Below are 144,179 nucleotides of genomic sequence, written 5' to 3'. Positions count from 1 at the left end.
CTAACTCATCCATTGTCTCACATCCGTCAACACATAACCAGAATCTCAGAACTTCATCTATCTCAGATCCTCGTAATCACAACGATACTAGGTGTGGCGATACATCCGGATCTATCTGCACCAGTACTCGGGAAGTCGGACTCCTCTCTCCACAACTAGTATTGAAGCAATTTCGAACACCCTTCGTTCTGAGATACTAAGAAATCTGAATGATAGCGATGTGCTCGAGAATCCACTGGAGCTCAACTCCCGAGAAGAAATCAAGTCAGACAGGAGGCACCAAGACACAACTCCATCACATCGACATCATATACATTCCAAAAATATCAGCGTGATCCTAAATTTTTTTTTGAGTGAGAAGAGGAGTAGAATTAAAATTATTACATCAAGATTCCTCACGAGAGCATAGAAGAGGAGAAAAAAGAATCCTACTCTCTGAATATAACTAAGATTCAAAATAGTTTTTCACTAGACTCGACTCGGCCAAGTTCGATCAATCAAGGGGGCTCCCAGGTCCGTACTGCTCCGATACTAACTTCTAACGCCCAAGATGCGACCCTATCCTTATTTTGGCACGAGGGCCTCGACAGGGATAGAAGAACATCTCGTTGTTTCACAAGAATGGATATCGTTACAAGTACATGTACTGAAGAGAAGAGTATATGGAATTGTCTTACACTCGCCACAAGCTACATCAGAGTCACATGAGTACAATACATAAATATCACCAAGAAGAGCGGGGTCTAACTACAAACAAAAACAAACTAGAAAAGAACGACGTCCATCCTTGTTATCCCAGGTTGCCGGCCTGGAACCCATCCTAGAACGACGAAGAGGAAGAAGAAGAAACTCCAAATGAACAATCATCGCGCTCACGTCTTAATATCCTTTACCTGCACCTGCAACTGGTGTTGTAGTAATCTATGAGCCACAGGGACTCAACAATCTCATTTCCAAAGGTATCAATACTAGCAAAGCTTAATGGGTGAGGTATGGTTAAGTGGTGAGGGTGCAACAAGCGACTAAGCAATATATGAGGTGGCTAACTTACGAGTACAAGAACAAGAGGGGGAGATGATCTACGCATAGCGGACGTGAACTATTGATGATCAAATGAATGATCCCGAACACCTACTTACGTCAAACATAAACCCGCCTTGTCCTCGATCGAAGAAGGAGCTCATGAAAGAGACAGTCATGGTTACGCACTCAGTTGACGAGTTTTATTTAAGTTTACTTTAAGTTGTATAGAACCAGTGTTAAACAAAGTTTCCACGTTGCCACATAACAACGGGCACGGCTTTCCGAAAGATTTAACCCTACATGGGCTCTCCAACTAGTCCATCACGAACTACCACACGCTGCGACGGAATGACCTCGATCAGGGAACCCCGTGATCTCCTCGGATTCCTATTAGAAAACCTCAACTTCGAGTTAGCTCAAAGCATCCTCGAAATCCCTCGCACGAGACGCTCAATAAAGGTAAAACAAGTCCAGCAAGGCCGCCCGGCGTCTTGACAATACCGATAGGAGCCGCGTATCTCGTTCTCAGGACACGACGGATGAGCAATACGTATGATGGCCGGATAGAAATCCCCGGAGTTGCCCCGGGTGGCCCCGCGAGTGGCTCGGTTTTGGACCAGCACCATCAGCACTGGCCCTCCCTGTATTATGTTGAATTACTCCTCGGGTAGCGCTAACTCCATATGTTTTTTAGTATTAACAAAGTTATTATGTTGGGCAAACATAGTACCAATGTTGGGCCTTGCGAGACGAGCTTTATCCCAAAATGAGAATCCAGGGGGTCCCCATAACAACCCCAAGCATGTTAGGAGCGCTCATTTATGGAACATAACATCGGTAGTCAAAACCAAGGGGGCGAAGGTGGAACAAAACACCAGGCTAGAAAGGCCGAGCCTTCCACCTTTTACCAAGTATATAGGTGCATTAAATTAAATAGCAATTAATAGGGTGGTATAACAAGTAACCCATGTTTTCACATGGAAGCAACTTCACCTGCAACTAGCAACGCTAACACATGGTTAAGCAAGCAGTAACATAGCCAATTAGTGGTTTGCTAGGTTGTGAACATGTTGAAGGTATTTCATGGCATTGTTGGGAGGCTGATATTTAACAGGTGGTTGGCAACAAGACACAGCGATAGAAACGAAGCAACTAGCATGGCAATGATAGTAATGATATCTGGGGAAATGGTCATCTTTCCTGAGATCCCTCTTGGAAGAAGAATGACTCCGTGAAGCAGACGAACTGACGTAGTCGAACGGATCCTCACTTTCCGACATGTTTGCAGAATTCTATTGAGACGAAGGAAACCGGAAACAAGAATCAACACACGATACTCACCATGGCACATGCACGACATAATGCACAACACACATGTTGCACGAACGGTCTAATGCAAGGCATGACATGGCAATTCACTCGAATCAAACACTACACATTAAGTGAAGCTCAATATGCAACGAGTTGCAGATTGATGAAACTCAACATATAATTATTAATTCACTCTTGTTTAGGTACACGGAAATATTAAATGTTGTTACACATGGCAAGAGGCGAAGCATAATTAAACTACCTATCTAGGCATTTTAAATGAGGTCGGAAACGACTTATAACATCTTCGAGCTGACCTCATACGTTAATTTATAATTATGTACAGATCCGAACTAACACGTTTTAATATTTTTTAAACAACAAATAAATAGGTTCACGTGATTCTACGTGTTGTTCCAATCAATTTACACATATAGATCATCTCCAACGGAGCTACGTTTCAAAAGATACGAACACCGCAAGGTATGATGGCATGAGTGCAATATGTATGCAATGACAGTCACAAGCATCCCAAAACATACAAACAGCAAGATAATATGAACCTACACGAGATTCTAAACAAGTTTCATATAGGACACGATCAAAACGGAGCAACGGTTCAACAAATACAAGCTACACAAGAAATAGTAATAATCTGCCAGAAACAGCAACTTGGCATTTCCTACACCCTAAAAAACAAGCTACATAATCCTAAAATGCTCAACCAAGACATGAGGCAGTAGTGCTCAAGATGCACAACAACACCCTACTAAATACAACTAGGATGGAAGCATGGGTCACTAGGAAAAGAACTCACAAAATGACATCTCACACACAGTTTCAGACTTAGTGAAAATAACAGTGTTGACAATGCAGTTTTCGATCTGAAGGCATATTGACAGCAGCAGAACTTTATGCTACCGCGCACCTAACGGCATGAAAATCTATAGCATGCTAGAGAATCTTAAGTACTACAAATAACTCCATTGGACCAACCTCAAAGGAGCTATAGATCACTAGAAAAAGTCATGGCAAGACAGCAACAAAATATTAGAGATTTCACACTTAGAAATATTTCAGCATCTCCAAATCAGCACTATTTTCTAGCATGTTGACAACAAGCAAACACCACCTAAACATGGATTTCTATTGCAATCAAAAATACAAAGGGCTAGGATGGATATCCAAGGGCATATATCTAGTTCACAACTCATGCATATCACGCACTAAATAAATCCCACGAGATAAACAAAAGGGCAACATGGCAAAATATCCTGCACGCAAACTTACCCGGAAGGCAAAACTAAATGCATAGTTAAATTCTATGGATTTTTCTACCCCGAAAACATATATAATATGTGGGGTTCAAAAATAAAACTAATGCCACACATATATGCGAGAATATGTCCTAAACACGACATAGTAAACTATTGACAGCTCCTACATGCAAAAAAATGCAACAACTACTCTAAAATACATGGCAAAGGGTCCCGAACAACTTGAACATTTTATCTATGGGATTTGAATAATCCAGACGCGCACAAAAATAGCTATGATATAATTAACCTATTGGGACAGCACGCAATTCTAGACAAATGGCGGGTCAAACCACTTCAAACATGCATGCAAGTTGCAAAATATGAATCTATGCGAAAAACTACACAAGTTACATAGATAATTCATCACGATCCGATACACGGTTAATTATCTACGAGCGTTTAAATATCTAAATTTTCCTGAAATAACTAAATTCGCGAAATCTAAAAAAAACTAAACGAGCCAAAAGTGGTGGGCGCAACTTAGCTATCCCGCGCCACGGGCAAGGAATAGAGGGGTAGGGGAGGTTGCTCACCATGGGCCATCGGGCCGACGGTGGAGAGGCATGTCGCTTGGGGCTGACTGGGCCGGGGATCCAGGGCTTGGCAGGCCGCGGCCCACGGGAGGAGGCTGGCTGCGCGCTGTAGATGGGCCAGCCTCGCTGCTGGTCAACGGGCTCTAGGTTGCATCCTCCTCCTCTCGCTCGCTACAGAGGTGGAGGCAGGGGCCATCGGCGGTGGCGCTCACCATGGCCGACGACGAGGCACGAGGGGCGATGGCATGGCGGATCTGGCGCACGACCTCCCGGATCTGTCCGTTCCCGAGGTGGAGATGGGCCTCGGTGGCGGGGTTGAGGAAGAGGCAGCGGTTGGTGATGGCGGCGGGAGCTGGGGAGCTGCAGCGGCGACCGGTGGAGCTGATGGGGGCGGGGGCTCCGGCGGCCAGCGGGGACTGCTGGGCGGGGTTACGCGCGGAGGAGCACAATAGGCGAGGCGGCACGCCATGGGAGCTCGGGCGGCGACTGACCCAGGTCCAGATGGGCTCGGGCGGATCTCTCTCAGGCTCGGGCGGGCCTGGCTCGAGGTGGGAGGAGGCTGTGAGCTGAGGTTAGTGGCTCTTAGGGTTTGGGCACGGGAAAAGAGGAGAGGTTAGGGTTAGCTGCCTATTTATAGACAGAGGGGCTAGGGTTTGCAGTTTTTTTCCCCGGTTTCAGCCACGCAATCTAAATCGGACGGTCTCGAATGCGGGGACGGGCTAAGTGGCCGTGTAGATTGGCTAGCCGGAGACGAGAGGGAAAACGGACACCCGGCAACGTATTTCTAAACACCGAAAAACGTCCGACGATAACAGAAGACGATGTCGCTACGGTCGACCGTTCGGGTACCACACGGACTCTGATTCCGATGAAAATTAGCACACGGCCTACCTACAACTAAATAAGACAGCACACGAAGTTTCATCCCAAACCAATAAAGTTTTATACACACTTTTCAAAACAAGATTTTGACGATGCCGCTGGCGCGTGCGAGTGTGGTCGGGCTCAAAACGGGCAACGACGAGACCGGAGAGAACCCGCAACTAATAACGGATGCGAGTTTTGAAAACTGGCAGCAACGGATTGCTGATGCAATGCAGATGATGCGCATGATGCGTTGATGATGCGACAAATAAAATAATCACACACCAGCAACAGAATAAAAGGGGAATCTTCTGGAGCATCGGTCTCGGGCTGTCACACTCCAGCATCATCACCGCCACGCCGTCGTGCTAGCGAAGAATTCAGCTACCTCTTCGTCTCTCTTGCTGGATCAAGAAGGCGGAGATCGTCATCGAGGTGTACGTGTGCTGAACGCGAAGGTGCCGTCCGTTTGGTGCTAGATTGGGACGGATCGTGGGACGGCGGCGATTTGGATCGCGAAGACGTTCCACCACATCAACTGTGTTTCTTAACGCTTCCCACTTAGCGATCTACAAGGGCATGTGGATCTGATCTCCCTCTCATAGATGATCATTACCATGATAGGTCTTCGTGTGTGTAGTAAATATTTTGTTTCCCATGCAACGTTCCCCAACACTCCCCACCTGTGGCCCATGCGGCTGTTTGGTGGGAGGCCAACCCTAAAGGGGGCGCCTCCATAAGTTGGGGGCCAAGCCACCCCTAGGGCAGCCACCCCACCTCTCTTGGCCGCCGCCCCCTAGGGTGGAAACCCTAGGTCGCAACCCCTCTCCCCTTTCCCCTATATATAGATGGGGAGAGAGGGATGCGAACACCCAATGTCCTGTCTCTCACATAGATGAGTTTTCTATGCTAAGATCTGTTTCGGTGTTGCTTGGCGAAGCCGTGCGGGAACAGCTCCACCAACATCGCCATCGTGCCATCATGCTGACGGAGAATTCATCTATTTCTCCACCCTCTCTCTTGCTGGATCAAGGAGGTGGAGATCGTCATCAAGCTGTACATGTGCTGAACGCGGAGGTGCCGTCTGTTCGGCACTAGATTGGGACGGATTGTGATGGGATCGCGGGACGGATCATGATGGGATCGCGGGACGGGTCATGATTGGATTGCGAAGACGTTCAACTACATCAACCATGTTATACACGCTTCCGCTTAGCGATCTACAAAGGGTATGTAGATGCACTCCCATGCGATGTTCCCCAACACTATGGGCCCCACAAGCCATCACGGCACAGCCTGGGGGCGCCTTGTTTGCTTGTAGCCCACAAGTGCGTCTATGTGCTGTTATTTTTACGCCACATTCTAGAAAAAAACATGTTAAAGTTTTGTGGCATGCTAAGACTTTTTATTTTGAGGTCATTTTCCTATGGTACGGAAAAATCAAAAAATACGGTACTCATGACATTTTATTTATCTTTAGCTAAGAGAACATGGAATAAATTTGGGATACACAGAGTTGTGTATAGTCAATTCATCAATCACATGTCTTTCAAAAAGGATCCATTAATAAGGTTGGTCAAGTCTTATTAATAGCCATTTTCGATTAACACGAAATCGAAGAATTTTTGTATATAACTAAGTTACCTCAATGGGGGTTTGCATCTCCTCAACAAAAGGATTATAGTAATTGTTTTTGGCAGTAGGTAGAGGGGTTGTAAAATCTCCAATGATGACCGAGGGAATAGGCTCAATGACATTACTATTGTTAACCAAAGTTTGCTTCTTTGGAAATTGCGCAATATGTTGCTTGCCATTAACATGAAAAGTGACCTTCCTTTTGTGGCAATCAATAACAACCCCTCCGATGTTTAGAAAGGGTCCACCAAGGAAGATCGACATATTGTCGTCCTTGGGCATATCAAGAATAACAAAGTGTGTTAAGATAGTAACATTTGCAGCCACAAGGGGAACGTCCTCACAAATTCCAATCGATAAAGCAGTGGATTTGTCAGCCATTTGAAAAGGTATCTTAGTGGGTGTAAGCTAGCTTATCCAATTCAAGTCTTTTATAAAAGGGAGAAAGGCATAACACTAACACTGGCTCCTAAATCACATAAAGTAGTTTGAACCTAATTTCTTTTAATAGAGCAAGGTATTGTGGGTATACCCTTATCTCCTAACTTCTCAGGTATTCCACCATCAAAATAGTAATTAGCAAGCATGGTACCAATTTTAGTTTCAGGTATATTTATTCTATTGGTAATAATATGCTTCACGTACTTAGCATATAGAGACATTTTCAATATATCAGTCAAGCGAGTGCGCAAAAAAGACATGTCTAATCATTTGAGAAAAATGTTCAAAATATTCATCATCCCTACTTTTGGACGACTTTTGTGGGAATGTCATGTGTTTTTGTACCCATGGTTCTCTTTCCCTTCCATGTTTACCACTACTACGTGTGTCGGGGTATCAAGTCCATGTATTTATTCAATCGTTGGTAGTTTCTTGACATCCTCAAATTCAATACCTTTCTCTCTCATAGATCTTTTTTTTGCTTCTTGCATATATTCACGGCCGAGGAATAGAATAGCTCTCTTATTTTGAATAGGTTTCGGTGGTGCTTCAGGGAGTGTCCAATCATCGGCATTTTGCAATATATTGTTTAGTAACTCTTTTTCTTGTCTGACGGTTCTTTCCTTGAAAACACAACCAGCACAATTATCTAGGAAATCCCTAGAAGCATCGTTTAGTCCATTATAAAAGATATCAAGAATTTCATTCTTCTCAAGAGGACAATCAGGCAAAGCTCTAAGTAGTTGGAGAAGCCTCCCCAAGCTTGAGGGAGATTCTCTTCTTTAATTTACACCAAGTTAAATATTTCTTGTAAATCGACTTGTTTCTTATGAGCACGCAAATATTTTTTGGAGAAATAATAAAGCATATCCCGGAGACTACGCATACAACCAGGAACAAGAGAAAGGAACCAATCCTTAGCCCCGCCTTTCAACGAGAAAGGAAAAAAGCTTAAGGATATAATAGTAGCGTATCTTTTCATCGTTGGTGAACAAGGCAACAGTATCATTCAATTTCATAAGGTGTTCAACCATAGTTTCATTTTTGTAGCCATGGGAAGGATCGGACTCTACTATAGGCATTAGTTCAGGGTCTATAGCAAATTCATAGTCCTTGTTAGTGACAAATATAGGAGAAGTAGCAAATTTAGGATCATGTTTCATTTTTTGCATGATAGATTTTTCTTTTAGTTTGCATAGTAATTTCTTCACATCATCTCTATTTTCACAAGAAATAAAATCCCTAGATACCTCACCATCCATAACATAACCTTTAGGTACATAAGACAATTCATACTTGTTCGGAGGACGAGGTTTAACAATTGATTTAAAGTTTTCATCGGTTTCAACATTTTCAAGTTTGTTAGCTCTAGCAATATGAGCATCAAGTAATTCACTCAGTTGCACGATTTCAGTTTGAACATGTGTATAAATAGTTGAAAGTGCGTTATATCGACTAGAGGGGGTGAATAGGAGATTTTTAGAATTTCATCACTGAGGAAATTCCTCACTAATGACTAACTTATAGCGGAAACAGTAAAGGATCAGAAGTGCAAAGTTTCACAACAGCAGTTTTTCAGAGTGAGGAATGTGAAAACAGATTGCATAGTGAGCAGGCACGCAGAAAACAGATGAGGATTAACTAGCGTGAAGAATTTGGGGTTGAGGAATTTCAGAGAAAGTTTTCAACAAATTCTTCAAACAGTAGAAGTAAAAGTCATCAACACATAATCCAAGGAAAGCAAGTAGTTGAGGAATTAGAACCCGTTTCACAGCGAAGACAGTAGTTGATGACCCAGTTCCAACTGCTGTGACAGTCGTACATCTGGTTTGGAGCGGCTTGGTATTGAAACCAAAGGACACACAGTCCCGGGACTGACAGTCCCTACCGTGTTCTCCTCGGGCTAAGAACACACAGTCCTCGCCCAACGCTCGTGGTAAGTCTTCAGGGGAGACTTCGAAACCCCCACAAACTTGGTCACCCGGCGTTCCACAATTGACTGCTGGATTGCTCTAGACCATGACGCCTAACCGTCTGGAGGATGCACAGTCCTCAAAGGTAAAAGGCTTCAGTCCAACACATGAACAACTTCTTAAGTGATGCTCAATCACTTGGTTCTAGGTTTATGGTTTCGGTGTATGGGGTATTTCCTCACTGATGAATTACTCTCAAAGACTCTAAGGAATTGGGTTGCTCTTATGACAAGTGTCAGTTCCTAACGGAGTAGCCAACCAGCTAATGGTTGTGGGGGCAGCTATTTATAGCCTGGGAGCATCCCGACATGACTTGACACTAATGCCCTTAAATAATATGACCGTTGGTGTGGATAAGACCAATGACTTTGCGTGGCTATCGAAACGGTCGGAACCCTCAACTGTGAGAGTCCTCATGTCACTCGTATTCCCCACTTGAGGCTTTTGGTAGGATTAGGCTTGGGTTGAGCATCATGAGGAAATTCATTCCAAAGTGTAACTTTGACCCCCTTTAACAGTACGGTGTTCCTATTACTCAAGTGTGAAGAAAATAAAACAGAAAGAGTAAATCTTCATGCTTCAAAGTCTTCATAATGATTTTCTTTAGGACACACCGAATTCCTCAATTTCAATATCTTCATGAGGAATATCGATTTCATCGCACATTCTTCGCGATTCAATTCTTCAGCTTCAGACCAATTTCTTCAACCGAAGATATATATTTTTAGGGGTCGATATTCATCAAATATCTCAAACTCCTTAGTGACTTATAGATCCTGTGTACACTCATAAACACATTAGATACTTAACCTATAAGTCTTCAAACCACCAAAATCACTAAGGGGCACTAGATGCACTTACAATCTCCCCCTTTTTGGTGGTTGATGACAATTATGTTAAGTCTTCAACAGGGATAAAAATATGAAGTGTAAATACTTATTTGAGGAATTTGAAATAAAGATTCAGAGAGACTCCCCCTGAAGATGTGCATATCTTGAGGATTTTGCTTTTCACAGCAAATGCACATTGATGATTTATATCATGGAGATCTCGCCCTGAGTCTTGTAAATCACGCATACATGTAACATATAATATGAAGAAAATGAAGATGCATGATGACAAATGGTATCTGACGAATTCCGGCATGCATGCATTAAAACTTGAGGAATAAGCATGCGAAGAAAAATGTTCAAAAGTGTCAGAGTACCATCGGGCTTAAGTTACAACTCATTACATAAAAACTTTAGAAGAGCCAAGAGTTTGTAACTTATATATAGTTCATAAGCCCCAAAACATCCCGCTTGAAGACTAACTCTCAAGTTTCTCCCCCTTTGTCATCAAGTGACAAAAAGGGAAAAACTGAGGACTAACGCCCGTGAAGACTTCACTTCTTGGCGGTTGATGAAGAGGTGTGATGCTTCTTGGCAGTAGTCTTCTTCCTTGGACCGGTAGCAGTGTCGAGTTGTTCTTCATCAGTTTCAGTAGTGTGGAATGAAGAAAAGGAACTGTCTTCAAGGTCTGGAACCGGAATGGGCCTGAACTTCTTCTTGGGAGGCCACGACCAGTGAAAGTCTCGCTCAAAGTCCATTTCTTCAAGCTTTGTCTGAGTCTTCAGATGAGCAAGTGTAGCCCAAGTGCGATCAAAAACCTCATGCAGATAGTGATGGTTAATCTTCACAGAGTTCTGTGTTTCAGTGAGGGTTTTCACAATGGCGCCAAACTGCCGTTTGACCCACTTGTGATTGCGATCCACCTTCTGATGAAGACTAAGGAGGAGCTCTCATGTATTCATCACGCGAGTAGGAACAGGGCTTGCCGGGTGAGTCTCAGTATCATCCCATGAAGAATAAGCTTCCGGCTCTGTGAACTGGCCATCAAGGGGCATGCGGCCTTCATCAATCACTGACTTGCCTTTTCCTTGAGCTGGCTCGAAAGTCTTCTTGTTGACCCTAATAGGAGGCATATAACCAACATGGTTGTTGAAATTAGTGTGGAAGTTGATGCTTGTCCTTGTCCTGATGAATCTCATGATCCATGGGGCATATATCTTGTGATCAAATGGACACATAGCATTGTCGGCCAAAGTCCTCAAGAATAAATCATGTATGTTGATAGGAATACCATGGATGATGTTGAAGAGGATATTATTCATGATGCCTACGACATCTTCTTCATCATCATGGCCTTTGATCGGCGCGAGCACACTGCAGAGGATTCTGTAAACAGACCTTGGTGTATATTTGAGCTCGTGGACGAGGAAGGTTTTTCTCGGTGATTGCCCTTCAGCCAAAGGCTTCTTGAGGACTTCCATCATCCCGTTGGGCAGCTCATGCTCACCGTGAAGCTTCACAGCCTCCTCTGAGGGAATTGATACGGGCAGTTCACGGAGGAGCTCAGTAGCAGGAGCCTTGTAGTGAGTGTTTTGTGTCATCGAGTCAAACACCTAGGTGTTAATGTCTTCAGGGTCGCCAGATATGTGAAGAGTGGCATAAAACTGAAGAATGAGCTCACTGTTCCAATCAGAGATGTCTGAGCACATTGGTAGTAGAGCAGCTTCATGGAGGACATTGAGGACTGGAGCTAGGCACGATATTGCTTCAAGTTCAACGTGAGGAATATGCCTGTGCTGGAATATCTTGTTTCTTCCACACAACACAGAGGCATAGTAATTCAGCCGTGTCCTCGTCCAAAACTTCAGATGTCTCATTTGAGGCTTATCATAGGGATTCTCTCCAATGAAGTACATGCGTTCTACAAGGAAGTTCTCCTTTGAAACTTTGGTCGCTTGGAAAATGGCTGACACTGCATTGGCTAAAGATTTAGCTGAGGAACAGGAGGGGAGACAACAATTGCAGTCTTGGGGTTGAGCACAACAAAGGCATTGTCTTGATCAGGTGCATTTCCTTCAGCATTGGCTTCGGGGTGAGGAATTTCATCAGCTGGGGCTTCAGGCTGAGGAGCTTGCTCATGTTGTGCATCATGTTGAAGAATGGGATCTGGCTGGGCATCAGGCTGAGAAATAGGTTCATCTTGCTCAGGTGGAGGAGTGGGGTCAGCCTGTTCCTCATCTTGAGGATTTTGCTCAGGACTTTGAATTTCATCAGCTTGAGGAATTTCACTTTGCTCTTCCTCAGCTGGCTTGGTGACAGAGGCAGTTTCATCAGCTGGTGCAGCTGATCCTTGTGCAGTGTCTTGCTGAGGAATGGAGTGCTGAGGACTGTCGTCAATACAAATTTCTTCGTCAGTTTGTTCTTCAGATGCGACATCCTTCATTTCCTCATATGTCCCTTTCTCTTGGTCTACAAGGATGACCATTTCATAGGACGGAGCGACGTTGAGGGGCACAAGGTCCAGTGGAGCATTATCTTCAAGCGCTTTGAGGCGCTTGGCCTCTGTTTCTTCTTCTGCTGAGGAGGCCTTTCTCTTTTGGGCTTCCTTCTCAGCAGCCCTGGTTTTCTTCACGTCTGATGCAGACGGAGTCATCTTCTTCACCTTTGAAGCTTTTGGTGAAGGGGTTCTCTCGACAGATCCATCAGCTGGCTTTGAGGAACCAGCTGGAGCAGAGTCATCAGCTTGCTTTGATGAAGCAGCTGGGTTAGGGGCAGTCTCACCAGCTGCAGCAGGTTCATCAGCTGGATTTTCCATGGTGATTTATTCAATAGCCGGTACATCCTCATGGCTTTCTTGGGGTATTTCCTCAGCTTGAGGAGTTTCCTCAGCTTGAGGAGATTCATCAGCTGGCTCTTCAATCAAGGGCTGAGGAGTTGGTGCTGGAGGGGCAGCCTTCTTGTTGTAGTCATCAACAGCTTTAGTGGAAAATTTGATGAAGCTGCTTTTGAGACTCTGATGATCAGATAGCTTGGAGTACTTATAAGTCAAAGTCTTCAACTCAGCCTGTGTTGACACCACTTCATCACGCGTCAAGTTGAGGAGATTCTGCTTGAGGAATTTCTCCTTTTTAAGCTTCGCAACCTTGGCTTGCTTGGCTTGCTGTTCTTTCCACTTGGCTTCATTGATGAATGTGGCCACCATGTGGTTGATGCCAGGGGGAAGTTTCAAATCATCAAGCGGAGTTTTTGGGTCCTCATACCAGATGTTTATGTAGTCTAGGAGGACCTTGGGGTCCATGGCCAGAGGAATGGCACTACCAGACGCTTGAGCTACCCTCTCCTGCTTGTTTCTGATTATTGCTTGCAGGGTTTGATCATCATATTCATCACTACCCTCTGATGCAGACGGGACTGTGATGATTTTGCTGGGGCTTGGCTGTGTAGCTCTTTCAGCAGACACCTGAGTCTTCACAGGAGGTGGTGCAGGCTTTGTCTCCGAGCTGGTTGCAGCCGGGAGTGAGGAGCTAGAGGTAGCGGTCAGTGGCTTCATGACCGGCTTCTGTACAAGTATCTCTTGAGGCTTTGGTGGTGGTGCTGAGGATTTTGGCGCTGAGGGTTTTGGCGCTGAGGGTTTTGTAACTGAGTAGTTTTCTCTTGAGGCTTTTGAAGCCCTTGGTTTTGATGGCACAAATTGTGGTTGAGGAATTGCTGAACCACAGGTCTCAGCAGGACAGGAAGTAGCCGCAGTTGAAGCAGCAGCTGAGGATTCATTGAATTTCCTCACCGCAGCATCTGCCTGCTTCTTAAGCTTAGCCAAATGCTTGTCCTTTTCATCAGGATAGTCATCAATGGTCTTGAGGCTTGAGGGGTGTGCTACTTGATGAGCCTCAAGTGGGGCCCGTTTGCTAGGAGGCTTCAGGGCGAATTTCTTCGCATACTTGGCAGTTACAAATCTGTATTCCTTCGAATCCTTAGCCCATCGGCGTTCTATCCTCTGAAGCCTAATCTTTCTCTTGGCCATTGTTTCATTTTCATCAGGTGTGCAATAGTCCAAGTAAATATCCTCAGGGATATCCAACGCTGTGTTCTCCTCAAGTTTCTTCCCTTCCTTCTGCTTCCTGTCATCCTCCATTTTCTTCAGCTGAGGATTTTGCTGATGAGATTGAACTCTTGAGGATTCTGATGAGACTTGAAGATTTTCTTCAAGAAACGCTGCAAATGAGTTAATGTGATGAGAACCGAGAGATTCATCAGCTGACATGTGTGTACCTGTGAACAGAGTATAGTTGTGAGGAATTTGGAGAGGTCATATGCGTTCTCAGGTTTGAAGAAAATGAAAAAGTTTGACAGTTGAGGAATTTAACCAGTGGTTGAGGAATTTGCCTAAGCATACTGTTCTTGGGTTCCAGAGTTGTACAGATCCGAAAATTCGCACAATTGAGGAATCTCGTGAAAATCTTAGATGCTTAGTGAAGTTCATCAATGGTGTGGTGATAGGCAGTGTTTGAGGAATCAAGTGCATATCGATTGTAGAGGAAAAACAGATTTCACATCGGAGATGTAAAATAGTAGATCTATCTTGCTGTAAAAATGGGGTTTTTATTTGCCCTTGAAGGTGCGCACGAAGAACACATAAAATTTGTGGAGAGAAGCTCTTCGGTTGCGTGTCCAATGCGCCCTAACCCGGCGGCAGAGGACGTCTACGGCGGCGGAGGACGAAGATGCTCCGACTCCGGCGTGGTTCCGGCGACGGAGAAGTCGAGGCAGTGAAGCTCTTCTTCACCGGCAACGAGACTTCCAGCGGTGGCACTAGGGTTTGGTTCTTTTTGCTGTAGCAGGAGAGCGATGGGGCGAAGAAGTGTTTGCCGAGGGGGATAAGGACATATTTATAGCCAGACAGTTACTATTGGCGCGAAAAATTCAGACTAAACAGCCCCTGCCTCTACGTCTCTGCAGGACACGTGTAGCTCCCAAACAAGGCGGTGGAGATAGTGGAGATCGTGGTTATCCGAACGTGGGAAGTGGGGGTTCAGTTACTGTGCATTAAAGAAACATTTTTGAAGAGTTTAGGATTTTGTTACATAATCATCAGCTGACAAGGACGCAGTGAGGATTTTGAACAAAGTTTCAAGTAGAACGCATATGAAGAATCGAATAGACTGGATGAGAATAGCATAGAGGGAAAGTAGGGTCCGATCACATTCACTTAGATGAAATATCAACTTGAAGAAATAGCTATAAGTGAATGCTATTGAGGACTTGAAATCACAGTCTATCTAGTCAAACGAAAGTCATCGAGTGTTTTTGAAAATATGAGTAACTTGAGGATTTTATGATAAATCGTCATAATGAAGAACAACTGTTTTGAAGAAAAACACATTTTGAGGAAATGGAACATTGAAGAAAATCAACGTGAGGAATTTGCACGTTGGGCGGTGGCGTGACCCACCATATAAGAATGTTGATTACAGACGCCGCGTACAATTGTTGTAGGGCCCTGAGAATCAATTTCTTCGTTGATTTCTTCACATTCCGAGTTACATTCTTCATCAGTTGAAGAAAATCGATTCATCATGTGTTGCACATCTAAGTCATCAATTTTGCATAAGTGTTAGGATATGTGCATGTTTATACAAAACATTTGAAGATTCTAAGATATTTAGCTCACACCGTAACTTGCAAAACCTTTTCTCATCCAAGGCCTCAGTGAAGATATCTGCCAGTTGATCATTAGTCTTCACATGGTCTATGAGGATATTGCCCTTGAGGACATGGTCCCGAAGAAAATGATAATGAATTTGGATGTGCTTAGTCTTCGAGTGTTGTACTGGGTTGTATGAAATCTTGATTGCACTCTCATTGTCACAGTAGAGAGGCACATTCTTCATGTTGATGCCGTAGTCCTTGAGGGTTTTCTTCATCCATAGTAATTGAGCACAGCATGAACCAGCAGCAATGTACTCAGCTTCAGCAGTGGAGAGCGATACACAGTTCTGCTTCTTTGAGGACCAGCAAACTAGTGATCTTCCGAGGAAATGACATGTACGAGAAGTTGACTTGCGATCCACACGATCACCAGCATAGTCAGAATCAGAATATCCTACCAGATGAAGATTGGAGCCCTTGGTATAACATAATCCTAGTGTTGGTGTGTGAGCTAAGTATCGAAGAATATGCTTCACAGCCTTATGATGTGATTCCTTCGGTTTTGCTTGAAAACGTGCACACATGCAAACACTAAGCATTATATATGGCCTAGATGCACATAGATACAATGAAGAGCCAATCATAGAGCGATATACCTGCTGATCAAATTCTTTACTATTTTCATCAGTGCCGAGATGGCTGTTGGTAGGCATTGGAGTGTTGGCACCTTTGCATTCATGCATGTCGAATTTCCTCAGAACATCCTTGAGGTATTTCTCCTGTGATATGAAGATTCCATTGCGTTGTTGACGAATTTGAAGACCTAAGAAGAATTTCAGCTCCCCCATCATAGACATATGATATTCTTCACTCATCATGTAAGCAAATTCATCACTGTATCGTTTGTCAGTACAGCCAAATATGATATCATCGACATATATTTGGCACACAAATAGCTCATTATCATAGGATTTAGTGAAAAGAGTTGGATCAAGTGAACCAGGTTTGAAGCCTTTCTTCTTGAGGAATTCCTTCAATGTATCATACCATGCCCGAGGGGCTTGCTTGAGACATAGAGAGCCTTTTTGAGTCTGAAGAGTTTGTCTGGATTCTTTGGATCCTCAAAACATGGGGACTGAGCAACATATACTTCTTCCTCAAGCTTACCATTGAGGAATGCACTTTTCACATCCATTTGATATAAGATGATGTTATGATGATTAGCATAAGCAAGTAGTATTCGAATAGCTTCAAGTCTAGCAACAGGTGCAAAAGTTTCATCGAAATCTATTCCTTCAACCTGGGTGTAGCCTTGGGCTACAAGTCGTGCCTTGTTCCTGACCACTTGACCGTCCTCATCTTGCTTGTTTCGGAAAATCCACTTGGTACCAATGATGGTGTGCTTGCGAGGATCTGGTCGTTTGACGAGATCCCATACATCATTCAGCTTGAATTGAAGAAGTTCGTCTTGCATAGCTTGGATCCACTCCGGTTCCAGAAAAGCCTCAGCAATTTTTGAGGGTTCTATGATAGATACAAAGGAAAAATGCCCACAAAAGTTAACTAAGTGTAAAGCTTTTGAGCGAGTGAGAGGACCTAGTGCGTTGATGTCGTTGAGGATTTTGTCAAGTTCTACTTCATTTCCAATCCTCGGATGAGCTGGTTGAGGATTTCGTCTGGGCTGAAGAAGTGGTTGTGGTGCAATTTCCTCAGGAGCATCTTCTTGATTTTCATCAGTGACGGGGATCGTTTCTTCATCAACTTCCTCAGTGGGAACAATGTCTTCAGTAGTTTTGAGCTTTATTGCTTCCTCAGGAGACAACTTATCTGGATCAGAAGGCAATTGCTCTCTTTGCGAGCCATTAGTTTCATCAAACCGCACATCTACCGTCTCAACAACTTTGTTGTGATAGTTGTTGAAGACTCTGTAAGTGTGCGAGTCCTTTCCATAACCGAGCATAAAACCCTCATGTGCCTTAGGTGCAAATTTTGAGCTATGTTGAGGATCTCTAATCCAACATTTTGCACCGAAGACTTTGAAATAACTTACATTGGGTTTCTTATCAGTGAGGAGTTCATATGAGGTTTTCTTGAGGAATTTGTGAAGATATACCCTGTTGATGATATGGCATGCAGTGTTGATTGCTTCGCCAAAAGCAACGAGGAGTCTGATATTCTTCAAGCATAGTTCTTGCCATTTCAACCAGCGTCCTGTTCTTCCTTTCGACGACACCATTCTGCTAAGGAGTATAAGGAGCAGATAATTCGTGAGTAATACCAAATTCATCAAGATAATCATCAAGACCAGTGTTTTTGAACTCTATTCCATTATCACTCCTGATATGTTTGATCTTGATGCCAAAGTTCATCGAGGCCCTTGAATAAAATCGTTTGAAGATTTCCTGCACTTCAGTTTTATATACTATGATATGCACCCATGTATATCTGGAATAATCATCAACTATGACGAAGCCATATAAAGATGCTGCATTGGTTAGTGTGGCATAGTGAGTAGGTCCAAATAGATCCATATGAAGCAATTCGAATGGACGTGTAGTAGTCATGATAGTCTTTGAGGGATGCTTGGATCTGGTCATTTTCCCAGATTCACATGCATCGCAGAGATGATCCTTGAGGAATTTGACTGATTCGATGCCGATGACATGCTTCTTCTTCGCGAGCGTGTGCAAATTCCTGATGCCTGCATGATCTAGTCTTTGGTGCCACAGCCATCCTTCTGAGGTTTTTGCTAGCAAGCAAGTGGCTGGTTGAGGACCTGTAGAGAAATCAACAATGTACAAATCCCCTCTTCTTACACCTTCGAAGACTTTGGATCTGTCAGATTCCATGATGACTACACATCTATATCTACCAAAGATAACAATCATATCAAGATCACAAAGCATCGAGACTGACATGAGGTTAAAACCAAGGGATTCAACAAGCATCACTTTGTCCATATGCCTATCCTTGGAAATAGCCACTTTGCCAAGTCCCAATACCTTGCTTTTACCTTTGTCAGCATATGTGATTTGCTTCAGAGGTGATGGAGTTAGTGGCATATTCATAAGAAAGCTTTTATCACCAGTCATGTGATGTGTGCAACCACTATCAAGAACCGACTCAGTATTCTTGGGTTTATCATCCTGCAGATGAATTAGTACAACTTACCATCTCATATGCTTCAGATTTGAAGAATATGATATCAATTTCATCAGATAAGAATTTCATCACAACAGAATTATAAGGACGTGTGAAATATTTCTATTTCATCAATATTAGCTTGCGTCCTATCAAGCATTTCATCAGGTCTCCAGCAAATTCTTCAGATGACGATTTTCATCTTGAGACCTGACCTGCAGAAGTGATTAGTTCAATTTCTTCACCACCCACATCTGAAGGGGTGGTAAAGCATTCATCATCCTGCAAGCACCATATGAGAAAGGTGGCATTGAAGCTAATGCACTTCTCTTAACAATAGGGGGTTAAAGTACTCATATGAATATGCAGAGAACTGGTTTGAGGATTTATGAACATAATGATTTGAAGAGTAACGCTCATATTCATATTCCTTGTAGTTTCCCTGCATGTTAGACGCATTAGCATGGGTACGAGCATAATTTTGACCAGTTGAGGATTTTGATCCTCTTGAAGACTTTGGTCCTCCTGAGGAATTTGATCTGGGGTTTAGATTCTTCATCGGTGGTGTCATGAGGACATTCACCTGAAGATTTTCAAGACAGCTTTTGGGAACCCAGATTTTCCTCAAGGGAGGACCATTCCTGCAGTTAGTTCCAACATATCGAGCAAATACTTCACCAGACTGATTTTTGAACAGTTTATAGTTGGAGTCAAATGACTCATCTGAGGAATAGGATAATTCAAATGAAAAGCCAGTTAGATTGGATGGATCAAAAGGAGGCCCGGTAGCAGCAACCCATGAGGTTTTTGGATACTGCTCAGGTTTCCAATAAGATCCATCAGCATTTAATTTCCTCTCAAAGGCAATTCCTTCTTTCCTCGGGTTCCTGTTCAAGATCTGCTTTTTGAGCACATCATGAAGGGTTTGATGTCCTTTGAGACATTTGTATATGCCTGTCACATACAATTCCTTCAACCCTGCATTTTCATCAGTAACATTTGTGTTTTCCTCAAGTGAGGAAATAGACACTAAAGGTGCAGTTGAAGAATTTGTAGCAATAGAAGCATTTGATGATTCCGGTGAAGAATTAGCAGTTTCGCGTTCAATGCATTTAAGACATGGAGGAATGAATTCAGCTTGAGCAGCGCTGATCTGTTGAGCTAGTAATGAATCATTTTCCATACGAAGATCATCATGAGAAATCCTCAGCTTCTCTAGATCAAGCTTCCTTTGAAGAAATTCATAGGAAAGTTTCTCATGATCAGCGAGGAGTGTATCATGACGATCTTGAAGATTATCAAATCTAGACTGAAGACTTTTCACATCTTCAGTGAGGATTTGGGTAAGATTCATTTCATCATTCAACAGATCATCACTTCTATCTAGCAGTGTGTGAAGCTTTTCCAGGGCAGTTTGTTGTTTAGTGGCAATGATAGCAAGTTTACTGTAACTGGGTTTTTTATAATCATCAGGTTCACAGTCACTTGAATCAGAGGAGGAAGCATCATTCGGTACCTTTGAACCATTTGCCATGAAGCAATAGGTTGGAGTGAAGTCATCAGCATAGTCATCAGCGTGGATGGTGTTATCATCTTCTTCAAGGTTGAAGATTGACTTGCTGACGAAAGTGGTTGCCAGTGCATGTCTAGCCTGTCCGGATTCTGAGTCTTCATCAGAACCCTCTTCTTCATCACATTCCTCTGATTCTTCCTCGGAATCCATTTCCTTGCCAATAAGTGCCATAGCCTTTCTGAAACTAGTCTTCTTGTGCGATGAGGGCTTTGAAGATGAGGATTTTGAAGATTTCTTCTTCTTCTTCGAGTCATCAGAACTGTCATCCTTGTATTTCTTCTTCTTTGATTCCTTTCCCCAACGGGGACAGTCAGCAATGTAATGGCCTGATTTCTTGCATTTGTGGCAAGTTCTTTTCTTGTAGTCCTCAGATGAAGATTCTGATTTCCTCATGTCTCTTCTTGAAGATTTACCGTACTGGCCACGTCGTGTAAACCTCTGGAATTTCCTCACGAGCATTGCAAGCTCCTGTCCAAATTCTCCAGGGTCACCAATGCTATCATCCGAATTTTCTTCTTCAGATGAGGAAATTGCTCTAGCCTTCAGTGCACGTGGTCTGGAATAGCTTGGTCCATATAGATCTTTCTTTTCTTCTAGCTGGAATTCATGAGTATTGATTCTTTCGAGTATATCAGCTGGGTCAAGCATCTTTTAGTCTGGTCTTTCTTGAATCATCAAAACTGAAGTATCAAATGAAGAATCCAAAGATCTCAGCAGTTTTCTTCACAACTTTGTGATCAGTAATGTCTCGAGCTCCCAGTGCTAGCAGTTCATTTGATATGTCAATGAGGCGATCAAAGGTGTCTTGGCATCTTTCATTGTCATGCCTCTTGAAGCGATTGAAGAGATTGCGAAGAATATCAACACGAGAGTCACGCTGGGTTGATACTCCTTCATTTACTTTGCACAGTCTGTCCCAGATCAGTGTTGCAGAGCCCAAAGCACTCACTCTTCCAAACTGGCCTGGGCTCAGATGGCCACATATGATATTCTTCACCTGAGAATCGAGTTGCTTGAATTTCTTCACATCAGCAGTAGAGACACTAGCACAGATGATGGGGACGCCATGTTCCACAATATACCAGAGATCATTATCAATAGCTTGTAGATGCATTTGCATCTTGTTCTTCCATAAGGGAAAGTTCTTTCCTTCGAAGGTAGGACATGATGCAGTCACCTTAAACATGCCTGCAGTCGACATAACTAAACCTCTAGGTGGTTAAACCAAAATCACACAGAACAAGGGAGTACCTTGCTCTGATACCAATTGAAAATGCGTTATATCGACTAGAGGGGGGTGAATAGGAGATTTTTAGAATTTCATCACTGAGGAAATTCCTCACTGATAACTAACTTACAGCGGAAACAGTAAAGGATTAGAAGTGCAAAGTTTCACAACAGTAGTTTTTCAGAGTGAGGAATGTGAAAACAGATTGTCTAGTGAGCAGGCACGCAGAAAACAGATGAGGATTAACTAGCGTGAAGAATTTGGGGTTGAGGAATTTCAGAGAAAGTTTTCAGCAAATTCTTCAAACAGTAGCAGTGAAAGTCATCAACACATAATTCGAGGAAAGGAAGGAGTTGAGGAATTAGAACCCGTTTCACAGCGAAGACAGTAGTTGATGACCCAGTTCCAACTGCTGTGACAGTCATACATCTGGTTTGGAGCGGCTTGGTATTGAAACCAAAGGACACACAGTCCCGGGACACACAGTCCCTACCGTGTTCTCCTTGGGCTAAGAACACATAGTCCTCGCGCAACACTCATGGTAAGTCTTCAGGGGAGACTTCCAAACCCTCACAAACTTGGTCACCCGGCGATCCACAATTGACTGCTGGATTTCTCTAGACCATGACGCCTAACCGTCTGGAGGATGCACAGTCCTCAAAGGTAAAAGGCTTCAGTCCCACACAGGAACAACTTCTTCAGTGATGCTCAATCACTTGGTTCTATGTTTGTGGTTTCGGTGTATGGGGTATTTCCTCACTGATGAATTACTCTCAAAGACTCTGAGGAATTGGGTTGCTCTTATGACAAGTGTCAGTTCCTAACAGAGCAGCCAACCAACTAATGGTTGTGGGGGGCCGCTATTTATAGCCTCCGAGCATCCCGACATGATTTGACACTAATGCCCTTAAATAATATGACCGTTGGTGTGGATAAGACCAATGACTTGGCGTGGCTATCGAAACGGTCGGAACCATCAACTGTGAGAGTCCTCATGTCACTCGTATTCCTCACTTGAGCCTTTTGGCAGGATTAGGCTTGGGTTGAGCATCATGAGTAAATTCATTCCAAAGTTTAACTTTGACCCCCTTTAACAGTACGGTGTTCCTATTACTCAAATGTGAAGAAAATAAAACAGAAATAGTAAATCTTCATGCTTCAAAGTCTTCATAATGATTTTCTTCAGGACACACCGAATTCCTCAATTTCAATATCTTCATGAGGAATATCGATTTCATCGCAGATTCTTCGCGATTCAATTCTTCAGCTTCAGACCAATTTCTTCAACCGAAGATATATATTTTTAGGGGTCGATATTCATCAAATATCTCAAACACCTCAGTGACTTATAGATCCTGTGTACACTCATAAACACATTAGAGAATTAACCTATAAGTCTTCAAACCACCAAAATCACTAAGGGGCACTAGATGCACTTACAATAGTATCATGATTAATTTTAGAAGTAGCATCATCAAGTTCATGTGACATATCAGGACGATCAACAGGTGGTGGTGTAACAAGCTCATTCAAAACAGGGGAAGATCTTAGTTCAATTATCTTTCAGATTCTTCATAGTGGCAATTGGATATCGTCAAATCAACACAATAAATTAATGATTAAACAATCTTTGAGGATCGTGGATAGCATACTTTGAAAAATTAATGATTTGCTGCTTATACCTATATGTATGTCTATGTTAATATGTGTTAATTTATCATTTCTCAGGTAGCATACATACATAAGCTTACATCGTGGATAGCATGTCGCATAAAAAAATCTATTTTTATCATCTACCTACTTGAGGACGAGCAGGAATTAAGCTTGGCGACGCTTCATACATCTCCAACGTATCTATAATTTTTTATTGTTCCATGCTGATATATTATCATTATAGAATACTTTTGGGGGTATTTATATTACAAATTTATATTGTTTTTGAGCACTAACCTATTGACCCAGTGCCCAGTGCCACTTGTTGTTTTCTACGTGATTTTCACTTTTTAGGTTTTCCATACCAAACGAAGTACAATTGCCCTGATACTTTTTGGTATTTTTGTCTGGACCAAAAGAAGACCAACTAGCATCGGAAGAAGGTTGGAGGCCTCACAAGGGGCAGACAAGCCAACAGGGCGCGACCTAGGGGCGCCTTGATGGCTTGTGCCCCCCTTGTGGCCCTCTCAACTCTGTTCTTTGGCTTATAAATTCTCATCTACCCTAAAAACACCAGAAGGAGTCCCGAAACACTTTTTACACTGCTGCAAGTATCTATTCTGACGGGAGGCTGGTACGTCTCGAACATATCTATAATTTTTTATTGTTCCATGCTTTTATATTATCATTCTTGGATGTGTTATGATCATTTTATAGAAACTTTGTAACATTTTGGGACTGACCTATTAACATAGTGCCTAGTGCCACTTGTTTTTGTTGCTACTTTTTCCTTTGTAGAAAATCCATATCACATCAGGTCCAAATGCCACTAAACTTTACAGAGATTTTTTGGACCATAAGGAAACTTGGGAGCCAAGAATGAGTAGCAGACGAGGCCTAGGGGGGCCACTAGACATCATGGAACGCCAGAGGCCCCTGACGCGACATGGTGTCTAGTGGGGCCCTCGGGCGCTTCCTCCACCGCCTTTGAGCTCTATAAATACCCAATATTCAGAAAACCCTAGAGGAGTCGACGAAAAATTGTTTCAGCCGCCGCAGGTTGTAGAGCCACGAAATCCAATCTAGAGCCCGTTTCGAAGAGGAACACTATAACGGAGGGGTTCACCATCCTCCTTGGTGCTCTTCTGATGATGCATGAGTACTTTATATAAGACCTATACGGGTCTGTAGGTAGTAGCTTGATAGCTTTCTCTCTTGTTTTGTTTCTCACTACAATGGTATCTTGGAGATCCATATGATGTAACTCTTTCTTTTGCGGTGTGTTTGTTTGGATCCGATGAATTGTGAGTTTATGATCAGATCTTTGAAATCATATTCATGCTTGATTATTATAGCCTTGTATTTCTTGTCCGATATTTAGTTTTTGTGTGGCCAACTTGATCTTTTATCTTGCAATGGGAAGAGGTGCTTTGTGATGGGTTCGATCTTGCGGTGCTCAATCTCAGTGACAGAAAGAGACATGACACACATGTATAGTTGCAATCAAGGATAAAACGATGGGGTCAATTCCTACATTAATAGAGCTTGTCCACATCATGTCATCGTTCTTAAGGCATTACTCCATTTCTCCATGAACTCAATACACTAGATGCATACTGGATATTGGTTGCCGTATGGAGTAATAGAAGTAGATGCAGGCAGAAGTCGGCTTATGATTCCGTGACAGCAGACCTTCCCCTGCAACAGCACCAGAAGAATGCTGCTAGCACTCTCCGGCAATCAAAACTAGAATAATGTTGTTGATGGCCCACCAGCGCGTGGGATCGCAGCAGTTTTCGAGGGTAGAGTATTCGACCCAAATTTGTTGATCCGCACGACAGGAGGGGAGAGGATACTCTCGAGTATTAGCAGCTGAATTTATCAGATTCAACCACACCTGAAAGATTAGTATCTGCAAGCAAAGTGTCAGCATCAAAGTAGTATGATAGGAACGGTGTCAGAAACGATCTGTTGACGGCAGACTATTCCTAATTGTCGTATCAATGGCGCTAGAAGTTGCCCGTGGACGGAAAATATTCTTTCCCGTCGATGGAGCAAGAAAAAGTATTGTAGCAGGTAGCAGCAGTGTAATGAGTAATAGCAGTGGCAAGAAACAACAGTAGTGACAGCAGTAGCAAGTAGCAACAGTAGCAAGCGACAGTAGTAGCAACAGTAGCAGCAGAGCAAGACAAGTAATAGCAGCAGAGCAAGACAAGTAATAGCAGCAGTAGGACAAACTCGTAGGCAATGGGTCGGGGATTTGTTTGGATGATATTCATCATGCAACAGTTATAACACGGAGAGATATGTGGCTAGCTCCCGTTCGTCAATGTGATGTAGGCATGCATTCCGTGTGTCGTCATACGTGCTTAGGGAAAAGAACTTGCATGACATCTATTGTCCATCCCTCCCGTGGCAGCGGGGTCCAGAAGGAAACTACAGGATATTAAGGTTCTCCTTTTAATAAAGAACCGGACCAACGCATTAGCACTTGGTGAACACATGAAGTCCTCAAACTATGGTCATCACCGGGAGTGGTTCCGGTTATTGTCACTCCGGGGTTGCCGGATCATAACACATAGTAGGTAACTACAACTTGCAAGATCGGATCTAAAACACAAATATATTGGTGACAACATAATAATTTCAGATCTGAGATCATGGCACTCGGGCCCTAGTGACAAGCATTAAGCATGGCAAAGTAGTAGCAACATCAATCTCAGAACATAGTGGATTCTAGGGATCAATACCCATCAAAACTAACTCGGTTACATGATAGATCTCATCCTACTCATCACCGCCCAGCGAGCCTACGAATAGATTACTCACGAACGACGAAGAGCTTCATGGAATTGGAGAGGGAAGAAGGTTGATGATGACGATGGCGACGATTTCCCCTCTCCGGAGCCCAAAACGGACTCCAGATCTTCCCTCCAGATGAAGAACAGGATGTGGCGATGCCTCCGTATCGCAAACGCGACGAAATCTTCTGTATTTATTTTTTCAGGTACGAAAGTGAATTTATAGAGCTGATATTGGGGGCGGCAGAGCCACGTGGGCCCCACAAGCTTGCCATCCGCTACCAAGGGGTGGCGGCTACAAGGCTTGTGGCCCACTGGCCCACCCCCTCAGGTGGATCTTTGCGCAGGTATTTTTCATATTTTCCAAAAATATTCTTCGTAAATTTTCAGGACATCCTGAGAACTTTGATTTCTGCACAAAAACAACACCGAGGCAATTGTGCTGAAAACAACGTCAGTCCCGGTTAGTTCCATTCAAATCATGCAAATTAGAGTCCAAAACAAGGGCAAAAGAGTTTGGAAAAGTAGATACGATGGAGACGTATGAGTCTACTTGTCTTGGAAGTGATGCCTATATACGTGATCACTGTCTTGAATATCGTCATAATTATTTGCTTTTCTATAAATTTCCCAATAGTAAATTGTCTACCGAGTGTTTGTATTTCTCTAGAGAAGCCACTAGTGAAACCTACGCCCCCCGGGTCTACTTCACATCATCCATTTGCAATCTCTACTTTGCTATTTGCATTTCTGTTTTATTTGCTCTTTTATTTTCATATGCATATTATGAAAAAATCCAAAAATATCTTGATGCGGTCTATTTTATATCACTCCTATTTGCACCTATCAATCTATCCTTACTTTACCCACGAGGGATTGACAATCCCTCCACGCGTTGGGTTGCGAGGATTTGCTATTTGTGTGCATGTGCTTCTTACACAGTCTTCTGGATCTTCCTACTGGATTGATAACTTGGTTTCATAACTGAGAGAAATACTTCCCTTCACTGTGCTACATCACCCTTTAAGCTTGGATGGAAACCAATGCATCAGCGAGGAGTAGCAAGATTTCTAGCGCCGTCGCCGGGGAAGATCAAGTTAAGACCTATCAGGTTCCTACACACAAATCTCATTGCCTTGAAATTACATTATATGCCTTTTGCCTCTCATTTTCCGCTCCCCCACTTCACAATATTTGCCTTTTTATTTGCCTTCTTTCCATTTGCCTATTTCTTGCTTGCTTCTATTGCCTTCATGTCAACACTCGAAAAAGAACAGAAATATTAAAAAGATATGGATCCTCATCCACTTGAGCATCTTTTCAAAAGATCTAATTATCTTGAACCAATTGCTAGTGAGTTGAGTCCTCTTGATTATTTTTGTGAAGTGTTCCTTGAAGACCGTGAATCTGAATATTGTGATGAAGTTTTAAAAGAAGAAATTTATAATGTGATTCATGATATCTCCTTGAATGGAAAACATGATTGTGATGATGTTATTATAAATTATATTAATGTTAATTGTTCTAATAATATGCAAAACTATAAGCTTGGGGATGACAATTTTGTCATGTCCAATACTCATTGTAATGATCATGATTGGGGTGATGCTTCTTATGATCTTGAAGATTTATTCAATCATCATGATGAATATGATATTGATAATATGTTTGCAATAGTATTGAAAGTGGGATTGGAAGAGTTTTCAACTTTAGGTAATAATGATCCCACTATTTTGGAGAATTGTCTATTGATACGTCCATTTTGCATCATGCTTTCATGTTGATATTTATCGCTTTATGGGCTGTTATTACACTTCACGGTACAATACTTATGCCTTTTCTATCTTATTTTGCAAGGTTTACATGAAGAGGGAGAATGCCGGCAGCTGGAATTCTGGCCTGAAAAAGGAGCAAGTTTGAGATACCTATTCCGCGCAACTCCAAAAGCCGTGAAAATCAACGTGGATTTTTTTGGGATTTTTAAAAAATACTGGTCCGAAAAAGTACCAGAGGGGCGCTAACAGGAGGCCACAAGCCTGCTAGGCGTGACCTCCCCCTGGCCGAGCCTAGGGGGCTTGTGGGCTCCCACTTGGCCCTCTGGCTTCCCCCTTTTGCTACAAGAATGGTTTCATTCCAGAAAAAATCAGGATGAGGCTTTTCGGAGGATTCGCCACCGCCACGAGGCGGAACTTGAGCAGAATCAATCTAGAGCTCCGGCAGGACGATCCTGACGGGGAAACTTCCCTCCCGGAGGGGGAAATCATCGCCATCGTCATCACCAACACTCCTCTCATCGGAGGGGACTCATCACCATCAACATCTTGATCAGCACCATCTCATCTCCAAACCCTAGTTCATCTCTTGTAACCAATCTCCGTCTCGCGACTCCGTTTGGTACTTGTAAGGTTGCTAGTAGTGTTAATTACTCTTTGTAGTTGATGCTAGTTGGATTACTTGGTGGAAGATTATATGTTTAGATTTTTGATTCTACTCATTACCTCTCTGGTCATGAATATGATTATGGTTTGTGAGTAGTTACTTTTGTTCCTCAGGACATGGGATAAGTCATACTATAAGTAGTCATGTGAATTTGGTATTCGTTCAATATTTTGATGTGTTGTATGTTGTTTTTCCTCTAGTGGTGTTATGTGAACCTCGACTACATAACACTTCACCATTATTTGGTCCTAGAGGAAGGCATTGGGAAGTAGTAAGTAGATGATGGGTTCCTAGAGTGACAGAAGCTTAAACCCTAGTTTATGCGTTGCTTCGTAAGGGGCTGATTTGGATCCAATAGTTTAATGCTATGGTTAGACTTTGTCTTAATTCTTCTTACGTAGTTGTGGATGTTTGCAAGAGGGGTTAATCATAAGTGGGATGCTTGTCCAAGTAACGGCAGTACCCAAGCGTCGGTCCACCCACATATCAAACTATCAAAGTAGAGAACGCGAATCATATGAACATGATGAAAACTAGCTTGAGAGAAATTCCCATGTGTCCTGGGGAGTGCTTTACCTCCTATAAGACTTTGTCCAGGCTTGTCCGTTGCTACAAAAGGGATTGGGCCACTTTGCTGCACCATTGTTACTTTTGTTACTTGCTACTTGCTACGAATCATCTCACCACACAACTACTTGTTACCGATAATTTCAGTGCTTGTAGAGAATACCTTGCTGAAAACCACTTGTCAGATCCTTCTGCTCCTTGTTGGTTTCGACACTGTTACTTATCGAAACGACTACGATAGAACCACTATACTTGTGGGTCATCATCTATCTCATGATTTTTTCAACAAAAGTGGGTTTGGAGAGGTCATGACTTTGGTTAATGTTAATCCCACTACATTGGAAGATTATACGACTTTTATGCATGTGGGTCATGAAGATAATATTTTATGTGATAGCTATATTGTTGAATTTGAATATGATCTTACATGTAATTATTATGAGATAGATAAATATGGTTATAGAAATATTCATGTTACTAAATTATCTCTCTTCATGTTGAGATTGTTATTGTTTCTTTCTTCTTCCATGCATATGTTTGATATTTGTTGTCTTGATAATTTGTTTGCCTATGAGATGCATATGCATAGGAAGTATGTTAGACTTAAATGTGTTTGTATTATACTACATGATTCTCTCTTTGTGTTTCAACTACTATCTTTCATGTGAGCATCAATAAAATCTCATGCCTATCTTAATGGCTATAATGAAAGAGCTTGTTGGGAACCAACCCAATGAATAAAATTTATTTTCACTTTTGCTTTCTGTTCTTGAGTGTTTGCACAATTATTATACTATTATAATTTTTTATTTTGTCTTTTATTTAGTGTTTGTTCCAAGTAAAGCATTTGGGATAATGTGGAGTTAGTTGCTTTGATCCTGTTCAAAAACAAAAACTTTTGCGCCCAGTAGAAAAAATCCTAAAAATCACATAAATGTGAAAAGTCTGTGACTTTTTACACAAGGTTGATATACAATTTCCCTACGTTTTCCTAATTGTTCCAAATTTTGGAGTTATAGAAGTATGAGTAAAATTCGAATCTTTACACGTTGTTCTGTTTTGAACAGATTCTATTTTATTTGCGTTATGTGCTTGTTTTAATGATTCTACGGATTGTATCGAGGGGGGGGGGGTATAAGCCATGTTAAAGTTAGAATACAGTAGGTATAATGCAAATAAAAATTGGAATAGGTTTTCAACAATACTTCTAGTAAAGTTTGGTTTTCTTATACTAACGGATCTCACAAATGTTTTGTTGAGTTTTGTGTGATTGAAGTTTTCAAGTTTTGAGTGAGATCACGACGGACGAAGGAATAAGGAGTGATAAAATCCTAAGATTGGGGATTCCCCATGCCACTCCAAGTTCATATCTAAGGAATACCAAGCAAGTAAGCTTGGGTATGCCCCGGAAGGCATCCCCTCTTTTTTCTAAAACCCACCGGTAACCTTACTTGGAGCTATAGTTTTATTTGTCACATATCATGAGTTTTGCTTGGAGCATCTTGTATAATTTGTGTCTTTGCTTTCTTTGCTGTATAGTTTGTCATAATAAACTTTTCTGGACACACCCATTTGAGAGAGCTAAATTATGCTATTATTTGTTAGAATCACTCTTTATGCTTCACTTAATTTTTTTGAGCCATGGAATTGCTCAAGTACTTCACTTATATATCTTTTATCATGCTGGTGGTGTTATTTTGAATAAATTTGATCTTATGCTTCACTTATATTATTTTGAGAGTTGCTGAAATTTTGAAGAAATCCTCTCTTGCTTCACTTATATAATTGTGATAGTTGAAAATTTTAAAGAAACTTGCGCTCTCGTTCTTCACTTATATTTGTTTGAGAGCTTGTTATTTGCAATAGAAATTTGCTTTAAACGAAAATTAGTTCCAAAGTGATGAATCTCCAGGAAAGATATAATAAAACCTTTCATGAAGATCATTGGATATTAAGCTTGATTCTTTGCAATAGTTTTGAGATATGAAGATAGTAATATGTGAGTTATGTTGATATGTAATTATGCACTAGTAAGAATATTGGTGTTAAGCTTTGTGATTCCCTATGCATGCACATGAAGTCAATAATTATGCTATGATATTACATACTAGTTGTGTTGCATTACTCAGTGATAGTTTTGTTTAATGTTCACTTATGATGATTTTAGTTCCTTGGTTGGGCACTTATCAATCTATTGCTAGCCTCCACTTGTAGTAAGCGGGAATACTGCTTGTGCATCCAAATCCTAAGCCCAAAGTTGTGAAAAATGAGTTCACCATACCTACATATATGCGGTATTTCATCACCGTTCCAAGTAAATTTTCAAGTGCCAACTCTAATGGTCAAAATAAATTTCTGTTTTGTGTGCCCGTGCCGCTCATGAAGCGGCGAGGAGTGGTCGGTATCTTCCATGTTAAATAGGTTATTCTCAAGATGAGTGTTTATTAACTTGTCACTGCACAAGAGTATGGCGGTAATAGGGATGGTGGGTACCCAAAAGAAAAAATATATATTTTATGTTGTCAAATAATAAATTCCTTGGGAAGTGTTGGTATGGACGATACCCGTGGATACAGCTAGCCGTGGAATGTGAAAGAATGGCGGAAAAAGGAATTAACTTTATTTTCAGTTTGGGAACCGCCTATAATTTATTTATCATGGAGGATATTGGAAACTCTTAGTTGTTCTCGTTGACAAGAAAAACATGCCACCCTAAAAAAAATTATCTCTAAGTTTTTCACTTTGAGCTCTCGCACCTCTACAAATCCCTGCTTCCCTCTATGAAGGGTCTATCTATTTACTTTATGCAATTTTTATTTTGAATTTGAGTCTCCATCTTCTCTTATAAAGCACCAATTAAGGAACACCATTATCATACTTGAGCATTGGATGTAGTTAATATTTGAGTGTGTTGCATGAATGGAACAATGATAGAGCATGATGGGCTAGGGATAACGTTCTTTAGCACTGATATTTTGAAAGACTTGGTTGCTTGTTGATATGCTTGAGTATTGAAATTTTCATGTCAAACTATAGACTACTGCTTTGTATCATCTATAAGTCCATATGTCCATGCTAAAAATAAAAATAATATGATGAACATGTGAGGCAACATTCCACATCAAAAATTCTGTTTTTATCATTTACCTACTCGAGGATGAGCACAAATTAAGCTTGGGGATGCTGATACATCTCCAACGTATCTATAATTTTTTGATTGTTCGATGTTGTTATATTATCATTCTTGGTTGTTTGATGATCATTTTATAGCAACTTTTTATCATTTTTTGGGACTAGCCTATTGACATAGTGCCTAGTGCCAGTTGCTATTTTTTTGCTATTTTTTCCTTCATAGAAAATCCATATCACATCAGGTCCAAATACCATGAAACTTTACGGAGATTTTTTTGGACCAGAAGGAAATTTGGGAGCCAAGAATGAGCAGCAGACGAGGCCCAGGGGGCACTAGACATCTAGGCACGCCATAAGCCCCCGAGGCAGCCTGTTATCTAGTGGGGCCCTCGGGCGCCTCCTCTAGCGCCTCTGAGCTCTATAAATACCCCAATATTCAGAAAACCATAGAGGAGTTAACGAAAAATCGTTTCAACCACCGCAAGTTCTAGAGCCACGAAATCCAATCTAGAGCCCATTCCAGAGAGGAACACGATCACACAGGGGTTCACCATCCTCATTGGTGCTCGTCCGATGATGCGTGAGTAGTTCATATCAAACCTATGGGTTTGTAGGCAGTAGCTAGATGGCTTTCTCTCTCATTTTGTTTCTTAATATAATGGTCTCTTGGAGATCCATACGATGTAACTCTTTCTTTTGCGGCGTGTTTGTTGGGATCCGATGAATTGTGAGTTTACGATCAAATCTATGAAAACATATTCATTCTTGATTATTATAGCCACATATTTCTTCTCCGATATTTTGTTTTTATCTGGCCAACTTGATCTTTTGTCTTGCAATGGGAATAGGTGCTTTATGATGGGTTCGATCTTGCGGTGCTCAATCTCAGTGATAGAAAGAGACAAGACACGCATGTATAGTTGCTATCAAGGATAAAACTATGGGGTCTATTCCTACATTAATAGATCTTGGCTACATCATGTCATCGTTCTTAAGGCATTAGTCCTTTTCTCCATGAAATCAATACACTAGATGCATGCTGGATAGTGGTTGATGTGTGGAGTAATAGAAGTAGATGCAGGCAGAAGTCGGTCTACTTGTCTTGGACGTGATGCCTATATACACGATCATTGTCTTGAATATCGTCCTAATTATTTGCTATTCTATTAATTTCCCAACAGTAATTTGTCTACCCATCGTTTGCTATTTCTTGAGAGAAGCTATTAGTGAAACCTACGGCCCCTGGGTCTACTTCACATCATCTATTTGCAATCGCTACTTTCTATTTGCGTTTATATTTTATTTGCTATTTTACTTTCAGATATATATTATCAAAAAACCTAAAAATACCTTGATGTGTTCTATTTGCTATCACTCTTTTTTGCATATATTAATCTATCCTTAATTTACCCACGAGGAATTGACAACCCCTCCACGTGTTGGGTTGCAAGGATTTGCTATTTGTGTGAGGGTGCTGCTTACATAGTCTTGTGGATCTTCCTACTAGATTGATACTTTGCTTTCATAACTCTGGCAAAAACTTGTCGACGTTGTGCTACATCACCCTTTAAGCTTGGAGGGAAACAAACGCATTAGCGAGGAGTAGCAGAGGCCATCTAGAGCTCTGCTCTAGAGGGGGGATCAATCCTGGAGGGCCTCTACATCAACCTTGCTGCCCTCATGATGATGTGTGAGTAGTTCACCACGAACCAACGGCTCCATGGACAATACCTAGATGGATATTTGTCTCTCTTTGATCTTTAATACAATGCTCATCACATCTTCGATTTGATCCGCACGGTGTAATTCACTTTTGTGCGGTGCGTTTGTCGGGATGTGATGAATTATGGGTTTATGTTAATATTATTCATGATAAATATTTGATTCTTCTCTGAAATCTTATATGATTCTTATGTGCATGATTATCATAGCTTCGTAATTCTCTCTGATCTATTGAAATAGTTTGACCAACTAGATTGATATTTCTTCGGTGAGAGAGGTGCGTTGTGGTAGGTTCAACCTGGCGAATTTCTATATCCCAGTGATAGAAGGGGACAATATGCGTCTTTGTGTTCTTCTACTAAGGATAAAACAATGGGGTTTATTCGTATTGCTTGATTTTACTTTGTGTACATCATGTCTTTTTTCTCCAATCATTACCCTGTTTTAATTAATACTCTAGATGCATGCTAGATAGCGGTCGATGAGTGGACGTGATTCCTATATACACATGGGCATTGCCATGAATATCGCATAACTATCCGCTTTTGTGTCAATTGCCCAACAGTAATTTGTTTACCCACTATATGTTATTTTTCATGAGAGATGCCATTAGGGAAAGCTATGGCCCTGGGTTTATTCACAACTTATTAATAAAACCTTCAATACCTTGCTTTGATATATTTGTTTTATTTTTATTTTACAATTTACAATTATCTACAACTATCTACGCACCTGAATTGCTTGCAAATAACGAGACCAAGGGGATTACCAACCATCTTGCTTGCGTTGGGAGCAAGTTGTTTGTTCTTTTGTGTGCAGTCGCTGAAGATAGTTGTGGTTGATATTTCGATTGGTTCTATAAACCTTGGTTTCATAACAGAGGGAAATACTTACCCATATTGTGCTGCGATAACCCGCTCCTCTTCACAGAAAACCCAACGGCGATCACAAGTATCACATGGCGAGAGTCTTCACGGGTAGCATTTCACCTTAGTTTATTGATTCGACACAAGGGGAGCCAAAGAATATTTATTGTCCGTAACAGTTGGCTTTTCAATTGAACCGGACCTAGGATATATCTTTGCAGCAAGGAATTAGTAGCACAATAATAATAGTAGTAAAAGTAATAGTGATAGCATTAATTTGGCAACAATAGTAACACTAGCAATTGAGTAGTACGCATGACAACAACAACAACAGTAGTAACGTAGCAAGATTCAGTATATATAAAGCGCACGCATGTGGATCAGTGATGGGTAATGATTTAGATGACATTGATCATGTAACAGTTACACACTAGGGCGTCTGATACGTCTCCAACGTATCTATAATTTTTTATGGTTCCATGCTATTATCATGTCACCTTTGGATGTTTTATATGCATGAATATGATATTTTATATCTTTTTTGGGACTAACCTATGAACTCAGTGCCAAGTGCCAGTTTCTGTTTTTTCCGTGTTTTTGACCTTTTTCAGAGAAGAATATCAAACGGAGTCCAATCGGAATAAAACCTGCGGGATGAATTTTTCTATGACAAAAGATACGCAGGGGACTTGAGAACCAAGGAAGGAGACCTCGGGGGAGGTCACAAGCCCCCTAGCCGTGGCCTGGGGGGCGCCTACCAGGCTTGTGGGCCCCACCTGGCTCCTTTGACCTACCTCTTTCGCCTATAAATTCTCTAAAAATCCAAAACCACCAGACAGAGCCACGAAATTACTTTTCTGCCGCCGCAAGCTTCTGTCTCCGCAAGATCCCATTTGGGGACCGTTCTGGTGCCTTGTCAGGAGGGGGATTCGAACACGGAGGCCTTCTTCATCAACACCATTGCCTCTCCGATGATGCGTGAGTACTTCACCACAGACCTTTTGGTCCATAGCTAGTAGCTAGATGGCTTCTTCTCTCTCTTGGATCTTCAATACAAAGTTCGCCATAATCTTCATGGAGATCTATCCGATGTAACTTTCTTTTGCGGTGTGTTTGTCGAGATCCGATGAATTGTGGATTTAAGATCAGATTATATATGAATATTATTTGAGTCTCCTCTGATCTCTTATATGCATGATTTCATATCCTTGTAATTCTCTTCGAGTTGTGGGTGTCGTTTGGCCAACTTGATCTATAATTCTTGCAATGGGAGAAGTGCTTGGTTTTGGGTTCATACCGTGTGGTGTCCTCACCTAGTGACAGAAGGGGTAGCGAGGCACACATCGTGTTGTTGCCATCAAGGGTAAAAAGATGGGGTTTATATCATATTGCATGAATTTATCCCTCTACATCATGTCATCTTGCTTAAGGCATTACTCTGTTTGTTATGAACTCAATACACTAGATGCATGCTAGATAACGGTCGATGTGTGGAGTAATAGTAGTAGATGCAGAAAGTATCGGTCTACTTGTCTCGGACGTGATGCCTATATGTATGATCATTGCCTTAGATATCATCATGACTTTGCGCGATTCTATCAATTGCTCGACAGTAATTCTTTCACCCACCGTAATACTTGCTATCATGAGAGAAGCCTCTAGTGAACACTATGGACCCCGGGTCTACTTCACATCATATTTTCAGATCCACAAAATTACTTTGTTGCACTTTTCACCGTCAGTTCTCACCTTGCAAATAATCGTGAAGGGATTGGCAACCCCTTTATAGCATTGGGTGCAAGTTTGTTTGTTTTTGCGCAGGTACATTGGTGCCTCATCTTGATACTCCTACTTGATTGATACCTTGGTTCTCAAACTGAGGGAAATACTTATTGCTACTGTGCTGCATCACCCTTTCCTCTTCGAGGGAAAAAACAACGCAAGCTCAAGAGGTAGCAGCGTCACAGAACTAACTCCCATTTATTAATATAATGTAGATGTATTCCGTAAATAGTCATACGTGCTTGCGAGAAGAACTTGCATGGCTCTTTTGTTCTACCCTCCCGTGGCAGTGGGGTCCTATTGGAAACTAAGGGATATTAAGGCCTCCCTTCAATAGAGAACCGGAACAAAGCAATAACACATGGTGAATACATGAACTCCTCAAACTACGGCAATCACCGGACATAATCCCAATTATTGTCACCTTGGGGTATGCGGATTAAGACATGTAATAGGTAACTACAACTTGAAAGAAAGGATCCAAATCACTCTTATATTCATGAAAACATAGCAGGTTCAGATCAAAAATCATGGCTCTTCGGACCTAGTGACAAGCATTAAGCATCTAAAAGTCATAGTAACATCAATCTCAGAACATAGTGGATACTAGGGATCAAGCCCTATAAAACATAACTTGATTACATGATCTATCGCATCAAATCCTACCACCGTCCAACAATCCTACAAAGGAATTACTCACTCCTAGTGGTGAGCATCATGGTGGTGTTGATGGAGAAGGGATGACGATGACGACAACGAAGAATCCCCCTCTCCGGAGTCCCAAACGGACTCGAGATCAGCCCTCCGAAGGAAGAACAGGAGATGGTGGCGGCTCTGTTTCGTGTCACGCGATGAAAAATTCTCTCTGATTTTTTCTTCGAATATGTGATTTTATAGGACTGGGATTGGGGTTAGAGGAGCCATGTGGGCCCGACGAGCCATTAGGGAGCAGCCTGGGGGCGCCCTGTTAGCTTGTGGCCCCTGGCAGCATTTCTCCGATAGGTCTCTGCTCCATAATTCATTCTAAATCCTAGTAATAATTCAAAACAAGTTTCGTCCAATTCCGAGAACTTTTATTTCTTCACAAAAATAACACCAAGGTAGTTTTGCTGAAAACAGCGTCAGTCCGGGTTAGTTTCATTCAAATCATGCAAATTAGAGGTCAAAACGAGAGCAAAGGTGTTCAGAAAAGTGGATACGTTGGAGACGTATAAACTCCCCCAAGCTTAACTCATTGTTTGTCCTCAAGCAATTCAGTTGATAACCTGAAATTTATAAAGAAAGATTTACAAACTCTTTTGTTCTTTTCGTTATACATATGCTTATCTAGTGTCCAAGGTTTTGGCATAAATCATAAGTAACCACATCCATGATAACAATTAAGCATCATATTCAATCATGGCAATACATAACCAACTAGCAAGCAATAATAAGATAACTCACATGCCAATAATTTGTCAAAACAATCACGATATAATATGGTGACATGGTATCTCGCTAGCCCTTTATGAGACCGCAAAACATAAATGCATAGCACCTTTAAGATCCAAGTAGTGAATAAATATTATAATTCAAAATAGAAAAGATCCTAGTCATACTTGTATCCAACATTGACTAGACTCAATGCATAAAAAATGACAACAGTGCCCTCGAGTCTCGTGCTGTAGGTAAGAGGGTGATGACTCAACATAAAAGTAAATAGATAGGCCCTTCGCAAAGGGAATCATTGATTGCACACGTGCCAAAGCTCAAGTTTTAAAGTAGGGTTGGAAATTTAGTTTTTGAGTGGTGTTCTTTACTATTAATGTTACGACAAAGGTTTTCACTACCTTCCATGCTAAACTCATTATCGGTTGTTCCCAAACGGAATTGTAAAGTTTTACTCCTATCCACCATCCATACACAACCTGGCTAGCCAAATTCACGTGTGCCCTCCAACATATCAACTTTCCCAAGGAGTTTAGTTTCAATTTTATTTTAATTAAGAAGGACTAGGAACCCTTGTTACCAACCTCTCTCATGCAATGTCGGTGAATAAATGCCCATCCTAAGAGTAACTTACTTAGCATGGAAGATATTGTTTTCTCCGCCGCTCCATGAGCGGTACGAGTGCAAAAAACAAATGTTTGTTTGAATATTTAGAGGTGCCCCATGCAAATTTACTTGGAACGACAAGGTAATATCGCATATAGGTAGGTATGGTGGACTCATGTGGAATAACTTACTTTTAAGGATATTGGATGCACAACCAGCATTCCTACTTAGTATAGGTGGAGGCTAGCAAAATATTGGGAAGCGACCAGCTAGAGAGCAACAACGGTCATGATTATGCATTAAAATAACCAACTGGATAAAGCATGAGTAGGATAAAAACACCCCGAATTTAAATATTATGATGGCTGCATCGGTTTTGAATCTACTACATGATTGCACATGGGCCAAGTCAAACTACTCGAATTACTCAGAGGAAAATACCATACTACCATATCACATCATAACCATTTTAATGCATGTTGATACACAAGGTAAATCATTATCAGCTCCTAGCTATTTAAGCATGGCATGAAAGACAATGAACTCTAATTGTCATCATGAACATGTTCACTCATGATATACTTAATCAAGATTGAATGAGCAAACATATTTACAAAAATGAAAAATAAGAAGAGTTCATACCCGTTTCCTTTGCCACGGCGGTACAGGTGGAGGCTAGCAATTGTGTAGTAGGTGTGACATCAACAACAATAATAGTAACTTAGCAAGATTCAGTATATGTAAAGCGTAGGCACATGGATCGGTGATGGATAATGATATAGACAACATTGATCATGTAACAGTTACACACTAGGGCAACACAGAACTATCTCTAATTCATCAATATGATGTAGGCATGTATTCCGTAAATAGTCATACATGCTTGCGATAAGAACTTGCATGACATCTTTTGTCCTACCCTCCCGTGGGAGCAGGATCCTATTGGAAACTAAGGAATATTAAGGCTTCCTTTTAATAGAGAACCAGAACAAAGAATTAACACACGGTGAATACATGAACTCCTCAAACTATGGCAATCATCAGAAAGAATCCTAATTATTGTCACCTTGGGGTATGCGGATCAAGAGACGTAATAGGTAACTACAACTTGCAAGATAGGATCCAAATCACTCTTATATTCATGAAAACATAATAGGTTCAGATCTCAAATCATGGCACTCGGTCCCTGGTGACAAGCATTAAGCATAGCGAAGTTATAGCAACATCAATCTCAAAACATAGTGGATACTAGGGATCAAGCCCTATCAAACATAACTCGATTACAAGATCTCTCCCACCACCATCCATCAAGACTACAAATGAATTACTCACTCTTGATGGTGAGCATCATGGCGGTGTTGATGGAGAGGGGTTGGTGATGACGATGGTGACGACCCCCCCCCCCTCCGGAACCCCAAATGGACTACAAATCAGCCCTCTAGAGGAAGAACAAGAGGTGACGGCGGCTTCGTCTCATGAAATGCAAAGAAAATTTCTCTCTGATTTTTTCTGAAGATGTGATTTTATAGGAGTCGAATTAGGGTCAAAGGAGCCATGTGGGCCCCACAAGCCATCAGGGCGCGGCCTAGGGCAGCGTCGTGTTGGCTTGTGGCCCCCTCGCAGCATTTCTTCGGCAGGTCTTTGCTCCATAATTCATCCTAAAACTCAGAAATAATTCACAAAAAGTTTCGTCCAATTCTGAGAACTTTTAGTTCTGCACAAAAGTAACACCAAGGTAGTTCTACTGAAAACAGTGTTAGTCCGGGTTAGTTTCATTCAAATTGTGCAAATTAGAGGTCAAAACGAGAGCAAAAGTGTTTGGAAAAGTGGATACGTTGGAGACGTATCAATGAATTTTTCACCTTCCTTCGGGCAAATGCTCACATGTTCGCCTAGACAACATCAAACATGCCCGGTGTTTCGAGGGAGGTGATCGAGTACCGCCTAGCCGTGTGTCGTGACGCATGGTCCATGAAGCAAAAGGCACGGCGCCACGTGCCGGAGAAGGAGAATTTCGTCTTTCAAGAGACCAAAAACTCTAGGAGGCGGGTTTCATCCATGTGGTGATCTACCCCGAGTGGGTCGCCGACCCCATTGTGGTTTAGAAGATAGCACAGAAGGGTGAATGTGCATTGATTTCACTGGTCTCAACAAAGCCTGTCCCAAAGATCACTTCCCGCTACCCCGCATCGACTTAATCATGGGTTCCACCGCTATGCCTTCTCAGGCTACCACCAGATCAAGATGGTAAAACAAGATGGGGAGAAAACGACCTTCCTCACCCCTTGTCGAGTGTACTTCTATGTTTGCCTGCCGTTTGACCCAAAGAGTGGAGGAGCCACGTTCGAGAGGATGATGCATATTGGCCTAGTTAGATGGGCCGAAATGTCGAGGCCTATGTAGACGAATCGTCATCAAGACTCGCAAGGTGAACACCCTCATCAAAAACCTCGAAGATACCTTCAACAACCTATGTAGGATCATCCTCAAGCTCAACCCTGCCAAGTGTATCTTCAGAGTCCGTACATGCAAGATGCTTGGCTTCCTGGTCTCCCACCGTAGCATCGACTCAAACTCTAAGAAGATTCAAGCCTTTGAGAGGATGCGGCCTCCCCGCAACCTCAAGGAGATGCAGAAGATGACTAGATGCATAGACTTGCTCGGGCGCTTCATCTCCAAGTTCGGTGAAAGGGCCTTGCCTTTCTTCAAGATCTTGAATAGGACACCCCCTTCAAGTAGACTCCAGTAGCCAACGCAACCTTCGAGGACCTCAAGAAGTACTTGACGAGCCCTCCCGTCATGGTCACCCGACGCCTCATAAGCCTTTGCGCTTATACTTGGTGGCCACCCCTAGAAGGCCAGCGCAGCCCTGGTAGTTGAAAGAGAAAAGCAAGTCCCCGCCAAGTGGAAGCCTACAACGTTTGAGCCCCCTGAGATTGAGCCAGCGCCTCCCGAGGCCTCTCTTTCGGCACCTGCCAAGGGCCTCCAAGATGGGCCTCGCGAGGTCACAACGGAGCTTGCCGAGGTTCCTCCTCAAGAGGCCACATGATAGCCTCATGATGAGCCTCCTGAAGCCCGAGTTGGCGCTCTCAAAATGATGAGCCTAGTGCAACACCCTCTCTACTTCGTTAACATAATGCTAAGGAATGCGCCCAAACGATATCCTATGCAGCAAAAGCTACTCTACGTGCTTCTAATCGCTCCAAGGAAGCTGCGGCATTACTTCTTGGGCCGCCCGTCAAGGTAATCACATCTTATCCCCTGGAGTAAGTACTTCATAGCCCCAATGCCACATCCCGTGTGGCAGAGTGGAACATCGAGTTGCAGCCTTTCAAGTTAGAATTCCTCATGACTAGGACCATCAAGGGAGCGGCCTTGGCTGACTTCACGGTGTAACGGATGGATTCGCACCAAGATGAGCGTCGCGAGGTAGAGTCCCTCCTGCTCGCGAAGGATGCCTCTAGAAGTTGGACCATGCAATTCGATGGGGCCTTCTCCCGAATGGGTGCGGGGGCTGTCGTGGTACACACCTCGCCACCAAGAGACAAGCTGTACTACGCAATACAACTCTGCTTCAAGCATGACCACAAGGTCTCCAACAACATCCCTAAGTACGGGGGCCTCATTGCTGGGCTGAAGGTTGCCATAGCACTTGGTGTCAAGCGCATACTCATCAAGGGAAACTCACAACTCCTTGTCAACTTCTCCAACAAGAGTTATAAACCCAAGGATGGGCACATGGCGGCGTACATAGATAAGGTGCGCAAGATTGAAAAGTGCTTCCTAGGCTTGGAACTTCAACACATCCCTTGCAACAACAACCATGAAGCTGGTGACATCACCAAGAGAGTATCTCACCCTGAGCCACAAGGTCCCGGCATCTTCGAGGAGCAACTCCTGAAGCCATCTCCCATGCCACCACCTACCAGCGCCATAACACCTCAAGAGGAGCTACCTCTCATGCCTTCCATAGGTGCACCCAACTACATCCCATACTAAGGCGCTCGCCTGTTGTTGGCACTGGAGCTGCAGGCTGGCGATTGGTTCACGATGATCCAAACCTATCTAGAGAGCACTACACTTCCTGAATACGACGCCAAACCTAAGTGTGTGGCCTGCGAAGCCACTTCCTATTGCATGTTGGACGGTGAGCTCCACCACACGCGACCCAATGGAGTAGCGCTGAGCTTCATATGTGGAGATCAAGAACACCACCTGCTCGCTGACATACACGAAGGGGATTGTGACCATAACTCATCATCGCGCATGCTTGCTAGCAAGGCTTTCCACAGCGGTTTCTACTGGCCCACGGTGCCTCAAGACGCCACCAAGCTGGTCCAATCGTGTGAAGTCTGTCAATTCCATGTCAAGCAGATGCACTAGCCGGTGCAAGGGATCCATACCACCCCTCTCCCGTGGCCCTTCGTGGTCTAGGGGTTGGACATCGTGGGCTCCTTCCCTTCCACGGCTGGTGGCTACCACTTCCTCTATGTTGCCATCAGCAAGTTCACCAAGTGGGATGAAGTGGAGCTCTTTCGCACCATCCCAGCCGCCTCCACTGTCAAGTTCATCAAGGGCTTGGTGTGCCGCTTCCGCGTCCCCAACCGCATCATCATCGATAATGGCTTGCAATTCACTAGCGGCGTCTTCTATTTGTATTACACCAACATCGGCATGCAGATCTGCTATGCCTTTGTGGCGCACCCATGAAGCAACGGCCAAGCCAAGCGTGCCAATGTTGAGGGCCTCAAGGGCCTCAAGACAAGAATCTTCAACAAGAAGCTCATAGGATGCAGCAAAGGCTGGCTTGACGAACTCTAGTCCGTGCTATGGCTGATCCACACAATAGCGACCAAGCCTACTGGCGAAACACCTTTCTTCCTCGTCTAGGGGAGGAATCGATCCTCCTTACCAAGATCAAGCACCGGTCCACACGGCTCCTGGTCTTCAATGAAGAGCGCCAGGATGGCCCATCGGAAGGTGATATGCTCCTCCTCGATGAAGCATGCCGCCAGGCCGCCATCCGTGCGGCCTCGTATCAGCAGGCATTGTGTCTCTACCACAGCTGCAACATATGCCCCCGCACACTTGAGCTTGACAATCTTGTCCGACGAAGGATCCTCTCCAGATAAGGACTCCATAAGCACTCACCAATGTGGGAAGGCCTATTTATGCCCATCCATGTTTACTGGCCTGGCGCAACACGACAGGAGATGGAGGAGGGTGTTCTAGTACAAAACACATGGAACATCCAACATCTCCGCAAGTTCTATCCATGACCTCAAGGGTACGAATGCAAGGGGGTTGTACCTGCCCCGGAGCCTCTCTTTTTGCATCACCACAAGGTTGCGAGAGTACCCGCCCACGTCCTAGTGGGGCCCCCTTGCTCAGACATGGCAGAAATGGAACCCGAGGGTGGCGCCTGTCTGCATCATATCCTCAAGCTGTCTCGTGTCCGTCATGGCAACACTTCTGTCTAACCTTTAAGGGCACTGCGTGGTTGCATCACATCCTCAAGTTGTCCCATGTGCGCCATGATAGCAAAGTCTTTTTGGTTGTGTAATGTACTATTATGTGCAATAACAAATTTTATTTCGCAACATATTGTCTATTGGGTAAGTATGTAGTTTTGGTAAATAGTTCACGCTCCCGACCTCCCTCATACCTATCGTGCATGTGGGGATGGGCATGGTGCATGTGCTTGCAGTGCCGCAAAACCCACATGACTGAGATTTCACGCACGGGCCTGCTCCTGTGCGCCTCACCTTACCAAGGTCCTTGGTGCTCTATCTCCTCATGTGACACCCATAAGTGACCTTGCGGGCGCTTGTTGTTGCATCACCTACAAAGATGTGTTCGCACGCTATAACTGCAGGTACAAGGCAACGAAGGCTTCACGAGCCCGCCTCATGAGATGACCTGCGTTTCCGCCTCTCCCAAGCTTCGACAGGAGGCCCCATGAGTTGATGCCTCACGATGCTCTTCCCGCAAGCTTCAATGCCTCAAGGCCCGGGTCCCTTCAAAAGCTAAGTCTAAACACTTCGCAAATTTCTTGGTGCTTCTTGAGATTTTCTCCCCCGTGATATCGTCGAGTATTCCTATTTCATCCTTGGCATGAGCCGCTTGCACGTTAAACGGGGCATCCTGAGCATCACGCCTCAGTAGCCCTTACGACCCGCACAACCTTGCACCCTCTGGCCTTGTTAGACACACGTCTCAACATACCAGCTACGGTACTAGTACATTCGGGGGCTGGGTACAATCAATGCAGATCAAAAAGACAATGTTAAAAGGGAAACAAATCTCGCAAGAAAACATGAGAATGGCAGCAAAAGATTAAGAACTTAGTATGGTTACACAAATAAATTGTCTTCACGCCCCTGCGTGGACTCGCAAACTACAGTGCATCAGGGAATAAAGAGATAAAGCCTCAAGCACAAGAGCCGTCGTCTTCAGCATCAGGGTCGCCACCCTCCTTGCAGGAATCAAGAACCTGCGCGAACCGCTCGATCAACACAGTGACATTCCCGTGGACCTCTGTCCTGAGCTCGCCCCGAATCTCCTCAGGCATAGGATCCACCATGCGTGCGAGGTCGAACGCGGAATCGTAGTAGACAAGGTTGCCGAAGACACGTGTGCCCACTTGGTCCATGAGGTCGGGGGGCCTTCCTCGACAGCAACATCCTGCCTAGAGACTGAGAGATCTAGCATCTCCACCACTTTTGTGAAGAGGTCAAGGTAGCTGCCATCGTACTTCGCGATGGGCAGGTCAGGGACGTCCTCGACGAAGCTGCTGAGTGCCCCGCGGACGCATATCACAAGCCCCAGGAACTGCTTTGCATGTTGTGTCTGCATCATCCGTTGATAACCCACAAGTATAGGGGATCGTTTGTAGCCTTTTTTGATAAGTAAGAGTGTTGAACCAACGAGGAGCTAAAGGTAGAATAAATATTCCCTCAAATTCTATCGACCACCAATACAACTCTACGCACACTTAACATTTGCTTTACCTAAACCAATAATAAAACTGGAAGTACTTTGCAAGAAAATAATGAGGAAGTAAATAAAAGTTAGGGTTTGATTAGTAGAAAGCTTTTTGTGTAACGCATGAGAAAGATTTCCCATAGGCAATTGAATATAACATGATAGATGCTTATCATGTGCAATGAGGGAGATGCATATGCTAACACACTTTCCGTACTTGGAGCATATGCACTTATGATTGGACCTCTAGCAAGCATCCGCAACTACTAGAAATCATTAAGGTAAACCCAACCATGGCATTAAACATCAAGTCCTCTTTACTTCCATACGCGCACAACTCCCTTACTCGAGTGTAAGTTTATGTCACTCTCACCACCCACTATAAGTGAATCATGAACATATTGCAAACCCTCCAGCATATATCCTTCACGTGTGCGCATCATGGAAGGCACCTTAGGACAACACCATATCAACACACAACTCATGTCAATAACATCATATCACAATTAACTCATAGGACAAAAGAAATCTACTCAAACATCATAAGATAGCCACATATCATTGGGAAATAGTATGTTGTGTTGAGCACCATGTTTCAGTAGGGAGTTACAATGGGAGGGGGAGAGAGTTGGTGTTGATGGCGGCAAAATTGTTGATGTAGATCGCCGTCACGCTCCTTGCCCCATCGGCTCTCCGGCGCCACCGCAAGAGGGGGAGAGAGCCCCCTCCTTATTATTCTTCCTTGGCCTCCCCCTAGATGGGAGGAGAGTCCCCCCTCTGGTCCATGCCCTCCATGGCGGCGGAGGGGCACGAGCCCCTCCGAGATTGGATCTCCCTCTCTGTGCTTTTCTGTTTCGTGTTCTGTTTTTTGGCCCTTTGCCGTTTCTTAAATATCCGGATATCCGTAACTCCGACTGTGCTGAAATTTTGAGGGGATTTTTATCCATAATATAGCTTTCTTGCGGCCTAAGAAGAGCCCCAACCAACTTACGATGTGGCCACTAGGCACCACCCTGCGCTAGGGGGTATGGAGCACGCACTGGTACCTACTGGAGGTCGTGGGCCTCTATTTGCATTTATTCCACCTCCCAAAAATAACATATATTCCTAAATTATTCTCCATAATTTTTTATCACATTTGGACTTTGTTTGATTTGGATATTCTTTGAAATAAAAACACGCAACAAACAGGAACTGGCACTTGGCACTGGATCAATATGTTAGTCCAATAAATCATACAAAATGTTGCCAAAAATATGTGAAGGATGTATAATACTGGCATGGAACGATAAAAAACTATATTTACGATGGATACTTATGAGCATCACCAATCTTAATTCCTGCTCGTCCTCGAGCAGGTAAATGATAAAAAAGATAATTTTCGATGTGGAATGCTACCTAGCGTAATCTTGATCATATATCTAATCATGACAAGAACATTAAGATACAAGTGATTCAGTGCAATAGTCTATAATTTGACATAAAGACATTAATACTCAGGCATCCCAACAAACAATCGTGTCTTTCAAAATATCAATGCTAAAGAAAGCTATCCCTACAAAATCATATAGTTTGTCATGCTTGGTCTTCCAAGCATAAGGTATAAATCATGAGCACCCCGGTATCAAATCAAGCAATCGGATCATACTTTTTAACGCGCTTCAGCTTTTTATTACTCACTCAATACTTGAGCGTGAACCATGGATATAAAAATATGGGTGGAATGGAGTATGATGATAGGGGTAAATATTGAGAAGACAAAAATTATAAGAAAGTCTCACATCGACGTGGCTAATCAACGAGCTATAAGTGTATGAAAGCTTATAGGTAATGCGAGGAGTAGGGATTGCCATGCAACTGATGCACTAAGAGCTATAAGTGTATGAAAGCTCAATATGAAAACTAAGAGGGTGTGCATCAAACTCTATAATGAAAAATTTCCACTAGTATATGAAAGTGACAACATAGGAGACTCTCTATATGAAAAACATGGTGCTACTTTGAAGCATAAGTGTGTAATTAGCATGTCCCTTCTCTCTTTTCTCTCATTTTTCATTTTTTTCTTCTTTCTTTTTCTTCTTTCATTCTTATTTTCTTTCTTTTTTGTTTCTCTTATTTTCTATTTTCTTTCTCTCTTTTTCTGTCCGGAGTCTCATCCCGACTTGTGGGGGAACTATAGTCTCCATCATCCTTTCCTCACTAGGACAATGATCTAATAATGAATAATGATGATCAACACTTCTATTTACTTACAACTCAATATTACAACTCAATACCTAGAACAAAGTATGACTCTATATGAATGCCTCTAGCAGTGTACAAGGATGTGCAATGATCTAGCGTAGCACGTACATAAAAATTTACAAGCCATGGAAATATCATGCTAGCTATCTTACGATCATGCAAAGGAATATGACAATGAATGCTCAACTCATCAAAATGGAAGCGGTGGAAGTTGCATGGAAATATATCTCAGTATGGCTATGGAAATGCCATAATAGATAGGTATGGTGGCTGTTTTGAGGAAGATATAATAAGGCTTATGTGTGATAGGGCATATCATATCACGGGGTTTGGATGCACCTGGGAAGTTGTGCATCGACTCTTGAGGTGAGAATGGGAAATGCATGGTACCGAAGAGGCTAGCAAATACTTGGAGGTGAGAGTGCGTATATCCATGGATTCAAATTAGTCACAAGGAACTCACATACTTATTGTAAGATTTTATTAGCTCTCTCGAAGCAACACACTACTCGCATGCCCCGAGGGAGAAGGTTGGGAGGAGTTAACCATCGCACGACTCGGATTATAACAACACAAAGGATTTCAATCAAGGATATATTATGCTCCAACTTCATCGCATAACTAGAGACTATACGTGCATGCTTCGGGAATCACAAATCTTAACATTAATATTCATACTAATCCACAATCATCAACTAGTTCACCCACATATTACTATCTTAATGTTGCAAAACTATTGTACGGAATCAAACATATCATACTCACTGATCTACAACTTTTATGTAGGATATTATGACTAACCATGTAAATGACCAATTCCTTTTGACTCTCTAAATAGGTATAAGTGAAGAATGAGAGTTTAAATCTTTCTACAAAATACCATGCTCTAATAAATATAAGTGAAGAAAAAGTGCATTTTTCAAATAACGATTTTCTGTGTAAGGAGAAACAGGCAATCCAAACTTCAAATGATATAAGCACATGAAGCATTGTATAAAGCTATACTCAAAAGATATAAGTGAAGTCCAATGTGAATTATATAAATAAATCATGGACTATCTCATACCAGCATGGTTCTTAAAATAAAAGTGAAAACTAAACACAAAAGACGCTCCAAGATTTACGCATATCACGTGAACGAAACAAAGACGAGAACATACCGATACTTGTTGAAAAAGACGGGATGCCTTCCGGGGTACCCGCAAGCTTAGACGCTTGAGTCTTCTTGGATATTTACTTGGGTTGCCTTGGTAATTGCCAAGCTTTAACTCTTTCCTCTCCTCCTTCTCCTCATATCGAGACCTCCTCGAACTTCGAACATTTCATCCACACAAAACTTAACAAAAACTCGTGAGATCTGTTATGCAAATTACTACCTTAAGTACTGTTGCAAACCTATTAATATTTTGTTTTTGCATTATATCAACTATAATGTAACTTCTCCATGGCTTATACCACCAATAGAATCGATAGTTTCATCAAAACGAGCAAAACAATGCATCAAAAAAGAATTTGCCAAAAACACGATAATCTATAGTAATCTGAACATTGACCATACTTCTTTAACTTTAAAAATTCTGAAAAATTATGAATAAATAAATACTTTGCATATAATTCCTGTGTAAAACTTTTAGAAACTTTCGATGTCTGAGTAAAAAAATGTAAATTCACGCACTACAGCCAAAGTTTCTATTTTTGCACCGCACATACCAAAAAGCAATCTAATCATCCTAAAGGCAAATCTTGGAACATTATTTTTATAATACAATGTATTTGTACAAAGGGGATAATTATTATTTTATTTAACTAATGAAAAATTCTACATTGTTTTTGTACGCAAGCATAATTCATATTGGGATCTTGGCCAGAAAAAGCATAAATTTCATCACATAGGGATATTTCAAAAGAATCAGTGGGATCATAGCAGTTACCATAGCTTTCATCCTTCGGTAAGCATAATTCATATACGCGAGCATAATTCATATTGCAACATGCATATACACAAGCATAATTCATATACACAAGCATAATTCGTATTGCAACGTGCATATACACAACCTTATAGCAAGTTCATATACGCAAGCATAATTCATATTGGGATCTTGGCCACAAGCATAGAAAGCATAAATTTCATCACAAAGGGATATTTCAAAATAATCAGTGGGATCATAGCAGTTACCATAGCATTCATCCTTCGGTAAGAACGAAGGGAAATTAAACAATGTATGAGTTGAAGAGTTACTCTCATTAGAAGGTGGGCACGGGTAGCTAATACACTCCTCCTCCTTTTGTTCTTCACTCTCCTCATCATCTTTTTCATCTAATGAGCTCAAAGTTTCTGCAATTTGTTCTTCCATAGATTCATGCATAATATTCTTCTCTTCCAAGGCGACATACATTCTCTCAATAAATTTATTAATATCAGCATTGTATTCATACTTATCAAAGCAATATTTAAGTATGGTAAAAAAATTAGATTTTGAAGGAACATCATCATAAGTTTCAAGCAAATAAGCAATTTCGTAAGCACCTTTAGAAGCAACAAATTCTTCTATTCGTTCCACATCATAGTAATCATATATACCATTAGCATAAGAAGCCAAGATTTTATTATTATTAAATTCACATTTAAAGGGAAGGTGTAGACCCTAATCTTGGAGCAACGAGTATAATCAGATCTCAAACATGCATCGCAAGCAAACCAACACAACATTTTAATTTGATCCCATAAAAATTCCACTTTTCGAGTCAACCGGTAATCTCTAAAGTATTCACGTTGATCCAATGTTTCTCCCATTATAAAGTTGAATGGGGTTTTCTCAGGATTATCTAAGTAGCGTTTAATATTTTCCACATAATGAGCATCGAGGGTTTTGGGAGGTTGCCCATCTCCTTGAGTAGCAAGTACATCATTTTTTGGTATTTTACGTTCCATATCCATAACTAAAGATAGAGAACAACTTAGAACAGAAAATAAAAACTACTTAGTGATAAAGCAAACAAGTACACATGAGAATATTCACCCCATGTTATTTCTCCCCAGCAAAGGCGCAAGAAAAAGGTCTTGATAACCCACAAGTATAGGGGATCGTTTCTTGCCTTTTTCGATAAGTAATAGTCTCGAACCCAACGAAGATCTAAAGGTACAATAAATATTCCCTCAAGTTCTATCGACCACCAATACAACTATACACACACTTAACATTTGCTTTACCTAAAACAAGAATAAAATTAGAAGTACGTTGCAAGAAAATAAAGAGCAAGTAAATAAAAGTTAGAAGCTGTTTAGTAGAAAGCTTTTTGTGTAACGCAATAGAAAGATTGTCCATAGGCAATTGAATATAACAAGATAGATACTTATCAAGTGCAATGAGGGAGAGGCATACAATAACACACTTTCTATACTTGGATCATATGCACTTATGATTGGACCTTTAGCAAGCATCCGCAACTACTATAAATCATTAAGGTAAACCCAACCAAAGCATTAAACATCAAGTCCTCTTTACTACATACGCGCACAACTCCCTTACTCGGGTGTAAGTTTCTCTCACTCTTGCCACCCACTATGAGCTAATCATGAACATATTGCAAACCCTCCAACGTGTATCCTTCATGTGTGCGCCTCACAGAAGGAACCTTAGGACATCACCATATCAACACACAACTCATATCAATAACACCATATCACAATTAGACCCGTAGAATAAAAGAAATCTACTCAAACATCATAGGATAGCCACATATCGTTGGGAAATAGTATGTAGTGTTGACCAACATGTTTAAGTAGAGAGTTACAACAGGAAACGAGGTGTTACACTGGTGCATCGAGGGGGAGAGTTGGTGTAGATGGCGGCAAGATTGTTGATGTAGATCGCCCTCACACTAATGACGAGTTGATGGATATAATTCTCGCCCCTCGTTGGTTACCCCAAGTGGAAGGTGTAGATGTAGTCAACAACAGATTTCCCTTACACAGGGACTGTAAGGTTTATCGAACTAGGAGGACTCCAAGGATCAACAAGTAGGTGTTCGTAGCTCTGGCGCTAGCAGAAAATGTCGACCTGTACACATAACAAATAACTTTTCTCCCAACAAGTTCCGATAGGTTGCCAATCTCTCCGACCTTGTAGTTTCCAAAGGATCAAAACACAAGCAGGAATAGCGATAGTGATCGCAATGGAAAAGTAAATAAAAACAATAAATGGTGGAGGTGTAAACAATGGTGGTAATACGGGCCAGAGTCACATGATGTTCACTAGTGATGTCTCTCTCCCAAAAGACGATAAACAACTATGCTGGGTAAACAAATTATAGCTGGGCAATTGACAGAATTATAAATGCACCGCAATGCTAATCCTACTACTAGAAAGTTAGAGGCTCAAAAGTAATGGGCAGTACGCCAAGACAAGTAGACCGTTTATCCATCAGAATCTACTCTCTAATCATCCACCTTGAGATATCTATCCAGAACATCTCGCTGGTATTAAGTTGCGAGCCCCACCCAAAGTGTGAACTCAAAGCAACAGACAACTCCATTAACGAACTTTGCGTAAGGTAAACAATCCTTGCAACCGTGGTCACAAGCACCGTTGTTTTCTCCCTGGTGGCAACAACACATCACCTAGTCTCATGTTTCTGTCACTCAAGCTAGTCATCAGGGGGCATGAACCCACAATCATGCATAACGCTCCCTCTTGGAGTTACAATCTACTACTCTGCCAAAGCAATAAAAAGCAATGAATAACATGCATGATTTACTCAAGAACATAATATAAAAGGAGAACAAAATATATAACTCAGCATAGCAACATCAGGTAAATTACATAGATGCCTTGATCATGTAGGGCAGTTCACAAGGGCTAAGCATTGAAGAACAAGATTGGAGAGAAGACATCACATAACTACTGGTCATGGAGTTATGGTCCAAGCAGGACTACTCACGGAACGTCCGAGAAGCGTCCATGGTGGTGGAGAAGTTCCCGGAGGTCAATCCTCCCTCCAGCAGGGCACCGGGAAGAGGTCTTCTGGCGCTCCCGATCTCGGAAGTGCTACGGCGGCGGAACGGTGGAGAAATTCACGATTCTGGATCTCATGTTAGGGTTTTCTGTCGCAGAGGTAAATATAGGCCGAAGGAGGGCACCAGAGGGTGTGGGCCCCACCAAGGCGGCCTCGTGGCGCGGCTAGGAGGTGGCTCGCGTAGGTTGGCCGCCTGGGCGACCCATGGCTCCCCTCTAGCTTCCATCACGCTGTTTTTTTTATATATTTTTCTTAGAATTTTTGGGGCTCTGGAAATTGGGGTAAAAGTCCCTGCAAAAAAGACATCAACAGACAGAAACTGGCACTCGGTGCACTTAATTAGTAGGTTAGTCCAAATATGTGTAAAAAGGTACGAAAGTGTAGCAAAAATATAACAATGTCACCCAAAAGATCATGGAACAAACAGAAATTATAGATACGTTTGGGACGTATCAACATCCCCAAGCTTAATTCCTGCTCGTCCTCGAGTAGGTAAATGATAAAACAAATAATTTCTGTGGTGACATGCTAACACACATATAAGAACTTCAAAGTAAAGCAAGTAAGATATGCAATTCAAGTCAAGACAATAACAAGCAAGAGTCTATATTTAGTATTGAAATTAGCAAAGTAAGAAAATAAAGGTGCGAGAGCTCTCGCTGTCCGTGACTTGAATGTCTCCAAATGGTGTTTGCGTGCAAGAAGTGGGAGATGGGTTTAGAGCATAAAAAATATTATATAGTTTAATTGAGAACTCAATCTACTAAAACTTCACACTTTGTCTCCTTCGGAATCTTATTTTGACTCATCCCCAGACCACTAATCAGGCACAAGTCAAAATGATCCTCTCCCTGTCGACTTTGATCAATCATGCAATGGACGAGAGCAAGCAAGATATGTTGGCACTTAGGATGGCAAAGAGAATAATGATGGGGAAGGAAGGCAAAAAAGGTGTGAAAGGCTCACATCAATGAGGACAACCAGAGGCGAGAGAAAGCCAAATGATAGATATTATGTGAGGAGTAGTGATTGTCATGCAACAGATGCACGTACGAGCTAAGGTAAGATCTCCAATGTAAGTAGTGGGGGTGCATCCAACTTGCTTGCTCATGAAGACCTAGAGCTCATTTGAGGAGGCTCATCATTGGAATATACAAGCCAAGTTCAATAGTGTAAGGGTCCCCACATAGTTATGCATGAATGATAATTTCTATTTAGTACAAATATAACGATGGAGTACGAGTGTGGATCTTTCAAAAGGAATAGTAGTGTTGCCCCCTTCTCTCTTTTTTATTTTATTTTTTGTGGCCTCTTTGGCTCTTTCTATTTATCTCTCATTTGTCCTTTTCGGGATCTTTTCATGTGTACTCTTTTGGGATCTTTTAATTTGTCCTCTTTGGGATCTTTTCCTCACTTTAGGGCTCTATATTTTACAAGAATAAAAATAAGATCTTCACACTTTATAAGAAGTACTCAACATAAATACAAATGAAAATTATCATGATGTATGCAAATGTATGCATCTGCTAGTGCAGCAGGATATGCAATGAAACTAGCGCGTCATGTAGCAATAATAAGGGCAAAGCCTAACTAACATGCGGCTCCTCGATCAAGAAAAAGCATGTATGACATGAAGATCAAGTCATGAGATGGTGGATGTTGCATGGCAATGTATCTCGGAAAGGCTATGGAAATTCCTTAATAGGTAGGTATGGTGGCTGTTTTGAGGAAGGATATAATGAGGCTTATGATGACAGAGCGTATCATGCCAAGGGTTTGGATGCACCGGTGAGGTTTGCGCCAACTCTCAAGATGAGAAAGGGCAATGCACGGTACTGAAGAGGCTAGCAAAATATGGATGGTGGAACTGCCAACAATCAAATACTCGCATTAGTCCGAAGAACTCATACACTTATTATCGGTAACTCTCTATCTAGTCAGGAGATTCACAAAGAGACAAGTACCCCGAGGTTGAGTGTTTGGGGGTTTGGTTATCCTTGCACATCATCGACCCATGATAACGCGAGGGTACTCTATATATTCCAACCCCTCTAGAGGTTAGAGATCCATCTAGTAGCTAGAGTTCTCAACTATTTTATTTGAAAATACACACGGATTTCCCAAAATACGACACCTATCACTAATAGGCTCAAGCTCTTGACACCAAAATTTCCAAACATTACTCAAATTAATACCTCAAAACTATTGCAAGTTACTACTATACTTAAATAGAAACCTCAGTTACCTACTCATTCAAGACACACAACTCAATGCAACAAGCCAACTCTCCAAATAAGATAAGCATGATAACTCAAGAGAGTTCCAAAAGCAACCTAAATAAAAGCTTTTAAAAATATAAAGCATGAAAACTAAGAGCTAAGCAGGACAACAACTATGAAAAGATAAAGAACACACAAAAAAGATAAGCATGAAAACCTATGTTGTGTTCTATGGTGGAGTGGAGCGTGTTTCTCTCCCAAAAAAGAAGGCTAGGTTCCAATTTGTTATGAAGAGCAAGCAAAACTAAAAAAACTAAAAAGTAAAGAGTAGGATGCTCCAATCATAGCACATAACATATGAAGTGATAAAAATATAGCATGGAGAAGGACTAACTGATGATTGTTGATGGAGAACGGGATGCACAGGGGAATCCCCAAGATTAGACGCTTGAGTCTCCTTGAATATTTCTTGGGGGTGCATGGGGAATCCCCAAGTTTGAGCGCTTGACACTCCTGGATCTTCTTTCATCATCTTCCATCGCATACTTGAAAACTCCCTTCATACGAAACTCATCATAAGCTGATTAGAGTCGTTAGTGCCCATAATAAAATAATTTATTCCCTACTCGAAATAAAGATTTTCCTGAAGAGCTACAGTTTCTCAAGATTGCCAAAAGGTTTTTGCAAAGAAAAACAAGCTTAAGATTTGCAAAACAATGAAAATGCAAAGCAAGGAAAAATCTGGGAAAAATAGAATATCACGTAGTAAATAAATTTTCGGGGCACTTATGCAACTCAAATCAAAAAACTCAGAACAAACGCCACAAAGACAATTATATAGATAATAATGTGAGGAAAATTCATATCAAAAAGATGATCTAGTGATGTTTGGAGAACTTTTCCGTCAAGCAGACAAAATCTGTTTCTGTTCAGCATGTCACAACTTTTTAACTTTCTTGCAATCGGAGGCTAAAACTTGGCACAAAGCTTGAATATAAAGATACAATGATGTTGCTACAGTAGTAACAAGCATCAAGACCACTAAAACTGAAAGTAAAAAACAAATAGGGTTGCATCCCAACAAGCGCTTTCTTTTATGCCTTTGAGCTAGGCATGATGCAAAAAGATCAAGTATTATCAACTCCAAAAAAATAACTTGCCCGAATAACAAACTCATAAGGTAACTTAATTTTCTTTCGAGGGAAATGTTCCATTCCCTTTTTAAGGGGAAATTGGAATCTAATGGTCCCTTCTTTCATGTCAATGATAGCACCAACGATGCGGAGAAAAGGACATTCCAAAATAATTGGACATGAGGGATCACACTCAATGTCCAGAATAACAAAATCATCAGGAACATAATTATCATTGACAACAATAAGAACATCATCAATTCTCCCTAAAGGTTTCTTTATGGAAGAATCAACAATATGAACACCAAAATAACATTGATCAAAAGGTTTCAAATCAAGCACATCATACATTCTTTTGGGCATAACGAAGGCACCAGCTCCAACATCACATAAAGCAAAGCAAGGGAAATTATTCAATTTAATATTGACCATAGGATCCCAACGATCTTCTAGTTTTCTAGGAATAGAAGTATCTAGCTTGAGCTTCTCCTCCCTAGCTTTGATAAGAGCATTGGTAATATGCTCGGTGAAGGCAATATTGAGTGTACTAGTGTGGGGGTCTTTAGTCATTCTTTGCAAAAAAGTGATAACTTTAGAAAGACTACAATTATCAAAATTAATATCATCGCTATTAAGTAAAATTGTAGTGTCATCCTATATATTTGATTTGCTCTCTGTTATAAAAGTTTGGTTGTCTTCCCAAGTTTGGGGACGTTTAGGAGAAACTTCAAACCAAAGATCTGGTTGCTTCCCGGGGAGACCATGCCAAGGGCATAATTCTCTATAATAACTAACATAGTCACAAGGTCTATTACTTTTACAAATACCCATAGTGGGAATCGAGCAATAGAAGTGAAGGTAAAATCATTGTTGTTGTGACTAGTGAAGTCACACAACTTGGTGTTTGGAACCCAAAGCAGCAGCAACAAGCAAGAACAAAGAAACTAATTTTTTTTGTGGTTTTTGGTATAAGACTATAAAGAAAAAACTAGAAAGCAAAGGTAAGGATAGTGTGCAACTCCCCTATCTTGAACACTGGAGTCCCCGGCAACGACGCCAAAAATTTTCTTGATGACGAGTTGATGGATATACTTCTCGCCCCTTGTTGGTTACCCGAAGTGGAAGGTGGAGATGTAGTCAGTAGTAGGTTTCCCTTACACGGGGTGCAACACCCCGGACACACCCGCCGGCGATCGTTACTCCTGGCAGGATCTAGACTGGCCCCACAAATAAATACTAGTCTTTTGTGCGCACTTTGTCCTCACTCATGCGCACCCGGGGTCAACTTCCCGGTCGGTCACCCATCCTAGAACTACTCTAGGCTGAGCATGCTTAGCCTAGCAGTTCTGTTCAAATGGGATCCCGGAAAAGAAGGAATTCCTTATTGATATGAGTAGTCTATCATCCCTAATAATCTACGCTATCACACGGGTACTGTAAGGTTTATCGAACCAGGAGGACTCCGAGGATCAACAAGTAGGTGTTCGCTGCTCTGGCACTAGCAGAAGAAGTGGACGTGCACACACAACAAATAACTTTGCTCTCAACGAGTTCACAGAGGTTGTCAGTCTCTCCGGCCTTGTAGATTGCAAAGGATCAAAACACAAGTGGGAATAGTGATAGTGATTGCAACGGAAAACTAAATAAAAACAGTAAATGGTGGAGGTGTAAACAATGGTGGTAATATGGACCAGAGTCACATGATGTTCACTAGTGATGTCTCTCTCCCAAAAGACGATAAACAACTATGATGGGTAAACAAATTACAGCTCGGCAGTTGGCAGAATTATACACGCACCGCAATGCTAATCATGATACTAGAAAGTTAGACGCTCAAAAGTAATGGGCAGTACGCCAAGACAAGTAGACCGTTTATCCATCAACATCTACTCTCGAATCATCCACCTTGAGATATCTATACAGAACATCTCCCTGATATTAAGTTGTGAGCCCCACCCAAAGTGTAAACTCAAATCAATGGACAACTGCATTAACAAACTTTGTGTAAGGTAAACAATCCTTGCAGCCGTGGTCACAAGCACCATTGTTTTCTCCCTCGTGGCAACAAAACATACCCTAGTCTCATGTTTCTGTCACTCAAGCTAGACTTCAGGGGGAATGAACCCACAATCATGCATAACGCTCCCTCTTGGAGTTACAATCTACTACTTGGCCAAAGCAATAAAAAGCAACAGATAACATGCATGAATTACTCAAGAAAATAATATAAAAGGAGAACCAAATATATAACTCATCGAAATCTGACCATAATCTCATAATCCATCGGATCCCAGCAAACTCAACATAGCAACAACAGGTAAATTGCATAGATGCCTTGATCATCTAGGGCACCTCACAAGGGCTAAGCATTGAAGCACAAGATTGGAGAGAAGACATCACATAGCTACTGGTCATGGACTCATGGTACAAGGAGGACTACTCACGACACGTCCGTGAAGTGTCCATTGTGGTGGAGAAGCTCCCGGAGGTCAATCCTCCCTCCGACAGGGTGCCGGGAAGAGGTCTTCTCGCGCTCCCGATCTCAGAAGCGATGCGACGGTGGAATGGTGGAGAAATTCGCGATTCTCGATCTTATGTTAGGGTTTTATGTCGGAGAGGTAAATATAGGCCGAAGGAGGGCACCAGACGGGGTGGGCCCCACCCAAGCGCCCTGGTGGTGTGGCTAGGAGGTGGCCCCCGCAGGGTGGCCGCCTGGGCGAGCCGTGGCTCCCCTCTAGCCCCACTTGATTCTTCGTGAAGCTTCCTTCACGCTGATTTTTATATATTTTTCTCGAAATTTTTGGGGCTCTAGAAATTGGGCTAAAAGTTCGTGCAAAAAATACATCAGCAGACAGAAACTGGCACTAGGTGCACTGAGTTAGTAGGTTAGTCCAAATATGTGTAAAAATATATGAAAGTGTAGCAAAACATATAACAATGTCACCCAAAAGAGCATGGAACAAACATAAATTATAGATACGTTTGGGGTGTATCACACGCTCCTTGCCCCGGCGACACTCGGCGCTACCGGGAGAGAGGGGGAGAGACCCCCTCCTTCTTCTTCTTCCTTGCCCCCCTGCTAGATGGGAGGAGAGATCCCCCTCTGGTCCGGGGCCTCCATGGCGGCAGAGGGGCAGGAGCCCCTCCGAGATTGGATCTACCTCTCTCTTCTCTTCTGTTTTGTGTTCTTTTTTCTGGCCCTTCACCGTTTCTTTAATATTTGAAAATACGTAACTCCGATCGGGCTGAAATTTGAGGGGATTTTTATCCATAAATTAGCTTTCTTGCACCCGAAGAAGAGCCCCACCAACTTATGACTTGGACACTAGGCACCACCCCGCGCTAGGGGGTACGGGTCGTGCCCTGGTACCTAGTGGAGGTCTTCGGCCTCCATTAGCATTGATTCCACCTCCCAACAATCACATATATTCCAAAATAATTCCCTATGAATTTTTATTGCATTTGGACTTCGTTTGATATGGATATTATGCGAAACAAAAAACATGCAACAAACAAGAACTAGCACTTGGCACTGGATCAATATGTTAGTTCAATGGATCATATAAAATGTTGCCAAAAATATGTGAAAGTTATATAATATTGGCATGGACCCATAAAAAATTATAGATACGACGGAGACGTATCATCCGTGCTCACGCAGCCTCGTCATAGGCCTTCTTAACGACCTCGGAGACGTCGCCAACCTACGCCTAGAGTGGCCTCGGCTGTTCCTCGACATCCTCCTTGCCCTTGAGGGCAAGGTGGAGGTCCGCCTGAGTCTGCCGGAGCCGCTTCTTGAGCTCGTTGATCTCCTTCCAGATCTCGACACGCTGGGCCTTGAAGCGAGACTAATGCTTCCTCAACTTGTGTGGTTGTCCTTCAAAATCTCCCCGTGCTCCTTTTAAACCTTAGCATTGGCGTCGGTCTTGATCTTCTCCTACCTCACTGCCAGTTGTTGTTTGGCCTTGCCGCGCTCCTCCTCGAGGGAAGCATGGGTGACAAACATTTGATTCTCTAGTGTCGTCAACCACTCATGTGCAGCCTCCTTGTCGAAGGTGGTCCTAGCGAGCTCACGCTCCTAGATTGCTGGCCCCCCTCATGGCCGGCCAGGGCCTCCTCCTTCTTGGTCATCTCCTCCACACGGGCGGCATATTGTCGCTCGAGTGCCGCAACTGCGTCCTCGTGCGCGTGGAGCTCCTGCTCCCTGAGGGAGATCTGCTCCTTGACCTCCTTGGGGCGGGCCTTGATGACCCACAAGTATAGGGTATTAATCATAGTCCTTTCAATGAGTAAGAAGGTTGAACCCAATGAGGAGCAGAAGGAAATGATAAGTAGTTTCGAACAAGGTATTCTCTGCAAGTGTTGCGAGTAAGAGTGATAGATAGTTTTGTTGCAAGATAATTGGTAACAAGTAACAAGTGTGCGGCAAGGTGGCCTAATCCTTTTTTGTATCAAAGGACAATCATGAAACTTCTATTATATAAAGGAAAACGCTCTTGTGGACACATGGGAATTTACATCTAGTCATATTCATCATGTTGAGTTGATTCACATTCGTTACTTTGATAATTTGATATGTGGGTGGACCAATGCTTAGCTATTATTCTTAATCGAACTAGAAACCTACTTATGATTACCCCCTCTCGCAAGCATCCACTACAAAACAAGAATTAAGATAAATCTAACCATAGCATGAAACATGTGGATCCAAATCAACCCCTTATGAAATAACGCATAAACTAGGGTTTAAGCTTCTGTCATTCTAGCAACCCATCTTCTACTTATTACTCCACAATGCCTTCCCTTAGGCCCAAGTATGGTTAAGTGTCATGTAGTCAACATTCACATGACACCACCAAAGTAAGAGACATCATACATATCATCAAAATATCAAACAAATACCAACTTCACATGATAACTTATAACATGACTTCCCCCATGTTCTCAAGAACAGAAGAAACTACTCATAAATCAACGCCATGTTCAATATCATAGGTATAATAAATATGATAAAGGATCTAAACATATTATATTCCTCCAAGTAAACCAACTAGCATGAACTACAACATGTAATCAACAATACTAGTAACCCACATGTACATATCTGAGGTTTTGAGACAAAGATTGAATACAAGATATGAACTAGGGTTTGAGATGAGTTGGTTATGGTGAAGATGTTGATGAAGATTGATCCTCTCACGAAGGAGGAAGCATTGGTGATGATGATGACTTTGATTTCGCCCTCCCAAAGGAAAGTTTCCCGAGTAGAATCACTCCGTGAAGAGCAAAAGGGCATCTTCCCAGGTTTCCGCCTCGAGACGGCGACGCTTCATCCCGAAAGTATCTTCCTATTTTTTTCTATGTCAAAACCAATAACATCGGAGAAGAGGGGGTCAGAGGGCGTGGGAGGTGGGCCCAAGCCATTAGGACGCGCCCTGCTGGCTTGGCACCAACATGTGGCCCCTTCCGACACTTCTTTACTCCATAAATTCGGATATATTTCAGACAAAACCCTCGTGAAGTTTCAGGTCATTTGGAGTCTAGAGAATTTTTAGCCTTTTCTTAGTTTTTCACGTTGAGAATTCCAGTTTCCTACATTGTCCCTCTTTGTGATGTACCTAGTAAATTCAGAGAGAAAATGCATAAGAATTGTATCATAAAGTGGAGTAATGACCAAGAATAATATAATTGTCGATAAGAAATCATGATGCAAAATGGAAGTATCAACTCACCCAAACTTAAACCTCGCTTGTACTCAAGCGAAAGCCAAACTCGATTATAATGGCCACATATTTAGAGAGAGAGGTGTTGATAAAAACAAAATACGAACATGAAAACCTCATGAATAATAACATAGTAGCAATTTTTCAACACATAAATTTTCATAAAAAAGTAATAATCTATCCACAATTATTGGAGTATGAAGCATAAATTTTATTGACAATCAAAAAATTATGTTCTTAGTCATTTGGACAACTACAATAAATCATATTTCAGAGAAGAGTCCATGTAAGAGCTTTTATTTTAGCAAGTTCACATACTCAACCATCTTTTTGTCTTCTATGATTGCTGACATTCAGTGCATATTTTTGGAGCAAACGTTTCCATTGGACACATAGGAAGATAGGGGCTTAATTGTTTGTGCCTCCCAACTTATTTACCTCAAGGACAATGTCAACAATAATGACTCATTTCACTCAAAAAAAACAATAATGCCTCATGGTCACCTACATCCAACTGGATATGTATGTATATATATATATATATATATATATATATATATATATATATATATATGTATATATATATATATATATGGATCTTTCCCCAACACATGATGCTTGCCAACTAAAGAATTAATAGGTAGGAATAGAGGTAAATATTATTGACTCTTGCATAAAAGTAAGTACGTGAAAGTAAAAGATAGGCCCTTCACAAAGGGAAGCATAGGTTGTCATGCACTTTTTAGTTTAGGATGTGCAAGCTCTTAATGTAAAGGAATGTCACTTTATATTGGCCCTTATGATAACAACCTTTATTATGCAGTATGTCGCTTTTATTACTTTGCCATCATAAGATCGTACAAATCTTATTTTCCCTCATAATAAAAGATCATACATATTTAGGAGAAACTTTTATATCTTTGTGCACCGATGACAACTTTCTTAACGGATCTTATTCAATCCATAGGTAGATATGGTGGACTCTCATGGCAAGTGATACATCCCAAACGTATCTATAATTTATGCTTGTTACATGATCTTTTGGGTGACATTGTTATATGTTTTGCTACACTTTTATATCATTTTACAAACATTTGGACTAACCTACTAACTCAGTGCACCCAGTGCCAGTTCATGTCTGTTGATGTCGTTTTTGTAGGGGCTTCTACTCAAATTTTCGAAGCCTGAAAAATCTCGAGAAAAATATATAAAAGTCAGCGTACCGGAAGCTTCCAAATCACGAAGATGGGCCAGAGGGAGGTCAGGGGCCGCCCAGGCAACCTGAGGGCGCGGCCTACCCCCTGGCCGTACCAAGAGGCCACCTGGGTGGGTCCCACCTCCTACGGTGCCCTCCTTTGGCCTATATTTACTCCTCCACGAGAAAACCCTACCATCACATCCAGAATCGCAAATATCTTCATCGTTCCGTAGCCGCAGTGCTTCCGAGATCGGGAGCGTCAGGAGACCTCTTCCCGGCACCCCGCCGGAGGGAGGATTGACCTCCAGGAGCTTCTCCACCGCCATGGACGCTTCCCGAACCTGTTGTGAGTGGTCCTCCTTGGACCATGTGTCCATGACCAGTAGCTATGTGATGTCTTCACTCCAATCTTGTGCTTCAATGGCTAGTCCTTGTGAGCTGCCATACATGATCAAGGCATCTATGTAATTCTCTTGCTATTGCTATGCTCGGTCTGTTGGGATCCGATGGATTATGAAATTATGTTCATATTTTTATGATTTATATATTTGATTATCCTTCTATATTATGTTCCTTAGTGATTCATGCATGTTCTCCATTGCTATTTATTGTTTTGGCCGAGTAGTAGATTTCAACTCCAAGAGGGAGCGTTATGCATGATTGTGGGTTCATGCCCCTCGATGTCTAGCTTGAGTGACAGAAACATGAGACTAGGGGATGTGTTGTTGCCACCAGGGAGAAAACAACGGTGCTTGTGACCACAGTTGCAATGATTGTTTACCTTACACATAGTTCGTTAATGCAGTTGTCCGTTGCTTTGGGTTTACACTTTGGGTGGGGCTCGCAACTTAATACCGGCGAGATGTTCTGGATAGATATCTCAAGGTGGATGATTAGTAAGTAGATGTTGATGAATAAACGGTCTACTTGTCTTGGCGTACTGCCCATTACTATTGAACCTCTAACTAACAAGTAGCATAATTAGCATTGCGGTGCGTTCATAATTTTGTCAATTGCCTAGCTATAATTTGTTTACCCAAGCATAGTTGTTTATCGTCTTTTGGGAGAGAGACATCACTAGTGAACATCATGTGACTCCGGTCCATATCAGCATCATTGTTTACACCTGCATCATTTACCGTTTTCATTTACTTTTCTGTTGCAATCACTATTGCTTTTCCCGCTTGTGTTTTGATCCTTTGCAAACTACAAGGCTGGAGAGATTGACAACCTCTCTATACTCGTTGGGAGAAAAGTTATTTGTTGTGTGTGCAGGTCCACGTCTTCTGCTAGCGCCAGGGTGGAAGACACCTACTTGTTGGTCCTAGGAGTCCTCCTGGTTTGATAAACCTTACAGTCTCCGTGTGAGGGAAAACTTACTACTGACTACATCTCAACCTTCCACTTGGGGTAACCAACGAGGAGCGAGAATTATATACATCATTTCGTCATCAAGCAAACTTTTCTAGCGCCGTTGCCGGGGACTACAGTCTTCAAGATAGGGGAGTTGCACGCTATCCTTTACATTTGCCTTTTAGTCTTGTTAGTTTGCTATTTAGTTTTTCTGCTTTAGAGTGTTATACCAAAAACCACAAAAAAATAGTTTCTTTTTTCTTGCTTGTTGCTGCTGCCATGGGTTCCGCTGAAAACACCAAGTTGTGTGAATTCACTAGTCACAACAACAATGACTTTATGTGCACTCCTATTGGTGCTCCCGCCAGTGGGGCTACGCCCTATGAGTTTAAACCTACTTTACTGAACCTCGTTATGAAAGATCAATTTTCCGGTGCTGGAGATGATGCTGCTTTGCACTTGAACAATTTTGTTGATCTTTGTGATATTCAAAAATATAAAGAAGTAGATGGTGATATTGTTAAACTTAAGATTTTTTCCTTTCTCCTTGAGAGGAGGAGCTGAAGTGTGGCTTCAATCTTTGCCTAGGAATAGCATAGATTCTTGGGATAAGTGCAAAGATGATTTTATTGGGAAGTATTACCCGCCTGCTATGATTATCCAGTTAAGAAGTAACATTACGAATTTTAGGCAACTGGATAATGAACACGTTTCTCAAGCTTGGGAACGTATGAAATCTCTTGTTAAGAATTGCCCTACACATGGTTTGACTACTTGGATGGTTATCCAAACTTTCTATGCAGGATTGAACTTTACCTCGCGGAATCTGTTAGACTCGGCCCCGGGAGGAACCTTTATGTCAACTACACTTGGTGCTGCTACAAAGCTATTGGATGAGATGATGACAAATTATTCTCAATGGCACACCAAGACAGCACCAACAGGTAGGAGGGCAAGCTCTATTGAGGAGATCTCCTCCTTCAATGATAAGGTTGACTTGATCATGACTATACTCACTAAGCAAGCTCCTATTGATCCTCATGATGTTCCTTCAAATTCTTTGGTTGCTCTGGAAAGAGAGCAAGTTGGTGTTAATTTTATCTCTAGGAACAACTTCAATAATAATGACTATAGGAGTAATTTTTGTAGCAATCCTAGACCGTTTCCATCCAACAACTATGGGAACAACAACAATTATCCTAGCACCAAAAACTCCACTTCTGAATTAGAGAGCATGCTTAAAGATTTTATCACTTCTCAAAAAGCCTTCAACAAGAATGTAGAAGAGAAACTAGAAAAATTAGATAGTCTCTCTTTGAAGGTGGACAACATAGGTCATGTCGTAGAGATGCTTAAAATTAGAACTTCCCCACTTGAGGAAAGGAACACCACACCCATGAATGCTATCCAAGTCCAAATTAATGAGAACATAAGAATGCTTGCCAAACTTAAGGATAGATGGGATAGAGAAAAAGAAGAGGAAGAGAGAATTAAGAGCCTTCTGACACACACTACCATTGCTACTATACAAGTTGTTGAGGATCTCAAAACTTTTAGCACCCATCACACTCCTAGTCCCAATGGACCTATTAATAGTGATGCTAATACCACAACTATAGGACAAGAAGGTCCTTCGAATTTAGAGACTACTCAAAGAATGAGCTTAGATGACATTACTACCACTTTAATTAATGGTGGTAATCTTGATTTTGACAATTGTAGTCTTTCTGAAGTTATCACCTTTTTGCAAAGAATGGCTAAAGACCCCCACACTAGTACACTCAATATTGCCTTCACCGAGCATATTACCAATGCTCTTATGAAAGCTAGGGAGGAGAAGCTCAAGCTAGAGACTTCTATTCCTAGAAAACTAGAAGATAGCTGGGATCCTATGGTCAATATCAAATTGAATAATATCTCTTGCTTTGCATTGTGTGATGTTGGAGCTAGTGCCTCCGTTATGCCCAAAAGAATGTATGATATGCTTGATTGGAAACCTTATGATCCATGTTCTTTTGGTGTTCGTTTTGTTGATTATTCCATAAATAAACCTTTAGGGAGAATTGACGTTGTTCTTATTATTGTCAATGATAATTATGTGCCCGTTGATTCTCTTATTATGGACATTGAATGTGATCCTTCATGTCATATTATTTTGGGACGTCATTTTCTCCGCACCGTTGGTGCTATCATTGACATGAAAGAGGGAATCATTAAATTCCAATTCCCACTTAAAAAGGGAATGGAAAATTTCCCTACAAAGAATATTAAGTTACCTTATGAGTCCGTTACTTAGGCAAGTTATTCTTCTGGAGTTGATAACACTTGATCTTCTTGCATAATACCTAGCTCAAAGGCATAAAAGAAAGCGCTTGTTGGGAGGCAACCCAATTTGTTTTTTACTTTCAGTTTTAGTGGTCTTGATGCTTGTTACTACTGTAGAACCATCATTGTATCTTTATTTTTAAGCTTTGTGCCAAGCAACAGATTCTTCAATTGATGCTGCTGGTATGTCCTTCGGAATAGACTTCATCAAAATAGGACAACCATCATACCATGTATGAATTTCTTCACTTTTGACAACAACTGAGGAATTTTTTGTAGAGGGATGGCCAGTGGTGAATTTGGGTGTGTTGTTTCCCAATATTTATTATTTGTCACTGGGGTGGTGCAGCCCATGTCCGCCTCTTCTTCATTTTCTGCAACTCCAGCCTCTCCGGTAGTAAACTAAGTCTGGGGCGATGATACCTTAGAGGGTGAAGTGCTCACGTCCACTTCAATTTGTTCACCGATCGGCTTTTAGGAAGCAATCGATCGATTTTCTCCAGCCTCGGCATCTGGGATGACATAACCTTCACCAAATGGTACCATTTCATAAGAGGGTACACAAGTGATAGGCGTTGCATCAATCAGTTCAATTGAGGAACTTGGCAAAATCCTCAATCGCTTGGCTTTTGAGGATTCTGTGGTAGTTGATGCCTTTTGCTTTCGTGTGGCTTCCTTTTCCACAGCCTTGGTTTTCTTCGCTTCTAATGCAGAAGGAAGTATTGATAACCCACAAGTATAGGGGATCAATTATAGCCTTTCTCAATAAGTAAGGGTGTCGAACCCAATGAGGAGCTAAAGGTAGGACAAATATTACCTCAAGTTCTATCGACCACCGATACAACTCTACACAGACTTTATGTTCGCTTTACCTAGAACAAGTATGAAACTAGAAGTACTTTGTAGGTGAGATAGGATGGGTTTGCAAGGAAGTAAAGAACACGTAAATAAAAACTAGGGGTTAGTTAGATAAAGAAACAATTACGTTAGTTTAACGAGTGTGGAAAAGTGGTGGTAGGAGTTGCGGAATTGTCCCTAAGTAATTGACTATGTTACTAGACCGATAGCAAATTTTATGTGGGAGAGGCTGCTGCTAGCATGTCATCCCTTACTTGGAATTCAATGCACTTATGATTGGAACTATTAGCAAGCATCCGCAACTACTAACGTTCATTAAGATAAAACCCAACCATAGCAATCAGATATATTGGTCCCCCTTCAATCCCATATGCATCAATTTCTATGCTAGGCTTAAGCTTATGTCACCCTTTCCCTCCAATACATAGTCCTATCAACATACTACTAACCCTATGGTGTGATCCACGCGCGCGCTCATATGATGGGCACCAAAGGACAACAACATATCCACAAGCAAATTAAACCAATCATAGCAATTCATCAAATCACCGATAGGACAACGAAAATCTACTCAGACATAATAGGATGGCAACACATCATTGGACAATAATATGAAGCATAAAGCACCATGTTCAGGTAGAGGGTACATCGGGTTGCGGGAGAGTGGACTGCTGAATATAGATGGGGGAAGGTGATGGAGGTGTTGGTGAAGATGACGGAGGTGTTGGTGTAGATCGCCGTCACACGATGATGTCTCGGGCGGCGTTCCGGCGCTGCCGGGAGAGAGGGGAGAGATCCCCCCTTCTTCTTCTTCTTCCTTGACCTCCTCCATAGGTGGGAGAAGGGTTTCCCCTCTGGTCCATGGTCTCCATGGCGGTGGAGGGGCGATAGCCCCTCCGAGATTGGATCTCTCTCTCTCCGTGTGTCCTTCTGTTTCTGCGCTCCTAGATCCGTAACTCCGATTGGGCTGAAATTGTAACACGATTTTCTTTCGGATATTATCTTTCTTGCGGAGAAAGAAGGGACCCAATCGCCTTAGGGATTGGTCACAAGCCTGACAGGCGCGGGCCCACCCCCAGGCCGCGCCTAGGGGGCTTGTGACCTCCTCGGGCATCGTTTCATGTATATTCTTCTTCCCAAAAATCATAAATATTCCAAAAAAATCCCCGTAGGTTTTTTATTGCGTTTGGACTTCGTTTGGTATGGATAATCTGCGAAACAAAAAACATGCAACAAAGAGGAACTGGCACTCGGCACTAGATCAATATGTTAGTCCCAAAAATAGTATAAAAAGTTGCCAAAAGTATATGAAAGTTGTAGAATATTGGCATGACACAATCAAAAATTATAGATATGAAGGAGACGTATCAAGTATCACTCTCTCCACCTTTTAAGATTTTGATAGAGGAGCAGAGGGTGAAGTCGATGGATTTCTTCACGCGCAACGGTTTCTTCCGCTGGCCTAACAGTTTCCTCAAGAGCAACAATGGAGGTTGCCCTGGAAATTTCTTCAGGAGCTGCAGTTTCTTCAGCAGCCCTGGCCGTGTCTTCAGGAGTTGCACTTTCTTTAGCAGTCATGATAGTTTCTTCAGTCGCTGGAGTTTCTTCAGTAGGTTGACCAGTTTCGTCATCAGGCTAAGCAGAGGAGCCAACCAGAGCAGTTTGTGGTTGCTATGGTTCGCAAACCTTTGAGTTGTGGTCAGTGATGACTTTAGTAGCCACATTGACGAACCTGGCCTTGGCGCCTTGCCCACCAGCATGATATTTTTGTACTCTTCACTCAGGTTTTTAATCTCAGTCTTTGCAGAAATGAGTTGGTTAGGAGTGAGGGAGGGAACGTTGTTCTTCATGAATCGTTCCTTCTTGCTCTACTCCCTTATTGCCCTTTTGGCCTTTTCAAACTTCCGTTTTTCTTTGTTAATGAAAGCTATCAACACATGGCTTGGACCAGGTGCTAGTTTCAGACCGTCAATTGGGGTTTGAGGATCCTTGTACCAGACATCAACGAAACCCAAAACATCTCTTGGGTTAAACATAAGAGGAATGTTTGTGCCCTTGACCTGAGACACTCTTTGTTATTTCCTTCTGATGATTTCAATGAGTTCTTCATCATCAGCTTCATTATCTGTCCGTGCACTAAATACTGGGGTCTATAGTTCCCCGACATAGTGCGCGGACACCGGCAACCCCTCCATAGCGGTAAGGCGCGTCGCTGGAGGTTAGGGTAGAAGCAAGACTCCGAAGCCACCAAGTGAGGATTGCAAGCCCCGACAAGCACTCGCTTGCTGGGAAGGAAGAAGAGACCCCGACAGGAGCTCCCTGCCGGGGAGATAGACAATTCCACGGCGAGACCCTCCCGCCGAGGAAGAAGGACTAAGCCCCGACAAGCCATCCTTGCTGGGAAGATTGCAAGGCCTCGGCAGGCCATCGCCTTCCTGTCAAGAGGAAAAAGAAGAGCCCGGACAAGGTAACTCTGCCGGGAAGGAAGAGAATGCCCGAGGAGATGCACGGGCCCAGGGCGCCCTCACGACCTGCGAACGCCTCCACCGACGAGCACGCCACCACCGATGAATGAACCACGCGTCCGCCCGCACGCGAACGCAACATCCCGAAGTTGCCACGTGTGGGTACGTGTCCAACCCCCGTGACCAGGTGAGGGATGTCTGTCGAAGCATTTAATGCACCGCTTACAAGGCAGTAACATTGTATATGCCGGTCGGCGCTGTTTCTCTCGTGAACCTACCGTTCACCCACTGAGCCACTATGGTGACCCCTTCGCCTATAAAAGGAGGCCCGAGGCTCAGTAGTAAGGACTTTTGGCTTTTTGACCAATCAAAAGGCTGTAAAAAGGGACAGATCTACAGCAACCCAAAACGAGTAACTAAACGCATGCAAGAGTAGGTTTTTACGCCTCACGAGGCCACAACCTGGGTAAAAAGACCTTGTCGGGACCTAACTGTTGGTTTTGCTCTTGCCACGACCACTCTCCCCGCCAAACTAGCAAAAAGGGGACCGTGGAGGCCTCCATATGTGTCGAACCTTCACCGACATCTTTGGCGCACTAGGTAGGGGGATGGCTGGAAGTAGGCCGGCATTAGCGCCGCCCCGATCCGATGACCCACCCGTCGGCTCCACAGATCCCAGTCCGCCGCTTCGTCTTCCTTGAGTGGGAGGAGGCAGTGGCTCCTCCGCTCGCGCGAGAGCCCGTAGCGCCTTCATAGGTGCTATGCAAGCGCGGGTGGAAGGAGCGGAAGCCCTGAGCTCCACATCGCCCGGCCGACACACCTCCTTGGAATGCCGCATTGCTGTCAAGGGCGTGACAGGGGGCTTCGGCAAGGCCTCCGACGCTTACTTCAACCGACGCACATCTCTGGAGTGCTGCATGGTCGTTGAGGACGCGTCCGAGGACCCGACCGCCCCGTCATGCACCCTCCGGCTCGCATTTCTCCTTAGAGCGCGGTGACGCCCGAAAGATGCGCTCGGGGGCTCGGCCATCAAATCTCTTGCAAAAGAGATGAGAAAGTGATACGCCCCAGCATGCCTCTTTCTTTCAGAGTGGCCAAAGGCCACCGGTGAAAACCTCGTCGGCAAGAAGGCCGCTGGAGGCAACATCAGCTTGCCGGGGGTACGGATATTCCTCCCCGGTAGCACCTTCAGACGCTGCCGCTAGGAATGCCGCGACACGCGAGATAAGTACAGAGGCAAACTTCTTGCCAGACTCTTGGTAGATTAGTTGTATCCTTTGAAGCATCGAATTTTGTATGAGAATCCCGCGCGTAGATGGACCTTGCTAGGATGAGTGCACTCCGACTCCGTTTTGAGCCTGTTCAACGACTTGAGCGGGCACAGAGTACCCTTATCTCGTTTTGAACTCGCTCAATGTTTTGGACGGCTACGTAGCACCTTATTTCGCCTCGAGCCGCGCTTGACAATTTACATGGTTGCACTGAGTGCGGAAAGGAGTCTTGCCGGTGACGACCTCCTCTGCCGAGTTTTTTGAGGATCCGCTCCTCTAAGTACTCGCGGCAGGATAAGTCAAGCCGGCAAGCATCCGGAAAGTGCAAAGGAATAATCATACAAAAAGAGAGTCGAATAAAGGATGCATCTATTCATTCATTAGTCTGGATACATTTGATACCACTTACAAACCATTGTTGTCCTAACCTAAATACTCTGTCTTTTAAAAGAGGATCGACCTATGCGGAGGAATTGGAGTTTATGAAGACAAGACGTGGCAAGGCTCGCGGTACATCCATGCTAGCTCCTCCGGGACCAGCACTGTACCGACGAGAGCTGGTTCGTCCTCGTCAAGCCACAGGAAGGGGCGATGGATTCGGTTGAGATCCCCCTTCCAAGGAGGGGAGGGGTGTGACTAGGTTGCGCCAGTGCAGGAAGCACTAGGTCCGAGCCGGGGGAATCATCCTTCGATTTTATTCCCCGAGCTTGAGACTAGGCTCAGCGCCGTCACCACTGCCGCCCTCCCTGTCGCTGTCGCTCGAAGCGGAGCATTCAACGCCGCTCGAGCCTTCTTCACAGCAGCCGAGACGCACACCGGAGGGCCCGTACAACTTGACGATGAGCATACGAGCCTCCATCAGCTTGAAGCAAAGGATGTAGATGTCCTCGAGTCCATGAGCCCGGGCAAAGGCCTTCCAGCCGCGCCCAAGTAGCATGGAATGGGGCTTCGGATACTCTGCGTGCACCCGCACGACGCCATGGGAGCATCCGTGCACTCACACCCAGAAGACGGGAGGCTGGCGACCCCCATCACCATGGCAAAGCTGTGAGGGAGATGCAGGTGACCCCGAAGGGGGCCGCAAAGCTCTGGAATGAACTCGAATGGCGTCGCCTCCGAGTGGCCACCCAAAAAAGAAGGCACGAGGAGGGTGATTGAGGTGGCACTCCGCCTCCCTTGACCACGTTCCCGGCATCCTCGGCCCTTCGAGCCTCTCCCGCCACGGTCGATGGGGCTGCCGCTGGCTCCGGCTCCTGAAGCTGTGGCATGATCCGAGCGGGATCCCCTTACCGCCCTGGCGGCCGAAGGAGGCCGGCACCGTACCCTAACCATGGTTAGAGGTGGGTGCCATCGGCAAAGCTGAAAGCATCAAGAGAAGACAAGGCGATAGGCGCAGAAGGCTTCGAGAGTGAGATGGATGGGCAAAACTTCCGCGCAAACACCCTAATTTATAGGGAAAAGCTCAGAGGCCACCCTCCTCGCTCCAGAAGCCACCGCCCCTCTCGCCGAATCGCCCTCAAGTCATAGGCGGAACATGGAACCGCCCTGATGTGCCAATGCATGCAGGGGCGGGGCCATCCACCCACGCGGATTTTGAGGCCACGATCACCACTTGCCCGACCGCCGTTGCGCATGTCCTACACGTGGCAGAGGTGTTTTCAGGGAATAAAGAGGCCATCTGTGCACGCCACACACCCTTCCACTTCACGCATTCAATGCGCGACATGGGGAAAGAAAGCATGTAACGGCTCGATTCCGATAAGCCCGGGGCCCGCAAGTCCACGCACCGCTTTGGGCCTCGCCCAACAACGCCTCGCATGCATGTGTGGCCCAGGCCCAGGGGCTCCTGTCGATGCACTAAAGACTGGGGTCTCTAGTTCCCGGACTAGTTAGCGGACACTGGCAGCCCCTCCACAGCGGCAAGGCGTGTCGCTGCAGCTTAGGGCGGAAGCAAGACTCCGAAGCCACCAAGTGCGGATTGCAAGCCCCGGCAAGCACTCTCTTGCTGGGAAGGAAGAAGAGACCCCGGCAGGAGCTCCCTGCCGGGGAGATAGACAATGCCACGATGAGACCCTCCTGCCGAGGAATAAGGACTGAGCCCCAGCAAGCCACCCTTAACGGGAAGATTGACAAGGCCTCAGCAGACCATCGCCTTCCTGCCGAAAGGAACAAGAAGAGCCCCACCAAGGTAACCCTGTTGGGAAGGAAGAGAAGGCCCGAGGAGATGCGCGGGCCCAGGGCGCTCTCGCGACCTAATAACGCCTCCACCCACGAGCACGCCACCGCCGGTGCATTAACCACGCGTCCGCCCGCACACCAGCGCAACACCCCAAAGTTGCCACATGTGGGTATGTGTCCAACCCCACCTGACCAGGTCAGGGAAGTCTATCGAAGCATTTAATGCACCTTTGTCAAGGCAGTAACACTGTATCTGTCGGTCGGCGCTGTTTCACTCGTGAACCCACCGTTCACCCACTAACCCAATGTGGTGACCCCTTCGCCTATAAAAGGAGGCCTGAGGCTCACCAGTAAGGACTTTTGGCTTTTTGACCAATCAAAAGGCTGTAAAGAGGGACAGATCTACAGTAACCCAAAATGAATAACTGAACGCATGTAGGAGTAGGGTTTTACGCACCACGCGGCCCGAACCTGGGTAAAAAGACCTTGTCGGGCCTTGACTGTTCGTTATGCTCTTGCCGCGACACCTCTCCCTGCCAAACCAACAAAAAGGGGACCGTTGAGGGCCCCATAGGCGTCGAACCTTCACCGACATCATTCTCAGATGTCGAGGGAACATTGAATACCATCTTGTGAGGACTTGGTCTCTTGCCTCATCAAGCAGTCATCCTCTTCTTCATGGATGTGGTACTTGAAGAAGTGAGAGCGGAGCCAGTTGCAGATGTCCGTGAGGGAATTGTAAATCCAACGGTTCGCTCCCATGTTGCAAGGTGCACGGGAGTTGAGGACTTTGTGGGAGTAGCTAAGGAAGTGGTAGTCACAGAAGGAGCTGGATGAGGAATTTGCTATGAGGGATTTGAACTTGAGGATTTTGTCTTCACAATTGATTTCTTCACTAGAGAATGTTTTGGAGCTATTATACTGGCAGATGCTTCAACAACAGATGAGGTAGAGACACCTATTTCAAGGTTGAATTTCCTCACTGCCTCTGAAGAGATCTTTTGCAGCTTGGCTTGGCGCTTGGCCCACTCCTTGGGAAATTCTTCACCACTTACAATGCTGGTGGGATCGGCTACTTGGCCTTCAGTGAGAGGAGGTCTTGGGCATGGAGGATTTACTACGAGTTTCTTCATGTACTTTGGAGTAACATATGTGTACTCCCTCCATTCCTTTGCACATCTCTTTTCAATTTTCTCGATGCACAATTTGTGCTTCTCTTCGGTCTCCTTGCCATATATCTCCTCATCAAGAGTGCAGTATTCATTATATATATCTTCAGGGATTTTGAAAGTATTGTTGGTTTCTTCGTTCTTTTCTCCCTTGTGAGGTATTTTCCCTTCAGCCATTTTATTCACTTGAGGAATTTGAATTTTTGATGATTCTGAGAAAGTGTGCAAATTTTCTTCAAGGAATGCTACAAAGGAGTTAAGTTGATAAGAACCTAGAGATTCATCAGCACATATTTTGTACGTGTGAACTTGTACCTGTGAACACAGTATAGGTGTGAAGAATTTGAAGAGGTCATATGCATTATTATATTTTTTTCAAAACTATATCAAGTTGAAGAATTTGACCATAGGTGTCTTCAAGAATTTCGCTAAGTGTTCTTGTCTTAGGTTCGAGAGTTGTGCTGATTCGAAAATTTACACAATTGAGGAATATTTGAAGAAAATCATGACTTAAACAAATAGATATAGGGAAACGAAGTTGATTAAGGTGTTTACATGATTGATTGTTGACAAATAAACCCCTTTTGAGGAATTTGTGAAATTATAAAGATCAAATAGGGCAGTAAAATTAGATTTTATTTATCGTTATCGAAGAACATGACGAACGCGGAGTGAAATTGAAGGAGTTCGTTTGCTCAGATCTCCTACGCCCTAACTCGGCAGCAATGGAGAACTATGGCAGTGGCGAAGTGAAGATTTCCATGCCCGGTGCGAGTACACCGACAAGGAGGTTGAGGGAGCTAAGCTCTTCCTCTCCAGCAACGATGAAGAGCAGTGATGGCGCTGGGTCTGAGCTCGAGTAGGAGGAGAAGTGAGACCGAGTGGAGTAACTGAGACAGTGAAGGTGGTGAAGGGGCATTTATAGTGGAGGTAAAAACCATTCAACCCGAAGATCTTTTACCAGTTTACCGCTGACCATTCCTATCCATGCAAGATGTGTCACCCACGTACGAGAGGTGGCGACACTAGGAGATCATGGGTTATCCAGTCAAGGTAAGTGGGATCGGTTTGAGCAGCAACTGCCAAAAAATTGATAAGATAATTTTGAAGTTTTGTTCACAAATTTTTCATCCGAAAAGGACCGAGTGAAGACTTTGAACGTGTTTCAAGTAGAGCACATATGAAGAATTTGTGAATAGACTGGGTTGAGCTTAACATAGAGGGGGAACGGCCCGATCACATTCACTTAGAATAAAATCAATTTGAAGAATTAGCAATAAGTGAATGTTGTTGAGGACACTGATATAGGACGACCGTTTGGGGCACCTAGGTGCCCAGGCTCCTTGCTTCTCCATCGGTCGATTCCATTTAGACACGCACTGTCATAACGGGTATGTTTGTTAACAGATAATTTCATTAGAAACCGTTAATCAAATAATTATCACATAAACACTAATTGAATGTAATTATTATGGCTCCACACACCATGCATGGCAGGGTTCCATGATTGAGAGACATAATAGGAGAGCAAAAAATAATAATTAATGCGTTGTGATTAATTGTCTCTTAGTTCTTACCATGTTTGATATTTCACAGATGGAAGGTACATGATACTCATTACAAAGAGAGAAAAGACAGATTTAATTAGGAGGGTATGCATGTGTATTTTAACTGAATTACTAGCACGTACACATGGATATCTTGAGTATGTGTATATTTTTGTTAGGTACAATACACTGAGTATGTGTATATTTTGATAAGGTATAACACCAACACATAAAGAGTTTCATTAGGTATAATACCCAATGAAACTGCATACCCGAAATATTTATGGATATACAAAATGTAAAGTACTGAATATATCTCCGTGTATGTGCATACTCGTCATCTTTCTCCACAAACTACGTACACTAGTATGAAATGTATGCGTACATACCTAGAAAATATGTCAGTATGTGTTATTTATGGGTATGTACAAATAAATTTCACATCTAGATTTGTACGTACAAAAAAATATCTACCAAAAAATCCGATGGCCCAGGAATAAAAGGAGACGTATTAAATAAGAAAGTTTGAAATGATTGAAGCTATCCTATCTTGCATGCATGTAAATTAGGAAAGGAATCATTGACATGCACGTCATTTACAACTGGAAGCCTGAACGGGTTGGACCCAATCAAGGTGCCGAGGCACCTAGGTGCCCTAAAAAATTTACATATATATATATATGTATGTATGTATGTATATATATATATAGTCAATAAAGAACACATGTTAAAAAAATTGAAGAATTTGAACATTTTGAGGAATTTGAAAATTTGAAGAATTTGAAAAAATCTCAATTTCGAAGAATTTCAACTTTGATTGGTGGCGTGATCTACCGTATAATTGTCGTAGGATTGTGAGAATCAAATTCTTCAATACTTTCTTCACACTTAGAGGGTTTGTATTCATTGATTGAAGAAAAACATTACTTCGTGTGTTGCACATCTAAGTCATCAGTTTTACATAAGTGTTAGGATGTGTGTACTTTCACATAACTTTTGAAGATTCTAATATATTTAGCTCACACCACAACTTGCAAAATATCTTTTCATCCAAGGGCTTAGTGAAGATATCAGCCAGTTGTTCTTCAATCTTCACGTGGTCGATGAAGATGCCGCCCTTGAGTACATGATCACGAAGAAAATGATGACGAATCTGAATTCGCTTGGTCTTTGAGTGTTGAACTAGGTTGTGAGCAATCTTGATTGCACTATCATTGTCGCAGTAGATAGGCACATTCTTCACATTGATGTTGTAGTCCTTGAGGGTTTGCTTCATCTACAGTAATTGCGCGCAGCAAGAACCAACAACAATGTACTCAGCTTCAGCACTAGATAATGACACACAATTCTATTTCTTCGAGGACAAGCAAACTAAGGATCGTTTGAGGAAATGGCATGTGACTGATGTTTACTTGCGATCCACATGATCACCAGCATAGTGAGAGTCAGAATATCCAATAAGATCAAGATTTGAGCCCTTGGGGTACCATAATACAAGCGTTGGTGTGTGAGCTAGATGTCAAAGAATATGTCTCACAGCCTTATGGTGTGATTCCTTCAGTGTTGCTTGGAAATAGGCACACATGCAAACACTAAGCATAATATCTGGCCCAGATGCACATATGTACAATAAGGAGCCAATCATGGAGCGATTTACCTTCTGATCGAAATCTTTACCATTTTGGTTAGTGCAGAAGTGGCCATTTGTGGGCATAGGAGTCTTGGCTCCTTAGCAATCTTGCATGCCGAATTTCTTCAGGACATCCTTGAGGTATTTCTATTGAGAAATGAAGATGTCATTGCATTGTTGACGAATTTGAAGACCTAAGAAGAATTTCAACTCCTGCATCATGGACATTTGATATTCTTCACTCATCATGTAGCCAAATTGTCACTATAACTTTTGTGAGTACAACCAAATATAATATCATCTACATATATTTGACACATGAATAGTTCATTGTCATTGGATTTTGTGAGAAGAGTTGGGTCGAGGGAACAAGGTTTGAAGCCTTTCTTCATGAGGAATTCCTTCAGAATAACATAGCACGCCCGAGGGGCCTGCCTAGGACCATAGAGGGCCTTGTTTAGTCTGAAGACTTTGTCACGATGCTTTGGGTCTTCAAAACCTACGGGTTGAGCAACATATACTTCTTCATCAAGCTTACATAGAGGAATGCACTTTTCACATCCATTTCATATAAGGTAATATTGTGATGGTTAGTATAAGCAAGCAATATTCTAATAGCTTTGAGTCTAGAAAGAGGGGCAAAGGTTTCACTAAAGTCAATTCCCTCAACCTCTGTGTAGCCCTCTGCTACAAGACAAGCCTTATTCCTCACCACCTGACTATTTTCCTCTTGCTTGTTTCGAAAGATCCACTTGGTACCGATGATTTTGTGCTTGCAAGGATCATGCCGCTTGACAAGTTCCCACACGTTGTTGAGCTTGAATTGATGCAATTCCTCTTGCATTGCTTGAATCCACTGAAGTTCCATAAGTTCTTCATCAACCTTGGTGGGTTCTGTGATAGACACGAAAGCAAAGTGCCCACAAAAGTTAGACAAACGTGAAGCTTTATAGTGAGTGAGGGGACCTGGTGCATTGGCGTCGTTGTGGATTTTCTCAAGCTGCACTTGATTTGCCACTCTCGGATGAGCAGGTTGACGACTTTGTTGGGGTTGAGGAATTTCATCAGCACCATTTTCCTTAGGTGCACCAGCATGATTTTCTTCATTGCTTGGGATGACTTCATCAGTTGGTAGAGGCTCTTCACTGGGTATGAAATCTTTAGTGGCCTTGAACTTAATTGATTCCTCAGGAGGCATTTCATCTAGCATAGGAGGCAGGTACTCGCATTGCAACCCATTAGTTTCATCAAACCGTACATCTACAGTTTCAACAACTTTGTTGTGGTAGTTATTGAAGACTCTATAGATGTGCGAGTCATTTCCGTAACCGAGCATAAAACCCTCATGCACTTTCGGTGCAAATTTAGAGCTATGGTGAGGATTTCTAATCTAGCATTTTGCACCGAAGACATTAAGTAACTTACATCGGGTTTCTTGTCAGTGAGGAGTTCATATGAAGTCTTCTTGAAGAATTTGTGAAGATATACCACGTTGATAATGTGGCAGGCAATGTTGATTGCCTAAGGCTAAAAACGACAAGGTGTCTGGTATTATTCAAGCATAGTGCAAGCCATCTCAACAAGAGTCCTATTATCACTCCTGATTATAATCATCAAGACCAAAAATTTTGAAGTCGGTCCCATTATCACTCCTGATGTGCTTGCTATTGATACTGAAATTCGTCGATGCCATTGAGGAAAATCGTCTCAAGACTTCCAGCACTTCATTTTCCTAACAGACAAGGCCAGACCCAGAGTTACACAAAATCTGCAGCCTCCAGAGGGCTCATAATTTTTTGGGGCTCCAGAAAATTATGTGTGTTATATTACTATTTCTAAAAAATGTTACTAGGGGCTGCTGAACTGGGCCGTTGGGCGAGGCACTCTGTCCTCCTTGAGGGATCGAGCACTCAGCGCTCGGTCTCTCTCAATTGATCCTATCCGGAAATGGGACCTTATGTTCTCCCTTAAAAAGAAAAAGAAAAAAAAACGGGATCACAAAACGCAACTACAGTTGTGTTGGCGTCGCTACTCGCTAGGATCGTCTACTTCGCGATTTCGCCTGATCGGATCAATCGATAAGCAAGCCACTGCCGTTGTTGCCTTCTATTTTTTATATATCCAACTATTGTCTAAGATATTATATCATTTACATTATAATTGTTTTGTAGATCATTTTAGTAATATAAGGCCTCATTTTTTATTTTCGCATAGGGCCTTCAATTTTGTCGGCCCGACTCTGGCAACAAATAATATGCACCCAAGTGGAGCTGGAGTAATCATTAACCATGACAAAGCCATATAGTGATGTTGCATTGGTTAGTGTGTCATAATGAGTAGGGCTAAAGAGGTCCATGTGAAGTAATTCAAAGGGGCGAGTGGTAGTCAGGATAGTCTTCGAGGGATGCTATATCTGGTCATCTTTCCAGACTCACAAGCCCCACATATACGGCCCTTGAGGAATTTGACGCCATCGATGCCAAAGACATGCTTCTTCTCACGAGTGTGTGCAAGTTCTGCATGCCAACATGACCAAGTTTTTGATGCCATAACGAGCCCCCTAAAGCTTTTGCAAGTAGACACGTGGCCGACTGTGGACCTGTAGAGAAATCAACAATATATAGATATCCTCTCCTAAAGCCTTCGAAGACTCTGGATTTGTCACATTCCATGACGACTAGGCAACTATATTTTCCAAATATGACAATCATATCAAGATCACAAAGCATTGAGACTGACATGAGATTGAATCTGAGGGATTCGAGGAGCATGAATTTTTCCATGTGTCGGTTCAAGACTGCAACCTTACCTAGACCCAATACCTTTGTTTTTTTACTTTATCTGCATAGGTGATATTCTTGAGACGAGATAGAGTTAATGGATTTTCCATCAATAGATTCTTGTCAACGTTCATGTGATTAATACATCCACTGTCGTTTCACCCTGCAGATGAATTAGTACAACTTACCATCTCATATACTTCAGAGTGAAGAATATGATATCAAATTCATCAGACTTGAATTTCATCAAACAGTGTAGGGGTGAGATAATATGAGGACAGTTGAAATGAACAATTCATTTCATAATGATTAGCGTTAGCCCTTCCAAGCATTTCCTTAGGTCTCCAACAAATTCTTCAGTCGTTCAAGTTCGTCTAGAGACCTGACCTGCACAAGTGTTTAGTTCATCATCTTCACCACCCACATCTGGAGGGGTGGCAAAACGTTCATCATTCTACGAGCACCATATGAGCGTTTTGGTATTGAAGCTAATGCACTTCGTTTCACAGTAGGGGGGTTAGTGTAGTCAAATGCATAAGCAGAGATATTCTTTGAGGATTTACGAACATAGTGATTTCAAGAGTAATGCACATATTCATGACCCTTAGAGTTCCCCTCTATAACAGAAGCAGTAGCACGAGCATGGGCACAACTTTGACCACATGAGGAATTTGATCCATGTGAATACTTTGGTCCTTTTGAGAATTTTGATCTGGGGTTCCAGTTTTCAATAGGAGGTGTCATGAGGACATTCACCTGAATATTTTCCAAATAACTTTTGGGAACCCAAATTTTCCTCAAAGGTGGCCCGTTCTTGCAGTTAGTTCCAACATATCTAGCAAATACTTCGCCATTCTTATTTTTGAACAGTTTATAGTTGGAGTCAAGTGACTCATGAGAAGAATGTTGGAAATATGCCCTAGAGGCTATAATAAATTAGTTATTATTATATTTCTTTGTTCATGATAATCGTTTATTGTCCATGCTATAATTGTATTGATTGGAAACACAATACTTGTGTGGATACATAGACAAAACACTGTCCCTAGTAAGCCTCTAGTTGACTAGCTCGTTGATCAAAGATGGTCAAAGTTTCCTAACCATAGGCAAGTGTTGTCACTTGACAACGGGATCACATCATTAGGAGAATCATGTGATGGACTAGACCCAAACTAATGAACGTAGCATGTTGATCGTGTCATTTTGTTGCTACTGTTTTTCTGCATGTCAAGTATTTATTCCTATGACCATGAGATCATATAACTCACTAGCCCTGGAGGAATGCCTTGTGTGTATCAAACGTCACAACGTAACTGGGTGACTATAAAGATGCTCTACAGGTATCTCCGAAGGTGCCCGTTGAGTTAGTATGGATCAAGACTGGGATTTGTCACTCCGTGCGACGGAGAGGTATCTCGGGGCCCACTCGGTAATACAACATCACACACAAGCCTTGCAAGCAATGTGACTTAGTGTAAGTCACGGGAACTTGTATTATGGAACGAGTAAAGAGAATTGCCGGTAAACGAGATTGAAATAGGTATGCGGATACTGACGATCAAATCTCGGGCAAGTAACATACCGAAGGACAAAGGGAATGACATATGGGATTATATGAATCCTTGGCACTGAGGTTCGACCGATAAGATCTTCGGAGAATATGTAGGATCCCATATGGGCATCCAGGTCCCGCAATTGGATATTGACCGAGGAGTGTCTCGGGTTATGTCTACATAGTTCTCGAACCCGCAGGGTCTGCACACTTAAGGTTCGATGATGTTTTAGTATAGTTGAGTTATAGGTGTTTTTAACCGAAAGTTGTTTAGAGTCCCGGATGAGATCCAGGACGTCATGAGGAGCTCCGGAATGGTCCGGAGGTAAATATTGATATATAGGAAGTCCTGTTTTGGTCATCGGAAAAGTTTCGGGCTCGTCGGTAGTGTAGCGGGAGTGCCGGGAGGGGTGCCGGGGACCATCGGGAGGGGTGTCACGCCGCAAGGGGTCTCATGGTCTATGGGAAGAGATAAAACAGCCCCTAGTGGGCTGGAATAAGTTCCCACTAAGGCCCATAAGGTTTGAGAAGGAAAAAAACACAAGGTGGAAAGAGTTTCCAAGTGGGAAGGTGGAATCCTACTCAAAGTATGATTGGAGTAGGACTCCTCCACCTCCAATTTTGGCCAAACCTTGAGGGTTTGAGGCTGCCTCCTCCCCTCCCTCCCTCCTATATATACTAGATGTATTGAGGGTTTTTGAGACACAACTTTGCCACGGCAGCCCGACCACATACCTCCATGGTATTTCTGCGGAGCTAGGGCGGAGCCCTGCTGAGATAGATCATCACCAACCTCCGAAGCGCCGCCACGCTGCCGGAGAACTGATCTACCTCTCCGTCTCTCTTGCTGGATCAAGAAGGCCGAGATCATCGTCGAGCTGTACGTGTGCTGAACGCGGAGGTGCCGTCTGTTCGGCACTAGATCGGAACGGATCGTGAGATGGATCGCAAGATGGTTCGTGCAACGGATCGCGAGATGGTTCGTGGGACGGATCGCGGGACGTATCGTGGGACGGATTGCGGGACGGTTCGTGGGACGGTTCGCGGGGCGGATCGAGGGATGTGAGGACGTTCCACTACATCAACCGCGTTTCTTAACGCTTACCGTTGTGCGATCTACAAGGGTATGTAGATCTGAATCTCCACTCGTAGATGGACATCACCATGATAGGTCTTCATGCGCATAGGAATTTTTTTGTTTCCCATGCGACGTTCCCCAACAGTGGCATCATGAGCTAGGTTCATGCGTAGATGTTATCTCGAGAAGAACACAAAAGTTTTTGTGGGCGGTGATGTGCGATTTGCTGCCCTCCTTAGTCTTTTCTTGATTCCGCGGTATTGTTGGATCGAAGCGGCTCGGACCGACATTACTCGTACGCTTACGAGAGATTAGTTTCATTGCTATGAGCAACACCGTTGCTTAAAGATGACCGGCAAGTGTCGGTTTCTCCAACTTTAGTTGAATCGGATTTGACCGAGGAGGTCCTTGGAGAGAGGTAAATAGCAATTTTTACATCTCCATTGTGGTGTTTGCATAAGTAAGATGCGATCCTACTAGATACCTATGGCAACCACGTAAAACATGCAACAACAATTAGAGGACGTCTAACTTGTTTTTGCAGGGTATGCTTGTGATGTGATATGGCCAATGACGTGATGTGACATATTGGATGTATGAGATGATCATGTTGTAATAGTTAATATCGACTTGCACGTCGATGCTACGGCAACCGGCAGGAGCCATAGGGTTGTCTTTAAACTAACGTTTGTGTTTGCAGATGCGTTCACTATATTGCTAGGACGTAGCTTTAGTAGTAATAGCATAGCTTACACGACAACCTCGATGGCGGCACGATGATGGAGATCATGATGATGGGGATCATGGTGTGGCGCCGGTGACAAGAAGATCATGTCGGTGATTTGGTGATGGAGATCAAGGAGCACTTGATGATGGCCATATCATGTCACTTATGAATTGCATGTGATGTTAATCCTTTATGCACCTTATTATGCTTAGAACGATGGTAGCATTATGAGGTGATCTCTCACTAAAATTTCAAGCTCAAATTGTGTTCTCCCCGACTGTGCACCGTTGCGACAGTTTGTCGTTTCGAGACACCACGTGATGATCTGGTGTGATAGACTCAACGTTCACATACAATGGGTGCAAAATAGTTGCACACGCGGAACACTCGGGTTAAACTTGACGAGCCTAGCATGTGCACACATGGCCTCGGAACACATGAGACCGAAAGGTCGAGCATGAATCGTATAGTTGACATGATTAGCATAGAGATGCTTACCACTAAAACTACTCTCTAGTCACGTGATGATCGGACTTGAGATAGTGGATTTGGATCATGTACCACTCAAATGACTAGAGAGATGTACTTTTTGAGTGGGAGTTTAAAGTTAATTTGATTAGTTAAACTCTAATTATCATGAACATAGTCAAAAGGTCTTTACGAATTATGATGTGGCTTGTGCTATAGCTCTACAGTTTTTAGATGTTCCTAGAAAGAATTTAGTTGAAAGTTGATAGTATCAACCTTGCGGATTGAGTCCGTAAAACTGAGGATTGTCCTCATTGCTGTGCAGAAGGCTTATGCCCTTAATACACCACTCAGTGTGCTGCACCTCGAGCGTCGTCTGTGGATGTTGTGAACATTGGACATACACGTTTCTGATGACTACGTGATAGTTCAGTGCGTAATCCTTAATGACTTAGAAGCAAGTCACCAAAGACGTTTTGAAACGTCACGAAACATAAGAGTTGTTCTAAGAGATGAAATTGAGATTTCATGCTCGTGCCCTTCTTGAGAGGTATGAGACCTCCGACAAGATTCTTTGTCCACAAAGTAAAAGGAGAAAAGCTCAATCGTTGAGCATGTGCTTAGATTGTCTGAGTACAACAATCGCTTGAATCAAGTGGGAGTTGATCTTCCAGATAAGATAGTGATGGTTCTCCAAAGTCACTGCCACCAAGCTGCTAAGAGCTTCATGATGAACTATAACATATCAAGGATATATGATCCTTGAGTGATTCACAATGTTTGATACTGCGAGAGTAGAAATCAAGAAGGAGCATAAATTGTTGATGGTTAGTGAAACCACTAAGTTTCAAGAAAGGCAAGGGATATAAGGGATACTTCATGAAAGAGCAAACCAGTTGCTGCTCTAATGAAACCCAAGATTGAACCCAAACCTGAGACTAAGTGCTTTTGTTATGAGGGGAACGGTCACTAAGGCGGAGCTACCCTAGATGCTTGGTAGATAAGAAGTCTGGCAAAGTCGACAAAATTATATTTGATATACATGATATTGATGTGTACTTTACTAGTACTCCTAGTAGCACGAGGGTATTGGATACCCGTTCGGTTGCTAAGTGATTAGTAACTCGAAATGAAAGCTATGAAATAAACGAAGACTAACTAAAGGCGAGGTGACGATACGTGTTGGAAGTGTTTCCAAGGTTGATGTGATCAAACGTCACACGCTCCCTCTACCATCGGGATTGGTGTTAGACCTAAATAATTTTTATTTGGTGCTTGCGTTGAGCATGAACGTGATTGGATCGTGTTTATTGCAATACGATTATTCATTTAAAAGGAATAATGGTTATTCTATTTGCTTGAATAATCACCTTCAATGGTTTATTGAATCTCGATCGTAATGTTACACATGTTCTTGATATTGGTGCCAAAACATACAAAGTAATAACGATAGTTCCACTTACTTGTGGCACTGCCGCTTGAGTCATGTTGGTATAAAGTGCATGAAGAAGATCCATGCTGATGGATCTTTATACTCACTTGTTTTTGAATCACTTGATACATGCAAATCATACCACATGGGCAAAGCCTTGTTTTCATTGAGATAAAACAAGAAAGTAACTTGTTGGAAGTAATACATTTTTGATGTGTGTAGTCCAATAAGTGCTCAGGCACGGAGTGGATTTCGTTATGTTCTTACTTCAATGACGATTTGAGTAGATAGAAGAGTATTTACTTGATGAATCACAAGCCTGAAATATTGAAAAGTTCAATTATGTTTCAGAGTGAAGATCGTCGTAACAAGAGGATAAACTGTCTACGATATGATCATAGAGATGAATATCTGAGTTGCGAGTTTTGGTACACAGTTAAGAAAATGTGGAAGTTGTTTCGCAATTCATGCCACCGAGAACACTATAGTGTGATGGTGTGTCCGAACGTCATAGCCGCGACCTATTTTATCTGGTGTATGCTATGATGACTCTTATCGAATTAGCACAATCATTTATGGGTTATGCATTAGAGACAACCGCATTCACTTTAAATAGGGCACCACGTAATTCCATTGAGATGGCATATTATAGACTGAGGCTTAGAGAAACCTAAGCTGTCGTTTCTTGAAAGTTTGGGGCTGCGACTTGTGAAAAAGTTTTAGCCTGATAAGCTCTAACACAAAGCGGATAAATGCATCTTCATAGGATATCCAAAACAGTTGGGTACATCTCCTATCTCAGATCCGGAAGTAAAGTGTTTGTTTCTAGAAACGGGTCCTTTCTCGAGGAAAGGTTTCTCTCGAAAGAATTGAGTGGGAGGGTGGTAGAACTTGCTGAGGTTATTGAACCATCACTTCAACCAGTGTGTAGCAGGGCACAGTAAGTTGTTGCTGTGGCGCCTACACCAATTGAAGTGGAAGCTGATGATGGTGATCATTAAGCGACGGATCAAGTTACTACAAACCTCATAGGTTGACAAGGTCGCGTACTACTACAGAGTGGTACGTAACCCTGTCTTGGAGGTCATGTTGTTGAAACAACAATGAACCTACGAGTTATGGAGAAGCAATGGTGGGCCCGAACTATGACAAATGGCTGGAGGCCATGAAATCCGAGAGAGAATCCATGTATAAAACAAAGTGTAGACTTTGGAAGAACTGCTTGATGGTAGTAAGACTATTAAGTAAAGATGGATCTTTAAAGGGAAGGCAAATGATGATGGTGATAAGTCACTGTTAAGAATAGCTCGACTTGTCGCAAAGATGTTTTCGACAAGATCAAAGAGTTGACTATGATGTGACTTTCTCACTCGTAGCGATGCTAAAAGTCTGTTGGAATTATGTTAGTAGTTGCTGCATTATTTGTGAAATATTGCACATAGGAAGTCAAAACATTGATTCCTCGACGGTTTCCTTGGGGAAAGATTGTATGTGATACAATCAGAATGTTTTGTCGATCCTAAGGATACTAACAAGTAGGCAAGCTCTAGCGATCCTTCAATGGACTGGTGCAAGCATCTCAGAGTTGGAATATACACTTTGATGAGATGATCAAAGATTTTGGGTTTGTACAAGGTTCATGAGAAACTTGTATTTCCAAAGAAGTGAGTGGGAGCACTATAGAATTTCTGATAAGTATATGTGGTTGACATATTGTGGATCAGAAGTAATGTAGAATTTCTGTCAAGCATAAAAGGTTGTTTGAAAGGATTTTTTCAAAGGAATACCTGGATTGAGCTACTTGAACGTTGAGCATCAAGATATATGGAGATAGATCGAAACGCTTGATAGAAGTTTCAACAAGATGCATGCCTTGACAAGGTTTTGAAGGAGTTCAAAATAGATCAGCAAAGAAGAAGTTCTTGGTTATGTTGTAAGGTGTGAATTTGAGTAAGACTCAAAACCAGACCGCGGCAGAATAAAGAGAATAGATGAAGGTCGTCTTCTATGCCTTAGCCGTAGACTCTAAAGTATGCCATGCTGAGTACCACACCTGATGTGTGCCTTGCAGCAAGTGTGTTAAGAGGTACAGAGAGTGATCCAGGATTGAATCACCGATCAGCGGTCAAAGTTATCCTTAGTAACTAAATGGACAAAGGAATTTTTCTCAATTATGGAGGTGGTTAAAGAGTTCGTCGTAAATGGTAACGTCGATGCAAGCTTTGACACTAATCCGAATAACTATGAGTAGTGAAACGGATTCGTATAGTAGAGTAGATATTTGGAGTATTTCCGAATAGCACGTAGTAGCAGCATCTATAAGATGACATAAAGATTTGTAAAGAACACACGGATCTGAAAGTTTCAGAACCGTTGACTAAAACCTCTCTCACGAGCAAGACGTGATCAGACCCTAGAACTATATGGGTGTTGGATTCGTTGAAATCACATGGTGATGTGAACTAGATTATTGACTCTACTGCAAGTGGGAGACTGTTCTAAATATACCCTAGAGGCAATAATAAATTAGTTATTATTATATTTCTTTGTTCATGATAATCGTTTACTGTCCATGCTATAATTGTATTGATTGGAAACACAATACTTGTGTGGATACATAGATAAAACACTGTACCTAGTAAGTATCTAGTTGACTAGCTCGTTGATCAAAGATGGTCAAGGTTTCCTGACCATAGGCAAGTGTTGTCACTTGATAACGGGATCACATCATTAGGACAATCATGTGATGGACTAGACCCAAACTAATGAACGTAGCATGTTGATCGTGTCATTTTGTTGGTACTATTTTTCTGCGTGTCAAATATTTATTCCTATGACCATGAGATCATATAACTGACTAGCACCAGAGGAATGCCTTGTGTGTATCAAACGTCACAACGTAACTGGGTGACAATAAAGATGCTCTACAGGTATCTTCGAAGGTGCCCGTTGAGTTAGTATGGATCAAGACTGGGATTTGTCACTCCGTGTGACGGAGTGGTATCTCGGGGCCCACTCGGTAATACGACATCACACACAAGCCTTGCAAGCCATGTGACTTAGTGTAAGTCACGGGATCTTGTATTACGGAACGAATAAAGAGACTTTCCGGTAAACGATATTGAAATAGGTATGCGGATACTAATGATCGAATCTTGGGCAAGTAACATACCGAAGGACAAAGGGAATGACATACAAGATTATATGAATCCTTGGCACTGAGGTTCGACCGATAAGATCTTCGGAGAATATGTAGGATCCAATATGGGCATCCAGGTCCTGCTATTGGATATTGACCAAGGAGTGTCTCGGGTCATGTCTACATAGTTCTCGAACCCGCAGGGTCTGCACACTTAAGGTTCGATGATGCTTTAGTATAGTTGAGTTATAGGTGTTGGTAACCGAAAGTATTTCGGAGTCCCGGATGAGATCCAGGACGTCATGAGGAGCTCCGGAATGGTCCGGAGGTAAATATTGATATATAGGAAGTCCTGTTTTGGTCAACGGAAAAGTTTCAGGCTCATCGGTAGTGTACCGGGAGTGCCGGGAGGGGTGCCGGGGACCATCGGGAGGGATGTCACGCCCCAAGGGGTCTCATAGTCTATGTGAAGAGATAAAACAGCTCTAGTGGGCTGGAATAAGTTCCCACTAAGGCCCATAAGGTTTGAGAAGGACAAAACACAAGGTGGAAAGAGTTTCCAAGTGGGAAGGTGGAATCCTACTCCAAGTAGGATTGGAGTAGGACTCCTCCACCTCCAATTTCGGCCCATCCTTGAGGGTTTGAGGCTGCGTCCTCCCCTCCCTCCCTCCTATATATACTAGAGGTATTGAGGGTTTTTGAGAAACAACTTTTCCATGGCAGCACGACCACATACCTCCATGGTTTTTCCTCTGGATCGTATTTCTGCGGAGCTCGGGCGGAGCCCTGCTGAGATAGATCATCACCAACCTCCGGAGCGCCGCCACGCTGCCGGAGAACTCATCTACCTCTCCGTATCTCTTGCTGGATCAAGAAGGCCGAGATCATTGTCGAGTTGTACGTGTGCTGAATACGGAGGTGCCGTCTGTTCGGCAGTAGAACGGAACGGATCATGAGATGGATCGCAAGACGGTTCGTGCAACAGATCGCGAGATGGTTCATGGGACGGATCGCGGGACGGATCATGGGACGGATTGCGAGATGGTTCGTGGGACGGTTCGCGGGGCGGATCGAGGGACGTGAGGACTTTCCACTACATCAACCGTGTTTCTTAACGCTTACCGCTGTGCGATCTACAAGGGTATTTAGATCTGAATCTCCACTCGTAGATGGACATCACCATGATAGGTCTTCATGCGCGTAGGAAAATTTTTGTTTCCCATGCGACGTTCCCCAACAAAGAATTTGAAGATTCACATGTAAACCCAGATAATTTAGATGGATCTACAAAAGGTCCTTTTGCAGCAACCCATGAGGTTTTGGGATACTGCTCACGTTTCTAGTTTGATCCATCAGCATTCAATTTCCTCTCAAAGGCAATAGCCTCTTTCCTAGGGTTTATTTTCAGAATCTGCTTTTTGAGCACATCACAAAGAGTTTGATGCCCTTTGAGACTTTTGTATATGCCTGTCACACACAATTCCTTCAACCCTGCATTTTTGTGAGTGACATTTGTGGTTTCCTTTGTTGAGGAATTTGTGACCATAGATATAGTTGAAGAAGTTGTAGTAATACAAGCATCTGAACTTTTAGGTGAAGAATTAGCAGTTTTAGGTCTATGCATTTCAAGCAAGGTGAAATGAATTCTTCCTAAGCAAAACTGATCTGTTGTGCAAGATAAGAATCGTTTTCCCTTAGAAGATCATCATGGTACATTCTTAGTTTCCCAAGATCTTGCTTTCTTTGAAGAAATTCATAAGAAAGCTGCTCGTGATCAGCTAAGAAAGTTTCATGACGACTATGAAGGCTATCAAACTTAGATTGAAGACACTGAAGGTCATGGGTCAGGGTTTGAGTTCGATCCATTTCCTCATTCAAAAGTTCATCATTTTTTTCTAGCAGTTTCCAAAGCTTTTCAATAGCATTCTATTGCTTAGTGGCAATATTAGCAAGTTTGTAGTAACTAGGTTTCTGATAAGCATCAAGTTCATCACGTGAATCAGATAAGGAAGCATAATTGAGTACCTTATAACCTTTTGCCATGAAGAAATGGGTGGGAGCAGAGTCCTCTTCGCAGTCATCAGTGTCGTTGATGATATCATTTTTGTTCAAGGTTGAAGATGGACTTGCTCACAAATGCAGTAGCAAGAGCTAAGCTTGCTCACGAATACATTTTCTTGCCAATAAGAGCCCGAGCCTTTCTATAACCGTTCTTCTTGTGCGATGAGGACTTTCAAGATTTCTTCCTTCTTCGAGTCATCAGAACTGTCATATTTGCACTTGTTCTTTGACTCCTTTACTCAGCGAGGATAATCGGCAATGTAGTGGCAAAATTTCTTGCATTTGTGACAAGTTTTTTTCTTATAGTCCTTAGATGGAGATTCTAATTTCTTCATATCCCTTGTAGATTTTCCAAACTGACCTCTTTTGGAGAACTTCTAGAATTTCCTCACGAGCATTGCAAGTTCTAGACCAAGTTCTTTAGGATCACCAAGACTGCAATGAGTTTCTTCTTCTTTAGATGAGGAAATTTCCTTTGCCTTCAGTGCACGAGATCTTCCATAGCTTGGCCCATAGAGATCTCTTTTCTCAGATTGTGAGCATTCATGAGTATTGAGTCTCTCAACAATATCAGCAGGACCTAGTGATTTATAGTCTCCACGCTCTTGAATGATCAAAGCAAGTGTATGGAATGTGGAATCAAGAGATTTCAGCATTTTAGTCACCACCTAATGGTTGTTAAAGTCAGTGGCACGAAGAGCATGGAGCTCATTAAAGATATCAGTGATGCGATGGAAAGTTTTCTCAACATTTTCGGTGTCAAGTACTTTGAAGTGATTGAAAAGATTGCGAAGAACATCAAAACGAGAGTCACTTTGAGATGAGATTCCTTTATTGACTTCGGACAACCTATCCCAAATGAGCTTTGCACACCCCAAAGCACTCACACTGCCATACTTACCTTTGATTAGATGGCCACACATGATATTCTTTGCTTGAGAGTCGAGTTGCTTGAATCTCTTCACATCATCAGCATTGATAGATGGGGAGACGGAGGGAACACCATTTTCCACAACAAACGAGAGATTGTTGTCAATTACTTCAAGATGCATGTACGTCTTGTTCTTCTAGTAGGGGTAGTCTGCCCCTTCAAAGGTAGGACAACCCACAGAGAACTTGACCATACCTGTAGTCGACATAACTAAAAATACAGGTGTTTAAACCAAAATCACATAGAACAATGGAGTACCTTGCTCTGATACCAATTGAAAGTGTGTTATATCGAGTAGAAGGGGGGTGAATAGGCGATTTTTACAAATTCATCACTGAGGAATTTCTACTTGAGGAATATGCTAGGTGATGAACTACACACAACAGAATTAGTACTCGGGTATACACATTTCTTAACAAAGGCATACTTATGATAATGAAATGAAACAAACACATACTGCAAGTAGCGTGAAACATGATAAGAAGATGAAGAACAAGGTCACTCAAGAGTTTGAGATGAGGAAGTTGGGGAAGTCTTCAGTCAAAGTATTCAAACAGTAACGATCAATTTCATCAACAAGTATACAAGGAAATGAATTTATTGAGGAAATAGAACCAGGCGCTCAATGAAGACAATGATTTGATGACCTCGTTCCAATTGGTGTGACAACGGTACGTCTGGTTTGGAGCGGCTTGGTATTTAAAACAAAGGACACACAATACCATGACACACAATCCTTATCGTATTCTCCTTGATATAAGGTCACACAGACCTTGCCCAAGACTCGTGGTAAGTCTTCAGGGGAGACGTCCAAACCCTCACAAACTTGGTTACCCAACAATCCACAATTTACTACTGGCTTCTCTAGACAATTGATGCCTAACCGTTTGGAATATACATAGTCTTCAAAGGTAACAAGCGTCGGTTCCACACACGAACAATCTCTTGAGTGATGCTCAACCACTTTGGGTTTTTGGTTTTGGTTTTGGTTTGGGTTTTTGGGTTTTTCCCCACTAATGATTTTCTCTCAAAGTCCTAGGAGCACGGGATGCTCTCAAATGACAAGTGTCAAGTTCTCTTTCGGAGCAACCAACCATCTAGTGGTTGTAGAGGGGGGGGGCACTATTTATAGCGAGGGTGTAAGGTCGACATGATATTACATAAATGCAACCAATGATAAGACCGTTATGTGGATAAGGTTTTGGGGACAGCTGGCGCAAAGCACATCAATGGTCGGTATTTTCCAACTATGAAAATACTCAAATCTATCATGTTACTAACTTGTAGGCAATTCGCACTAGCGAAATCCTAACTTCCCGTCAGAGCCATTTCCTCAGAGACTAGAAGAACTTTGTCTCTATCACTACATAATTTGACTGAACTGTAAGCGATTTCCAAGGGTTTCACTAGAAGGATTGGTTATGTGTAGGCTTAGAGATGAGCATCACTTGGAAACTTTTCCTTAGTATTACCTCGACCCCCTTTAACAGTATGGTGTTGGTATGACTCAAAATTACACTAGTGCAGCGACGTGCTATACAAGCGGTTTTTAACCCCTTTCCACGATGAAATTTTGAACCATCGCCTAGTGAGTGTGGGATATAAGGGGGTCTTTCCCACATGACCCACAAACCGTTGGGGATAGGCCCTCCGGTCACACACGCTGCACAACATGAGCTCATCTGCGATCAGGCTAGGAATCGTTTTCGTTTGTAGGTACATCCCACATAGTGATTCCCATAGAAATGTTTCCCTTCGTTTGCACAACTCACACATTCAATCCACGAAAAAAGTTTCTATTCGTCTACATATTTGTTGGTGCAATACAGACTGGGGTCCCTTATGCCCCAGACTTGTGCACGGACATCGGCGACGCCCCCGACAGCAGTGTATCGGGAAGAGCAGTAGGAAGGCAATCCAAGACACACCAAAGCCACACCCTTCCGGGCAGGGAGTACAAAGGCTCTAGACGCAAGACCCCGGCAAGCCCTCCTTGCACGGAAGATTCCCAAGGCCCCGGCAAGCCCACTTGGCCGGGAAGATGACACGTCTCCAACGTATCTATAAGTTTTTATGGTTTCATGCTATTATCTTGTCAAACTTTGGACGTTTTGTATGCCTTTTATATATTTTTGGGGACTAACTTATTAACTCAGTGCCCACTGCCAGTTCCTGTTTTTTTGTGTTTTTGACCCTTTTCAGAGGAGAATTTTAAACGGAGTCCAAACGGAATAAAATCTACGGAATGATTTTTCCATAACAGAAGACGCACGGAAAACTTGAGAACCAAGGCAGGGGACCTCCGAGGAGGTCACAAGCCCACCGGGCCCGGCCTAGGGGGGGTGGTCCTACCAGGCTTGTGTGCTTCCCGTGGCTCCCCTACACTAGGTTTTCCGCCTATATATTCCCTTAAATCCCAGAAAAAAATCAGGAGATCATCGAAAATACTTTTCCGCCGCCGCAAGCTTCTGTCTCCGCAAGATCCCATCTGGGGCACGTTCTGGTGCCCTGCCGGTGGGGGGATTCTGATACGGAGGGCTTCTTCATCAACACCATGACCTCTCTGATGATGCGTGAGTATTTCACCATAGACCTACGGGTCCATAGCTAGTAGCTAGATGGCTTCTTCTCTCTCTTGGATCTTCAATACAAAGTTCTCCATGATCTTAATGGAGATCTATCCGATGTAATCTTCTTTTGCGGTGTGTTTGTCGAGATCCGATGAATTTTGGATTTATGATCAGATTATCTATGAATCTTATTTGTGTTTCTTCTGATCTCTCTTATGCATGATTTCATCTCCTTGTAATTCTCTTCGAGTTGTGGGTTTTGTTTGGCCAACTTGATCTATGATCCTTGCAATGGGAGAAGTGCTTGGTTTTGGGTTCATACCATGCGGTGACCTCACCCAGTGACAGAAGGGGTAGCGAGGCACGTATCGTGTTGTTGCCATCACGGGTAAAAATATGGGGTTTTCATAATTGGTTTGAGATTATCCCTCTACATCATGTCATCTTGCTTAAGGTGTTACTCTGTTCGTCATGAACTCAATACACTAGATGCATGCCGGATAGCGGTCGATGTGTGGAGTAATAGTAGTAGATGTAGAAAGTATCGGTTTACTTGTCTCGGACGTGATGCCTATATGTATGATCATTGCCTTAGATATCGTCATGACTTTGGGCGGTTCTATCAATTTCTTGACAGTAATTTGTTTACCCACCATGATATTTGCTATTTTTAGAGAAGCCTCTAGTGAACACTATGGCCCCCGGGTCTACTCCACACTATATTTTCAGCCTTACTCTTTTTCTTCGTTTCACTTTCGGCCTTCAGATCTCACTTTGAAATTAGTCTTGAAGGGATTGACAACCCCTTTATAGCATTGGGTGCAAGCTCTTTGTGTTTGTGCAGGTACTCTGGACCTGACGAGATTCTCCTACTGGATTGATACCTTGGTTCTCAACTGAGGGAACTACATACTGCTCCTGTGCTGCATCACCCTTCCCTCTTCAAGGGAAAATCCAACACAAGCAAGTCTCCGTCAACGTGTCAATTTCTGGCGCTCTTGTTTGAGAAGTAGCAGAAGGATTTCTGGCACCGTTGCCGGGGAGGATCAAGTGAAGAACTCATCTAAGTAAGTGTCGCAAACCCATCTCTTGCATTTACTTTGTTTGCCAGTTGCCTCTCGTTTTCCTCTCCCCCACTTCACTAATTTGCCTTTTTCATTTGCCTTTTCGTTCACCCTTTTTCTCGCTTGCTCTTTGTTCGCTTGTGTGCTTGCTTGCCTGCCGAAGTCACCATGACTGAAAACACCAAACTTTGTGACTTCTCGAATACTAATAATAATGATTTTATTAGTACTCCGATTGCTCCCGCCACTAGTGCGGAGTCATGCAAAATCAATGATGCTTTGCTGAATGTTGTTATGAAAGAGCAATTTTCCGGCCTTCCTAGTGAAGATGCCGCATCCCATCTCAATACCTTCATTGAGCTTTGCGATATGCAAAATAAGAAATATGTGGATAATGATGTGATTAAATTGAAGCTTTTTCCTTTCTCGTTCGAGATCGAGAAAAAACTTGGTTTTCGTCTTTGCCCAAAAATAGTATCGATTATTGGGATAAGTGCAAAGATGCTTATATATCCAAGTATTTTCCGCCTGCTAAGATTATCTCTGTGTAATGATATCATGAATTTTAAGCAAATTGATGATTAGATGTTGTCCCGCTCATGGCTTAGAAATTGTCCCGCTCATGGCTTGAGTCTTTCGATGATTATACAAATCTTCTACGTTGGCTTGAATTTCTCTTCTAGAAATATCTTGGACTCCGCCTCAGGTGGAACGTTCATGGAAATCACGTTAGGAGAAGCCACAAAACTCCTAGACAATATCATGACAAACTACTCTTAGTGGCACAGTGAAAGGTCACCTACTAGTAAGAAGGTACACGCTATATAAGAAATTAACTCGTTGAGTGCTAAGATGGATGAGTTAATGAATTTGGTTGGTAGTAGAAGTTCTCCTTTAGATCCTAATGATATGCCCTTGTCTTCCTTGATTAAGAGTAGCAACGCTAGCTTGGACGTTAATTTTGTTGGTAGGAATAATTTTGGCAACAACAATGCTTTTAGAGGAAACTATGTTCCTAGGCCTTTTCCTAGTAACTCCTCTAATAACTTTCGCAACTCCTACAACAATACTCATGGAAATTACAATAGATTACCCTCTGATCTAGAGAGTAATATCAAAGAGTTTATCAACTCGCAAAAGATTTTCAATGCGTCCATAGAGGAAAAACTACTCAAAATTGACGATTTAGCTAAGACCGTTGATAGAATGTCTAGTGATATTGATGCTTTGAAAGTTAGATGTGCTCCTTCCAAGATCAATATGGATGAAACTTTGAAAGCTATGCGTGTTTCCATGAGTGAGAGCAAAGAAAGAACCGCCCAAATTCGTGCTAGACATGAATGGCTTAAAAAGGCGTGTTCTCGTGATAAGAATCACGAAGGTCTTAAAGTGCTTGGTGTGACTCCCATTGAATCTTTTTTTCTTGTGTGCAAACCTAATGATGATGGGGCTGGATATGAATCCACTTTGGTTGAAAAACGCCCCAATGATTCGGAGTCCATCTATCTTGATGCTAAAAGAATTGAAAGTGGATTAGAAGACATTAAAACTTTGAGTAGTAATGAAATTACTACTTTGGATTTTAAGGAATTCAATTAGGATAGTTGCTCCTTGATTGAATGCATTTCCTTGATGCAATCCATGCTAAACTCTCCACACGCTTATAGCCAAAACAAGGCCTTTACTGATCACATCGTCAAAGCTATGATAAAATCTCTTGAAGAGAAACTTGAATTGGAATTCTCTATCCCTAGAAATCTTCATGATGAGTGGGAACCTACTATCAAAATCAAAATAAAAAACTATGAATGCAATGCTTTGTGTGATTTGGGTGCTAATGTTTCTTCGATTCCAAAGTCTTTATGTGATGTTCTGGGTTTTAATGAGCTTGAAGAGTGTTCTCTTAATTTGCATCTTGCGGATTCTACTGTCAAGAAGCGCATGGGAAGGATCAATGATGTTCTTATTATCGCAAATAGGAACTACGTACCCATGGATTTCATTGTGCTTGACATTGATTGCAATCCTACTGGCCCTATTATTCTTGGTAGACCTTTCCTAAGGACTATCGGTGCTATCATCGATATGAAGGAAGGGAATATTAGATTTCAATTTCCTTTAAAGAAGTGCATGGAGCACTTTCCTGGAAAGAAAATAAGACTGCCTTATGAATCCATGATGAGGGCCACTTATGGTTTGAGCACCAAAGACGACGATACGTGATTCTATCGCCTTATGCCTAGCTAAGGGCGTTAAACAATATCGCTTGTTGGGAGGCAACCCAATGAATTTATATTTTTCTTTATGTTTTGTTGCATCCACACCATCATAATTCTGTTATGGTTGTGTTTTTTGTGTTCCTTTTTGTGTTTGATCCAAGCAAAACCTTTATGACTACTCTTGGTGATGGTTTTTTGATCCTGCCGGAAAAAGACATAAACTTTTCGCTCACGAGATGATTTTTCATTTTTATTCAGAAAGAGCTTTTGAGTTGATTCTTTTTGCTGCTGGTTTATATGCCTTTTCCCAGGCAGTCATAATTGTTCAGAATTTCTGAGATACCAGAAGTGTACGAAGTATACAAATTGCTACATACTGGTCTGTTTGTGACAGATTCTGTTTTTGTTGAGTTGGTTGCTTGTTTTGATGAAACCATGGATAGTATCGGGTGGTACTAGCCATGGAAAAGTGAGAATACAGTAGCCTAACACCAATATAAATAGAATTCAAGATTGCTACAGTACCTAAAGTGGTGGTAGTTTGTTTTCTTGTGCTAATGTTATCACGAGTTTCTGTTTAAGTTTTGTGTTGTGAAGTTTTCAAGTTTTGGGTGATGTCCTCGTGGACAAAGAGATAAGGAGTGGAAAGAGCTCAAGCTTGGGGATTCCCAAGGCATCCCAAGCCAAATTCAAGGACACCAAAAAGCCTAAGCTTGGGGATGCCCCGGGAAGGCATCCCCTCTTTTGTCGTCAATCCATCTGTAACATTACTTGGGGCTATATTTTTATTCACCACATGATATGTGTTTTGCTTGGAGCGTCTTGTATCTTAGGAGTCTTTTATTTTTGTTGTGTCACAATCATCCTTGCTGCACACCTTTTGAGAGAGGCACGCACTCATCGTGATTTTTCTAGAATGCTCATCGTGCTTCACTTATATCTCTTGAGCTAGATAATTTTGCTCTATGAGGTTCACTTAGATCTTTTAGAGCATGGCGGTGCGTGACTTGGTAGTTGGCTTATGCTATGAAAGTACTCCCAAAGGTGATAGGTACCCAAAGAGGATACAAAAACCTCCATCTTCATGTGCATTGAGTAGAAAGAGAAGTCTTGATTCCTCTCAATTAGTTTTGAGACATGGATTTGGTAATATTAAGAGTTATGTTAGTAGGGTGTTGTGAATCTAGAAATGATTGTGTTGAAGTTAGTGATTCCCGTAGCATGCACGTATGGTGAACCGCTATGTTAGGAAGTCGGAGCATAATTGATCTATTGATTTTAATCCTTTGTGTTGAGGTCGGGATCGCGCGATGGTTAACACCTACCAACCCTTCCCCTAGGAGTATGCGTTTAGCACTTTGTTTCAAATACAAATAAAAACTTCCGCAACAAGTATGTGAGTTCTTCATGCCTAATGTGAGTCCATGGTATAGATGCACTTTCACCTTCCACCATTGCTAGCCTCTCTAGTGCCGCGCAATTTTCGCCGATACGCAAACCCACCATATGCCTTCCTCAAAACAGCCACCATACCTACCTACTATGGCATTTTCATAGCCATTCCGAGATATATTGCCATGCAACTCCCACCGTTCCATCTCATGACCTGTGCTGTCACTCTCATACTACCATTGCATGATCGTAAGATAGCTAGCGAGATGTTTCAACGTCATACGCCAAGCTAGATCATTGCACATCTCGGTACACTGCCGGAGGCATTTCCTTTAGAGTCATCATCGTTCTAAGCTTTGAGCTGTGTGTAAATAAAAGTGTGATGATCACCATTATTGGAGGATTGTCCCATGTGAGGAAATGAAAATAAAAAATAAAAAGAGGCCAAAGAGCCCAAATAAAAAAATAGAAGAGGACAAGAGCCCAAATAAACAAAAAAGAAGAAGAGAGAAAAGAGAGAAGGGACAATGCTACTATCTTTTTCCACACTTGTGCTTCATAATAGCACCGTGTTCTTCATGATTGAGAGCCTCTCGTTTTGTCACCACCATAAGATAGTGGGAATCTTTATTATATAACTTGGCTTGTATATTCCAATGATGGGCTTCCTCAAAATTGCCCTAGGTCTTCGTGAGCAAGCAAGTTGGATGCACACCCACTAGTTCTCCTTTTGAGCTTTCACATACTTATATCTCTAGTGCATCATTTGTATGGCAATCCCTACTCATTCACATTGATATCTATTAATGGGCATCTCCATAGCCCTTTGATACGCCGAGTCAATGTGACCATCTCCTCCTTTTTGTCTCACAACCACCACCACACTCTATTCCACCTATAGTGCTATATCCATGGCTCACGCTCATGTATTGCATGATAGTTATAAAAAGTTTGAGAAAGTAAGAGTGTAAAAACAATTACTTGTCCAATACCGGGGTTGTGCATGATTTAAATTAGTTGTGTGAGGATGATGGAGCATAGCCAGACTATATGATTTTGTAGGGATAACTTTCTTTGGCCTCGTTATTTTAGAAGTTCATGATTACCTTGCTAGTTTGCTCGAAGTATTATTGTTTTCTTGTCAATAGCAAACTATTGTTTTGAATCTTACGGATCTGAACATTCATGTCACATGAAAGAAGTTGCAAAGGACAACTATGCTAGGTAGCATTCCACATCACAAATTCAGTCTTTATCATTTCCCTACTCGAGGACGAGCAGGAGTTAAGCTTGGGGATGCTTGATACATCTCCAAGGTATCTATAATTTTTTATGGTTTCATGCTATTATCTTGTCAAACTTTGGATGTTTTGTATGCCTTTTATATATTTTTTGGGACTAACTTATTAACTCAGTGCCAAGTGCCAGTTCCTGTTTTTTCCAGTTTTTGACCCTTTTCAGAGGAGAATTTTAAACGGAGTCAAACGGAATAAAATGTGCGGAATGATTTTTCCATAACAAAAGACGCACGGGAAACTTGAGAACCAAGGTAGGGGACCTCCGAGGAGGTCACAAGCCCACCAGGCCCAGCCTGGGGGTGGGGGGGGGGGTGGGGCTACCAAGCTTGTGAGCTCCCCGTGGCTCCCCTGCCCTAGGTTTTCTGCATGTATATTCCCTAAAATCCTAGAAAAAATCAGGATATCATCGAAAATACTTTTTTGCCGCCGCAAGCTTCTGTCTCCGCAAGATCCCATCTGGGGCATGTTCTGGTGCCCTGTCGGAGGGGATTTGGATATGGAGGGCTTCTTCATCAACACCATGACCTCTCCGATGATGCGTGAGTAGTTCACCATAGACCTGCGGGTCCATAGCTAGTAGCTAGATGGCTTCTTCTCTCTCTTGGATCTTCAATACAAAGTTCTCCATGATCTTCATGGAGATCTGTCTGATGTAATCTTCTTTTGCGGTGTGTTTGTCGAGATCCGATGAATTGTGGATTTATGATCAGATTATCTATGAATCTTATTTGAGTTTCTTCTGATCTCTCTTATGCATGATTTCATATCCTTTTAATTCTCTTCGAGTTGTGGGTTTTGTTTGGCCAGCTTGATCTATGAATCTTATAATTGGAGAAGTGCTTGGTTTTGGGTTCATACCGTGCGGTGACCTCACCCAGTGACAGAAGGGGTAGCGAGGCTCATATCGTGTTGTTGCCATCAAGGGTAAAAAGATGGTGTTTTCATCATTGGTTTGAGATTATCCCTCTACATCATGTCATCTTGCTTAAGGCGTTACTCTGTTGGTCATGAACTCAATACACTAGATGCATGCTGGATAGCGGTCGATGTGTGGCGTAATAGTAGTAGATGCAGAAAGTATCGGTCTACTTGTCTCGGACGTGATGCCTATATATATGATCATTGCCTAAGATATCGTCATGACTTTGCGCGGTTCTATCAATTGCTCGACAGTAATTTGTTTACCCACCGTGATATTTTCTATTTTGAGAGAAGCCTCTAGTGAACAGTATGGCCCCCGGGTCTACTCCACACTATATTTTCAGCCTTACTCTTTTTCTTCGTTTCACTTTCCGCCTTCAGATCTCACTTTGCAATCAATCTCGAAGGGATTGACAACCCCTTTATAGCGTTGGGTGCAAGCCCTTTGTGTTTGTGCACGTACTCTGGACTTGACGAGATTCTCCTACTAGATTGATACCTTGGTTCTCAACTGAGGGAAATACTTACTGCTCTTGTGCTGCATCACCCTTTCCTCTTCAAGGGAAAAGCCAACGCAAGCAAGTCTCCGTCAACGTGTAAATTTTTGGCGTTGTTGTTTGAGAAGTAGCAGAAGAACACCCGAAGAATAGCAAGACCCCGGCAAGTTTCCCTTGCCGCGAAGGTCACAGAGACTGACGAGGCCCCCGGCAAGCCCTCCTTGTCGGTAAAGTATTCAAGCCCCCGACAAGCCTTCCTTGCCGGGAAGATGAATGAGTCATCCGACAGGGACTCTAGGCCAACAAGCCCCTGTTCGCTCGCCAGGTGTCCCTCCCCAGCTTCTACCACAATCCGACCGCTCCAGCACATCCCTTGTGTGCCAACACAAGGTACAGGTGTCGATTCACCTCGGTACGTGTCGCAACTATCTTGTGGCAAGTCAGGGGTCACACAAGGCATTTACTGGCCCTTACACCACTGAAGAAGTAGAGCGGTGAAAACTGTTCACTATACACCCCGCGAGCACATGGTTGGTGGCCCCTTTGCCTATAAAAGAAGGCCCAAAGCTCATTCTTAGGGGTTGGACTTTTGGGAGATCAGAGACTCCCCAATCACCTACTAAGTTACTGTAGAAAAACCTCCCTACAGCAAGCACACAATACAAACTAAACAGGAGTATGGTTTTACGCGCCAAGCGGCCCGAACCGGGGTAAAAGGACCTTGCCGGTGTTGATCGCAAGTTTCGCTCTCGACGCCATACCTCTCTCTCACCGCCAAACAATGAAGGGACTCCTCGAGTTTCGCATAGGTGTTGGATTTCCCCGACATCTTTGGCGCGCCAGGTAGGGGGAGCGATGGTTGAGAGCTTCTTCGCGGATTCAAAAAAGCTCTGCATCAGATCTTGGGAGATTGAGTGCAGCACTGCGGTCCCTCAAAGCAGGGCGCACTGGTGGTCGCTCAACTCTGCCACGGCCTCCTAACATCTGCGCGAGTGCCCCGCTGCGCGAACACAGGCCAAGGAGACGGAGACCTCGAGCTTGAAGACATCAGGCTGACGCGCTACTCCGAGACAGTGTGCTGTTGTTGAGGGTGTGCCTGGGGGCTTCGGCGAGGCCTCCTGAGCATACTCCGGCCGACGCACCTCCGTGGAGTGATGCATAGCCGTGGAGAATGCGCCTACAAGGCCCCGGAATCCCGGGCACGCACTCCAGCCGAACGCTTTCCCCGGAAGCATCACGTCTTCGCCAAAGGTGCTCTCGGGGGCTTCGTCAGCACGGCCTGGCAAAACAGGAAAAGGAGCTATGCTACAGCAACCCCCTTCTATATGACAGTCGAGAACTGTCGGCAAGTACCTTGCCGGAGGGGAAGTTTCCAGAAGATTATAGCCTCCTGCTTGCCGGGGACCCCAGGCCCGGGCAAAGGACCCAAGTACCGCGGGGAGAAGTGCCGCGGCACGACAGATAAGTGATAAATATTTCAAATCAGATTTCAGAGTAGATAGGTCCTTCCCTTTCTAAAAGATCCCAAACCTTGTTTGAAAAATCTACGCGTAGATGGAACCTTTTCAGGATCAGTGCGCCTTAGTTCTGTTTCGAACTAGTTCAACGACCTGAATGGCCACAGAGCGCCTTCTCACCATTTCGAACCTGTTCAACAGTCTAAGTGGCTACATAGCACCTTATTTCTCCTCGAGCCACGCTCGACGATCTAATGGTTGCACTGAGTGCGGGAAGGAGCCTTGCTGGTAACGACCCTTCAAGCACACTGCTAAGGATCTGTTTCTCAATGCACTAACTGTGGGACTAGTCACGCCGGCAAGCTTTCGGAAAATGCAAAAGGCGTATCATACAAAGAGAAGGATTAGATGCAAGGGAAACAACATTTCATTCATTTTTTTGAATCAAACTCAGACATATTACATGCATGCTTTTTGCTACTCTAACCTATTATATTGCCTTTTGGCGAGGGACGTGCTCGCCGGACGGGAGCTCGAGAAGACAAGAAGCGGCAAGTCCGCGGCGTGGCCAGTGCGGGCCCTTCCTAGGCCAGCATTGCGTAGTGGAGAATGGGGCCTGAAAGGGATGGCCGGAACAGAAACCAGGCGATCCCGTGGTATGCGGCAGCGTCGGTTCTTCCGGCTCATCAGTCCCGGCTCGGGAGGAGGAGGACCGGGACTGACGGTGATGGTTCGACCGACGGTTAGTCCGAGGACAGATCCTCATACCCATGCTTAGCCTACCTAGGATCTGACCCGTACTCACCATCGCTACCATCTGACCCGTCCTCGTCGCTCTGGCGCGAGGAAGGGATGTCAGTCCTTCTCGAGCTCTCTTCGCAGCAGCCGAGGCGCGCACCCGAGCTCCCGTATATCTTGACGGAGAGCAGGCTGTCCGCCATCATCTTGAAGCGAAGAACGTGCCCATCCCAGAGGTTATGGGCACGGGCGAAGCTCTTCCACCCGCGGCCGAGGAACAGGAGCCGACGTCCCGGCTGCTCCACGGTCAACGGGACCGCGCCATTGCCACAGCCATGTACCTAAAGCCGCAACATCGGGGGCTTCGCTTTTCTCCTCACCTTGGCGAAGGCGATGGGGAATTGAAGCCAGATTGGAATGCGAACTTGCAGTGACAAGAAACTCAAACGGAGTCCTTCCAACACGAGTCCCCGCGGGAACAAGCCCGGGAGAAGACGGAGGTGCTGGAGTAGCACTCTCTCTCCCCCGGCCACGGCCTTCGTGACGACCACGGCTCCTCGCCCCTCCGCCACCACGGACACTCGTGCCTCCCTCCACGGCTGCACCCCCTCAAGCTGTGGCATCATCCGAGTGGGATCCCCTTGCCGCCCTGGCGACCGATGGTGGCCTCCCTCATCCCCTAGCCATGGTTAGGGGCGAGCGCCACCTGGAGCTAGAAAGGATTCTACAGATGCAAGCTAGGGGTGGTGGATGTTCCAGGAGCTGATGGATGAGCAAACCCCCCTCGCGAACTCCCTAATTTATAGGGCGAGGCGCGGAGGGCTAGCTCCCCTCACTCCAGAAACCGCCGCCCCTCTCGCCAAATCACCCATGATCATGGGCGATCAGGGAACCGCCCTGCCGCACCAATGCATGCGGGGGTGGTCCCTGCCACGACTGTGGCCTTTACGGCCACGAACGCCACTTGCCTGACTACTAATGCGCATGCTTCATGCGTGGCAGTAACGTGTCGGTAGGTGGGGAGGGTACTGTGCGCGCACTTCTCGACCTCGCGCGCCGGATGCATGGCGTGGGGAAGGGCCGTTCACAATGGCTCCAAAGATACAAAGTCCCCTGCTAAGGAAGCCCGTGCACTACTTTTGGCCTGGCCCAGCAACGCCCCGCGCACGTGCGTGGCCCAGGCCTGGGGGCTCCTGTTGGTGCACTAGAGACTGGGGTCCGTTGTGCCTAAGACTTGTGCACGGGCATCAGCGATGCCCCAGACAGGAGTGCATCGGGAAGAGCAGCAGGAAGGCAATCCAAGACCCACCAAGGCCACACCGTTCCCTCACTGCATGGGGCGTGGAATACAAAGGCTCTAGACGCAAGGCCCCAGCAAGCCCTCCTTGCCGGGAATATTCCCAAGGCCCCGGCAAGCCCTCTTTGTCGGGAAGACTACCCGAAGAATAGCAAGACCCCGACAAGTTTCCCTTGCCGGGAAGGCTCGCACCGACTGACGAGGCCCTCGGCAAGCCCTCCTTGCCGGGAAAGTATTCAAGCCCCCGGCAAGCCTTCCTTGTCAGGAAGATGACCGAGTCATACGATATGGACTCCAGGCCAGCAAGCCCCGTTCGCTCGCCAGGTGTTCCTCCCTAGCTTCTACCACAATCCGACCGCTCCAGCACATGCCTCGTGTGCCAGCACGAGGCCCAGGTGTCGATTCACCTGGGTACATGTCGCAACCATCGTGCGGCAGGTCAAGGGTCATACAAGGCATTTACGACCCCTGACACCACCAAAGAAATAGAGCGGTGAACACTGTTCACTGTACACCCCGTGAGCACACTGTTGCTGACCCCTTTGAATATAAAAGGAGGCCCAAAGCTCATTCTTAGGGGTTGGAATTTTGGGAGATCATAGACTCCCTAATCACCTACTAAGTTACTGTAGCAAAACTGCCCTACAGTAAGCACACAATACTACCTAACCAGGAGTAGGGTTTTACGAGCCAAGCGGCCCAAACCTGGGTAAAAACGACCTTGCCGGTGTTGATCGCTAGTTCCGCTCTCGACGCCATACCTCTCTCTCCCCGCCAAACGATCAAGGGACTACTCAAGTTTCCCATAGGTATTGGTTTGCCCCGACAATATCCCACACACTTAATCCCGGAAAAACATTTCCTTTCGTCTGCACATCCCACATAGTGATACCCAGACGAACCATTACGTTCGTATATACACCCACACAGTTTTATGTATAGCCTTGTGTGTGATAAGCGTAGCGATGACACACGCTGTATCTCCGTTAAACATTTTGTTTATTCAACTATACCACACACGATTTTATGAAGAAAACTTTATGGCATTGGGCTATCCATCACAACCGCTTTTCATGCTAGAACCGTTTGCAAAGTTCCATGACCCATTTAGCAGGTTTACTAGTTTACAACTAATAATTCGAGTATTACACAAATTAACATTTCATATCTAACAGCTGTTTGCCAATTTCATATTTAGGCACATAAATATTTTTTTAAATCAATTATAATAACTACCTAAAAACATCACAGTACAAGATATAGCTAGTTTTGTTTCATACATAAGAACAATATATCATTTCCCTAACCGACTGATGCATGATCACCCAGGTTTGTGTTCTCCACCTCTGCTTTCAGTTTAGTAAGAACCTACTTTGCACTGACCGACACCATCTTAGCATAGTCCATTTAAAAAAATATGAGCTCATGCTCCCTCTTCCTCTCTTTTTCCCTCATCTTGAAACATTCTTCAGCATTAACAACACTTTCTCTAAGCCTATCTCGGTTCTCTTCCTCATACATGCTCTAGAGCTTTGCTAGGCACATCTTTGAAGACTGTGGCCGCTCTTGATCAACCCACTCCAGGTAAGAACACTTTCGTTCATCCTATAATATTTAAAACTAGATTAGTAACAATTCTAGGGGAAATGGGTTTCTAGAAAAATCGAAAATCACCAAATACATATTTTGAAAAACTAGAGAAATAGGTTAATTATGACACATCTTCACAAAAGGATCAATGTGTAAATAAATTAATTGCTACTCAGACAACAACCAAATTCAGAAACATCAGAAACTTTAATTAACTACAAAAATTCTATAAGTTCTTAGTCATGTACTATAAATAACAAACTGAACATTTTATGAGGAAGCTAAAATAAATGCAACAACATATCAACAGTGTTTGGATGACACCAAATTGATACTAACATGTGTGTACATGCACAAAATTAGTAACTTAGAACTGATAGCACTAAGGACGCCCACAATGTATGCTAAAACCGGTGTCAAGACAACTATTGCTACATTTGGCACTGGTGCCCTGCATTAGCGAGTCGATGCACAGGAAAAAAAATCAGAGAACCGGACTCCAGAGCACCTAGTTGCTCCGATGCCCAGTTCCTTCGTGTCATAAAGTTTTAGTATTTTATTGCTTGGCTGCTCGGATATGTGGACCAAAGTTGGCTGCACAAACTGCTGAAGTGGTACCAAATAATTTTCTAATGGCACCTCTGATGAGATTGCAACATTTTTAGATATTAGATAGAAACTGTGACACTGTCTTAATCATATCCAGAATAACATAGCAGAGTGACAGTGTGTGAATCACACCTAAAAATGATTTATACAAACGAAAGTAGGGCTAACCTTTTGTACACATGCTAGAAACTTCCTCCCACTGTCCACAGATTCAAATGCAACTAACTTCACGCATGGAAATTTATGGTGACAAGGAGCAAGCATATCTTCAGCCACCCAACTCCATTCGCGACAACTGATGGTCCTAGGGAGCTACAAGAGGAAGAACTGACTCAAATCGACCACCGGATTAAAATCCTTCATTCCAAATTATAACCCAAGAGAGAGATTAGAGGCATACCCGAGTGGTGAAAGAGTCATCGTTGTCGGAGGAACCGCTAGAGAGGTCATTGAACAAGACCATGGCGACCGTGATAGTCGGATGCGAGATGGCGAGAGAGAGGAAGCGGCTATAGCTTGGGAAGGAAGGAAGGATGAAATAGGGGAAATGCGACTTGTGGTCAGGGAGAAAAGGGGGTGAGGAGGGGGGGAGTTAGATATTTTGGCGATAGGCCAAAAACTTCGAAAGGTGGAGGGAAACTTTGTGCGCGGTGCCGCAGGAAACCATTCACTTTGAATGAATGTGTGCATCACAAACGATTCTTCTACTTTACACGCATGTGATGAGTTCAATCATTCAAATTTTTGTGAAAATTTCCCTAGGTACTATCATCATCCATGTCATTGCATAATTTAACATGACTTGCTAATTTGGGTAAACAAAAGAGCCTACAGCACACGGACCACACTTACTGAATCGAGCAATTTTAGTAATTAAACACATCTAGTTGACCTAAACATTGCTCTAACAAAATACCAGCGTTATAAACAAAGGCTAAGTATGCATAATTTTAACAAAGCTGCTGCCACACCGCCCTATGCCTCGCCGATGTAAAATGAGACATCGATGACTTGTCCTGGTGACATGCCACCATTGGTCGACTGCGCGTCCCCCTAGCTGAAGTCGACTACATCGTCGTCCTCGTTCTAGTCTTCGGCGCCGCCCTCAAGGTTTTATTACTCGTAGCAGTGGTTGCGCCAGAGCTAGCGTTGGTACTCCATCGTCGATTCCTCTACGGACGGTATCTTCTCTACCTCGTCCTCAGCCACGTGCAACATCTCCTCCCAACGCTCCTAGATATCTTCCACCTCCTGCATCTCGAGCTCCGGCTCCCACTTGGCGATCTCATGAGGAAGCAGGTGATCCATGGCCTCCGCCAGCTTTTCTGATGTGGGTTGTATGCTGGATTCCGAGGTGGCCTCGAGTATCTTGGCGTGTGCATCCTCGATCTTGGCATGGATAGCCTCGACCCGGGTGAGGCCGGCATAGGTGGCACGGACGATAGCTCGAGCACTTTTGGCGTTTGCAGCCGCCATCGCAGCAGCTACTACAGGCATCTCGACCGTTGCATCTGCCCTGTCAGCTACCGGAGACGCCCGCTCGGCGGATGCGGTCGAGCACTTAGCGTAGGCGGCCGCGGTCTTAGCATAGATGACCGTTCTCTTGGCACAGGAGTCGTTGCTCGGGCAGGACACGACCATCGTATGGGCCCTCATGAAGCGATTCCACGGCATCATTCTTTGCAAGAAGGGATTGCGGGAAAGGGGATCGGGGATTCATGGATTCGGGGGTGACCGACAATAGAGCAGACGAAGTCGGCGAAGCTTATGGAAGAAGACTTAAATGGACCCACAAATTTTCATCGCAAACGGTTCCCACAACAAACTGTGTATTAGGTGTGCAAGATGACTTTGGAGTACAGTTACAACGGGTGGTATCTTAAATGTACGAGAAAATTTGGACTACAAATAAAATTATCATGTCAAAATTTGGAAATTTTCACGGTTCGTTTGATCTTTATAAGATATTTAAGTGGTTTTCTAGCCATCTAATTACCGTAATTCAAATTTTAACTACATGTACATGCAACAGCTAACCATAACGGTTTGAAAAGACATAGTTGTATACATGTGTGCGAGTTAATTCCATGTGGAGTAAATTGGATGAAATTTTCAAACATATTGGTGCTACGATTTGGGCACAAAGCATCGAGTGTCATGGCATTTAAATTCCAAAAAAAATCAAAAATGATCAAAACCACATGAAACCTTAATTGACATAATGCCATGCCACCAGGATGTTGTGATAATTTTTTTCCTCTTTGACGAAACTTTGGACATAAACCCCTCATAAACCGGAGTTACTCACTACCTAGAAGGTTCGTGGTTCCCAGAGGGCACAATGCATGTTCGATGACGAACCGGCGATAGCCCTTATGGTCTTCAAAAATATGTATATAGTTAACGTGCACTAATACAATTATCATTTAAAAAATTGGAAAGTTTTAGTGCTCATTTGAGCTTTTTAAGACATTTAAGTGATTTAGCTATTTAGTGTTAGTATTTCAAATTTGAACTACATGTACATGCAAAAACTAACCATAACGGTTTGAAAAATAATATTTGTATACTTGTGTGCGAGTTAATTCCATTTGCAGTAAATAGGAAGGATTTTCAAACATATTGGTGTCAAGTGCCATGGCATTTAAATTCCAAAAAATTAAAAAATGAACAGAAACACATGAAACCTTGCTTGACGTAATGGCATGCCACCAAGATGTTGTTGTAAAAAAAACTGGCATCTTTGACAAAAGTTAGGACACACTCCCCTCGCAAACCGGAGCAACCCACTAGAAGGCTCGTGGTTTCGAGAGGGTACAATGCATGTTTGGTGAGGAACCGACGATAGTTTCCTCTTATGGCCTACATTTTTTCTATAGTTAATATGCACTAATACAACTATAATATAAAAAATTGGAAATTTTTTGTGGTCATTTGACCTTTTTAAGACATTTAAGTGATTTTCTAGCCATTTAATGGCAATAATTCAAATTTTAACTACATGTACAGGCAATAGCTACCATAACGGTTTGAAAAGCCATATTTGCATACTTGTGTGCGAGCTAATTCCATGTGCAATAAATTGGAAGGAATTTTCAAACATATTGGTGCCACGGCTTGGACACAAAGCAAGGGGTGCCATGGAATTTAAATTACAAAAAATTCAAAAATAATCAGAAACACATGAAACCTTGCTTGACATAATGGCATGCCACCAAGATAATGGGGTAAAAAATAGGCATGTTTGACGAAACTTTGGACAGACACCCCTCACAAACGGGAGCTACTCACTACAAGGCTCGTGGTTCCGAGAGGACACAATGCATTTTTGACGACGAACCGGCGAAAGCTTCCTCTTGTGGCCTTCAAAAAATTTCTACAGTCAACCTGCACTAATACAAGTGTGATGTCAAAAATTGAAAACTTTCAGGGTTCATTTGACCTTTTTAAGACATTGAAGTTATTTTACAGCGATTAATGTCCGTTATTCAAATTTGAACTACATGTACATGCCACCAAGATTAACATGTAACCATAATGGTTTGAAAAATCATATTTGAACTACATGTCTATGCCATGTCATTTAAATTCCAAAAAAAATAAAAAATGATCAGAAATACGTGAAACCTTGCTTGACGTAATGGCATGCCACCAAGATGAATTTGGTAAAAAAAATTGGCATGTGTTGAGAAAAGTTTGGACACACACCCCTCACAAGCCGGAGCAACTCACTAGAAGGCCCATGGTTCCGAGAGGGAACAATGCATGTTTGGTTACGAACCAATAATAGCTTGCTCTTACGGCCTTCAAATGTTTTCTAGAGTTAACATGCACTAATACAACTGTCATGACTAGAAAATTTCAAGGGTCATTTGACCTTCTTAAGACATATAAGTGAATTTCTAGCCATTTAATGACCGTAATTCCAATTTGAACTACATGTGCATGCAACAGTTAACCATAGCAATTTGAAAAGTAATATGTGTGTACTTGTTGTGTGTAGTTAATTCCATGTGAAGTAAATTGGAAGGAATTTTCAAACATATTGGTGTCACGGGTTAGACACATGCATGTAGTTCCATGGTAGCAAAAAATAAGCATTTATGCCTTATATGAGGAAAGAAAATGTAAATATCTAGCAAGACAACCGGGCCTCGCATGGTTGACTCCCTATTTCATGCCTCTAGGTTTTGAAGGTGATTGGCTCAGGTTATTAATCAGACGCGATTCTGTATTGGAAATCATTAGCTATTAAGTACACTACTCATAAATTTCGACGATCGACGTGTGTACTATTACCATCGAACTAGATTTCGGCCCCCAATAAATACTACCTTGCTCATGTCGTCCTGCCTGCATTCTCATCTAAATCCTCCCCTCACTCGCCCTCTCTTTTTCTCTTTCAAATCTCTGTCGTGGCATCACCGATCTGCCCACACACCGACGAGGAGGCGTCGCTCCCCGAGGACATTCAGTTGAAGAGTAGGGATGAGGAGGACCCCTACGGGCCGCTGGACGAGGTTGCGTCGGACCCCCCAACTTGGGAGTGGTTTTGGGGCTAGTATGATCTTTGTTTGTGGAAGTCGCTGCCGCCGGCTCAGAGAGCCAAGCAAGTGGCATTCAACAAGGAGATGGCAGAGGAGAAAGCCAGGTACCTGATGCGTCTCCAACGTATCTATATTTGATAGTTCCATGCTTTTATATTATCATTCTTGGATGTTTTACAATCATTTTATAGCCATTTTATATTATTTTTTGGTACTAACCTATTGACATAGTTCCCAGTGCCAGTTGTTGTTTTCTACATGTTTTTCACATCGTGGGAAATCAATACCAAACGGAGTAAAAGCGCAGCGAAACTTTTTGTGGAATTTTTCGGGCCAAAAGACATCCAATGGGCCAGGAACGCACCTGAGGGGAACTCCGATGGGAGCACAACCCACCAGGGCGCGCCTGGGGCCTAGGTGCGCCCCGGTGGGTTGTGCCCTCCTCATTGGCCTCCCGCACCACCTCTTTGCTCTATAAATACCCTAATATTCCAGAAACCCTAGGAAGGGGGACAAAAATCAATTCCAGCTGCCACAGAGTCCAGAAACACCAGATCCAGTCTAGACACCATCAGAGAGGGGTTCATCATGTCCATTGGTGCCTCTCCGATGATGCGTGAGTAGTTCTTTGTAGACCTATGAGTTCGTAGTTAGTAGCTAGATGGCTTCCTCTCTCTCTTGATTATCAATACAATGGTCTCTGAGATCCACATGATGTAAGTCATTTTGCGGTGTGTTTGTTAGGATCCAATGAACTTGAGTTTATGATCCGGTCTATGTTTTTATCCATGAAAGTTATTTGAGTCTTCTTTGATATCTTATATGCGTGATTGATTATAGCCGCGTATTTCTTCTCCGATATTTGGGTTTTGTTTGTCCAACTTGATCTATTTATTTTGCAATGGGAAGAGGTGCTTTGTGATGGGTTCGATCTTACGGTGATTGATCCCAGTCACAGAGAGGGAAACGACACATATATATCTTTGCTATTAAGGATAACAAGATCGAATCTATTTCTACATAAATAGATCTTGTCTACATCATGTCATCGTTCTTATTGCATTACTTCATTTTTTCATGAACTTAGTACACTAGATGGATGCTGGATAGCGATAGATGTGTGGAGTAATAGTAGTAGATGTAGGCAAGAGTCGGTCAACTAATCTTAGACGTGATGCCCATATAATGATCATTGCCTGGATATAGTCATGATTACTTGAAGGTGTATCAATTTCCCAACAATAATTGTTTTTGCTATTTTTCTTGAGAGAAGCCACTAGTGAAACCTACTGCCCTCGGTTCTCTTTTCATCATATTTGCCTTTGCGATCTGTTTTCCTTTGCGATCTATTTATCCTATCTACCATTTTTACCTCACATTATTTTCCTATCTTGAGGCGGTGTACCCGAAAGGGATTGACAACCCCTTTAACACATCGGGTTGCGAGTATTTGTTATTTATGTGCACGTGATGTTTACGTGGTGTGAGGAGGTTCTCCTAATGGTTTGATAACCTTGGTCTCATCACTGAGGGAAATATCTACCGTCGCTATACTGCATCGTCCCTTCCTCTTTGGGGAAATACCGACGTAGTTCTAGCACACATGAAAAGGAATTTCTAGCGCTGTTGCGAGGGAAGATCAAGTCAAGATAGTCTCCCGCCAATGTGCCAATTTCTGGCGCCGTTGCCGCGGAGGATCTTCAGAAATCTCATCTCCTCACAATTTTACATTATTTTCCTTTTGCCTCTCGTTTTCCTCTCCCCCACTTCACAAAACAATGCTGTTTTATTCGCCCTATTTTCCGTTTGCCTTTTTCTTGTTTGCTATCCTTGCTTATGTTGCCATGTGCCTTCTATTTGCTTTCATATTTGCTTGGTAAAAATCTGTTGATATGGATCCTCATCCACTTGCTAATCTTTTCAAGATATCCAATTATGATGAACCAATGCTAGTGAGTTGAGTGTACTTGATTATCTCTATGAAATTTTGCTTGAGATTCGTGAATCTGAAAATTGTGATGAAGTGATCCATGATGTTTCCTTGAATAAAAAGCATGATTGCAATGATATTGTAATAAATTCTATTAATATCAATTGTGCTAATGATATGCAAATCCATAAGCTTGTGGATGCTATATTTGATGAGTTTGCAATGACCGCTACTTATTGCAATGATCATGATTGGGGTGATAATGCTTCTTATGATATTGATAATTTATTGAATACTCTTGATGAATATGATATTGAAATTGGGTTTGGAAGAGTGTCAACTTTATGCATTATTGATCCCACTATTTTGGAGAGTGTTCAACCTTATGAATTTTTTGATAGAAGTGGGTTTGGAGAGGTCATGATTTTATTTGATGATAATCCCACTATTTTGGAAGAGTGTCAACTTTGCATGCATGTAGATCATGAATAGAAAATTTTATATGATAGATATAATGTTGAATTTTTGTACGATCTTACATTCAATTATTATGGGATAGGAAAATATGGTCATAGAAATTTTCATATTACTAATTTACCTCTCGTTATGTTGAGATTGTCAATCCTTTGTTCTTCTCCCTTGCATATGCTAGTTTTTGCTTGCCTTGATAAATGTTTTTCTTATAAAATGCCTATGCGTAGGAATTATGTTAGACTAAAATGTGATTTTGACATGCCATATGATGCACTCTTTGTCCTTCAATTCTTGTCTTTCGTGAGAGCATCATTAAAATTATCAATGCCTAGCTAAAAGGTTTTAAAGAAAAGCGCTTGTTGGGAGACAACCCAATATTTTTATTTTGTGTTTAAAATAAAAATACAAAATTATACCTCTGGTTGGATGTGTTTTTCTGGTTTAAATCAGTGTTTGTGCCAAGCAAGGCCTTTGAGATGATTTGGGTGAAAGTTGATTTGATCTTGCTGAAAAACACAAACTTTTATGCTCACGATCTGTTTTTCATTTTTAACATAAGAGTTATTTTGAGTTGATTCTTTCTGCAGAGAATTTATAAACAAATTATTCACGTATTTCTAATGTTTAAGAATTTTTGGATTTATAGAAGTATTCCAAGTAGTCAGATTGCTACAAAATGTTCTGTTTTTGAAAAATTCTGTTTTCTTTGCATTGTGTGCTTGTTTTGATGATTCTATGGTTTTCTTTGATGAGGTTTTGCCATAGAAAAGTTGGAATAGAGTGGATATAATGCAAAAATAAAATATTAATAAGTTTTCAATAGTAGTTATAGTATTGGTTTCCTTTCTTATACTAATGGATCTCACAAAGGTTTTGTTGAGTTTTGTGTGATTGAAGTTTTCAAGTTTTGGGTGATCTTACGATGGATGAAGGAATAAGGATTAGAAAAAGGCTAAGCTTGGGGATGCCCGAGGCACCCCAGCATAATATTCAAGAAGTAGAAATCAAATAATCTTTGGAATGCCCCAGAGTGGCATCCCCTCTTTCTTCTAACAACCATCGGTATTTTACTTGAAACTATATATTTATTCATCACATATTATGAGTTTTCCTTGGAGCGTCTTGTATGATATGAGTCTTTGCTTGTTTTGCTTTGTGTTTTAAGTCTTGAATCCTTAGTGGATACACCTTTTTGAGAGAGCCAAAAAATTATGCTATGCTTGCTCCTATGCTTCACTTAAATTTTTAGAGCCATGGATTTGCTGTAGTACTTCACTTATATCTTTTTGAGCACGGTGTGCTTTGTTATTTTTGAAGAAATTCTCTCTTGCTTCACTTAGATTATTTTGAGAGAAAGAATAATTATGCTCATGTTCTTCACTTAATTTATTTTTTGAGCTTATCAAAGGCAACATATGAAAATCGTCCCAAAGTGATAGATATGCAAGGACGATATAATAAAAACTTTCATGAAGATCATTGGACAAAATAAACTTGATTCTTAGTAATGGTTTTGAGATATGACGATGTGATATGTGAGTCATGTTGATGAGTAATTGTGCTTTAGTAAGAATATTGATGTTAAGGTTTTTGATTCCCTATGCAAGCACGAAAGTCAATAGTTATGCAATGAAATTTATATCCTACTTGTGGTGCATTATTCGGTGTTACTTATGCTTAATGCTTGGGTACGAGATTTTTCGTTTCTTGGTTGGTCGCTTCTCAATCTTTTTGCTGGCCTTCATTTTGCACTAAGTATGATCCCTACTTGTGCATCCAAAACCCTTTAAACCAGTTTTGCCATATGAGTCCACTATACCTAACTATATGCAGAATTTCCATGCCGTTCTAAGCAAATTTGCATGTACTATCTCTAATTTTCAAAATATTTTTCTCTTTTGTGTGCTCTACGCTCGCGAGGCAGTGAGGGGTGGCCGATATTTTCCATGCTAGATGTGTTATTCTCATGATGTGTGTTTGTTCACTTGTCATTGCACGAGAGTACGACAAAGGTATTAGGGATTCCCAGTCCCGAAATGAAAAAAAATGAATTTACTTTTTATTGTAAAATAATAAATTTCTTGGAAAGTGTTGGTATGGAGGGCACCCGTGGATATGGACAAGCCATGGAAAGTGAAAGTAATGGTGGAAAAAGGAATAAACTTTATTTTCTGTTTGGGAACCCCCCTTGATGTATCTGGCATGGAAAGTGTTGGGAGCTCTAAGTCATTTTTGTTGGTGGGAAAAGTATGCCTCCCAAAATGTTTTTATCTCTCAATTTCCGCTTTGAGCTCTGGCACCTCTACATATCCCTACTTCCCTCTGCAAAGGGTCCTTCTTTTACTTATGCAATTTTTATATTGAATTTGAGTCTCCATCTTCTCTCATAAAGAACCAACTAAGGGACACCATGATCGTATTTGAGCATTGGGTGTAGCTAATATTCCAGTGTGTTTCATGAATGGATCAATGCTTGAGCATAATGGGCTAGGGATAACATTCTTTAGTGTTCATATTTTGAAAGACATGGTTGCTTGTTGGTATGCTTGAGTATTAAAGTCTTCATGTCAAAACTAGACTATTGTTTGGACCATATAAAAGTCCAAATGTCCATGCTATAAAGAAAAGAAATGTGATGAACATGTTAGGGATCATTCCACATCAAAAAATTTGTTTTTATCATTTACCTACTCGAGGACGAGCATGAATTAAACTTGGGGATGTTGATACGTCTGCAACATATCTATAATTTTTTATTGTTCCATGTTGTTATATTATCATTCTTTGATGTTTTACAATCATTTTATAGTAATTTTATATCATTTTTTGGTACTAACCTATTGACATAGTGTCTAGTGCGAGTTGCTGTTTTCTGCATGTTTTTACATCGCCAGAAATCAATACCAAACGGAGACAAATGCAAAAACTTTTTGTGGAATTTTTGGGCGAGAAGACATCTAGTGGGCCAGGAACGCACCTGAGGGGAGCTCTGATGGGAGCACAACCCACCAGGGTGCTCCTGGGGCCCAGACGTGCCCTGGTGTGTTGTGCCCTTCTTGTTGTCCTCCCGCTCCGCCTCTTTGCTCTATAAGTACCCCAATATTCCACAAACCCTAGGAAGGGGGACGAAAATCAATTCCAGCCGACGTAGAGTCCAGAAACAGCAGATCCAACCTAGACACCATCACAGAGGGGTTCATCATGTCCATTGGTGCCTCTCCGAAGATTCCTGAGTAGTTCTTTGTAGACCTACAGGTCCGTAGTTAGTAGCTAGATGGCTTCCTCTCTGTCACTTGATTATCAATACAATAGTCTCTTAGAGATCCATATGACGTAAGTCTTTTTGCGGTGTGTTTGTTGGGATCCGATGAACTTTGAGTTTATGATCGGATCTTTGTTTTAATCCATGAAAGTTATCTGAGTCTTCTTCGATCTCTTATATGCGTGATTGATTATAGCATCGTATCTCTTCTTCTATATTTGGGTTTTGTTTGGCCAACTTGATCTATTTATCTTGCAATGGGAAGAGGTGCTTTATGATGGGTTCGATCTTACGGTACTTGATCCGAGTGACAGAAAGGGAAACGACACGTATGTGTCGTTGCTATTAAGGATAACAAGATGGGGTCGATTTCTACATAAATAGATCTAGACTACATCATGCCATCGTTCTTATTGCATTAGTCCGTTTTTCCATGAACTTAATACACTAGATGCACGCTGGATAGCGGTCGATGTGTGGAGTAGTAGTAGTAGATGTAGGTAGGAGTCGGTCTACTAATCTTGGACGTGATGCATATATAATGATCATTGCCTGGATATCGTCACGATTATTTGAAGTTCTATCAATTGCCCAACAATAATTGTTTTCCCACCATTTGTTATTTTTCTCGAGAGAAGCCACTAGTGAAACCTACGCCCCCCGGGGTCTCTTTTCAACATATTTGCCTTTGCAATCTTTTTTCTTTTGCTTTTATTTTTAGATCTATTAAACCAAAAATACAAAAATACCTTTCTGCAATTTATTTGTTCCGCGATCTATTTATCCTAGCTACCACTTTTACCTCACGTTATTTGCCTATCTTGAGGCGCCGTACCCCAAAGGGATTGACAACTCCTTTAACACGTCGGGTTACGAGTATTTGTTATTTGTGTGAAGTTGCTGTTTACGTGGTGTGAGGATGTTCTCCTACTAGTTCGATAACCTTGGTATCATCATTGAGGGAAATACCTACTGTCGCTATACTGCATCATCCCTTCCTCTTTGGGGAAATACCGATGTAGTTCTAGCAGACATCAGTACCAGGCGACCTGTGAAGCCCGTGAGGCCGCCTTGAAAAACGAGGCGGTGGAGCTTTGGGGGCGGGCACGTCATCATGCGGAGGAGGTGTACGCAGACGGGTACTTCGCGAGGAAGGTCAAAGGTGCTAGGTGCCTCAGCCGTGCGTGGAGGAGGGTCGATAAGCTCCGACGTTCCACCGAAGAAGAGCTCATGTGGGTGCCCAACCAAATGGCAAGATTGTTTGCGCTCGTCTGCCGGCAAGAGGCAGATTGGTACATCAAGCACCATGAGGTGGAGGAGGCGTATTACTGCCTCTGTGTTGGGACGTCGTGCAGCATAGAGTTGTCGACGAGGGGCTGCCGGTAGACTGTCTGCAGGAGGGATTATTAGTTTTACTATTGTTTGTTTTCAATTTTTTGCATTGTACATAGTAGTTACGTATCAGCACGCATAAGTGATGATATTATATATATCCTGTGATGAACTAATGAACATATACTATATTATCTTGAGCTCCAAGTTGGCTATTTCATTGGAGATGACCAGCTCGAGGATGCAACGGCCATGTTCCTCTACTATGCCCAGGTGGACGCCTAGGCCAAGGAGGTGGTGGAGCCTAGCGACGAGCGTGTTCGCATCGAGCGGGGCGACCCATGCGAATGACACATCGGGCGTTTGTGTTGGGGAACGTTGCATGGGAAACGATAATTTTCCTACGCACACGAAAGACCTATACATGGTGATTAACATCTACGAGAGGGGAGATTGGATCCACATACCCTTGTAGATTGCTAAGCGGGAAACGCTAGGAAACGCGGTTGATGTAGTCGAACGTCTTCGTGATCCGAATCGCAAGCTCCCACGAACTCCGTATCGATCTAGCACCAAACGGAAGACACCTTCGCGTTCAGCACACGTGCAGCTCGATGACGATCTCCACCTTCTTGTTACAGCAAGAGAGACGAAGAGGTACCTGAATTCTTTGGCAGCACGATCGCGTGGCGGTGATGGTGGTGGGGCTACTCCGGCAGGGCTTCGCCATACCATACCGTACTAGCTACGAGGTGTCACGAAGTGGTGGAGGGAGAGAGGGTTGTACCTTGGCTTGAGGTGCCAAAAGCCTCTCTCACCTCCACTATATAGGGAGGGCTGGTGCCCTAGGGTTCGGCCTGCGCAAGAGGAGAGGGAGGAGTCCTCCTCCAATATAACTTGGAAGGAGGAGTCCTCCTTCCCCAATTCGGTCGAACCACCCTGCTTTCCTTTTCTCCATTGGCCGAAATAGGCCTCTTTGGGCTTGCCACCAACACACTAGAGGCTGGTGTGCCACCCTTGGGCTTCTTTGGTTCTCTCTCGGGTGGGTGGCCCCTCCAGGTAGAACTCCGGAGTTCATTCGTCACTCCTGGTACGTTACCGGTAATGCCCAAAAACATTCCGGAAGCCAAATGGATACTTCCTATATATTAATCTTCATCTCCGGACCATTTTGGAAACCCTCGTGATGCCCGGGATCTCATCCTAGACTCCGAACAACCTTCGGTTACCAGCATCAATTATTCAACTATACCAAAACATCACCGAACCTTAAGTGTGCACACCGTGCGGGTTCGAGAATTATGTAGACATAACCGAGACACTCTCCGTTCAATATCCAATAACGGGACCTCGATCCCCATATTGGATCATACATATTCTACGAAGATCTTATTGGTTGAACCTCTATGTCAAGGATTCAATTAATCTCGTATAACATTCCCTTTGTCATTCGGTATGTTACTTGCCCGAGATTCAATCGTCAGTATCTCCATACCTATTTCAATCTCGTTACCGTTAAGTGTCTGTACTCGTTACGTAATACAAGATCCAATGGCTAATTCCTTAGTCACATTGCTTGCAAGGCTTGTTTGTGTTGTTGTATTACCGAGTGGGCCCAAGATACCTCTCCATCATACGGAGTGACAAATCCCAGTCTTATTCCATGCTAACTCAACGAACACCTTTGGAGATACCTATAGAGCACCTTTATAGTCAATCAATTACGTTGAGTCATTTGATACACACAAGGCATTCCTCTGGTGTAAGTGCGTTACATGATCTCATGGTCATAGGAATGTATACTTGACATGCAGAAAACAATACCAATAAAATAACACGATCACATGCTACATTTATAGTTTGGGTCTAGTTCATCACATCATTCTCCTAATAATGTGAACCCCTTATCAGGTGACAACACTTGTCTATGGCTAGGAAACCTTAACCATCCTTGGTCAACGAGCTAGTCAAGTAGAGGCTCACTAGGGACATTATTTTGTCTATATATCCACAGATGTATTTGCGTTTCCATTCAATAGAATTCTAACATTGATAATAAATGATTATCTTGAAAGAGGAAATATAATAATAACTATTTTGTTATTGCCTCTAGGGCATATTTCCACGAGTCTCCCAGTTTAACTAGAGTCAATAATCTATCTTCACATCTCTATGTAATTTCAATGTAATGAATCTAACACCCGTAAAGTTCTGGTATTGATCATGTTTTGCTTGTGGAAGAGGCTTAGTCAGCGGATCTGCATCATTCAGATCCGTGTGCACTTTGCAAATATTTATGCCCTCCTCCTTGATGTAATCGTGGATGGCATTGAAGCGTCTCTTTATGTTTTGTCCTCTTGTGAAACCTTGGTACCTTGGATAGACAAATGGCACCAGTGTTGTCACAGAACATATTTATTGGATCCAGTGCACTTGGCACAATTCCAAGATCTATCATGAACTGCTTCCTTCAGACACCCTCTCTAGCCGCCTCTGAGGCAGCTATGTACTCCGCTTCGCATGTAGAATCAGCTACGATGCTCTGCTTGGAACTGCACCACCTTACCGCACTCCCATTGAGAATAAATACATATCTCGTTTGTGACTTAGAGTCATCCGGATCAGTGTCAAAGTTTTCATCGACATAACCCTTTATGATGAGCTCTTTGTCACCTTCATAAATGAGAAACATTTCCTTAGTCCTTTTCAGGTACTTCAGAATATTCTTGACCGCTCTCCAGTGCTCCATTCCTGGATTACTTTGAAACCTGCCTGCCATACTTATGGTAAGGCTGACATACGGTCTTGTGCATAGCATTGCATACATGATAGACCCTATGGCTGAAGCATAGGGGATGACACTCATCACTTCTCTATCTTATGTTGTCACTTGGCATTGAGTCTTACTCAACTTTATTCCTTGTAACATAGGCAAGAACCCTTTCTTGGATTATTCCATTTTGAACTTCTTCAAAATCTTATCAAGGTATGTGCTTTGTGAAAGTCCTATCACGCGCCTTGATCTATCTCTATAGATCTTAATGCCTAATATGTAAGCAGCTTCTCCCAAGTCCTTCATTGAAAAACTTTTATTCAAGTAATCATTTGTGCTTCCCAAAAGTTCTATATTGTTTCCAATCAGCAATATGTCATCCACATATAATTTTAGAAATGCTATAGAGCTCCCACTCACTTTCTTGTAAATACAAGTTTCTCCAAAAACTTGTATAAACCCAAACACCTTAATCACTGATACGTCCATTTTTCATCATGCTTTCATGTTGATATTTATCGCTTCTTGGGCTGTTATTGCACTTCACGGTACAATACTTATGCCTTTTCTTTATTATTTTGCAAGGTTTACATGAAGAGGGAGAATGCTGGTAGCTGGAATTCTGGCCTAAAATTGGAGCAAGTTTGAGATACCTATTCTGCGCAACTCCAAACGCTGTAAAAATCAACGAGGATTTTTTCGGGATTTATAAAAAATACTGGGCCGAAGAAGTGCCAGAGGGGCGGCAGCAGGTGGCCACAAGCCTGCTAGGCGCGACCACCCCCCTGGCCGCGCCTAGGGGGCTTGTGGGCACCCAGATGTCCCTCTGGATCACCCCTTCTACTATAAGAAGGGTTTCGTCCAGAAAAAAATAAGGAGAAGGCTTTTTCGAGAATTTGCTGCCGCCACGAGGCGGAACTTGAGCATAACCAATCTAGAGCTCCGACAGGACGATCTTGTCGGGGAAACTTCCCTCCCGGAGGGGGAAATCGTCGCCATCGTCATCACCAACACTCCTCTCATCGGAGGGGACTCATCACCATCAACATCTCCATCAGCACCATCTCATCTCCAAACCCTAGTTCATCTCTTGTAACCAATCTCCGTCTCGCGACTGTGATTGGTACTTGTAAGGTTGCTAGTAGTGTTAATTACTCTTTGTAGTTGATGCTAGTTGGATTACTTCGTGGAAGATTATATGTTCATATCCTTGATGCTACTCATTACCTCTCTGGTCATGAATATGATTATGCTTTGTGAGTAGTTACTTTTGTTCCTAAGGACATGGGATAAGTCATGCTAATAGTAGTCATGTGAATTTGGTATTCGTTCGCTATTTTGATGTGTTGTATGTTGTTTTTCCTCTAGTGGTGTTATGTGAACGTCGACTACATAACACTTCACCATTATTTTGGCCTAGAGGAAGGCATTCGGAAGTAGTAAGTAGACGATGGGTTGCTAGAGTGACAGAAGCTTAAACCCTAGTTTATGTGTTGCTTCGTAAGGGGCTGATTTGGATCCACTAGTCTAATGCTATGGTTAGACTTTGTCTTAATTCTTCTTTCGTAGTCGCTTGTCCAAGTAAGGGCAGTACCCAAGCGCCGGTCCACCCACATATCAAACTATCAAAGTAACGAACGCGAATCATATGAACATGATGAAAACTAGCATGACAGAAATTCCCATGTGTTCTCGGGAGCGTTTTTTCTCCTATAAGACTTTGTCCAGGCTTGTCCCTTGCTACAAAGGGTATTCGGCCACTTTTCTGCACCGTTGCTACTTTTCTTACTTGTTGCTTGCTACGAATCATCTCACCACACCACTACTTGTTACCGATAATTTCAGTGCTTGCAGATACTTCCTTGCTGAAAACCACTTGTCAGATCCTTCTGCTCCTCATTGGGTTCGACGCTCTTACTTATCAAAAGGACTAAGATAGATCCCCTATACTTGTGGGTCATCAAGACTCTTTTCTGGAGCGGTTGCAGGGGAGTGAAGCGTCTTTGGTAAGTGGAACTTGGTAAGGAAACATTCATATAGTGTGCTGAAATTTATTGTCACTTGTCACTATGGAAACTAATCCTTTGAGGGGCTTGTTCGGGATATCTTCACCTTGAACGGAAGCATAAAGAGTTGCTCCTCAACCTGCTGCACCTACTAAAAATATTTGCTTTGAATTTCCTTCGGGTATGCTTGACAAACTGCTGGCTAATCCTTTTACAGGAGATGGAACATCACATCCAGACTTGCATCTAATCTATGTGCATGAAGTTTGTGGTTTATTTAAGCTTTTAAGTTTGCCCGAGGATGAGGTCAATAAGAAGGTCTTTCCTTTATCTTTGAAGGATAAGGCGTTAACATGGTATAGGCTATGTGATGATACTGGATCATGGAATTACAATCGGTTGAAATTGGAATTTCATCAAAAGTTTTATCCCATGCATTTAGTACATCGTGATCGGAATTATATTTATAATTCTTGGCCTGGTGACAGAGAAAGCATCACTCAAGCTTGCGGGAGGCTTAAATCAATGTTATATTCATGCCCCAATCATGAGCTCTCGAGAGAAATTATCATTCAGAACTTCTATGCTCGGCTTTCTCATGATGATCGCACCATGATTGACACTTCTTGTACCGGTTCTTTTATGAAGAGAGATATTGACTTTAGATGGAATTTATTGGAGGGAATTAAATGCAACTCTCAAGATTGGGAGCTTGAAGAAGGTAAGGAGTCAGGTTTGAATTTCAAGTTTCACTGCGTTAAACCCTTTGTTGAAACAAATACTTTTTGTGACTTTAGCGCTAAGTGTGGACTTGACTCTGAGATAGTAGCTTCATTGTGTGAATCATTTGCTGCTCGTCGGTGAATACTCATAACATATGCCATAGGTAGGCTAAAGTCGGTGAGAACCGAAGGGACAAAGGTGGGCGTTGGGAACGAGGTTGGTATACGCATGGGACGCACGATGTACCCAGGTTCAGGGCTCTCCGTAGAGATAATACCCCTAATCCTGCCGGAGTGTTTGATGTATAGGAGCAGAGTACAATGTCGCTCCTGGAGCTGTGTTGGGAGGAGGAAGAGGGGAGCAGCCGGCTCGTCTCTACCTCTCTCTCTGTGGTTGGTGAATATGTTGTGTTGAATGACTGGTGAATGATCGGCCCCCGTTGCATGGAGGGCGACCGGGGGATTTTATGGACGCACCCGCCGGCCTACAATATGGATAAATGGTATGAGTTTGGGACCCGGCTGGCAGCATCGCTACTGGCCAGGGGCCCACAAGGGTCTTGTCTTGTCGATGGGGGGCCCGCCGGCTGCATGGTCTCGATTGCGTGTGGGACCCGCCGGCTTGCCAATGAGGCTCTCGAGTAAGGTTGACGCTGAGCATGCGTTGTACGTCAAGCGTCGCCCCGTGAGATTCTTCATGGGGAGGTACTACGACCGCCTCCACTGTTCCCCACGCCGAGTGCAGTAATGGAGTGGGAGTGTGACGGTCCGACACTATGCTAGGTGATGGATCAAAGCCGAGGTAGGTCAACGGCGTGGCCACCGATGCTCGTACCTGCCGGGCGCCCTGATCCAGTACCTTTGCTGACGCGTAGCTACCTTTAATCATGAGGTATGTTCCTGACCTACGATCTGATGTGACTTGTGATCCTCGGCCGGCTAGCATGCATGGCCAGCCGTCTTAAGTGTGGCCGCCTCCTCCCCAGTCCGGCTGGCGGGACCAGGTCGGCTCCGAAGAGGAGGCCGCCTGGATTCTAGTCGGCAGGGGTTGCCTGGCCGGCCAGAAAGGTGGCTGCCTCGTCCTCTAGCCGGCAGGTGATGCCTAGTCGTCCAGAAGACTTGGGCCTTGGGGAATCTTCATACGTCCATGTCCATTGGGCCGGAAATGAAGGAATAGGTTTGATGAGCCTACCCCGGGGTTATCCCCCCGACAGTAATCCCCAAAGCTGGCGAGGTCTGCCGCCTGCGGGCGTGCGGCCTCACCGGCTTGTTGAGTTGTCTTGATATATTGACCGCTATTCGCGACGAAGGACGCCGGCTTCGAAACCGGGTGGCTTCGAAACGACGCCTCGGTCTAGTCGTAAGTTGTTCGTAGAACGCCACGTGCCAGGCCCCGCGCGGCGTAATGATGGCGATTACTCCTGATGGGACCGAGCCTGGGCCCTGGGTCCCGCCACGACGCCCCCTCGACCTCCGCGCGGGAGATCCTCTGCGGATTTACTCCGTGGCGGTTGGGCTTAGGGAAGCGTTACCGCCCGTAATACACGGGATTAATGGGGCCCGGTGCACACCGGATCCCCTCCCCACGATGCTTTGTGGGGGTTTAAATGGGACGCGAGGGTTCCGAGGAAGCCATTCGCCCCCTCTTCTCGCCCTGCATCCGCGCTCTCTTCCTCCCTGCGTCCTGAGAAGAAGAGCTCGCGCCCTTCGTCTTCTTCATCTTCGCCGTCGCGACATCGCCGACTACTTCGAGCTCTCGCCACCCGCGGCCATTGCCGGCGGTACTTCCTCGAAGAAGTTGTCGGCGCATAAGGCGTCCTTGCAGGGAGCCTGGTTGGGCAGTGACGTCGACGAGGGGCACACCGAGGCGCTTCGTCACCATCGACTGCTCCCCCGGTCTCCCAAGTGTTGGTGCGCCTCCCCAGCTCCGAGACCGCTACCGCACTCGAGGCGGGAGAGGTCGTGGTCTTCGTCAAACACTTCTACCGGGGCTTCGGGCTCCTGGCTAGCTCCTTCTTCGCCGAATGGCTCCATTTCTTCGGCCTGCAGCCGCATCATCTGGCACCGAACGCCATACTGCAGCTGTCCGCCTTCGTGGTCCTGTGCAAGAGCTTCGTGGGGATCGAGCCTTGCGTCAATCTGTGGCGCTGCCTATTCTTCTTCAAGCAGCAATCCATCGCCATGGAGAAATCCTAGGTGGAGAAGCTCAAGGGGCCACTTCCCATGACGTCGTGCGGGCCCGCGTTGGTGCATCACCGCCTAAAGTCCGGCTTTCCCCAGATGCCTCTGCAAGAATCCATCAAGCATTGGCAGAAGGGTTTCTTCTACGTGAAGAGCGCCGACCCGGCCCAGGACGCCCTCAACATGGCCCCGTTCGCCATTGCTCCCCCGACGCGTCAAAACTGGGATGCGAAGACTCCCAGGCCGCATCCTGAGGTGGCGCTTATCTGTGCCCACCTCGACATCTTGGAGAAGAGCGGCCTCCTCGGCTGCGACCTTCTCGCCACCATGGTGGTCCGCCGGATTATGCCTCTGTAGAGGCGGCCGCATCTGGTCTGCCAGATGAGCGGCCGGCTTGATCCATGCCGGCTATCCACCAAGAGGTTCACCCGGGCGCTGTAGCGCGAAGGGTGAACCTAATCTCCACCGCCCCACATGGATGAGGGCGGGGAATGGACGTGGGGGATGTCCCCGTTCACCAGGGCTCACCAGCCTCCGATGGTAGCTTTAGTCCATTTTCTCTGTTGTTTGGTCTCGAAGCCGGTGGCGTTGCTGAGCCTTCGGTTGAATTCTTTTTCGTAGCTGTTCGAGACCCTGCAGGGGTACCTCCGTTAGCCCGCTCCCGATGTGGAGGTGTCCGACGCCTCAGAGATTGAGGACGAGAGCGCGATGCAACCCCGCACAGACTCCTCCTCCGGCTCAGAGGATCCCCTGGAGTCGGAAGGGACCAAGTCGTGTGGTGAGTACACCACGGCCCGTCGTACCAGACTGGACGGATGACGACGAGGTAGCCTCATTCTGTTCTGGTGCAGCCTTCGAGAAGACTCTGATGAGGTGGAGGAGGTCACCTGCCCACCACTGACGCGTGGCTGGCGTCAAGGTGGCGGAGCGACCGCTGCTGACGAGGCAGCCGGGAAGAAGGGAAAGGGTGCCACAGCTTCCAGGCCGGACTTTTAGCAGTCGGCGGCGGGTCCTCCAGCCGGGTAGCGAGCAGGCGGCGCCAAGAGGTGCCGTGGTGGTGGCCGGAGGCAGATCCCTGTAGTAGCGGGGTACGGTTTCCTCCTCGTTTCCTTTGTCCATCTTGGAATGAGCTTTGTTCCTTAGGAGCTTTGCTTGATAGGGAGGCGGAGGATGCGGATGAAGACACCGCCTCCGCAGCCGAGCGGGCTGGCTAGGAAGCAGCTGATGCTGCCCACAGGGAGCTTGAGATAGAGTCCAAGCGCCGGTGGGACACGGCTGCAGGGAAGGCCACCGTGGGTTAGCCTCGCCCCAGCTGGGTCGAGAGGCCGGTGGAGAAGTGTGCGAAGGCTAGACATGACCCCTCCGCACATGCCCGTGCGGAGGAGCCAGCTAGCGAGGACGCCTCCAGGCCAGTCCTAAGGACCGAGGGGGCCCAGCCATCCGATCCGGCAGCCTCGACGTAGGTGGACCTGGAGACGATCCCTGACTCTCCCAGGGCCGAGGCGGCCCCCGACGCGCCGGAGCTGGACTTGGCAGCGCCGAACACGGCCCCTGACGCCCTAGGGGCCACCATGGATGCACCGGACGCGGCCCATCCGCCACCTGCGGAGGAGGTAGCGCCGGCCGGGATGGCGCCCGAGCCGGCTGTCGAGCCGGCACCAGGAGCCGGCGCCATCGTCGTTCTTCAGCACGGCCCTGTTGCGTCAGGAGCCGAGGGCCCGGCTGGGAGACGGGCTATGAGGACATGGCGGGCGGCGAACTTGGTCTGCTTGCGACTGCCCGCTGACACCGTTCTTTCCGGAGTACCGGAGCTGGTGACCATGTTTTCGAGCAACCGGTCGACGGTGGAGCAGTCGGCCCGCGTGGTATGCAGCGATATGGAGCGCCTGGAACCCCCACCCAGGTAGACATTGCCTTCTTTGGTTTTTTGTACTTTTTTCTCTTCTCTTGGCGTTAGTGGGGGTGCGGCAGCGCACCCACTGGGTGTAGCCCCCGAGAATCGGGCGGGTCGATTGCCGACCGGTCTGAATCTCTTGGAGGCCCTTTTTCCTGCATAGTTTTCTTCAGTGGGGGCGCGCTAGTGCACCCACTGGGTGTAGCCCCCGAGAATCGGGCGGGTTAAGTCTTTAACGAGGTCGAATCTTAATCATGTTCCATTTTCCTCTCTTTTGGCAGGCGCTTTATGATGCTCAGGTACAGGCATACAACGAGCTACGGATCCAGCACTTGGGGGCCGATAGCCGGATTGCCGAGCTTGAAGCCCAGCTGGGCGAGGTCGCCATGGAGCGTGACGCCCTGCGCAACGCCGACGGCCGGCTCCAAGAGCATCTGAACCTTCTTCAGGTGGAGAAGAAGGAGCTCGAGGCGGCCGGCTGGGTCGAGTTGGAGCGGCTGCAGGCCACGCTGCAGGAGAAGGAAGCCTCCTACTCTGCCGATGTGGACCACCTCGCGTCGCTTCACCTCAAGGAGGTGGACCTCAAGGACACTGCCTTGAGGGAGAAGGATGAGCCCCTTGTCTAGAAGCAGACGCACCTGGCCAAGGCTCTGGAGTCTGCGGCGACCCTCCAGGAGGAAGTTGCCCGCCTTACTCATGCGAGTAAGATGCGGGAGTGCGAGGTCCTCGAGGTCTCTCATGAGACCGACGGCGCCTTCCATCGTGGGTCTCTCTTCCTTGTCTTATGTTTGGTCTTTTTGCCGTCTCCTTCTTTTGCTGTGCTCTTATGTGCTGGTTGCTGTCACTCCAGGTCTCTTCCCCGAAACTCAGATCACGGCCGACACCGCTGTCGAGGTGTGCCGTGAGGATCGCCACGAGGCCGGGCAGGAGGTAGACACTACCTCCGGCTGGAGCAAGGAGGAGATTGGGGTGGGCCTTCGGGCCTGCTTGCGCGCCTTGGGCGATTATGTGGCTCAACTCCAGGTCGGAGGCTTGTCGATGGTGGCGGCCTTGTGGCCGGAAGGTGTGGAGCCTGCTTCCATGAGCCGGCTCGCCCGCTGGCTTGTGGTGGGTGGAGAGTGCCTGGATGCCTAGCGTGCCTCTGCCGCGCGGTCTGGGGCTTATATGGCCCTACGCTTGGCCAAGTCATGGTATCGGAACCTGAACATGGGCAAGCTGGCTGCCCAGCGCGACGGCTCAGAGGCGGAGCTGCAAGGCTTGGAGGAGGAGCTCCGTGTGAAAGCTAGCACCGTCGCCGAGTACGCAGCCTGGGACGACTTTGTTTTGGAGCGGGGTGAAGATGGCGGTGTGATCGCTGAAGATCTGCACGGCCTTCAGCCCTATGACACACACGGCAGCTCCGATGAAGCGGTTCGGGCTGCGGAATCTGCTGCCACCTCCAGCGGTGCGGCGTACGCCGACTCCGGTGTGGACGGAGCCGGCGGCCTCGGCGAGGGAGATGGCGCAACCACCTCGGGAGCAGCCGGAGGCGGTGATGCTACCACATCAGGAGCAGCGGCCGAGACGACCAATGAGGCTGCAGTCCTGTAACATGTGTCCTTTTGTGTTTTGTTCTACCCCCGGAGGGATGTAATGAACGTGGGCCGTGGGCCAATGCTTTTGTGAATGTATGTATTCAGCATTATATTTGTATGCCAAGCGTGTTGTCTTATGATCCACTCTTTTGATTCCTGGTTGACTTCTCTTATCCGAAGCCATCAAGACATAAGCCAATCAGAGGCCGACTTGAATGAGATCGTATATATGATCGAGCCAGCCCGAGCCGGTGACCCAAGTGTAGCCGAACTTTGCATGTACCCGACCTGACCTGGCGTCACCTCGCAAACCGAGCGACCGGAGACAGCCGTAGGTTCGTACGAGGTGACCAGGATCAGCCGGTACACTATGTGTTCATTTACAAGGGACGGTATCCGAGCGGCTAGCGAGCCCCCGGGCTTGTTAAAGCCAGCAAGGGGCATGCACGGCATAGCCTCCCAGCTTGATTAAACCAGCAAGAGGTTGTATGCGGTGTAGCCCCCGAGCTTAATGAAGCGTGTCAGAGGGCGTACACTGAGTGAAAACTCTCAATAAAAAAAACATGAAGCATGCTCTTTTTATTGCATTTGTTGTTCCCTGAAGAGGGAGAAAGATACATGTGCATGCTCTTTCCTTTGCTTGACTTTTGCTTTTTAGCAATAGAACGGGCGAAGCAACGCCGCGTTCCATGGACGTTCCTTTTCTTGGCCGGAGTCGTCCCTCTTGCGCTTCCTTGGCTTTTGGGCGTCAATCAGGTAGTAAGCGTTGTTGTGCAGCGCCCTACTCATGATGGAGGGTCCCTCCCAGGGGGATGTGAGCTTGTGCTGGGCGGCAGTGCGCTGGATTCTTCTGAGGACCAAGTCTCCCTCTCTGAAAGAAAGAGCCTGATCTTTTTGCTATGGTAGTATCTCAGCTTCTGTTGGTAGATGTACGTCCGGCTCAAAGCCAAGTCCCTTGCTTCTTCGAGGAGATCCACACCGTCTTCTCTGGCCTCCTTCGCCTCCGTTTCTGTGTATAGGGTGACCCGAGGCGAGTCAAACTCGACATCCGTGGGAATAATAGCCTCGGACCCATATACCAGAAAGAATCGAGTGAAGCCGGTCGACCGGTTGGGCGTGGTGCGGAGGATCCATAGCACAGCCGGGAGTTCTTCAGTCCAGCAGCCGGCTGCCTGACCAGTGGTGCCACCAGCCTTGGCTTGATGCCGGCTAGGATCAGGCTGTTGGCCCTCTCTGCTTGGTTGTTCGACTGAGGGTGTGCCACTAAAGCCAAGTCGAGCCGGATGCCTACCTTGGAACAGTAGAGCGCCAGGGCGCCCTTGGCGAAGTTGGTGCCATTGTCGGTGATGATGCTGTGGGGAACGCCATATCGGACAGAGATGTCTGGGATGAACCTGACAGCAGTGGGGCCGTCAAGCTTCTTGATAGGTCTGGCTTCGATCCACTTGGTGAACTTGTCAACGGCTACCAAAAGATGTGTCATCCCTCCGCGAGCCGTCTTGAAGGGCCCAACCATGTCCAGTCCCCAGACGGCGAATGGCCATGATAAGGGCATGGTCTTGAGTGCCGAAGGCGACACGTGGCTCTCTGCACTGACGCGTTGGCAGCCTTCGCACTTGTCCACCAGATCCACGGCCTCCTCGAGGGCCGTGGGCCAGTAGAATCCCTGGCGGAATGCTTTGGCCACCAGGGTTCTGGAGGCGGCGTGATGCCCACACTCCCCCTGGTGGATGTCTTTGAGGATCTCCTGCCCTTTTTCTGATTCGACGCAGTGTTGGAACACGCCGGTCGCGCTGCGTCGCACCAGTTCGCGATTGATGATGGCGTAGGCGGCGGACCGGCACTGGATCTGTCTCGCCTCCGCCTCATTTTGAGAAAGTTCGCCGCGAAGAAGGAAGGCCAGAATGGCTTGAGCCCATGATGGAGCCGACACAAGGTCGCCTCTGCTTCGTCTTGACTGTTGGAGGCTCCTGCAGCCCCCAAGCTTGATGGTGTCTCTGGTGCTATTACTGCAGCCGGCTCACCGTCTACCTCCATGACGTCCACCCACTGGGAGGATTCGAGCTCGGGTAGAGCCGGGGTTGTTGTTGTAGCCGGTGCCGCCATTGGAGTCGGTGGGACCAATGGAGCTGGTATAGGATCCGCAGCCGACGTAGTTGGTGGAGCCGACAGCGCTTGCACCGTGGAGTCGGCCGGTCCAAAGATTGATGCCGACTTGGAAGATGGCTTGATAGATGGCTTATGGAGTTGCTCGAGGGAGACACCGGCTAGAATGGCCTGTCTCGTGGAGCCGATCTTCGCCAGTGTATCGGCCGCCTGATTTTCCGCCCTGGGAACGTGGTGGAACTCACAACCCTCGAAATGGCCGCTGAGCTGCTAGATGAGGAAGCGGTAGCTCGCCATGTTGGCGTCCCTGGCGTCCCTGGAGGCGGTGGCTCGAACAGGGTCTCGGCCCAGTCGACTAAGAAGTGGGCCACCACCTGTGATTTGATGGCGGGGCAAGGCTCGTACCGATTATCATGATCCGCCATGGTCATGGACCATTTGGCAATTCTGCCCATGGCATCACGGTTTCCCATGATCTCGGAAAGCGGAGCAGTGCTCACCACAGTGATGGCATGCTCTTGGAAGTATTGCTTCAATTTCTATGCAGCAAGGTAAACACCATAACACATTTTTTGATAATGAGGGTAGTTCTGCTTAGAGGCGGACAAGACCTTGCTAAGGTAGTAGACAGGGCGTTGTACTAGCAGGGCCTTGCCTTCCTCTTTACGCTGAACTACCAGCACTACGCTGCCACGCGAGTGGTCGCCGTGATGTATATGAGTATGGGTTCCCTTTTAGATGGGGCTGCCAAGATTGGCAGACTCTAGATTACCCGCTTGAGGTCGCGGAAGGCTTCATCCGCCTGGTCGTTCCACTCGAACTTTGTCGTCTTCTTCAGGAGCTGGTAGAGTGGAAGGGCCTTCTCGCCAAGCCGGCTGACGAACCGGCTGAGGGATGCCAAGCAGCCAGCGAACTTTTGGACGTCGAGGATCCGAGCCGGCCACACCATCCGCTCGATGGTGTTGATCTTCTCAGGGTTCGCTTCGATGCCGCGGGCGGATACGATTTACCCTAGGAGTTTGCCGCCTGGGACCCCGAAGACGCACTTCTCAGGGTTGAGCCGGATCTTGTACTCGCGCAGATTGGCGAACGTCTCCCGTAGGTCGTCGAGGAGGCTGAAGTGTTGCTTCCTCTCGACGACGATGTCATCCACATAGACGTGGATGTTTCTGCCAATCTGTGGCAGTAGGCACTGCTGCATGCAGCATTGGAAAGTCGCACCTGCGTTCTTCAGACCGAACGTCATGGTGGTATAGTAGTAGGCCCCAAGGGCGTGATGAACGAGGTCTTCGGGCGATCAGCTGGATCCAGCTTGATTTGATGGTATCCTGAATAAGCATCGAGAAATGACAGCAGTTCGCAGCCTAAAGTGGAGTCGATCACTTGATCTATCCTAGGCAACGCGAAAGGGTCTTTCGGATAGGCCTTATTCAGGCCAGTGTAGTCGATACAAATTCGCCATGTGTTGTTCTTCTTCAGCACCAGGACTAGGTTAGCCAGCCAGTCCGGGTGAAAAACCTCCATGATGAAGCCGGCTGCGAGGAGCCGGGTGATTTCTTCTCTGATCGTGCGCCGCTTCCCCTCGACGAAGCGGTGCAGGGGTTGTTTCACAGGCTTCGCATTCGGTCGCACGTGAAGTTTGTGCTCGGCGTACTTCCTCGGGACACCCGACATGTCCTTGGGGGACCATGCAAAGATGTCCCGATTTTCACGGAGGAAGTCGACGAGGTCGCCTTCCTATTTGGGGCTGAGGCCAACCCCGATGGTGACGCACTGCTTTGGGTTGGCAGGGTCGAGTGGGACCTCCTTGGTCCCTTTAGCCGGCTTGAAAGAGCCCTCGCCGACCGACTGGGACGGAGGAGAAGGAATCGCCGGCTGCTCGATAGCCTGGGCCACGAGCCGGTCGATCTGCCGCTTCTCCTCAGCAATCACCAAGGCATCGACGAGGTGGCTGCTATCTTGGGCACACTCGAGCGACTTCTTGTAGTCGCCAACAACAGTGACGATGCCTTTGGGACCCGGCATCTTCATCTGTAGGTGGGCGTAATGCGGAATAGCCATGAACTTGGCTAGAGCCGGTCTTCCTTGCAACGCGTGATACGGGCTATTGAGGTCCACTACCTCAAACCATATGGACTCACGGAGGAAGTGGGCTTTGTCGCCCAAGAGGACATCCAGCTGGATCTTGTCGATGGGCGAGCAGGACTGCCCAGGCACGATGCCGTGGAAGACAATATTGGTCAGCAGGACGTCCGTCTCCTTGAGCCCGAGCTTGAGGAGAGTGTCGAGGTAGAGGATGTTGATGTTGCTGCCACCGTCGACCAGCTCCCGGGAGAATCGGCAGGTGAGCCTCTAAGAGGCGAAGGTGGGGTCGAGGACGAGTGCATATGATCCCGGGTTGAGCATCACCGCAGGATGGTCCACCCGGCTCCATGTGATTGGTTTGTCAGACCAACGCATGTACTCGGGAACCGGGGGGGCTGTGGCGTTTACCTCGCGCCGCCTCTGGCGCAGGTTGTGCTTGTCGTCGCCTTCGCTGGTGAAGACGACGAATGCTCCGTCTTGATGAGGGTAGTCATCTTGGTGGTGACCGTCATCGCGAGGCGGCGGTGGCGGAGCCGGAGCGTGGTTGGGAGCCGGTGCACGAGGGGTCGCCTGCGAACCGGGAGGAGCCGGCAAGCCATCTCCTTGCGAAAGCTGGCGTGCAAAGCTGCACTGTCGAAGGGTGTGGGTAGACGAGTTCGCCCCAGAATGTATCTTGCAGGGGGAGTCGAGCAGCTGCTCGAAGGACTGCTTGGGCAGCCAGTTGGTGTTGCTCCGCTTGGGGCGCTTCCGTGGAGGGCCGGCTTGAGGAGCCGACGCTTCGCCCTCCACATTGGCCACCAACTTGCTGTTGGAGCGGGGATCCATCTGATCCGCCTTGCGCTTGTAGTTGTTCTGGCCGCCTCGATTGTCACCATCCGGCTTGGGAGTAGACAGCGTAAGCACAACCTTGTCCGAGGCGGTCACCTTGATGCGCATTGCGGAGTCGGCCGTGGCGTATTTGTCCGCCTTGGCCATGAGCACCGCCAGAGAGGTGGGCTCGGTGCACATGAGCTTGTGCTTGAGGAGGGTGCCGTCTCGGCAACCATCGATGAAGTATTGGATGGCTTGTACCTCATGCACCCCTCGCAGGAATTGTGGAGCTTAGTCCACCGGGTGACGTAGTCGCGAAGGGGTTCGTCGGCCTTCTGGACGAACATGGCCAGCTCACGGGGCCGGCCAGGGCGCTTGTAGGTGCCGGTGAAGTTTCGGACGAACGCCTCCTCAAAGTCCACCCAGGAGTTGACATTGTCGTTCGGGAGGCTATTAAGCCAAGTCCGGGCCGAGCCGGTCAACATGAGTGGTACTTAGCGGACCGCTACACGCTTGTTGCCCTTGGCGATGCCGACGGCCGTGGTGTAGTCAATCAGCCAGTCCTCTGGCTTGGCTGTGCCATTGTACTTTGGCGTATCCCGAGGTAAGGTGAAACCTTGGGGGAACGGCTCCCCTCGGATCCTGGGGCCGAAGCATGCCGGACCGACAGGTCCGTCTTCTTCTAGGAGGGCTGACTGGGCCAGGACGATGAGACGCCGGCGGGCGTCCCGCTCATCTTGGGTGGCGTGAGCGCCAGCCCTGGTGGCGAGAGGGGAAGCTCCTCGCGAGCCGGAGACGTGGGTTCTCCGCGGGGGAGGAATCCCATACTCCAAATCTCCCTCGTCGCCTCAGCGACGCAAGCCCGAAGTGTGCTCCCTCTAGCGCTGAGAGCGCCGGTCGGGGCTGCCCTCGCCCCTCCGGCCGGAAGGGCAATGCGAGGAAGATCCCTCCGCATGATGCTGGCCGCTAGGGTTGCGGCATGCCCCGGAGTTGGGTCAGGGGGACTCTGAGTGAGCCTGACTGGGGTCAAGCCGGGCGTGTTGCTGGTTGGCGGCGTCAAGGAGGTCCTTGACCCGCTTCTCCTAAAAGCGCGCTCCTCGCCTTCCAGGCTTGCCATCTCCTCCATGGCGGCCTGCGCCGCTCGCATGTTGGCCGCGGGAGTCTCGTAGGTGTATAGATCACCGCCTAGAACCTCGGCGATGAACCGGCCGCGGCTGCGGACCGATCGAAGCCGGCTATGGCCCTTGGAAGTCGGAGTGAGACCGTATGCAGAGTTATACTTGCGCTGCGTAGCCTCCAACCGACGTTTTGCCGAAGCTACGACGATGCCCTCCTCCAAGATACGCTAGTGATCCTCCTCCAGCGAGGCCCGAGCATCAGGAGGGTTGGCCGAAGCACTGACGGGTGTCTTCAGGCCAGCGACGGCATCCCAAAGAGTATCAGCAGTGGGCTCGCCAGCGCCTGCGGAGGCCTTGCCGGGAACAGTGCTAGTGCCGGCGCCGATAACCATCACCTCCACGGTGTTGGAGACGGTAGCAACGTGGTATGGGGAGAAGAACCCCACCGACGGCGGAGGGTCGTCGAAGATAAGAACGTTACTCAGGTAAACGTCGTGAGCAGGCATCTTAGTGATAGAGAGCTTGTTGAAGCTGGCGCAGAGCGCCTCAACGTCGAAGTCCTCGCCGAAGTAGCGCGGGCCGTCGTTGAGACGAAGGTCGCTGAAGAGAACGCTGAGGTTCTCCATAGCAGCGACGACGACGCTAGGGAGCGCCTCGTCATAAGAATCTTCATCCGAATCCACATGGCGGATGGGGACGTCGATCATCATGGGTGTCGCCTTGTCAAAAGCGGGCTCCACAAGCATGCAAACTGATCCGGACGCGATGCATCCGGTGGTGTAGGTGCGGGGCCCCGCCCAACGCGTAAAGCCAGCCGATAACGCGATCGGCCCCATGGTGGGCGCCAAATGTCGGTGAATACTCACAACATATGCCATAGGTAGGCTAAAGTCGGTGAGAACCGAAGAGACAAAGGTGGGCGCTGGGAACGAGGTTGGTACATGCATGGGACGCACGACGTACCCAGGTTCAGGGCTCTCCATAGAGATAATACCCCTAATCCTGCCCGAGTGTTTGATGTATAGGAACAGACTACAATGTCGCCCCTGGAGCTGTGTTGGGAGGAGGAAGTGGGGAGCAGCCGGCTCATCTCTACCTCTCTCTCTGTGGTTGGTGAATGTGTTGTGTTGAATGACTGGTGAATGATCGGCCCCCCTTGCATGGAGGGCGACCAGGGGGTTTTATAGACAAACCCACTGGCCTACAATATGGATGAAGGGTACGAGTGTGGGACCCGGCTGGCAGCTTCTCCGGCTGACCAGGGGACCACAAGGGTCTTGTCTTGTCGATGGGGGGCCGCCGACTGCATGGTCTCGATTGCCTGTGGGACCTGCCGGCTGGCCAATGAGGCTCTCGCGTAACGTTGACGCTGATCACGCGTTGTACGTCAAGCGTCGCCCCGCGAGATTCTTCATGGGCAGGTAGTACGACCGCCTCCACTGTTCCCCATGCCGAATGCAGTAATGGAGTGGGAGTGTGACGGTCCGACACTATGCTAGATGACGGATCAGAGCCGGGGTAGGTCAGCGGCGTGGCCGCCGACGCTCGTACCTGCCGGGCGCCCTGATCCAGTACCTTTGCTGACACGTAGCTACCTTTAATCGTGAGGTCTCTTCCTGACCTACGATCTGATGTGACTTGTGATCCTCGGCCGGCTAGCATGCATGGCCAGCCGGCTTAAGTGTGGCTGCCTCCTCCCCAGTCCGGCTGGCGGGACCAGGCCGGCTCTGGAGAGGAGGCCGCCTGCATTCTAGCCGACAGGGGTTGCCTGGCCGGCCAAAAAGGTGGTCGCCTCGTCCTCTAGCCGGCATGTGATGCCTAGCCGGCCAAAAGACTTGGGCCTTGGGGAATCTTCATACGTCCATGTCCATTGGGCCGGAAATGAAGGAAAAGGCTTGATGAGCCTACCCCGGGGTTACCCCCCCGACACTGCTCATATTGATCTCCCCAAAGATAAGTAGTTTATATATCATCCTCCTTTAGAAGTCAATGTAGCTAAACCCAATCCAGTTGAAGAGAAAGTCATTACCTATAATGATCCTATTGTTCCTAGTGCTTACATTGAGAAACCACCTTTCCCTGTTAGGATAAACGATCATTCTAAAGCTTCAACTGTGATACGTAGAGGCTACATTAGAACACCTACACCCCCTAAGAAAATTAGAGTTGAACCTCGCATTGCTATTATCAAAGATCTTCTGTCTAACGATGTTGAGGGACATAATATTCACTTCTGTGAAGATGTTGCTAGAATTTCTAAACCTCACGCTAGAGACAAACATAGGCCTGTTGTTGGCACGCCTGCTGTTTCTGTTAAGATAGGAGATCATTGTTATCATGGTTTATGTGACGTGGGTGCTAGTGTTAGTGCAATACCTCAATCCTTATATGATTAAATTAAAGACGAGATTGCACCTATTGAGATAGAACCTATTGATGTCACTATTCAGCTTGACAATAGAGATACTATCTGCCCTGTGGGAATTGTTAGGGATGTTGAAGTCTTGTGTGGTAAAATGAAGTATCCTCTTGATTTCCTCGTTCTTGCTACCGCACAAGATAGTTTTTGTCCCATCATATTTGGCAGACCCTTCCTCAATACTGTCAATGCTCATATTGACTGTGAGAAGCAAACTGTCACTGTTGGCTTTGAAGGTGTGTCACATGAGTTCAATTTCTCCAAGTTTGGTAGACAAACTCATGAAAAAGAGTTCCCTGGTAAGGATGAAAGTATTGCCTTAGCTTCTATTGCCGTGCCTCCTACTGAACCTTTAGAGCAATACTTGCTTGAACATGAAAATGATATGCATATGGATGAAAGGGATGAGATAGATAGAGTTGTCTTAGAACAATATCCTATCCTTAAGAATAACTTGTCTGTTGAACTGCTTGGGGATCCACCCCCACCAAAGGGTGAACCTGTGTTCGAGCTTAAACAGTTGCCTGATACTCTTAAGTATGTTTATCTTGATGAAAAAGAGATATATCCTGTTATAATTAGTGCTAGACTCTCAAAGGATGAAGAAAAGAAGTTACTAAAAACTCTGAGAAGGCACCGTGCTGCTATTGGATATACTCTTGATGATCTTAAGGGCATTAGTCCCACTCTATGCCAGCACAAGATCAAAACTGATCCTGATTCCAAACCAGTTGCTGATCATCAAAGGAGATTAAATCCTAAGATGAAAGAAGTAGTAAGAAAAGAAATACTAAAGCTTCTGGAAGCGGGTATTATCTATATTGTTGCTCATAGTGATTGGGGGAGTGCGGTGCATTGCGTCCCTAAGAAGTGAGGCATTACCGTTGTCCCTAATGATAAGGAAGAATTGATCCCACAGAGGATTATTACTGGCTATAGGATGGTGATCGATTTTCGGAAATTGAATAAAGCCACTAGGAAAGATCATTAACCTTTGCCTTTTATCGACCAAATGCTAGAAAGACTGTCCAAACACACACACTTCTGCTTTCTAGATGGTTATTCTGGTTTCTCCCCAATACCAGTTGCACAATCTGATCAGGAGAAAACCACTTTCACCTGCCCTTTCGGTACCTTTGCTTACACACATATGCATTTTTGCTTATGTAATGCACCTGCCACCTTTCAAAGATGTATGATGGCTACATTCTCTGACTTTCGTGAAAAGATTGTCGAGGTTCTCATGGATGACTTCTCCGTTTACGGGTCTTCTTTTGATGATTACCTTAGCAACCTTGATCGAGTCTTGCAGATATGTACAGACACCAATCTTGTCTTCAATTGGGAGAAGTGCCACTTTATGGTTAATGAAGGCATCGTCTTAGGACATAAAATTTCTGAAAGAGGTATTGAAGTCGATAAGGCTAAGGTTGATGCAATCTGGAAAATTCCATACCGCACAGATATCAAAGGTATAAGAAGTTTGCTTGGTCATGTTGGTTTCTATAGGAGGTTTATTAAATACTTCTCTAAGATTTCCAGGCCTCCTACCAATCTCTTGCAAAAGGATATTCCTTTTGTTTTTGACGATGATTCTGACGAAGCCTTCGAAATACTTAAGAAGGCTTTGATAACTGCACCTATTGTTCAACCACGTGATTGGAACCTACCTTTTGAAATCATGTGTGATGCTAGCGATTATGCTGTTGGTGCTGTCCTAGGGCAAAGAGTTGATAAGAAGTTGAATGTTATTCACTATGCTAGTAAAACTCTAGACAGTGCCCAAAGAAACTATGCTACTACGGAGAAGGAATTTTTAGCAGTCGTGTTTGCATGTGAAAAGTTCAGGTCTTACATAGTTGATTCCAAAATCACTATTCACACTGATCACGCTGCTATTAAGTACCTCATGGAGAAGAAGGGCACTAAACCTAGACTTATAGGATGGGTTCTCTTGCTACAAGAATTTAATTTGCACGTTGTCGACAAGAAGGGTGCTGATAACCCTGAGCAGATAACTTGTCTAGGTTGGAGAACGTTCTTGATGACCCACAACCTATTGATGATAGCTTTCCTGATGAGCAATTGAATGTCATCAATACTTCACGTAGTGCACCGTGGTATGTTGATTATGCAAACTATATCGTTGCCAAATATATACCACCTAGTTTCACATACCAGCAAAAGAAGAAATTCTTCTTTGACTTGAGACATTACTTTTGGGATGATCCTCACCTTTATAAGGAAGGAGTAGATGGTGTTATTAGACATTGTGTACCTGAACATGAACAGGGACAGATCCTACACAAGTGTTACTCCGAGGCCTACGGAGGACACCATGCGGGAGATAGAACTTCACACAAGGTTTTGCAATCAGGTTTCTATTGGCCCACTCTCTTCAAGGATGCGCGTAAGTTCGTCTTGTCTTGTGATGAATGCCAAAGAGTAGGTAATATCAGTAAACGTGAGGAAATGCCTATGAACTATTCACTTGTCATTGAACCATTTGATGTTTGGGGCTTTGATTATATGGGACCTTTTCCAAAATCCAACGGGTATACTCATATCCTAGTTGATGTTGATTACGTCACTAAGTGGGTAGAAGCTATCCCCACTAGTAGTGCTGATCACAACACATCTATCAGGATGCTTAAAGAAGTTATTTTCCCTAGATTTGGAGTCCCTAAATATCTGATGACAGACGGTGGTTCACATTTCATGCATGGTGCTTTCCGTAAAACGCTTGCAAAGTACGATGTCAACCATAGAATTGCGTCTCCTTATCACCCTTAGTCCAGTGGTCAAGTAGAGCTAAGCAATAGAGAAATTAAACTAATTCTGCAAAAGACTGTCAATGGTCTAGAAAGAATTGGTCTAAGAAGCTCGATGATGCACCGTAGGCTTATAGAACTGCCTATAAGAATCCCACGGGCATGTCTCCGTACAAAATGGTGTACGGTAAAGCATGTCATTTACCTCATGAGCTAGAGCATAAAGCTTATTGGGCAATCAAAGAGCTCAACTTTGATTTCAAACTTGCTGGTGAGAAGAGGTTATTTGACATTAGCTTGCTTGATGAATGGAGAGCTCAGGCATATGAAAATGCCAAGTTGTTCAAAGCAAAGGTTAAGAGGTGGCATGATAAGAGGATACATAAGCGTGAATTTAATGTAGGTGACCATGTCTTGCTATATAATTCTTGTCTAAGATTTTTTGCAGGCAAGCTTCTCTCTAAATGGGAAGGTCCCTATTTTGTTGAGGAAGTATATCATTCGGTGTTATCAAGATCAAAAACACAGAAGGTAATTGTCCGAGAGTTGTAAATGGGCAGAGAATCAAGCATTATATCTGAGGTACTCCCATAAATGTTGAAAGCAATATCATCAATACAATAACTCCGGAAGAATACCTAAGGGATGTTTATCAGCCTGTTTCAGACTCCGAAAATGAAGAGGTATGTGATTCGGTAAGAAAACAGACTCCAAAACTTTTCCAGTAGGAATTTTTCTCCGTTTTGGAATATTTGAAAAAATATAAAAAATGGAAGTAGTCCAGAAAGGGCGCGAGGAGGCGACAAGCCTGCCAGGCGCGGGCCCATCCCCTGGCCACGCCTGGGGGGCTTGTGGCCACGTCGTGCGCCTCCCGGACTCCGATTTCGTGCGGAGTACTCCTTCTGGTCTGGAAAAAATCATTATATATTCTCCCGAAAGGTGTGACCCTTGTATCGCGCAAATTTCCCCTGTTTTCGTTTCGGGCCTGTTTTGTGCTGCAGATTTAGAGCAAGATGTCGTCTCAGGAATCTGTGGGGGAGAACAATCTCCCTCGAGTCAATGGATAAGTAAATGATGATCTGAAAAGAATGCAGGCCAGGGAAAGGCTACCCAAAGAAACCTAGGGCAAAACTAAGAAGGAGAACCAGGCGTGGGACGGAGCACAATCTGCGTTCAGCAAGGAAGAAGTTGAAGAAGTGGATTTCCTCCAACCCTACCTCCTACTGTCTCCATCCTTGATTGAACTCTTGAGGTTTTGTGAAACAACTCGTGCTCGCAATACTTATCTCACTTGTGAAGTTGTTTTGCTGTAGAAACATATCACAGATCTCCAAGGTATAAATCAAAGATTGATGGCCCTCTTGGAATCAAAGGACAAAGCAACTCCACCATCATCACCTCCAAAGGAGGACAACTAAGCATGGGTATGGTCAGTCCCCTTGGCTTGTGCCAAGCTTGGAGGAGTTGCCCAGGTATCGTATCACCATCACATCTTTTGCCTTTACCTTTGTTTTAGTTTATTCCTTTTCAATTTTCTTTTTCTAGTAGATTAAGAGTCTTAGTGTTTTAGTCTTGAGTTTTGCTTTGTGTCACCCCCGATGTATTCGAGCTCGTGAGCCATATAATAAAGAGTGTCTTAGTTGAGGGCTTTTCCTCTTGCCATGATCAAAAGAGTGAGAAAAGAACAAAAGCATGAAAGATTATGTAATGATCTTATGGGAAGTGATGGCTTCACATATAAAAAGAATGATGATTGAAACTTGTTGAGGGTAGACAAACGTAGACCTTGGTCATTGTTGCAATTAATATGAAGTGATAAAGAAGGAGAGATTCACATATAAATATATCATTTTGACACCACCTATGATTGTGAACACTCACCAAACTATTGCATGCCTAGAAGTAGATGTTGGATAAGGAAGACAACGTAATGAATTGTGTTTGCTTGGTTCCGAACAATGTTATATGAGTAGAGATCCCTTAGCATGTGACGATTGCTTCCACCTCATATTATCCAAAACTCCCGCACCAAGTAGAGATACTACTTGTGCATCCACAAACCTTCAACCCAGTTTTGCCATTAGAGTCCACCATACCTACCTATGGATTGAATAAGATCCCTCAAGTAAGTTGTCATCGGTGCAAGCAATAAAAATTGCTCCCTAATATGTATGATATATTAGTCTGTGGAAAATAAGCTTTTATGAACCTGTGATGAGGAAGACATAAAAGTGACAGACTACATAATAAAGTTATTTATCACAAGAGGCAATATAAAGTGACGTTCCTCCGCACTAAGTGGACACGCATCCAAACCTCAAAAGCGCATGACAACCTCTGCTTCCCTCTGCGAAGGGCCTATCTTGTACCTTTACTTTTTGCCCTTGAAAGAGTCATGGTGATCTTCACCAATTCCTTGTTTCGCCTTTATCTTGGCTAACGTCATGTGCTAGGGAAAGATCTATATTCATATGTCAACTTGGAGGTAAGCATTCATGAATTATTGTTGTTGACATAACCATTGAG

Source organism: Hordeum vulgare, chromosome 3H, assembly GCF_904849725.1.
Source record: "Hordeum vulgare subsp. vulgare chromosome 3H, MorexV3_pseudomolecules_assembly, whole genome shotgun sequence".
Lineage (NCBI taxonomy): Eukaryota > Viridiplantae > Streptophyta > Magnoliopsida > Poales > Poaceae > Hordeum > Hordeum vulgare.
Note: the sequence above shows the minus strand (reverse complement) of the source record.